At 47.1% G+C, this 140,543-nt stretch overlaps 10 protein-coding genes, 1 non-coding gene and 1 pseudogene across 22 annotated transcripts; 3 read left to right on the top strand and 9 right to left on the bottom strand.

The window, feature by feature from the left end:
- Positions 1–32,580: 32,580 nt before the first annotated feature.
- Positions 32,581–36,451, top strand: LOC136474431 (uncharacterized). Of its 6 annotated transcripts, XM_066472012.1 has the most exons (14): positions 32,583–32,835; positions 33,287–33,339; positions 33,555–33,830; positions 33,932–34,006; positions 34,099–34,157; positions 34,239–34,261; positions 34,337–34,374; positions 34,521–34,617; positions 34,711–34,777; positions 34,936–35,034; positions 35,170–35,259; positions 35,457–35,611; positions 35,751–35,852; positions 36,024–36,451. In XM_066472012.1, the coding sequence occupies exons 3-14, from the start codon at positions 33,572–33,574 to the stop codon at positions 36,154–36,156; spliced, it is 1,197 nt and encodes a 398-aa protein (XP_066328109.1). In that variant the 5' UTR covers positions 32,583–32,835; positions 33,287–33,339; positions 33,555–33,571; the 3' UTR covers positions 36,157–36,451. The 6 variants fall into 6 exon arrangements, 5 of the variants coding, with proteins under 5 accessions (XP_066328109.1, XP_066328108.1, XP_066328106.1 ...); XM_066472011.1 differs by lacking the exon at positions 34,239–34,261 and having other exon boundaries at positions 34,314–34,374; XM_066472009.1 differs by having other exon boundaries at positions 32,585–32,835; positions 33,238–33,339; positions 34,239–34,374.
- Positions 36,452–37,004: 553 nt separating this feature from the next.
- Positions 37,005–82,410, bottom strand: LOC136474430 (alcohol dehydrogenase-like 6; annotated as a pseudogene).
- A 2,725-nt stretch (positions 82,411–85,135) lies between these two features.
- On the bottom strand, positions 85,136–90,064 carry LOC136474429 (uncharacterized). Its single transcript, XM_066472006.1, has 10 exons — positions 89,631–90,064; positions 88,614–88,851; positions 88,370–88,456; positions 88,128–88,297; positions 87,626–87,768; positions 87,362–87,539; positions 86,660–87,257; positions 86,314–86,426; positions 85,991–86,234; positions 85,136–85,661 (listed from the first exon to the last, which is right to left on the bottom strand). Exons 1-10 carry the CDS (start codon positions 89,828–89,830, stop codon positions 85,434–85,436), a joined length of 2,199 nt encoding a protein of 732 aa, XP_066328103.1. The 5' UTR covers positions 89,831–90,064; the 3' UTR covers positions 85,136–85,433.
- Positions 90,065–90,796: 732 nt separating this feature from the next.
- LOC136474427 (uncharacterized) lies at positions 90,797–95,637 on the top strand. Of its 4 annotated transcripts, none has more exons than XM_066472002.1 (6): positions 90,797–90,983; positions 93,661–94,345; positions 94,416–94,547; positions 94,859–94,962; positions 95,036–95,098; positions 95,216–95,637. In XM_066472002.1, the coding sequence occupies exons 2-6, from the start codon at positions 93,679–93,681 to the stop codon at positions 95,552–95,554; spliced, it is 1,305 nt and encodes a 434-aa protein (XP_066328099.1). In that variant the 5' UTR covers positions 90,797–90,983; positions 93,661–93,678; the 3' UTR covers positions 95,555–95,637. The 4 variants fall into 4 exon arrangements, with proteins under 4 accessions (XP_066328099.1, XP_066328100.1, XP_066328101.1 ...); XM_066472003.1 differs by having other exon boundaries at positions 90,800–90,983; positions 93,678–94,345; positions 94,443–94,547; XM_066472004.1 differs by having other exon boundaries at positions 90,800–90,983; positions 93,678–94,345; positions 95,253–95,637.
- A 979-nt stretch (positions 95,638–96,616) lies between these two features.
- On the top strand, positions 96,617–99,172 carry LOC136474426 (uncharacterized). 2 transcript variants are annotated; one of them, XM_066472000.1, is made up of 6 exons: positions 96,617–96,905; positions 96,996–97,066; positions 98,019–98,067; positions 98,158–98,265; positions 98,467–98,545; positions 98,673–99,172. In XM_066472000.1, the coding sequence occupies exons 1-6, from the start codon at positions 96,857–96,859 to the stop codon at positions 98,962–98,964; spliced, it is 648 nt and encodes a 215-aa protein (XP_066328097.1). In that variant the 5' UTR covers positions 96,617–96,856; the 3' UTR covers positions 98,965–99,172. The 2 variants fall into 2 exon arrangements, with proteins under 2 accessions (XP_066328097.1, XP_066328098.1); XM_066472001.1 differs by having other exon boundaries at positions 97,982–98,067.
- A 1,946-nt stretch (positions 99,173–101,118) lies between these two features.
- On the bottom strand, positions 101,119–102,677 carry LOC136474425 (uncharacterized). 3 transcript variants are annotated; one of them, XR_010762925.1, is made up of 3 exons: positions 102,508–102,677; positions 102,229–102,369; positions 101,119–101,910 (listed from the first exon to the last, which is right to left on the bottom strand). XR_010762925.1 is itself a non-coding variant. In XM_066471999.1 (2 exons), exons 1-2 carry the CDS (start codon positions 102,387–102,389, stop codon positions 101,437–101,439), a joined length of 630 nt encoding a protein of 209 aa, XP_066328096.1. In that variant the 5' UTR covers positions 102,390–102,489; the 3' UTR covers positions 101,119–101,436. The 3 variants fall into 3 exon arrangements, 1 of the variants encoding a protein (XP_066328096.1); XR_010762924.1 differs by having other exon boundaries at positions 101,119–101,905; XM_066471999.1 differs by lacking the exon at positions 102,508–102,677 and having other exon boundaries at positions 101,119–101,905; positions 102,229–102,489.
- Positions 102,678–103,538: 861 nt separating this feature from the next.
- On the bottom strand, positions 103,539–103,612 carry TRNAT-AGU (transfer RNA threonine (anticodon AGU)). The gene has a single exon. It is a non-coding gene; the product is annotated as a tRNA-Thr (tRNA).
- A 622-nt stretch (positions 103,613–104,234) lies between these two features.
- On the bottom strand, positions 104,235–106,747 carry LOC136474424 (uncharacterized protein At1g65710-like). Its single transcript, XM_066471998.1, has 2 exons — positions 105,403–106,747; positions 104,235–105,315 (listed from the first exon to the last, which is right to left on the bottom strand). The coding sequence occupies exons 1-2, from the start codon at positions 106,375–106,377 to the stop codon at positions 104,404–104,406; spliced, it is 1,887 nt and encodes a 628-aa protein (XP_066328095.1). The 5' UTR covers positions 106,378–106,747; the 3' UTR covers positions 104,235–104,403.
- A 2,331-nt stretch (positions 106,748–109,078) lies between these two features.
- Positions 109,079–112,765, bottom strand: LOC136474423 (uncharacterized). Its single transcript, XM_066471997.1, has 4 exons — positions 112,050–112,765; positions 111,358–111,613; positions 110,516–110,693; positions 109,079–109,550 (listed from the first exon to the last, which is right to left on the bottom strand). The coding sequence occupies exons 1-4, from the start codon at positions 112,324–112,326 to the stop codon at positions 109,152–109,154; spliced, it is 1,110 nt and encodes a 369-aa protein (XP_066328094.1). The 5' UTR covers positions 112,327–112,765; the 3' UTR covers positions 109,079–109,151.
- A 1,890-nt stretch (positions 112,766–114,655) lies between these two features.
- LOC136474422 (ferredoxin-thioredoxin reductase, variable chain) lies at positions 114,656–115,522 on the bottom strand. The gene has a single exon (XM_066471996.1). It carries the CDS (start codon positions 115,392–115,394, stop codon positions 114,927–114,929), a length of 468 nt encoding a protein of 155 aa, XP_066328093.1. The 5' UTR covers positions 115,395–115,522; the 3' UTR covers positions 114,656–114,926.
- A 2,255-nt stretch (positions 115,523–117,777) lies between these two features.
- On the bottom strand, positions 117,778–121,697 carry LOC136477830 (vacuolar-sorting protein BRO1-like). The gene is made up of 2 exons (XM_066476090.1): positions 120,937–121,697; positions 117,778–118,595 (listed from the first exon to the last, which is right to left on the bottom strand). The coding sequence occupies exons 1-2, from the start codon at positions 121,537–121,539 to the stop codon at positions 118,152–118,154; spliced, it is 1,047 nt and encodes a 348-aa protein (XP_066332187.1). The 5' UTR covers positions 121,540–121,697; the 3' UTR covers positions 117,778–118,151.
- A 389-nt stretch (positions 121,698–122,086) lies between these two features.
- LOC136477829 (ethylene-responsive transcription factor ERF054-like) lies at positions 122,087–124,402 on the bottom strand. Its single transcript, XM_066476089.1, has one exon. It carries the CDS (start codon positions 124,114–124,116, stop codon positions 122,698–122,700), a length of 1,419 nt encoding a protein of 472 aa, XP_066332186.1. The 5' UTR covers positions 124,117–124,402; the 3' UTR covers positions 122,087–122,697.
- Positions 124,403–140,543: the final 16,141 nt, after the last annotated feature.

Genomic DNA, 140,543 nt, shown 5'->3' with positions numbered 1-140,543 from the left:
GCGAGGGCGTCGCGCGGCGAGGTGGTTCCGGCGGTCAACGTCGAGGCGGCTTCGTTTGGTCCAGGGGCTTCGGCTCGCCGTCGGTGGCGTGGATCAGGCGGGGCGCCGGAGCTGGCGGCGCGCGGGCGGGGCGCGTGTGCGGGGCGTTCTTGGGCTGGAATAGGGTGTTGGGCTGGAGTTGGAAGCAAATTTGGGTCCCTATTTTTTACAGGCCAGCATGCAAATGAAAAAAATAGAGGCCCAATTTGCATGCTGGGCTGGAGTTGCTCTTAGGCGTTTGGATGGACTGAGTATTGGCGTGGTTCGAGCCCCAAACCACGCGTGCCGTGGAATGAAGCCCACGTCGGGGGCGAGATCCCCGCCCAACCCAATATTGCATTTGGCTGGCCGAGCGTTGCCGTGGATCGCGGACCGATACACGTCGACACATGGGGGCCAGGAAAATCCCCACCCGACTCTTGGAACGTTGCACGCTCGCGACTCGTCACCTCGCCACAGTATTGTTTTGTCGCGTGACGAGACTTAAATTTTAAAAAATAGAAAATCCTTCAATACGATGTCGGATGAAGATAATTTTTATATGTAAATTGTAGACCTCGATGAGATCTACAACTTTATAGTTTTAATTTTTTTTATTTGAGGACAGTAAGATGCTCGAAAAAGTAATATAAAATTTCAGCAACATAATAATCGCCTACTAGCGCTTGCCGCATTAGAGCACTAATATATTATTTGTATTGAGTTAAATGAAAATACTTTTTATACCAAAGTTATAGCTCTCAAAGAGATCTACAACTTTGTAGTTTTGAGTTTTTTCATTTGAGGACGTTAAGATGCTCAAAAAAATAATATAAAATTTCGGCGCCTCCCGAAAATAGAAAACCTCTTTTGAAACCAGCCGATGACCAAATTTGTCCGGTTTTGATAGTTGGAGGGTGTTTCTTAACCGGTTTCGTAGTTGAAGGTTGAAAATCGAACTTCGGCGCGAGTTGAGGGTTGAAAAGTGTACTTTACCCTTAGAAAAAGGGGGAATGCTCGGCCCAATCCCTGTATGTGACATGGAAAAAAAATCGGCCTGTTTATGTTCCAGCCGGCCCAGCAAATGTAACATGCAATGTAACACCTTCTCTATTGTCTTAAAAAACAATTGGACTAGCATCGTTTTTACTTTGTTTTTGTTTGTATAGAATTTTGTAAATCCCCACAGAAAGAAATGACCTCCTTGCAAGACATACAATTGTGTATTGTCTGTCATGAACAATCAAAATGTGGTCACATATAATTGGGTACACATGGCAGTGCTACAAACTACTCTTTGCCACAATGGTACCATAGCTACGCAATAAGTTATGCAAAAGAAGTACTATAGCTCCTTAATGGCAACAAGTTATTAAAAGCAAGTGAATTGCACTGCAATGTCAATCCTAAAGAGTGATACAACTCAGTTGGGATCCTGGTGGTCTGTATGTGTTGCATAAATTGGCTGCCTGCAACAAGAAGCATAGTCTCATTTTTTGGCTTCGGTTATTTTCGTGGCCTTCCGATCATGGTATTTGGTCTGTTGTTACTATTGTGAACTTGGACAATGTATATGTCGAGATACTCAATGCTGTTACCCAGCAGCTAAATTGATTGTGCCAACAGCAACATGGGAAATCCTAAGCATTACGATGACCAATTCATCAAAAATACGTGGGATTCTACTGAAGATGATCAACATGTTTCTTGCACATGTTTATCATTCACTAGAGTCCTACAACTATTTATAAGAACGGTTACCGGATCAATTTCTCTACCGGGCACGGGTGATAAAATTGAGAGGTATAAGTATTCAGAATATGTTGCTCTATGCTTTGGCATGTGGACTGCAGCAAGGTGTTATTATAGAATAACACTTGAGTTCGAAGCCAAGCAGCAAAGGGGTGGTCATTTATGTGGCTATGCGATACTAATACAAGCTGGACTACAATCTACAAGAACATAAGAACTCCTTGCCATGCAGCGTGCGGACCACGCCAAAGGTCCATCAACGCCATGTTTGTGGGGACACAAGGCCTACGAAAGGCTCTTTGAAGCTAAGCTGACTACGTCCAACATCGAAGCACCGGGTGTGCTCTTCGCGGATGGCGGTAAAGGCTTGTGCAAGTAGCAGCGGAGACGCAAGGCCACCTCTTAGGTTGCATCGCTGCGTTTGTGTCGGTTGTTTCCATTTGTGTAATATCGAAACTTGAGTTCGCTTGCCAGGATGGTCTAGCCATGGCTGTTTTAGGTCGATCTCTCCTAGGGCGCTCAACAGAAGCACGTCATTTGTATGTTTAAACTCTTCTACCTTAATTACAAGGATACACAAATCTTTTACGAATTCAAGGAAAAAGAACATTTGAAGATCCCTGTAGCAGCTTGAGGGCAAGCTACATTTTAAAATTGGGGACTGTCATGGATTAGGCTGTGAGGCTGTCAATCCGCCAAGTGGACCGGAACTATCTAGCTAATCCTCTTGAGCGCTCCTAATTACTCTTTACAAGCCTTGGATGAGACCAACGCGATTACGTTTTCACCAAGAAGAGAACCCACGACGACGTAGGGGGAGCACCCATAACTAACGCCTCAAGAAGGAACATGGCTTCCGAAGATGTCACCATCATCCAACCGTCGTATGGACAGACTATGACTTTCGCCTAATGCACCCCCTAAAGTTGACGAAGCGTGTTCCATACCACACCGTCTCCAAACATCATGAACCAATGCACCGCCGTTGCAGTACACCAATGATCGCAGCCCTTGTCTTCGAAGCGTCTCCCGTACTACATTGTCCCTAAACACTAGGACCAACAAAGCCACTACGCCACCATCGCAGTATTCTAGCCCGTGTCGTGACACTAAGCCACTACGCCACCAATGCCTGCACCATGAATGCCCGGAGCCTGAGCCCCAACCGCGCCCCCATCGCAGCATCTAGCACACACGCCACAACATATAGCCTCTCCAAAGTTCCCAAGTCAATGAAGCATGTTTCATACCATGCATCATAGCTGTTGCTGGCCATGTCGTGAAGCCACCAGGTCTAGCTGAGGGCAGATACATAATTATTAGGCCACTAGGCAATCCCATGTCACCTCTCGTCAATCTGGTTATTAAACCCCACCAAACCACATCCAATTAGGGAGGACGATTCTTGCAAAGAAAAAAAATAGAGCGGACGTATAAAATATAGACGAGCTTAGTATCATTAAACTAAAAATATTCTAAAAGTTAAAGATAGTGAAAATTTTAATAAAAATGCTGTTGTCACTTTGTCAGGGCGTTCGATCCTCCGAAGGTCACGACACAAGCCCAATGGTCCAACATTCGTATCCTGAAAGTGTAATCAAGCTCTAATTATGGGTTTTGGTGATAATGATCACGCAATTAGAGAACTAATTAGATTTATCGAGATGACAAGCAAGGAATTTATACTCGAGGATGCTACACGAAACGGAGGAGCTCCCAATTATAAATATAGATGGCTTCAAACTTAAAAGAGGTTTAAGATTCTTTTATATCTTGAATTTAAGTATAGAAAAAGCCGTACTATAAAGGGGGACACAATGCTTAAGCTAATATGTGCTACCAATAGCTCAAACAACCACAAGCATCCTCAGATTCACAGCCAAGACAGTCTACACTTCACTATTACCTTTGTTGTCTTGCGGGGTGCGAGCTCCGACTCGCCCGACCCCTTGGGTGCGAGCTCTGACTCGCCTGACCCCTTAGGCGTGGGCTCCGGTTCGCCCGACCCTTTGGTCGCGGGCTCCGTCTCGCGCCGACCCCAAGGTCGCGGGCTCCAGCTCACCCGACCCTTTGGTCACGGGCCCCGTCTCGCCCGACCCCAAGGTCGCTGGCTCTGGCTCTCCCGAGCTTTTGGTCATTGCCTCGTCTCGCCCAACCTCTTGGGTGTAGTGTCCGTTGAGGGCTGAGGGTATATATACCTTTCCTTTTCTTCCCCAACGGCTATCCGTGATTTATGTGGCCGTTGGGGGCTAGGGGTATATATACCTTTATCCTTCCTTTCTAACGGTAACCAATCTGCTCTCTTATAACACCCCTGGTATTACGATCTTGTTTAGCACCGTGATTTAGGTCTAAGAAAAAATTTCAAAACGAGTTTCTCAGGTTTTTAATTTAAAACGTACTTGATGCGATAAGCGAATCCCATGTGACTTAGTTTTATGGACTCAAATAAACGCCCAAGTTAAATTACTCAGTGCGTAGATATATTTAGGAATGTCGAACGACAATTCTAGTCAAGAGATAGCGAATGGTTTGTTCTATTAGATTAAGCGGGAAAAGTAACTTTTATAAATAAAATAAAATTCATTAATAAATATATATATATATATATATATATATATATATATATATATATATATATATATATATATATATATATATATATACTCACGGGTTTATTTTGATAAGCACGAACTGACGAGAGAGAGAGCAACAACTTTGTTTGTTTTTTCTGGCGTACAACGTACTCGTTGCATAACAATTTTTCACCATCTCGTTCTCGTCGTGGCTCTGCATTTCTCGGCGTTGCAAAGCCTCCCATCCAATCGCATCTGAACTGGTCCACTGCGGTGGGCGTCTGAAATTGGAGCACGTGGTTCTGCCCCTGCCCCTGCCATGTCCTCTCTCTGCCGTGCACCACCGAGTAATCACTGCTTCCGTTGTCCCATTGAACTAATAACCTTGTCGTGCTGCCTCTGCTTGCCTGCCATGGCTTGTCTCTGCCTACCTCGGCTTTATCCATGCGCTGTCCGTGCGTTCACCATCAACGTCTTTGTCTGTCTGCCTCTGCTTGCGCTGTCGTGCCAGCACGCCATGTCTGCACCATCGTCACCGGCCATGTGCGTTCCTATGTCGGCCACTATGGCGAGGACGCTCAGTTAGGCCAGGCCAGGCCAGTGCCGTGCCACCTCTTCCGCATTCGTGGCACGTCACGACAAGGCCAAGCCGAGCCAGTCCGATTTCTCACTCCCTTCCCGGCTCGCCTCTCTCTGCTTGCCTTGTGACGTTGTCGCCATGACCGATTCTGTGGAGGAGTGCTGCAGCCGCTCCTCTTTCTCCTCCTGGCTGTCGTTCCTCTTTTCCTACAGCTGCTCCCTAGTCCTCAGTTGCGTCATCCCCTCCTGCTCGGCTGCTACCGCTCGCAGCTGCCGCTGTCCACGCCCCTTGCCTGGCATGCCACAGCCACCTCGCCCTGGAACGCCGCCGCTCTCGCTCCCTAGCTCCTACGCCACAGCTCCTGCCACCGCCCGGTTTCCTCACACGCCCGTGCGCGTGACCCCACGGTTCTACGCTGGAGCTGTGGCCCCGCTGCGCTGCCCCGCCGTTCCAGTTCCGCGTGCCGAGCCGCCTCACCAGCCACCACGCCCTCGATGCCTCTGCACGGGCAGCGCGTCTAGGCTCCGCCGCGGCTCCTCCTGTTCCCCCGCGCGCCGTCCTTCCTCCCCGTGGCGCGCGTTGTGGGCTGACGTGCCCACCCGGGTCCAGCGCCACGCCCCCGCCGTGTATAGCGCCAGAGCCGCCGATGCGCCTGGAGCGCCGCCCGCGTTGTTCGCGTCGTTCCCCCTTCGCTGTTGCGTCATCGCCGCACCACCGCGGTTCGCCTCCCATTCACCGAAGCCGCGCGTAGCTTCGCCTGCCAATCCGTTGTCGCGCCCCGCCGTCGCCCCGTGGCTGCCGCGTGCGTGCGTGGCAAGGGTGCCGTGGGCCGCCACCGGCCATGCCACCAGCGCCCGCGTACACGGCTGGGTCCGCTGCTGCCCCCACGCGCTGCCCTGTGACAACACCACCGCCGGCGAGCTGCTCCTTGGGCCAACGGATGGTCTTCCCCGTCCGTGCTCTGTTTTGATGATGAAGAAAGGGACCCCGGGGTAAGGAATGAGTAATTCTAGGGTTCTTATTGCAAATTAAGTGACCCGTATGAACCGTAGCGTACTAAATAAGGAGAAGTGCATGGTCATTTTTGCATAATTGCCTGGCCGGTTTGGGGGCAGGCCACGCGCTGAGCCGGCTTGCCGCTGACTGCGTCGCTGGGCCGCGCCTGGTCGATGGCCGCGCCGCGCTGCTGGGCCACTCGCGCTGGTTTGATGGCCCGTCTGTGGTCGCCGCACCTAGGCCGCGTGCGTCCCTGCCTGGGTCTCCGGCCGGCCTGCTCTTGCGCCGCTGGCCGCGCGCGCGCTGTGCGCCTGCGGGCCGAACCAGCTCGTCCGCCGTGGGCCTCGTTGGGCCGCGTCCACCGCTAGGCCATTTGGTGGTCGCTGGCCCCTTTTGTTTTCTAAGGCGATTACTAAAATTAGTTTCGGGAATAAATTTATAAAATCAATATAAATTTGTGTAGTTGTCCAAAAATTGTGAAACCAGCTTTGTTAAGTTCCTAAAATCATGATCTATCTATTAGGGTATTTTGTTCACATAGATTTGGTATGTTTTTAGGGTTGCTCTAATTATTTTAAAATACTTAATATTGTTAAAATGTGAACTTTAGGAATTTCTGTGATAAATTGGTAATAGTGTTGGATCTGAAATTTTTACAGTAAGCTCCTAGAAATATTAGGTACTCACTGTAATTTTTGTAGCTCCAGAATAACTAGTTGCTAAATAGATAATGATGTCATATTGCGAATAAAGATTAAATTGATGGAATAGAATAAAGAAACAACTTGGGTTTAATAACGCCTTATTCGATAACATGGATATGTAGCCTAAGTACGGTCATCGTTAGAACTAGCTCGTTAACTTGAGAGGCGTAAATCGTATTTTACAAGTCACGATTACAGTCGATTAATTACGTCTTTGCATTGCATCGCATTGCATATCATATCGGTACGATGATGGATCAACGGATCAAGTGAAGGATGAGTGGGAATCTGTAGATGGTGTGATGGTATTCTCCCTAGGAGATGATGTGATGGACTTTCTATTCAGATGATGTGAATGATCTGAAGATGCAAATACTAACTTTTGGTTATATTTTACCTAGGCAAGCCCTGGTGCATAACCCCTACTTTTCTACAGTTTAAATTATATTTGTGCATTAAGTTTTTAGGAGTTGAATGAAACCCACTTGCATATATATATATATATATATATATATATATATATATATATATATATATATATATATATATATATCTTTATCCTATGAGTCTTACTAGTATGATAGGATCGTGTAGAATGCTATGTTACAGGACTCCGGTAAAAGTCGAGTGATTACCTGTCACTCGCGAGATATAGGAAATATATTACTATATTATTATCACTTGGAATATATAAAATAGTGGAAAGAAAAAATGGTGACCGGGCAGTGATATGGTTTGGGTATTGGTGGGTGTAAGAGATTGTGTCGCCGTGGATGCGGGGCAAGGCTTGGTTACACTGCTTTCCCTGTCTATGCCAGTTAAGGACCGGTCGTTGCATAAGACATCGTGGGCAAGTCACAGATTTATTATCCCAAGCACATACTTATGTATGGGCGCTTGGAAGACTTGTTGCTCTCTTGTCGTGGATTCGGCTCTTTCCGGACCGACCGTTAGGGTGGTTTTTGGGTTAGGAGGTCCTTGCACCGCACTGAGTTCGGGACTCAGGGGCGGGGGCTTGGAGTCCTAGTTTGGACGGGGACCTGGACACCTAGGATAGGAGGGTGATGGGTTGGTCCTACTTGTGCCTAGGGTACAAGCGGGACGTGTGTTTTTGGGGTACCCAGCTGGGGGCATTGATTCGTGAATCGCCGGGCAATTCGGTACGACTTGTTTTGTGTCTAGCACCATAGTAAGAACTGAAAGATGAAAGATGGAATGGAAAAGGAAGTCTGATTGCTTACCACCTGCTTGAAAGTAGTACATGTGCTTATATAGAATGGTTAGTTAATGAACTAATACGGCTTCCTAATAAGAATTGAATATAAGGACACACGCTTAGTAATGCTTCCTGCAAATGCAATAAACCCATAAGCCAGATAGCCTTGCATATCCTTGGAGTCGTTTCTTTTCTCCTATTGGGTAAGTCTTGTTGAGTACAATTGAGTACTTAGGGTTTTATTCCCCCTGTTACAGGTGACAGGTGGATGCTAAAGCTGACCATTGTGTGTGAATTCCTCCTGGTGGGCTCAGAGAGGATTTCCTTTACACTGCGATCATAGTTTTTATTTATACCTTTTACCAAATATTTTTATAAATGAAAGTTGTATAATCTGTTGTCATAGTTTATATAACAATGCTTCATCATATCATGAACAGATATTTATTTCCGCTGTAATTCTAATCACATGTTTATATCCTGTTGTTAAATTAAATTGTTCATAACTCTGATAATATGATTACATTCCGCTGTATAACAATAACTATTATACTCTGATGTTGAATAAAAGTTATGTAAGGAATGGTTAAGAATGATGTTAGCTTTATTATCTCATTTGTGATCCTGATGGAAAAATGTGGATTTTTGGGTTCTCCTCTGGGGTGTGCCCAACGAAACCGAGTAATTTGGTGTTCTCCCTTGAGTGTTTAGTGTCTAATGGAAGACGAGCACTCCCGAGAGGCATTAGATTAGGCAGTTCTGCCACATCTCTTCTTCCTCACTTCAGCACGCTCAAAACAGAGCAGGAGCTCTCTCTCTCTAACTCCATTGTTGACCTAAAGTCCCCAAGCAAATCCATTGATTACCCCATCAATCCTTGAGGGAAAAGGGTCCACAACTTGATTAGAGAGCAACTCTATTAATTCCTAAATTCTAAAGAGCACTTGGTTCATGTTTTATCCGGCAGTTATGTTTGTTACTCTTGGAGCTTGGCTCCTAGCCGGCTAGAGCGTTGCCCAGTGAGCTTGCCAACTTGTGTGGCAGCCTCGGGAGGTTTGTAACCACCTCTTGCAGCAAGTAAAATCACCCCTCATCTCAATAGTTCACTCTCTTGACTTGAGAATGATGTAGGGTTGCAAATCCCTAAGCCTTAGTGGTATACCTCAACAACATGGACATAGGCAAGCCTTGGTGGCGAGCTGAACCACAGGGTAAATCCTTGTGTCATCTTGTGCTTGTGTTGCTTCACTTGTGTTCTTGTTGTTGTTGAGGTGATTTCTAGAGTTTGAGGTCAATTTACTTGTGTGTGGTGTTCCCACCACTTTCAACTATCAATCTGTGATCTACTACCCTATAGGAAGCTAAGAAATCTACCCGATCTAATTTTTATTGGGTAGATTTTGAACTGTGAACTAATCTCTCCTACAGGTGCGGCAGTGCCACGCTCATAGAGCGGCAGTGCCGCGGGTGAATTTGACTTCGGTTTGGGTTGAATTTTTATAGGCCTATTCACCCCCCTCTAGGCGTACCAGTGATCCTACAAGTGGTATCAGGGCGAGGTTACCTCATGTGCGCTTCACCGTGTGAGGTATGTGTAAGGGTCGAGATGGTGGACTAGAGGGGGGTGAATAGTCCTTTTTAATATTAATCGCGTCGGCTAACCGAAACAAATGCGGAATTAAGAACTATCGGTCTAGCCAAGACTACACCCCTCTATCCATATTCTCTAGCACCTTTAAAGATACTAATTAAGCAACAAAGGTGCCGGGCTAGCTAGAGGTCTCCTAACCAATTCTAGAAGCAAGGTCACACAAACCTATGCCACTAGTACTTTAAGCAATAAGGGAGCTCCTACACATGCTAGTAAGCAAAAGCACAAAGCCAACTAAGCTCACTAGCAATGCTCAATAATAAGGCAACCAATGCCAAATTAGAGAGCGCAATTACTTAGCTACACAAACTAAGCAATGTGACTAACAAGGTTACACAAACCAAATTAGCCACGCAAGGGAGCTACTTCTATGCTACACAAGCAAGAAGGTAACTAGCAAGCTACACAAGCTAACTAATTACAAAAGCAACAACACAAGTTCAATGTATATGAAAGTAATTACAAGCTTATGTAACGAGGATGCAAACCAACGGGAAGAACAAGGGTGACACAATGATTTTTCTCCCGAGGTTCACGTGTTTGCCAACACGCTAGTCCTCGTTGTGTTGACCGCTCACTTGATGGTTCGGCGGCTAATTGGCATCACCGTCCAAGCCCGCACGTCGGGCGCCGCAAGAACCTACCCCTTGAGTGAGGGTAGCTCAATGACACGGTTTACTAAAGTTGCTCTTCGCAACTCCCGCGAGGCGAGCACAAGTGCCCCCTCACAAGCACTTCTCCGGAGCGCCGCACAAGCTTCTTGCAGGCTTCCACGGAGACCACCACCAAGCCATCTAGGAGGTGGCAACCTCCAAGAGTAACAAGCACCACCAGCTTGCAACTCGATCACCTAGTGTCACTCGATGCAACCTCACGATGCAATTGCACTAGAATCACTCACTCACACAATCGAATGATCACTATCAAGTATGTGTGAGATGGAGGGCTCCTAAGAACTCTCAAGAATGGACACAAAGTCTCCCAAGGTGCTCAGCTCCAGCCATGGCCGAAGGCCACTTCTATTTATAGCCCCAAGGGCTAAACTAGCCGTTACCCCTTCACTGGGCAACTGTCGGGTCGACCGGACGCTCTGGTCATGTTGACCGGACGCTGGTCCTCAGCGTCCGGTTGCCTGATGATAGCCATGTGTCACCTGCATTCAACGGCATTCTTTCGATCTCAATGGTCATCTTCTGACCGGACGCAGCAGCTTCAACTGACCGGACGCTGGACTTCAGCGTCCGGTCGTTTACAGTAAGGTACCGACCTTGACCGGACGCGTTCGGTCGCACATGATCGGACACAGCCCAGCGTCCGGTCACACTCCAGCTCCTGCATCACCATGCGTCAGCCTGACCAGACACGCCCTACCAGTGTCCGGTCACTTCTAGTGCCAGCGTCCGATGCACTCTGTGAGACCCTATCTTTTCTGTGTAGGGCGCCGGTGGCACCGTCGGACTGTCCGCACTCTACGGGCGGACACTCCACCAATGGAGTTTCTTCACCAAGTTGATCCACATCAACTCCAACTCCATCTCCTTTGTAAATGTGCCAACACCACCAAGTGTACACCACCATGTGTATGTGTGTTAGCTTTTAACAATCATTTCCCAAAGGATGTTAGCCACTCAACTTGCCACGCCACTCGAACCTAGCGACGATGCAAAGTTAGAACACTCGAGTGGCACTAGATGACCAATATGCAAACAAGTTTGCTCCTCTTGATAGTACGGCCATCTATCCTAAACCCGGTCATCAACTTCTCTACACACCTATGACCGGTGAAATGAAATGCCCTAGGTTATACCTTTGCCTTGCGCATTCCATTCCATCTCCTCCAATGTTGATGCAACACATGCACCAACATGATCAACAATGATATGATCCACTTCATATCATCACGTGATCATATTGGTTCATCGATCTTGACATTCACTTGCTTTTCACCATTGCCTTCGTCCATCGGTGCCAAGTCTTGCTCAAGCTTCACTGCCTCATGGTCCATCACTCCAAAGCCTTTGACTTGCCCTTCATGCTTGCAACCGGTCCATCAAGCCAAGTCTTGTCTTGATCTTCTCCACCTTGATCACATGACTCAATGTCATGTCTCATATGCAATGAGCTCCTTCATCATCACATGTGTGAGCTTTGCATCATCTCCAAGCCATTTTCACCTTCATGGCATATGTTGCTCACACACATGTACCTATGGACTAATTACCTATGTATCTCACATAAACACAATTAGTCCACCTAAGTTGTCACTCAATTACCAAAACCAAACAAGGACCTTTCAATCTCCCCCTTTTTGGTAATTGATGACAACTCTACAAAGATATGGAAATTAAGCTCTTTTGGATTCATGTTGCTTGCCCAAGCAATTTTACCATGTGAAAATGATTTTGGACAAGTACCACAAACCCAAAATAGTAGTATTAGCTCCCCCTACATATGTGCTAGAGTGTTTGATTTGAAGCTCGCACATATGCATAGATTAAAAATGTGGGAGAGTAAATACTACAAAATGATGCTAAGGTGTATAGAATAAACCTTTGAAGCATGTACCAATCGAAGTTGCACCTTTAAGTTCATCCTTAGCACCATGGTTAGCTAGATATCACTTGGCAATAAAAATACTAGATACCTTGTGAGATCAACATTAAAAGCAAGGTACTAGCATTACTTGAAAAGCATACCAAGTGTCTAGCTATCATCCTATGCATGCTAGTTATCAAATCATCATTCAAGTTCTACAACTAGCATACATCACACAAGCATGCATATTGAATTTTAAAGGCTTATGTAATGCAAGCAGGCACATGAATATGCACATATCAAATGCAATCAATCAAAGTTCATGAACTTGCTCCCCCTACTTGTGTGCTTCTCTTGTCCAAGAATTTTGATCCACCTCTTTTCTCCAATGTTGCTCCCTCTTTGTCCATGTTCATGTCCAGCCTCTATTTCTATATCTCATCTCTCCCCCCATTCAATCAAGCTTTCATATCTTTGTACAATCTCTCCCCCTTTGTCATCAATTTCCATAAAGGTGTGTTTCTCATTGATGCAAGGGTATGCATTTGGGGTAGATGGTTGAGGCTTGAATCTTGCATTTTTTATGGACATCACTTGATTGTTGGAATGACACCATTTGTTAATACCACTTGTAGCTTGTACCACTTGTATCTTGTGTAGGGCTTCTTGAGATACCATACATAAGATTTTTGATCTTGTGATCAATTTGTGGGACACCTCCCCCTATGTGATAGCATGGGTCATCCATTTGATACACTTGAGCTCTTGTAGGTAAGGGATGCATTCTTTATTTGATGATCACTTAAAGTTGAGGATCACTTGTGGAACCATCGTCTTTCATGGTTGATACTATGTATAGATACCACTTGTAGGAAGTGAATACTATTTGAAAGAATCTTCTAGTATGGAACCACTTGTTTGATTTATCAATAAAGACCATTTCTTGAACATTTGCTATCTTCATGAGTACCACTTATAGGATATCACTTGTGAGTTGATCTAGACATTATTTGTAGATTCTTGATAAAATACTTGAGTCTAGATATCATTTGAAACAAACTAGATATCCATTTGCATTGTTGTCTTGTGCTTGTACTCTTATCACTATCATGAGCTTCTATGATTGACTTGAACTAAAATGATTTGCCTAAGCTTCCAAGTTCGGTTTGAACCAATGACAAGCTTCTTCACACCTCTTGCAAGGGTTATCTTGTCAATGTTGTACTTGTCACTTGTTAGCAATCCAAATTAAGTCAAGTACTTGGGTTCACTAGCTCATGAACAAATTCATGTACTAACCACTAGATCAAGTAATCATTCAAACAATAGTGGTAGGCTATGAATTTAAACATTTCATTTGTTATGCATGATCCTATGAAGCATGTACTATATGCACTAATCAGCATACTAGTAAGGGATGAAATGATCATGCACATTACAATGATACCTTTGCTATGTTGGAGTAGAGGATAGTCACATAGATTCCAATTCATTACTCCAATAGCAATGTGAAGTCCAATTATAAGCTTGGTGAAGACCAATAGATACCATGTTGAATTTCATTCTTCACCCATATGAAATGAATACCACTTATGATCAAGTGCACTTTCTTGTTGTGGTTGACTTGCTTTATCTTTTGATCTTTGCTTGCATGAGAGTATCAATTTGAGAATACCACTTGAAATATCATGATTAGCTCTCTTTTGGGTGTTGCTTGCTTTTCTTGATCAACCCTTTTGATTGCTTCAACTAAGCATCTCAAATGTTCCTCGGATCACCACTTCCATGTTAGCCTTCCAAGTACCACACTTGGTTTACCTACACATAGGCGGCAAGCCCCTACACTAGGGAGAAGTGACCTCTCTCCAAGAACCATTCTTGACACTCACTTGAAATAACTTGATTGATTGATCCAAGTGATGGACTTAACTTGATGAGTAACCTTGATTCCTTCTTTAAGTCCTTTTCTTTCTTCTTGATTTAAGTTCTTTTCTTTCTACCAAATGATTTCCAATAGTCACTAGAACTTAACCTTCAACTTCATCTTGAGTTTGATCTTGATCTTTCAATTTGAGTACCGAATATGTGCAAAGTACACTTCCACAATCAAATGGCCTTGTACTCATATCTTGTCATGCTTCTAGATCATCTCAAAACCAAACTTAGGTACCTCAAACACTTGTAAACATGTTTCCAACTTGAGGACCTTTCAATCAAAGTGACTCTTAGATCAATCCAACATTTGTCACTTTTCTGACAGATTTTGTACCCTTCAAAGAAATAAGCATATCTCCCAAAGTACAAATCCAAATACCACGAAATTTGGTGGAGGATGTGCATTACTAAGTTATCTAGCAGCTGTAAAAATTTGAGCTTCATTTGACTTCTAGATTGCTGCCATATTTCAATTCTTCCACCACTGCTACATGCTGAAAACTGCTGCACTATAGCTGACAAGATCCACTCCAAAACTGAAGCATTTCTTATCCAATTCTCATGAAAATTTTACAGCATCTTATACCATAAGTCTAGAGCATGTACACCAATTTTCATGCCAATCCAATAAGTTTTGATTTCTCAAACATGGCTAAGTTCACAGCTAGCTCAGATTTTGCAATATAGGATAGATTTCAACAATTGAGCTATACTTCATCAAATATGAATCAAACTTGATACTAACTTGTTTGAATACTTCCATAAGACATATATCCATTCAAATCACTTACTAAAAGTCATCTCATGAATTTATCCAACACAAATCAATCCAAACTTGATTACTAAGCAATTATCCATTCAAACATCTCATAGCAAGCAATATTGCATATTTATCCAATTCAATCAACTCATATGCACCCAAATGAAATGATCAACAAGAGATATACCTTGGTTAGATCATGATCATCCAACTAGCAAGCTTCAACTCAATTATTTGCAAGTCATCAAATATTCCAATAAATCACCACAACTTGAATATGACACTTGTATGTTGTAGCACTTGGACTTCATTCAATTTTCATTTAGCATTGGGTTAGATATGCACTAAGTTTCAATGCTTGATTCAACATATGATGATTAATATGAATACAATTGAATCAAGTCTCCAATGCCGATGGTACCTACAATCAATCATCCACTTTTTGATGGTACCCAAACAAGTTTGGGTCCTCTCAAGTTAGGAGCAACATACTTAGGCATAACCTTAGTATGAATAGCGGGATGTTTTGCAATTGCAACCAATGAGGTACCATTGCCATCCTTTCTAAGCACATTATTATCAACAATTGAAGTAGGCTTAGAAATATCACCTAGGGGACATGAATGTGCCATGTGTCCCCTTTCCCGGCATGAGTAGCACTTTCTCTTTGCTTGAGCCTTCTCTTCTTTGCTCATGTGGTGCTTCTCATTGCCTTGCCTCTCATGGATTGCTTGAGCCTTCTTCTCAAGCTTGGTAGGACACTTAGAGGCAAAGTGTCCCATACTTTCCACACTTGAAGCACTTGATGTGAGCATAATCTTTCTTCTCATCTTCATTCTTGCTCATCATCTTGGCATCTTGAGTTTGCATTGGATGCCTTGCCTTTCCACCCCTTCTTGTTTTCTTCTTCTTTATCATCAAATCACCACCATCTTCATGGTTGATCTTGATTTGAACTTGGGGTGTCTTCTCTTGCTCAACTTGTGGCTTTGGTTGAGGCTTCACTTGTTGCTTCACCAATTGCTTGGTTGGGCACATTGAGGTAAGATGACCCCAAGTGCGGCACTTGAAGCACTTCACATGCCTTAGCCTCTCTTCTTCTTTCTTCAACTTGAGCTTTTCTTCATTGGGGCAACCATTTGCAAGATGTCCCACTTCATGGCACTTGAAGCACATGAAATGAGAGAGCTTCTCTTGTTCTTGCTTCTTCATCTCTCTTTCATATCTTCTCTTGCCCCATCTTTTGCCCTTGATCTTGCTCTTGTTGAAGCCAATGCCACTTATGTCATTGCGGCTTTCTTGATGATTGACTTTGCTAGTCTTGAAGCCGACTCCACTCTTGTCACCAAAGTTTCTTTGAGTCTTCAACATATGCTCAAAGGTGACTTGAGAGTTGTAGCACCTCTCTAACTTGTTGCTCAATTTCTTCACTTTCATTTTGAGCTCATTGTTCTCCTTCAAAAGGTTAGTCTCACAAGACATAGAAGTAGAACAAGCATCTATTGTGAAGAGCATGGCATATCTAATAAATCATCACAAGAGGTGGATACATGCTTCTTGCCTACATCACAAGGGTTAGCAATAATTTGCAATTTATCATTTGATCCATGTGATGAGCTCTCATTATTTTTAAGTTTCTTTGTAAACACTTTAATGAGAGAAGCATGTTGTTCTAATAATTCATCATGAGATGCAAGTAGTGTCTCATGATTCAATTTAAGCTCATCAAGTGAAGATTTATAAGCATCAAGTAATTTCTTATGTTCTTCACAAGAGTTCTTTAGAAATGAGTTTTCATTTTCTAATTTCAATGTTTTAGCTTTCTCATTTTCTAAAGACATGGTCATGCTAGCAAGTCTACTAACAAGCTCATCATATGAATCAACATGATCAACCACATTATCATTTGATACCTTAGTGTCACCTTGTGACATGAGACAATGTGGTGTGGTTGGAGAGCATGTAGTAGCATCTTCATCATGGCTTGAGCATGAACCATCATCACCATCAAGTGTGCATGGGGTAGCATCATCACTTGCAACACTTGTGGCATCATCATCAACCTTGTCAAGTGAACTTGTAGTAGATCGATCATCATCATCATCACTTGACCATGAGGTGGAGCAATCTTTCCACAATCACCAAATTGTGATCATGCTCAACACACTCATGCACCTCCTTCTTGGGCTCATCCTCCTTCTTGAATTTGCCATCATCCCATGTGGAGGAATCACCGAAGGTTTCCTTGATGGACTCCCATATCTCACTGAGCGGTCCCCTTGTAGTTTACTTGCTTCATCAAATCAAAATGTAAAGCATCCAATAGAAAACAACAAGCATGTGCATTACAATTCATAGAGGACTCTTTGAGCTTTGGTTAGAGTTCTATGATCCAAGACATGGGTGAGACCACTTAGTGACAACCCACCAAAATTTAGGTCCCTTTGCACGAAAATGATCAAGCATGTGATTTTTCCAAAGTGCAAAGTTTGTGCCATAAAAAATGTGTGCCTCACAAACATCTAGCCCATTAGACGCCATCCTCTCAGGGTCGGTGAAGACCACAAATGAGAGACCAGGCTCTGATACCACTTGTAAGGGTCGAGATGGCAGACTAGAGGGGGGTGAATAGTCCTTTTTAAAATTAATCACGTCGGCTAACCGAAACAAGTGCGGAATTAAGAACTATCGGTCTAGCCAAGACTACACCCCTCTATCTATGTTCTACTAGCACCTTTCAAAGATACTAATCAAGCAACAAAGGTGCCGGGCTAGCTAGAGCTCTCCTAACCAATTCTAGAAGCAAGGTCACACAAACCTATGCCACTAGTACTTTAAGCAACAAGGGAGCTCCTACACATGCTAGTAAGCAAAAGCACAAAGCCAACTAAGCTCACTAGCAATGCTCAATAACAAGGCAACCAATGCCAAATTAGAGAGCGCAATTACTTAGCTACACAAACTAAGCAATGTGACTAACAAGGTTACACAAACCAAATTAGCCACGCAAGGGAGCTACTTCTATGCTACACAAGCAAGAAGGTAACTAGCAAGCTACACAAGCTAACTAATTACAAGAGCAACAACACAAGCTTAATGTATATGAAAGTAATTAGCAAGCTTGTGTAACGGGGATGCAAACCAACGGGAAGAACAAGGTTGACACTGATGATTTTTCTCCTGAGGTTCACGTGTTTGCCAACACGCTAGTCCCCGTTGTGTCGACCGCTCACTTGGTGGTTCGGCGGCTAATTGGCATCACCCGCCAAGCCCGCACGTCGGGCGCCGCAAGAACCTACCCCTGAAGTGAGGGTAGCTCAATGACACGCTTTACTAAAGTTGCTCTTCGCGACTCCCACGGGGCGAGCACAATGCCCCTCACAAGCACTTCTCCGGAGCGCCGCACAAGCTTCTTGCGGGCTTCCACGGAGACCACCACCAAGCCATCTAGGAGGTGGCAACCTCCAAGAGTAACAAGCACCACCGGCTTGCAACTCGATCACCTAGTGCCACTCGATGCAACCTCACGATGCAATCGCACTAGAATCGCTCACTCACACAATCGAATGATCACTATCAAGTATGTGTGAGATGGAGGGCTCCTAAGCACTCTCAAGCATGGACACAAAGTCCCCCAAGGTGCTCAGCACCAGCCATGGCCGAAGGCCACTTCTATTTATAGCCCTAAGGGCTAAACTAGCCGTTACCCCTTCACTGGGCAACTGTCGGGTCGACTGGACGCTCCGGTCGTGTTGACTGGACGCTGGTCCTCAGCGTCCGGTCGCCCGATGATAGCCATGTGTCACCTGTGTTCAACGGCATTCTTCCAATCTCAACGGTCATCTTCTGACCGGACGCAGCAGCTTCAACTGACCGGACGCTGGACTTCAGTGTCCGGTCGTTTACAGTAAGGTACCGACCTTGACCGGACGCGTCCGGTCGCACATGATCGGACGCAGCCCAGCGTCCGGTCACACTCCAGCTCCTGCATCACCATGCGTCAGCCTGACCGGACGCGCCCTGCCAGTGTCCGGTCACTTCTAGTGCCAGCGTCCGATGCACTCTGTGAGACCCTATCTTTTCTGTGTAGGGCGCCGGTGGAGTTTCTTCACCAAGTTGATCCACATCAACTCCAACTCCATCTCCTTTGTAAATGTGCCAACACCACCAAGTGTACACCACCATGTGTATGTGTGTTAGCTTTTCACAATCATTTCCCAAAGGATGTTAGCCACTCAACTTGCCACGCCACTCGATCCTAGCGACGATGCAAAGTTAGATCACTCGAGTGGCACTAGATGACCGATATGCAAACAAGTTTGCTCCTCTTGATAGTACGGCCATCTATCCTAAACCCGGTCATAAACTTCTCTACACACCTATGACCGGTGAAATGAAATGCCCTAGGTTATACCTTTGCCTTGCGCATTCCATTCCATCTCCTCCAATGTCGATGCAACACATGCACCAACATGATCAACAATGATATGATCCACTTCATATCATCACGTGATCATATTGGTTCATCGATCTTGACTTACTTGCTCTTCACCGTTGCCATCGTCCATCGGCGCCAAGTCTTGCTCAAGCTTCACCGCCACTGCGGTCCATCACTCCAAAGCCTTCGACTTGCCCTTCACGCTTGCAACCGGTCCATCAAGCCAAGTCTTGTCTTGATCTTCTCCACCTTGATCACATGACTCAATGTCATGTCTCATGTGCAATGAGCTCCTTCATCATCACATGTGTGAGCTTTGCAACATCTCCAAGCCATTTTCACCTTCATGGCATATGTTGCTCACACACATATACCTGTGGACTAATCACCTGTGTATCTCACATAAACACAATTAGTCCACCTAAGTTGTCACTCAATTACCAAAACCAAACAAGGACCTTTTGGTATGGAGCCCGAGGAAGGATCCGGTGTTGTGAAGCACATCAACATTGATCCGGAGGACGTTGGGCTGCATGACACTGACATCAGTGAGCTTAGTGCCTCTACAGCGAGCAACTCCACGCTCCCACAGCTAGAGGCAACCGATGTCGAAAAAGCTCAAAATGAAGAAGGAAGAAGAAGAATGGTAGCTAGAAAAGAGAAAAGAGAAGCAAGAGAGAAGAAGAAGAAGAAGAAGGAGCAGCAGCAGCAGTTAGAAGAGAAGAAAGCAAGAAAAGAAGAAAGAAGACTCAAGAGAGAAGCTAGAAGAAAAAGAAGAGAAGAAAGAAAGAAGAAGGAACAAGAAGCAAAAGCCTCCAAAGCATCTTCAAGTGAGCTATCTAGAAGCTCCGAAGATGGTGATGATGATAAGTCCTACCAAGTGCATATCAAGAAGGACAAAAAAGGAAAGGGCAAGAAGAATGAGGACAACAAATACAAGAAGGACAAGAAAGAGGAGAAGGCCGACCATAGAAAGAGCAAGAAGTACATGGGAGAGGCTCACATTAGGCATGAATGGGACTCAACTAAAGAAAGCTCAAGTGAAGAAGATGAGAAAGTTGCAACCATTGCTATCCATAAGCCATCTCCTTCTCCAAGACTCTTCACCAACATGTCTGATGATGACTACTACTCCCCTCACATTTGTCTTATGGCAAAGGGTGAGAAGGTAAAATCCAAATCAATGGCCAAATATCCTCCACCTTCTAGTGATATCTCTAGTAGTGATATTAGTGATAGCTCTAGTGACGATGAATCTAGTGATGAAGAAATAAACATGATAACTAAAAATTTGGATGGAAAGACCAAATTATTCATCACTAAGCTAATGGAGGATTTAGAGAGTGTCCAAGCCGAGCTAGAATCTAGAGAGGAAACTCTTATCCAATAAGAGGATCTCTACATTGCTAGCAAGAAAGCTCTTGCATTAGATAGAAGTGAGGTGGAATCCTTGCGCAAGGCCATGGCCAAAGAACAAGGGGACCATGCTATCACAAAAAAAAGAAAATATTGCTCTCAAGAAAAAGTATTGTGACTTAGACGAAAAGCACAAAGAACTTGAGCTGCAATATAACATTCTTTGGGATAGCAACTCACATCCCTCTAAGGCAAAGGATGCCTCTACTACCTCCACTAGTCAAGGTTGTGGAAAATGTTATAATATTGATTTGAATGCTTATTCCATAAACCTTGCAAACATAAAGGCAATGAGAAAAGAAATTGCTAGACTCAATGAGATCATTGGCAAGGGCTGCTTGAGTGGTAAGGCTCAAGTAAGTGACAAGAAGGCGAATGATTCAAAAGTGACTAAATTCAAGCAAGGGAGACACCCCTTAATCAAGCATGGGCTTGGGCACACTGTAGGAGCCAAGACAAATGGAAGAAAGATCATAAATGGCTATGAGTGTGTCAAGTTTGAGAGGAAGAAAAGAGTTGGTACAGATCAGCCTGCACAAACAGCGGTAGTGCCGCACCGCGGCAGTGCCACAGTGAAGGCCGACTTTGCCACTCTCCACAAAAATGGGAAGGCTACCAACTCTGCTCCTGATCAAACTAAGCCCAAGAAGAAGGTGTCTCAGCAAAAACAGGTTCAGCAGAAACCAAAGGAATTAGTGTGGGGCACTATGAACAAGTATGCCTACCAACCAAAGTTTCAACCACCTCGACAAAGCTTGACTTTGTGTTTTGTTTTAAGGAACAATAACAATGGAAAAGTGGTTGCCAAATATGTTGGAAAGGAAACCAACATATATAGGAATACTTCTATTCGGGTTCCTAAGATTCTTGTGACTAACATGTAAGGCCCCAATTCAAATTGGGGACCTAAATCAAGCAACTAAATCTGTTTTGCAGGCATACTCCTCTGGTGGATCAAGTTGGGTGCTTGATAGTGGATGTACAAATCATATGACAAGAGAAATGAGTATGTCTCATCATATTCCCCGATGATGCACTCAAATGAAAATATTGTCTTTGAAGACAACTCAAAGGGGGATGTGATTGGTCTTGGTAAAGTTGTTATAACCCTTGAGCATTCAATTATAAATGTATTACATGTTAATTCGTTGAGTTATAATTTGTTGTCTATTTCTCAATTGTGTGAGATGGGCTACAATTATCTCTTTTTGGATAAGGGTGTAGAAGTCTTTAGAAGGGAGGATTCCTCTACTGTCTTTATGGGTCAATTAAAGAACAAGCTTTACTTAGTTGATTTCAACAAAAGTAAAGCTAAGCTTGAGACTTGTTTAGTAGAAAAATCTGGCATGGGGTGGCTTTGGCATCGTGCGACTAGCCCATGTTGGGATGAGGAATTTGGCCAAACTTCAAAAGGACAAACACATCTTTGGGCTAACAAATGTTCACTTTGAGAAAGATAGGATATGTAGCGCTTGTCAAGCCGGAAAGCAAGTTGGCGTACCTCACCCACCAAAGAGCATCATGGCCACGACGCAACCATTGGAGCTCATACACATGGATCTATTTGGACCAGTCACCTACCTAAGTATCGGGGGTAACAAATATGGTCTTGTTATTGTTGGTGATTATTCATGTTTCACTTGGGTATTTTTCTTGTTTGATAAGTGTCAAGTTAGAGACAAATTGAAGACTTTTGTTAGAAGAGCTCAAAAGGAGTTCAGTCTCCCCATCAAGAAAATAAGAAGCGAGAATGGAACCAAATTCAAGAACACCCAAGTTGAGGAGTTTCTTGATGAAGAGGGCATCAAGCATGAGTTTTCAACTCTGTACACCCCTCAACAAAATGGTGTAGTAGAGAGAAAGAACTGCACACTCATTGACATGGCAAGGACAATGCTAGATGAGTACAAGACGCCAGACATCTTCTAGTGTGACACCGTCAACACCGCTTGCCATGCCATCAACCGCCTCTACCTACACAAGAAGTTGAAGAAAACTTCATATGAGCTTCTAACAGGTAATAAGCCTATGGTGTCTTACTTTAGAGTGTTTGGGTGCAAGTGTTTCATACTTAACAAGAAACCCAAAATCTCTAAGTTTGCACCTAAAGTTGATGAAGGTTTTCTTCTTGGTTATGGATCAAATGAGCATGCCTATAATGTTTTCAACAAAACCTCTAGGAGAGTTGAAATAGCGGTAGACATGACATTTGATGAATCTAATGGCTCTCAAGTGGAGCAAGTTGATTCAAGTGTTGTAGGAAAGGAGGATCCACCATGTGAAGCAATCAAACAATTGGCTATTGGTGATATAAGACCATAAGAAGATGATGTCACTAAACTAGAGGTTCCTCAAGCTACTGATGAACAAAGTTTTGCTAACATACCTGATGCTGAGGGGGAGCTGACCCCTACTGCAAATCAGTAGAGCGGCAGTGTCTCACATAAGAGCGGTAGTGCCGCACTCCCTCTGACAGCAACAACAAGTCCAACTCCGATTCAAGGACAGAACCTACAACCTATATTCGAGCAAGAAGATAATGAAAATCCAGAAGATGGACAAGAGGCCATTGATCATCCAAGGCTAAGGCAAATAATACAATGGGATCATCCCATTGACAACATCCTTGGGAGTCTTTGAAAGGGGGTAACAACTCATTCACATTTAGCAAACTTTTGTCAATATTACTCGTTTTTCTCTTTGGAGCCTCTTAAGGTAGAACAAGCACTAGGAGACCCAGATTGGGTGATGGCCATGCAAGAAGAGTTCAATAACTTTGAAAGAAACCAAGTGTGGACATTGGTAGAGAGACCCAACACCAATATCATTGGCACCAAGTGGGTCTTCCACAACAAGCAAGATGAAAATGGCGTGGTGACAAGAAACAAGGCAAGATTGGTTGCTCAAGGTTTCGCTCAAGTAGAGGGCTTGGACTTTGAGAAAACATATGCACCGGTGGCAAGACTTGAAGTAATCTGAATGCTTCTAGCCTATGCCGCTCATCACAATTTCAAGCTATATCAAATGGATGTGAAGAGTGCATTCCTCAATGGTCCCATTCAAGAACTTGTCTATGTTAAGCAACCACCGGGCTTTGAAGATCCTAAGCTCCCCAACCACGTCTACAAACTCTAAAAGGTGCTCTATGGGCTTAAGCAAGCATCAAGAGCATGGTATGAATGCCTTAAGGAAATCTTGCTTAAACAAGGCTTTGAAATAGGCAAAGCCGACCCTATCCTTTTCACTCACAAAGTTAGTAAAGATATATTTGTGTGCCAAATATATATTGATGACATAATATTTAGTAGTACTAATCATACTTTTTGTGAGGAATTTAGTAGAATCATGACAAAGAATTTTGAGATGTCCATGATGGGTGAGTTGAAGTTCTTCCTCAGTTTTCAAATCAAGCAAGTGAAGGATGGAACTTTTATTAGTCAAACGAAGTACACCCATGATATGCTCAAGAAGTTTGATATGGTGAATGTCAAGCCTATCAAAACTCCCATGCCAACCAATGGACATCTTGATCTCAACATTGAAGGGAAAGCCATGGATACCAAGGTATATCATTCCATGACCGGCTTTCTACTTTATTTGTGCGCATCTAGGCCCGATATTATGCTTAGTGTGTGCATATGTGCTAGATTTCAAGCTAACCCAAAAGTGTGTCACTTGTTGGCCGTTAAGAGAATCTTGAGATATTTAGTACACACTCCTAACCTTGGCTTGTGGTATCCTAAGGTCTCTAAGTTTGATCTACTTGGGTATTCGGATTCCGATTACGCCGATTGCAAAGTAGATCGAAAAAGCACTTCGGGGACATGTTAATTCCTTAGATGATCCCTAGTATCTTGGAGTTCTAAAAAGCAAAATTGTGTAGCCCTTTCCACCGCCGAGGCCAAGTATGTTGCAGCCGATGCATGTTGTGCTCAACTACTTTGGATGAGGCAAACCCTTCAAGATTTCGGATGTCACTTCACAAAAATCCCATTATTATGTGATAATGAGAGTGCCATTAAGCTTGCAAATAATCCCATAAGCCACTCTAGAACCAAGCACATAGACATTCATCATCATTTCTTGAGAGACCACGAAACCAAAGGAGTTATCAAAATTCGTCATGTGAGCACCGAAAAGCAACTAGCCGATATCTTCACAAAGCCCCTTGATGAGTCAAGGTTTTATGCTTTGTGTAGTGAGCTAAATATACTTGATTCTCGTAATATGATTTGAATTTTAGCATGCCTCTGTTTGATAAACTAGTATCTTGGCAAAAGAGTTGAAATTTTTCATATTGTGCATGAAAATGATTTATAAAAGGCAACTTATGTATCATGATCATGGTCTGTATTGATTATTTGTTTCTAGTCATGGTATATAGGTGATATGTGTTCATATCTTATACAGAGAGAGTCATATAGATTATAGCTAACTCCCACTATTTTGGGGAGTGCGGTAGTACCGCACCTGCCGTGCGGCAGTGCCACACTTTGAATCTCAATTGAGATTCGGCCCAAATGATTTTACCGTGGGGCCCATTTATTCTTCCTCTTATCCTTAGGTCAGCAGTAACTTCTTTCCCTCTCTCTTCCCCTCGACACCGACGCCCCACGCATCTCTCTCTCCTCTTGCGCCTATGCCATCGCCGTCGCTTGGCCGCGCGTTGCTGATCTCTGGCAGTGCCACGGTAGCTGCCAGCACTCCCTCAACATTGCTAATGGCTACTACTACCCCTGACCCGAGCAGTTTCTTCCCTCTCCTCTTCAATCCTCATTTGAGAAGATGGACCACGGAGATTATGACCGAAGGGTGAAAAGGAAGATGAATGAGCAAAGAGACAAGGATCCACCTCGCCGTGGTCGAGGGAGGTCAACAACTGTAGGCAGTAGTGCAGCTCTATGGGGACTTGCTAACAGGGGGAGGCACGAGCAATACATTGAAGATGAGGAGAGGCTGGAGATGACAAGTCATACCACTGATGTCATTCCTGACACCCCACAGCATCTCTCTGAGTTTGATGGTAGATACATGAGAGATTTTGAGGGTGAGATCATCATGAGACCTCCAGATGTCTCCTGCCAGCATGCAGTTGTCAACTATTCCAAGAGTTAGAAATTGGTGGAAGAGGCAAGGGAGATCAATCCCTATGCCATGCGCAAGGATTTGGGCATTGATTACAGATTATGGAATGAGTTTCATTCAAACTTTTATGCCACTGCCATTCTTGCATCCAAGAAAACCAAGATCATCAAGATACAGTATATTGATTGGGATAAGATGCAGGAGAAGGAGGAGCCTGAGTTTGACGATGTAATCAAAATTTGTGACAGGTTCCAGCTTTCAGACATCATGGATTTCCAATATAACTGGAATGAGGAGGTCCTTGCACAGTTTCATGCCTATGATCAGACCTCTGATGAGATTCACTGGATGACTGATGATCGGCACTACTGAGTCGACTTTGTCACTTTCAGCCAAATTCTTGACTTTGGGGAGGAGCATAGAGGTTACACTTACATTCATGATGAGCCTCGAGCTGAGATCCGTGACATCAGTTACATGTGGAGAGATAGAAGGAATGCAGATGGCAAGAGGAGTGGTCTACACAGCTTCTATTACATCCTCAACAGCCTCATCAGGAACACCATCAACCCAAAGGATGGAGCAGCCTCAGATATTAATGGCTATGTGAGAAATGTGTTGGCTAGATTTGCTCTAGGTGGGGACAGGTTCAATGTCCCTAGATTCATGTGGACTGAGTTAAGATTTGTAGTTGAGGATGGGAGAAGGGGTCTGCCCTATGCCCCTTACCTCATGTTCATGATTGAGAGGGTCACTGGATTTTATTTTTTGAAGGATGGGATGCATACCGTCTACAAAATTAAGAAGACCCAGCCAATTGTAGCTACTCAGGGAGTGGGGAGCTCTTATGCTCATGTAGATATCCCTGAGTCTTTTTGCTCTTGGTCTCGTAGAGGAGGCAAGATGAAGAAGTTTGGCAAGTTGTTGAAGGCAATCTTCGGCAAGTGCACCTATGCATCTAATAGAGCATATGAAACATAGCTTGAGCAGCATCAGCAGTGTGGACAGGACCTTCTACCACTTCCTCCTATTCCACCTCCTCCACAGTATGACCTTCTGAGTCTCTCCAACATAGATTCAGATGATGAGGATGATAAAGATGAGCAGGAGCAGCAGGGACGAGCAGTAGATTGGGATGAGACCCTGGAAGGATACCGTTAGAGACAAGAGTTGAGGCATTTCACTTGTTCCACTTGCTACACCGCCACTACTCACCTTCAGGGCCGTGCACATATTGACTCTGACGACGATGATTGTGTTGGTGGTGCCGAGACTACTGTAGGAGGTGATGATATTGATTGGATGGACATCCAGGGAGATGATGAGTAGGTGTTGATCTTTCTTCTTTTCTTCTCTTTTTGGTGCTTTATGCCAAAGGGGGAGAAAATTAGAGGGGTCAACAACTTTTCGCAGCTGCTGCGCTTTATGTCCTATTCGATGAGTGTTAGTCTTCACTAGGTGGAAAGTTTGAGAGTCGCTCAAAACTCTAAATTATGAAATAATGCTACTATTTGACTCTTTGTGTATCGGATATGGACTTGTATCGTTATGTGGATTAGAAGTCATCTTATTGTGCTAGGTTGCATATCTTTTTATCTAAACTAGCTGTGTGGAGGGGTCAACAACTAGAGGGCTCAACAACTTTTCGCAGCTGTTGCGCTTCATGTCCTATTCGATGAGTGTTAGTCTTCGCTAGGTGGAAAGTTTGAGAGTCAATCAAAACCCTAAATTGTGAAATAATGCTACTATTTGACTCTTTGTGTATCGGATATGGACATGTATCGTTATGTGGATTATAAGTCATCTTATTGTGCTAGGTTGCATATATTTTTATCTGAACTAGTTGTGTGGTGCTTGACTTTGTCTTGCTCGTACAGTCAGGTGCGGCACTGCCGCATAAACTGTCATTTGCATCATGTTTTACATACCTGACACAGTATGCAGCACCCCACAGGAGCATGGATGTAGGGGGAGCCCCATCACTTTCACTCCCCATCACTTTCACTAAAATATGAATCTTGGCTTCTTATGTCAATTTGAGAATTCAATTCTCTATTCACATACTTAGGGAGAGGCTCTACACCCATGGCTTGAAAATCTCAGTATTTATTTTATATCTTTTGTAAGCTCTAATTGGGTTGTCATCAATCACCAAAAAGGGAGAGATTGAAAGTGCAATCAAGCCCTAGTTGTGGGTTTTGGTGATAATGACCACGTAATTAGAGAACTAATGAGATTTATCGAGATGACAAGCAGAAAATTTATATTTGAGGATGCTACACGAAACGAAGGAGCTCCCAATTACAAATATAGATGGCTTCAAACTCAAAAGAGGTTTAAGATTCTTTTATATCTTGAATTTGAGTATAGAAAAAGCCATACTATAAAGGAGTACATAATGCTTAAGCTAATATGTGGTACCAAGTGCTCAAACAACCACAAGCATCCTTAGATTCACAATCAAGACAATCTACACTTCACTATTACCTTTGCTGTCTTGCGGGGTGCGAGCTCTGACTCGCCTGACCCCTTGGGTGCGAGCTCTGACTCGCCCGACCCCTCGGGCATAGGCTCCGGTTCGCCCGACCCTTTGGTCGTGGACTCCGTCTCACCCGACCCCAAGGTCACAGGCTCCGACTCGCCCGACCCTTTGGTCGCGGGCTTCGGTTCGCCCGACCCTTTGGTCACGAGCTCCATCTCACCTGATCCTTTGGTCGCGGGCTCCGGCTCACCCGAGCCTTTGGTTGTGGCCTCATCTCGCCTGACCTCTTAGGTGCAGTGTCCATTGAGGGCTAGGGGGTATATTTACATTTCCCCTTCCTTTCCAATGGTAACCAACCTGCTCTCTTCTTCCTCACTTCAGCACGCTCAAAACAGAGCATGAGCTCTCTCACTCCATTGTTGATCTAAAGCCCCCAAGCAAATACATTGATTTCCCCATCAATCCTTAAGGGAAAAGGGTCCACAACTTGATTAGAGAGCAACTCCATTGATTCCTAAATTCTAAATAGCACTTGGTTCACGTTTTAGCTGGCGGTTGTGTTTGTTACTCTTGGAGCTTGGCTCCTAGCCAGCTAGAGCGTTGCCCGGTGAGCTTGCCAACTTGTGTGGCAGCCCCAGGAGGTTTGTAACCACCTCTTTCAACAAGTAAAATCACCCATCATTTCAAGAGTTCACTCTCTTGACTTGAGAACGAGGTGGGGTTGCAAATCCCTAAGCCTTAGTGGTATACCTCAACAATGTGGACATAGACAAGCCTTGGTGGTGAGCTAAAATATGGGATAAATCCTTGTGTCATCTTCTGCTTGTGTGTGGTGTTCCCACCGCTTTCAGCTGGTTGCTTCACTTGTGTTCTTGTTGTTGTTGAGGTGATTTCTAGAGTTTGAGGCCGATCTACTTGTGTGTGGTGTTCCCACCACTTTCAGTTGTCAATCTGTGATCTACTACTCTATAGGAAGCTAAGAAATCTACCCGATCTAAGGGGGTGTTTGGTTTCTACAGGGACGTCTAAAATTCCTGTCACATCGAATGTTTGGACACATGCATGGAGTATTAAATATAGACTAATTACGAAACTAATTGCATAACTTGCGACTAATTTGCGAGATGAATCTTTTAAGCCTAATTAGTCCATGATTTGACAACGTAGTGCTATAGTAAACATGTGATAATGATAGATTAATTAGGCTTAAAAAATTCATCTTGGAAATTAGCCTCCATCTATGTAATTGGTTTTGTAATTAATCTATATTTAATGCTCCTTATTAGTATCTAAACATTCGATGTGACATGAATTTTAGGAGCGACTAAAGAACCAAACACCTCTTAAATTTCGTTGGATAGATTTTGAATTGTGAACTAATCTCTCCTGCAGGTGCGGCAGTGCCACGCTCATAGAGCGGCAGTGTCGCTGGTGAATTTGACTTTGATTTGAGTTGAATTTTTATAGGCCTATTCACCCCCTCCTCTAGGCGTACCAATGATCCTACATATCCTATCGTCGCCTCTGACCATAACTTGTTGTCTCCATCCTCTAGAAGGCTCTCCATCGCAACGCTGCAACCGTGCTCCACCACGCTGCCTCAACGTTCTCCACGATGACCTTGGGCCTACTAGCCGGCATCTCCACCACACCCGAGCGCGGCCGCCTGCCTTCCTCCATCTCAATCGCGCCTTCTGCCAATTGTGGCCTTCTCCAACGCGCGGACCGCCTTCTCCACCGGAGCTGTGACAGCTCACGCCAGATCCGCCATGCCTTCTCTACCAGAGTGGCCTTCTACATCGGACCTACCACGACCTTCTCCACTGGAGCGGCGAGCTCCGCACCACTGGCGAGCTCTACACCGGTGAACTCCACACGCTGACGAGCCTCCATTCTCCCAAGCAATAAGGAGATGTTGCGCTTAAAGCGCATGTTACAAACGTATGTTTCAAGTGTTTCAGATATTTTAGGGGTATATTGCAAGTGTTTCATATGGATGTTGTAAAAGTAGATCGGGATATTGCACATGTTGCAATGGCTATACACATATGTTGCAAGAGATTATTCAAAATGTTTCATCTGTTTCAGATATATGTTGCAAGTGTTTTATCCGGATGTTGCAAAAATAGATCTGGATGTTGCATATACATGTATTTTTCAAGCATATGTTTTGAATGTTTTAGGTGTTTCATACGTATGTTGCAAATGTTTCATGTGGATGTTACATATGTTTGTAATGGCTACACACACGTTTTCAACTTTTTCTGGTGTTTTACAACTTGCAAGTGTTTCAGACGCATGTTGTAAGTGTTTTAGCGGTTTCGGATGTATGTTACAAGTGTTTCATCTGGATGTTACAAAAGTGAATCTGGTATTGCATATGTTGCAATGGGACCCCACCTGCAGCAGCCGCCTCAGTAGCTGGGGTGTCGCCGTGGGTCACCGTGCGGGCGCCTGAGGCATGCAGACGCATCCGCGACGCGCATCCACAAGCAGGGCAGGTGACTGGGACCCACATGACGTTCCCTCATGCAGGCGAGGGCGCATGGCGGTCAGGCGAAGCAAAGCGAGTGTGATGGTAGGGCGGGAAGCAGCGTCGGGTCCATGCGGTGGGGCGCCCGAAAAAGACAGCGTGGGCTGCGCTTCTTACGGGCGCGACACTGTCCGACACTAGCGTCTAGGAACGGACGTCCGTGCACTAGCAAGTCCAAAATTATAAGGCCAATCTCAATGGGAGTTTCATAAATTTTATGGGCATTAAATACACTAACATAGCACTATATTGATAAAGAGAGATGATAAAAATTTCATGGGAGTAGAGAGAGTTTCATGAGGATGAAACCCTTCTGCGCTGTTTCTAAAATATAGGTGTGTTGAAAACTGAGCCATGAAACCCTTAATGAGACTGGCCTAATGGAACTAGGGAGAGTAAGCGATTGCCCTACCAGATAACACCAACTTGACTAGCGAGACACCGATGCAACGTGTTGGAATATAAGTGAATTACACACCTCTTCCCATCAGCTTAAGCTTTTGGGTTGAACTGGTCGGTGCATGCAACTCAATATGGTATCAAAGTCAGAGGTCTCAAGTTCGAATCCTAGTTAGCGTAATTAAATAAAATAATTGCTGCTCGCTCCTATTCCACGTCTGAGGCCTGAGGGAGACTATTGGAATATAAGTGAATTGCCTACCTCTCTCCATCAGCTTAAGCTTTTGGGTTCAATTGGTCGGTGCATGCAACTTACCTCTCTCCATCAGCTTAAGCTTTTGGGTTGAATTGGTCGGTGCATGCAACTTAATATGGTATCAGAGCTAGAGATTTCGAGATCGAACCCTGGTTAGCGTAATTAAATAAAATAATTGTTGCTCGCTCATATTTCACGTCTGAGGCCTGAGAAAGCCTCCATGTGAGAGAGAGTGTTGGAATAGAATTGAATTGCCCACCAATCCTCAGCTTATCATCAGTATGATTTCAAATTTTCATCCACGTGACGTGTAATCATATCGCCGGTGTCACTCACGTGCCGTTGAATAGGTAATGTACGTACGTGTACTTCCTTAGCGATCGTTTTCCCGACGGATGATAACTAGTGGTATTGGTACGTCCGTTACATGTCTCAATTGTTCATTAGTTTATGCAAGGCAACGTTTTCTTCACACACGTATGCATAAAACGTTGGCCTAATAAGCACATTCATGTGTTTAATTTAAGCTCGAACACCATACAACATGCATGGATCCACTTCAAATGAGTATCCACTACTCACTAGCTTCCAAAATCCTGCCCCAAAGTCAGCAGCAGCCAACACCAGCTAGTAAAGTATTTTTTTGGTTATTTCTTGCCACGCGACACAGTACACATGTCACTCTGCAAAACAAAACTAGTAGCACTAATACCAGTGGGCAGTCAAGGTGAATGCACAGAAGCAGCTTCCTCCATACCATGCCTCAACGCACTCAGGCAGATCTGATACTGAATTTTGCCGACCGTATTGATTAGCAGACTAGCAGTAGCGCCCAGTCACATGATTGATTCTGCCGTCGTGACTCGTGACTCGTGAGAGCGATGTGCTGCTGCTGCTTTCGGTTTTCTTGGACCATCCGCCCATCAAACTCCCAACGGAGTTGGGTGGCGTCGGTATCAATGCCTCTTTCTGCCGGAAGCAGCATGGCAGGCATGCTTCTTTTCTTCTTCTTTTACCCCGTTTTCGAACCAACAAGCATGAGACAGTATAATCTGTTAATTTCGCGTCTTACTATTCCAACATTGAAGACCGAAAGGTGCACGATGTATATATATATGGTGTTTGAAAAACAATTACATGTACGACTTTCGGTTATTATTAACCAGTTTTTTTTCTATATAAATATCTAGGATTCTAGTAGGGAGTATTTATTCAGTTCTAGTGTTCTACAGCGTCGTCGTGTGCCTCTGTTCGTCTTTGTCGTTCCTGGAAGTTCCATCGCGACACACGGACCTTTAAATAGACACGTCACGGCTAACAAGGCCCCACCAATCTCTCTCTCTCTCTCTCTCTCTCTCGCTCGCTCGAGACCTCCAGCCGTCCATTCCATCGGGTTCTACTTCCCCAGATCCGAATTCCCAATTTCCCACCGTCAAATTTGTTATCTGTTTTCTAGAACGGCTCATCAGCATCAAATCAGATACATACCTTGGCAAAGACGAGGTAAGCTATTAATGTAATCTTTCTCTGAAGTTTTATGTTCCTCGAGCAAGTATTCGTCGAAGCCTTCCATTGCTTCTAGATTGATTGAACTAGTAAAAGAGACGCAAACATCAGCGAGTTATGCTTACTTACCAGATGATGATGCACCATTTTTTTCTAAGTAGTACAAGCACATGCTTTTTAAATTTCATGGTAACCTCAACTTGCCAAAAACTTATTTGTTTTTCCCCACGGAGGAACTGCCAAATTGGCCTTAAATTTGGTCAAGTTGCACCCTCCTTTTGATGTTCGTTGGTCTGTCATATATAGGATAAACATTCTTTCCTTATTCCGTCCCTCCGCTCCACCATTTGATTGCATATATCATATATGACTTTAAAAAGCGCGGCAGTTGGTTTACAGAGAACGAGCACAGCTCAAGGTTTGGCTTTTGATTTTGATATTTTGCTAGTGGCTCAACAAGACCCCAAAAGTTCACCATAAAGGACAAGCACTCGGCATAAGGTAAGATTCTTTGTTTTAGCCTTTGTGTTCTTCTTTTGCAGTGACTTGCTACACCTTGGGGAAACTTCACTTCTTGGTTATGACTTGCACACTGAATTTTGTTCAAAAAAAAACTTGCACACTGAATTTGTGATTCGCTTCACGTGTTCGTTCGTTGCCATGAACTTCTTGCTAGACATCCAACTGCTGATGCTTCCAACATGGTTATCTTACAGATATATAATCTGCATCCATGGGCTGTGGAGCGTCAAAATGGAGTGATCCCGGTGTCGTACGCCAGAGAGGACTGTCGAGTGTCGGCGAGGTGGTTGTCTTCCTCCCAGGTCTCCGGGTACCAAGAACCATAGACTTGTCTCAGCAACTAGGTGATGATGACCTGAACAAGAGCACAGTGGAGAGGCTGACAGCTCTGAGGGCTAGGGTTGTGGCAATGGCGACGCAGGAATCGTCGGCGGCTCTGAAGCCAAGGCGAAGGGCTGCAGCGCGGCATGGTGAGTCGGGCCGTTGTTGCAGCATATGAATCCTGCCCTGATTGTTCATGCTGAAGGTGAATACCAGAATTCTTGCTTTGATTGTAGTATTTGATCTGCAGGAGGGTCTAGCACTGCTAATCTCCTCCAGTCTCTGGAAGAGTACTTGCCAGCTCTGCTAGGATTGGCGGAAGAAGGTGATTATAACGTACACCAAATATCCCTATCACTGTTTGTTTATGTTAAATTGCTTTCCTGATTTATCATGATTCGGGCATCAATGTTGCAGGCAGTGAGATGAGAAACAAAGTGCAGTTTGTATGGGCTAACCAAGAAGATGTGACTGAGGTTAGAATTGAGCTCCCTTCTATATGCACCTATGCAAGCTCTTCTGAATGTGTTTCAGAGTGCTGCATGACTGGACTGCAGGAGACATCCATGGCTGATCCTTGGTATGAGGTGCTGTCCGTGCTGCATTTGATGGCCATGGTGTGCTTCTTGCAGGCTAACACCCTGCTTCTTCCTAGGTCCTATGGTGATGGTCACGGACCGAGAGTGTCAGAAGGTTGGTGCAGTTCAGTATAAACATAGACCTGGTGGTCTCAGCTTAATATCTATGCTTATTTTGGATTAATAAGACTATTGTCAATCTTGATATATGTTGTGCCCTGTGACGACTGTTGACAACATAAAACACGTGGTCGGGCGCAGAGAGCAGGCAAGCCACTGTTGATCTTTTCTTGAAGGCAGCTGGGTATTTGGATTGTGCAGTTCATCATGTACTCATACATATACCACCTGAAAGAAGGTTTAATGCTTGAGGATCTAATAATGTGAATATCTGAGAGACGAAATTCGCAATACACCCACTGAATTATCCTGTTTGTTGTTTTAATTTCAGAAGAGAACTTCCAGTAGATCTAGCACAGGGAAATCTTAAAGCTCTTAGCTTGCAAGGTCTTGGTCAGGTACTGCATTATAACTCTTCTCATCTATATACTATTTATGCAGATATTCTAACATAGCTAGAATGTTTGTCCTTAATACTTTATTTCCACAAATACTTTGATTGAAAGTAAACAATCAGGGTTCAATTGGAGCCACTAATTGTCTTAATATCCTCCAGGGGGTTGATATGCAGCTTGGACTAGCAATTGAGAACCCAAAGGCAACATTAGCAGTAAAACGACGCTTAGCTTGCGAGATGATCAAATGCTGGAAACAGGTGTCAGTTCTCAGTCCTATCATCAGGCCTTAGCAATGCATAAATCTATTATTTCGTACCACAATTTCCATTTCATTGTGCATTCAACTACGAAACAATCTTGTTCACTTATATATCTGAGCTATTGTTCAACAGGTTAAGGATAGCATCCCAGAGTTTCCTTTGTCAGCTGGATGGGGGAGAAAACATGCTCTATTTGTAAAATGGAAATACGTTGAAGCGAAGGTGTGCACACAATCTTACTCTGTTTCTTTAATCATTTTCGTTTCTAAATTGCATTTGCAATCATTGGTAAGCCACTTAAATTAATTTCCTGGGCAGAGCACAGATATTTTCTCCAGTGTGTAAGTATCCTTGTCATTTTGTTTTTGTTTTTGTTTTTGTTTTTGTTTTTGTTTTTGTTTTTGTTTTCCCCTTGCCAGGCTGCAGCATACTATTTCCACGGATTGATTCTTGATGAGGGGGAGACTGAAAAATCACAAGAGACGGCCATGGCTGCTCTGCAATCATCAGAAGAGTTTATCAATGAGAGCAAAAGGGCTTCTGAGGCCTTCCACACAGCTCCACCAACATCAAGGTGATTTGGCACCTCAAAGTCTATTCATCCCCTATGTTTGACCATCTAAATTTACCTGCCTCTAAGTCTAATACTGTGCCCTCTACATCCGCCACATGTTTAACAAAGATATAAACTCGATCGTCTTTTTACTCTGCAGAAGTCCACCTGCTTTTGGAACCACCAAATATCTCTTGGACATGATACCAAAAGATGCAAAGAGCAAGTTCCAGAGCTACCAAGACCTGAACACACAAAAAGGGTAAGAATCAGAATCAAAGAAAGACGTGAAGAATGACACCATATATGCCAATTCTTCTTTTTTGTTGCAAAAATTCAGAGCATCGATAAGAATTAGATTCAAAGAAAGGGGTGAAGAAATAGCTGACACCATATATGCTAATTCTGTTTTTTTTTGGTTGCGTAAATTCAGAGCGTTGAACATAGGAGTCAGCAAGATCACTGCAACACCTCCTCCATTGCCAGATTTTCCATTTGCTCTAAACCCCGAAGATTATGAGCTTCCTCATTCGGATCCATTGCAGAAGGGAGCTAACCATGGGTAAAGTTCATTGCCAACCTCAAGCCTCTTCTGGAAACTCAAGATCAGCTGATGAAGAATAAACATTAGTAAGCGTCGCATAAGACTAATATTAAAAAAAAAGGTGATTTTGGAAAGAGGGAATGATCTTGTTACTGGTGACCAAGTAGCAAGACCCTGTTGTAACCTGAAGAGCATGTAAAGATAGAAGATCTTGCTAAAGATACCACTTTTTTTAGAAGATCTCTTAGGCTAAATTTTTGAATAACTGGTTGCACTTCTATATTGAGCACCTGATATATCCTTCATTCTGTGCTTAATCAAATAACAAGCTGGATTTCATTTGCACCTTTTGTACCCAGTGCAGAGAGCTCCCGCTCTGTGCGGGATTTGGGGAAGGGTCTCAGTAGCAAGCCTTACCCTTGCCTGTGCAATGCGAGGAGACCGCGACTCGAACCCAGGACCTTCCGGTCACAGGCGATAAAACTCTACCGCTTGCACCAGACACGCCCTTCCATTTGCACCTTCTGTAATATTTAATTTTCAGCCAAAAAAAAATGACTGGATAAAGATCCATAGCTTGTTCAGTCTGAAAATATGACAAAAACCAGTAAATTCCCTATACATGTACAAGACACAGAGACTTTAATGACAGTCACTATGGCGTCCTTCAATAATACGAAATGTGAGTGTTAAAAAAAGAATTTAATCCCTCATATCAGAGAATATTTTCACTTCAATTTTGTTATCATTCAGCCCTACACAATGTTACAGATTCAAGAATCCTTCTAATCTCAATTCATCAAATCAAGGTTAAACAGAAGAACAATATTGGCTTGATGCCTTATACATGGAACAGTAAGGCAACTCCTGAAGAAAAAGTAAGAAGATACAAACAATTCTGGACTTGGATAGCTGGATTTACAACAAGTTTACCAGGACACTTTTCATCAAAAAAAAGTTTACCAGGACACCAGAAAAGGGCAAAAAAAAAAAAAAGTTGAGCTCCGATGTGCTGATGAGTACTTGAGCGGTTGAGCCACAAAGGAGATCAAGGGGGAAAGAGCAGATATGTAACATATGGTAGAAATCATGTGCAGCTGTTTGACCCAGTTACTGTGGCATGTGAATCACACATCTCAAGCACTTGTTTTCTAGCATCAGCTCAAGCGCTTTGTTGATTTCACTGAATGGTATATCATGCGTGACTAGGCCATCAACTTGGATTTCCTGATAAGTGACAAGAATACAAGATATAATAGTCAATGTGAGTTTATGCTTTCTAAGTCATTTTTCAGCTTAAAGCATTCAACCAATATGTCAAAGAGATCAGAACGTTTCGTTTTTGTTAGTGTCATAGTAATCAGTAGTTTTCTGACATTAATTTTAGTACACAGTCACCATCCAATATGTCAACATGCATATTTAAGATCATCTTGCCTCTCCACCTCACATAACACAAAAAGGGGGAAATATATTACTATCGCTGATCTGATTTTATTTTCAAATATTTGTTTCTGCAAAAAAAATCAGAAATACCTTGTCTGCATATTTATCCACCAATGAAGGTAGATCAGATTTAGGTCTCCATCCTCCAAACAAAGATCCCTTCAGTGTTCTTCCGGATAGAAGAAATGCATAATGAGCAGACACTTCTGGCTTTGTTTTTGGTACACCAAGAGTTACAGTTACTCCCCAGCCCTAGCAAGTGGGAAAATGCAAATGAATAGAAGGGAACGGGATATGTGAAATATGTCTGTATGAAAAGGAAAGGCAAGACAAGAAATTACATCAGAACAAGATTGAAGTGCAGTGGATACTACTCCAGTATCACCCACACATTCAAAAGAGTAATCCACCCCTCCATCAGTAATCCTTTTGATTACCTGCAAGCATGAAAAAAATTCTACTTACATGCACTTAGTCCGAACGATAATGCACTGTCTTTTGTTTATTTCCCCAACTAAGTTGTCAGCTCATACTGTCGGGTATCGATATTAGGGATACCCAAAGCAAGGGAGTTAGCGCCCACGTTGACTTCCTTGGACATAGCAAGACGTATTAACATGTCTCGCCCGACCCCTTGGGTCCGGGCTCCGTCTCGTCCGACCCCAAGGACGCAGTTTTCGTCTCGCTCAACCCCGAGGCTACGGGGGTCTCGCCCAAGACCGCGGGCTCCGTCTCGTCTGACCCCAAGGACGCAGTTTCCATCTCGCCCGACCCCGAGGCCGCGGGGTCTCGCCCATGAAAGCTCTAGTTTGGTTTTGGTGACCTAATGAAACCCTAAGTGCTAACCTAGTTCATCTAAGTGATCATGAGATAGGCAGCATTATTCCAAGTGGTGAAGCAACGGTGAAGATCATAATGATGGTGATGCCATGGTGATGATCAAGTGCTTGGACTTTGAAAAGGAGAAAGAGAAAAACAAAAAGCTCAAGGCAAAGGTGAAATTGATAGGAGCTTTTCGGTTTAGTGATCGAGACACTTAGCGAGTGTGATCACATTTAGGATCGATAGCTGTACTATTAAGAGGGGTGAAACTCATATTGAAATGCGGTTATCAAAGTGCCACTAGTTGTTCTAACTCATTGCATATGCATTTAGGATCTAGTGGAGTGCTAACACTCTTGAAAACATTTGTGAAAATATGCTAACACATGTGCACAAGGTGATACACTTGGTGGTTGACACATTTGAATAAGGGCAAAGAAGATAGAGTTGAAAAGGAGTTGAATGCGCTGGTCACGGGGTGACCAGATGCGTCCGACATGCGTACCGGATGCGTCCGATACTGTCTCAGGCGGTAGTGTTCCTGACGTGACCGGACGCGTTCGATATCGATACCGGACATTCTAGCCAGGCGTGGGCAGAGTTGCCGAGGTGACCAAACTCTGTCTCAGTGAAGCGATCGGACGCTGACGAGTTACTGTTTAGCGTCAGGTCAAAGTGATATAGCCCAAAGCAGGATTGCCGAGAGCGACCGGACGCGTCCGGTCGCCTGGTGTGAACCAGCAACTCTCGGGTTTTCAGGGAATAATTGATCGGACGCTGGGAGCGTCTAGTCCGGTGTGATCGGACGCATCCGGTCGACCCAGAGCGGCTCTGGGAGCTCTCTGGACTCGACCGGACGCTGCGTCTCCTGCGTTCGGTCATTTTCTAATAGCGCGTCTGATCACGTAGTATTACTGTGCGCAGAGATAGCCGTTGGACGCGAATGGCTAAACAATTTGAAAGGGACACGTGGCGGTCAGGCTACGACCGGACGCAGCAACAGGACGCGTCCGGTCACCACACCGGGCGCGTCTGGTGCACACGACCTGCGCGTCCGGTCGTCCCGCAGTCAGCCCAATAATTAAGCCAACGGCTCTATTGTTTGGGGGTGTCAATAAATATCGTTTGGCTGGCTCAAGCTCACTCTCTGGGCCATTTGCATTAACATAGCAACCTTGTGAGCTTAGCCAAAGACCTCCCACTCATCTTCATCATTGACTCATCATCTTTGTGAGATTGGGAGAGAATCCAAGTGCATTGTTTGAGTGATTGCATCTAGAGGCACTTGGTGTTCGTGTTTTGCTGCGGGATTCGCTTGTTACTCTTAGTGGTTGCTGCCACCTAGATGGCTTGGAGTAGCAAGGATCGTCGAGTGGAGATTGGTGATTGTCTCTGGCTCTGCTCGTGGTGATTATGAGGGGTTCTTGACCTTTTTCCGGCGGAGAGCCAAAAGGTACTCTATTAAATTGATCGTGGCTTGTGTGATCCTCATCTTTTATTGGTTGTGCGGCACCCTATTGAGGGTTTGTCGTGTGATGCCAATTAGCGCATGAACCTCCAAATCAGTGAATCACCACAACGAGGACTAGCTTGCCGACAAGCAAGTGAACCCTGGTAAAAAATCATTATGTTATCATTTGATTCCGAGGTGATTGGTCTTCATTGGTATTTATTCTTGTGATTGATTAGTTCATTCCTCGACTCAGCGGTATAACCATCTTGCTCTCTCTCTTTACATTACCGCAAACTAGTTGTCAAGCTCTTTAGTGCAACTAGTCGTGAGAGCTTGTTAGTTTGGTTAGTGTGGCTCTTTAGTTAGCCTTTGAGAGCACAATAACTTAGTGTAGTGACATAGCCATTGTGTGGATAGAGACTATAGAAACTAGAATTGTGGTAGGTAGCCTGCAATTTTAGTAGGCTAGCGCAACACTTGCTTCGTCCCATAATTGTCTAACTGGTTTGCTAAGAGTTGTTGTAGAAATTTTTAATAGGCTATTCACCCCCCCCTCTATCCATTAGGACCTTTCAGCCTAAGGCCGTGGGCTCTGTCTCACCCAACCCCAAGGATGCAGTTTTTGTCTCGCCCGACCCCGAGCCGCGGGGGTTAGGCCTGAGGTCACAGGCTTCGTCTCGCCCGACCCTTGGGTGCGTGCTCTATCTCGTCCGACCCCTAAGGGTCGTGGGCTCCGTATCGCCTGACCTCGAAGGGTCACGGGCACCGTCTCGCCCGACGGGGACCCATGTCGCCACCAACCACTCTAGGTCCAGGCGTATGGGCCTAGGTCAAAACTCTGACACCAGGGAAAAAGACGGGCATGACTCGATGTAACCCGAGGCTAGGACGGGCCATACCTGAGGATTCACATCAAGAACAACATCAGATGTACCGATGCTATTCTGTCTAACCCTCGTACAAACATTGATAGGCGCATCAGTTCACCACAACATCCACCGGGACGGGATGGAACACCATGACCAGCAGATGATGCCTGCGCATGGCGCTAGTGACGGACAGGGCCATGATGTGGAGCCATCCCTGTTGACATCTATAGGATCGGTGGGACCCGCATGAAGGAGAAGAAGGACCCAGCGATCCTAGAAGCCTTCCTCTCTCTGGTTCTTCTCCATTTCCTTTGTTGTAACCCACGCTTTCCCTTGGCCTATAAAAGGGAAAGCAGGGCTCCCCATGAATGGGATCAAGCCAGATCCGCACAAAAGCACGACACGAGCAGACAACTGAGCAGCGATCGAGCTCTCAGCACCCGTTCACTCCTTTCACCAGAGACTTGGGATCCTTTCCCTATCTCGCCTGTTTGTAACCCGTACTACAAACTTTGAGTGCTAGTAACACGAGCAACAGCGACGAACTGGACGTAGGGACTTTCTGCCTGAACAAATATAAACCTCGTGTCCTCTAAGCACACCATCCGAGCCAGACATGCAAATACAAATTTACTCATCAGTGCTCTAAAAACATCAACAGTTGGCGCGCCAGGTAGGGGCTTTTTGTACGTCTCGATGTCCACATCAGGCCTCGGATGGCTAGTGATGGCTTCAGCTGGGTCCCGGGTGCACACGTGCACTTCGAAAACCTAGACTTCATCATCACGACAGAGGGAGAGTTGATGCAGGCTCTCGTCACCGTCCAACCTCTCCACTCCATCGGCCTCGATGCGATCGTTGAGGCGCTCGAGGAGCTACGGCTGCACACACCGGAGGCCCGCGCCCCCAGGAGCGACCAGCTCCTCGGCTTTGATTACGGGAGGCTAGAGCACCAGCTCGGTGCCTTCCTGGGACCTCGACTGTCCAGGGAGGACCTAGGCCGCCTCACCTTCTCCTTCACCAATGTCATAATGCAGCTGGCCAAGGAAGAGCCACTCTCCCTAGAATACCTCATCCGAAGCGCCCCGACAGCGCTCCCATCTGGTCTCCACAACGCCGCAGAGACCATTGGCCACCTTGTGGCACAACGCATGCCTCCATCCCCCGCAAATGACGAGTTCACGAGGATGACCGAATATATCATGGAATTTTTCCATGACCTCCTCGTGGGAGAATAAGGGTCGCCCTTTGACTCTAACTCCAGCAGGGGGAGCCATCACCCTTCTCGTTAATGTTTCATGGTAGGTACCCCCAAGGGATACATCAAAAACATCCATGAGGGAGAGGCTATCCCAATGAACGACCTCAACGACGAGGTCGAGGGGGATGTAGAGGCCCCACCTTGCCTGTGGGTAGAGCAGCTGAAGGCCTAGCACCAAGAGATCGAGGAAGCATGGCTCTAGCTCGAGGAGGAATGCGCGAAGCTCGAGCAAGAGATCGAGTGCCACAGAGATGGTGGGTGTGCGCGCGCCATGTCCTACGACATGGACCAAAGGATCATCAAGGATGACGAAGCCCTCCCATACTTCACCCGAGCAAGCCAGAACATCGCTGTTGTGGTGGCCTTGCTCCGGAGGCTTTTAAGACCTATGACGTATGTGGATCGTTAGGCCCATTACAAGATTCGCATGCTACTCGAGCGTGCAGCAGGACAAGAGCTCGTTGTCCCGACAATGCGAGCTTGACACCAGCCAGCATGCGCCATCAGACCGACCCGATAAGGACGTGTTGGTCCAATAGGTGCAGCTTGGCGGCAGGCCACGCACTGCGGTCTCAGTGCATGAACGTCTCGGCCTCCTCCATGACACGCGTGGCACCCTCGACGCCCATAGGCGTACCCATGGAGATGAGAGGGAGGAGGCTAGCCACGGCTACCACCCTCATCGTGGCGGATGCTACGACAGCGGCGAGGACTGAAGCCGGAGCCCCGACTTACCGGGACCTCAGGCCTTTGGCCGACACATCCTCAATACCGTCTTCCCACTGCGTTACCGACCACCGATCAATATCCTGAAATACTTTAGGAAAATGAACCCCGGACTGTGGCTCGAGGATTATCGGCTTGCTTGCCAAGCCGGTGGAGCAGATAATGACAATTTCATTATCTGCAACCTTCCATTGTTCCTAGCCGATTTGACGTGAACATGGTTAGAACATATTCCGCCCAAACGAATCCAAAGTTGGGCGGACCTAAAAGAGATCTTCGTGGGAAAGTTTCAGGGCACATACGCACGTCCTGTGAACCCATGGGATCTCAAAAATTATCGACAAAAATCTAGGGAAACTCTTCGTGGTTACATCCGGCGCTTCTCTCGGCAGTGCAACAAGCTGCCCAACGTCGCCGATGCTGATGTCATAGAAGCTTTCCTATCTGGGACCATCTATGAGTCTTTGGTTCACAAGCTGGTACGTAAGGGCCCACGAACCACCAAGGAGCTCCTCGACATCGCCACCAGCCATGCCTCGGGAGAGGAGGTGGTCGGGGCGATTTTTGACCGCCTTAAAGGCAAGGCTAAGCGGGATAAGGATGCTAGCGAAGGCACCTCCAACTGTCCCAGCAAGAAGAAGAACAAGCAGCGGCGCGAGGGCTCACTCATGGCCGCCGCCGACTATAAGGGGTGTCGGAAGCCCACCTAGGGTACCCCAGTCCACTTCGAGAAGCTGCTCGAAGGGCCATGCCCGAACCATGCCTTCCCCATCAAGCACCTATACAAGGATTGCGTCCTCATGAAGCGATTCTTGTCTGGAGGCTCCAACAAGGGGGAGCATAGGAAGGAGCCTAAGTCGACCCCAGATGACGCCGAGGGGAAGGACAGCGGCTTTCCGACACTGTATGGCTACCTCATGATCTTCTTAGGGTTGGCGGCCTATGACTCCAAGCGCCGCCAGAAGCTTGCGCGCCACGAGGTCTATACGGCCGAGTCGGCTGCGCCTACTTTCCTCCGATGGTCGGAGTCCGCCATAACCTTTGATCAGACCAACCACCCAGAAAGCATCCCATAGCTAGGAAGATATCTGCTCATGGTCAACCCAATCATCGGCACGAAGAGGCTCACCAAGGTGTTGATGGATGGAGGCAGCGGCCTCAACATCATGTACGCTGAGACGCTCGACACCATGGGCATCGACCGAGTGCGCATCCGGCTGACCGGGGTGCCTTTCCACGACATCGTGCTAGGAAAGCAGGTCATGTCACTTGGGCAGATCGATATGCCCTTCACCTTCAGAGATCCGACCAATTATAGGATAGAGACCCTTACCTTTGAGGTGGTCGGGTTCCACGGAACCTACCACGCTATTGTGGGACGTCCATGCTACACAAAGTTCATGGCCGTCCCCAACTACACCTATCTAAAGTTGAAGATGCCAGGTCCATGCGGGGTCATCATGATCGGCACCTCCTTCTAGCGCACCTACGAGTGCGAGGTCGAGTGCTACGAACACGCCATGGCAATTGTCGCCTCCAGAGAGCTTGCGGCCATCAGGGAGAAGGTCGTCGAAAAAGCACCCGACCCCAAGCGGTCGACCGAGTCTTTCGAGTCTATAGAGGGTGCCAAGGAGGTCCTCATAGACCCCAGTGGCTCCAAAGTCAAAGTGGTGCACATTAGCGCCATGCTTTCCTCCGGATAGGAAAGCGCGCTTGTCGACTTCCTCTGCACCAACAGAGACATCTTTGCGTGGAGACCCTCAGACATGCTAGGCATTCCGAGAGAAGTCATTGAGCATGCCTTGAAGATTAGGCCAGGCTCCAAGCTAGTGAAGCAGCGCCTGTGTCGCTTCGATGAGGAGAAACATAGGGCCATCAGCGAGGAGATTGCAAAGCTTTTGGCGGTCGGGTTCATCAAAGAAGTATACCACCCCAAGTAGTTAGCCAATCGCGTTCTTATACGAAAAAATGGGAAATGAAGAATGTGTGTTGACTACACGGGTCTCAACAAAGCGTGTCCAAAGGATCCGTTTCCTTTGTCATGCATAGACCAAGTAGTTGACTCGACCTTAGGGTGCAAAACCCTTTGCTTCCTTGATGCGTACTCTAGATACCATCAAATCGTGATGAAAGAGTCCGACTAGCTCACGACGTCTTTCATCACCTCGTTTGGATCATTCTGCTATGTCACAATGTCATTTGGCCTGAAGAATGTGGGAGCTACGTACCAACGCTGTATGCCCAAGTGTTTCAGGGATCTCATCGGGTGGACCGTTGAGGCCTACATGGATGACATCGTGGTCAAATCCAAACGGGCTGACTAGGTCGTAGTCGACCTAGAGCAGACCTTCGCAAAACTCCAAGCAAACAGCATTCAACTCAACCCCGAGAAGTGCGTTTTCAGAGTCCCAAGGAGTATGTTGTTAGGTTTTATTGTCTCTGAGCATGGCATCGAGGCCAACCTAGATAAGATCTCGGCCATCACAAGGATGGGCCTGATTTAGAACATAAAGGGGTACAGCTAGTTACAAGGTGCCTCGCCACGCTCAGTCGCTTTATCTCACGCCTCAGCGAACGAGGTCTCCCCCTCTATTGACTTCTGAAGAAGGTCGATCGTTTCGAATGGATGCCCGAGGCCCAGGAGGCGCTTGACAAGGTCAAGCAGCTCCTGACAAAGGCCCCGATCCTGGTCTCCTGACCGACAGGGAACCGCTTCTACTCTATATTGCGACCACCACGCAAGTGTTCAGTGATGCCCTAGTGGTAGAGCGAGAAGAAGAGGGACACGTCCTCAAAGTGCAGTGTCCCATGTACTTCATTAGCGAGGTCTTGTCTGATTCCAAGACCCGCTACCCCAAAATTCAGAAGCTCCTGTATGTCATCCTCATCGCTAAGAGGAAGTTGCGTCACTACTTCGAGTCACATCTAGTGACGGTCGTGACATCCTTCCCTCTCGACGAGGTCATCCAAAACAGGGATGCCACAGGAAGAATCACCAAGTGGACAATCGAGCTGATGGGTCAAGGCATTTCATATGCCCCCGGACGACTATCTAGTCCCAAGTGCTGGCTAATTTCATTACAGAATGAACTAAGATCCAAATGCCATCAGTAGCCATCGACCAAGAGTACTGGACGATGTACTTCGATGGATCGCTGATGAAGAAAGGCGCTGGTGTGGGGCTGGTCTTTGTTTCGCTCCTTGGGGTACACATGAGGTACATGGTTTGCATCCATTTCCCCTCCTCCAACAATGTGGCCGAATATGAGGCACTCATCAATGGCCTATGCATCGCCATCAAGTTGGGTATCCGATTGCATGACGTCCATGGTAACTCCTAGCTGGTCATCGACCAAGTCATGAAGGAATCAAGCTGCCACAATGCCAAGATGGCCGCGTATTGCCGAGAAGTCTGCCAACTGGAGGACAAGTTCGATGGTCTTGAGCTCAATCACATCTCAAGGCGTCTCAACGAGGCGGGCAATGCGCTGGCAAAAATGGCATCCGGCCGAGAGCCGATGCCGATGGGTGTCTTCGCCAGCGATTAGTACAAGCCCTTGGTCCACTACGAGGAGCCAGAACAGACCGGTGATAGGCCCCCTGCCCTAGGCTTGGGGGCTGACCAGCCATCGACTCCATCCGACCCCAAAGTCATGGAGCTTGACGAGGATCTAGTGATAAAGCCTGACCCTCTGACCAACTGGAGGACGCCTTACCTCGACTACCTCTTCCATGAGGCACTGCCGATGGACAAAATGGAGGCTCGGTGGCTCGCGCATTGCGCCAAGTCATTTATCCTTATTGAGAGCGAGTGTCGATGTTTGACCACCGATAGCCTGCCACGGGGGTACCCGGGATAGTATGTTCGGGCTTTGGTGTATGCAGAACTCAATGGTTAACGTAAGAGACAGTCGATTTATACTAGTTTGGACCCTCGATCTTTGATCGAGTAATAGCCCTACATCCAGTTGGCGTTAGCCTTTGCATCGGATTGATTGTAAAGTGTTGTGTTGTACAATTGTTCTTCTCTAACTCTAGACTCCCTGATCTAAGGAGTCCTGCCCCCCTTTATATAGTCAGGAGGCCAGAGTCCTAGTCGGTTTACAATGAGGATTCCTAGTAGGATTACTAAATAATACTACTACTAAGATTACATGGGAAGAATTCTAGTTAGACTAGATCTTCTCTCTTCCTTGCGGGGTATCCTATGGGTCCCGCATCAACAAGCCCCCGAGCACTTCATGGTTGAGCTCTGGAAGCCTCATCTTGTTTCTTCAGGTCTTATCGAGTAGGAACAAGCATCGTCCGAGTGCTTTCTTGAGTGAAACCTTGTAGCGCTTCTTGGGATCTTCAAGTGGTGAGTGCTTTTTGAAGAAAAAGTACATCCATCTGGGTGTAGCCTCCGAGCCTCTTGCTATTTGGAACAAGGAGCTGGAGCATCTTGTCTTGAAATTGCTCTGATTCTTCGTTGAAGTTTTGTCAAAAAGAACTCGGGTATGGCTTGGTCTGGGTTCTTTTTATCGTAAGGTCTTGAAGTGGTCTGTCTTGAAGAAGTATTTTGGGTGATGTGCGCTTTTTTGAAGAAAAAGTGCACTCACTGAGTGTAGCCCCCGAGCCTCTTACTATTTGGAACAAAAAGTTGGGGGGTCTTGAATCTTATGTTTTTTGGAAGCTCCTGTTTTGAAGTAGTCTTCTGAGTGATGTGCGCTTTTTTAAAGAAAAAAGTGCACTCACTGAGTGTAGCCCTCGAGCCTCTTGCTATTTGGATAAAAAAGTTGGAGGGTCTTTAATCTGAGTTGTTCAAAAGAACAGTATACTTCTCCTTTTGCAGCCCCCGAGCATATATCCGGGTTGCTTTGTTATTTTGTTTTGGGTGTTAGCTTGTTAGCTAAAAGCATCTAGGCCCCTAGTTGGGTTTCGGTGATTAATGACAATATAAGATTACTATGACTAACGTGTATTTTGCAGAGGCAATTAAGTTAGGTCATGGTAATGGAGATCGATTGGGCAATCAAGGTTGTCATGCCCCTACGATGGAAATCGTTTCGGTTTTCAAAGGATGGACGACAAGGTTAAGGATGACTCATTCTAAGTGTCGATTGGAGTTGGAGTGACACTTAGAGTAGTTTAGGACTTTGTTTTTCCTTTGGCCGTACTATTAAGGGGGGTATGGATGGGTAGCTTGACCTAGTTGAGTCTAGTGAGTTAGGTGTGGTGCACACTTGTTAAAACTAGCTCTAGGTAGCTCCTATGAATGCCTAAGATCCTTTGGAGCAAACTTCATTCACATATGATCGAGAGTTGGAAGTGAATGGAGGGTCAAATGCTGACCGGATGCTGGCCCCGGTGCGACCGGACGTTGGCCGTAGGGTCTGGTCAGTTCATTTGATCAGCTGTCTGCGTTCAGTGCGACCGGACGCTGGAGAGGTCAAGTGACCGGACACTAAAAGGCAGCGTCCGGTCAACTCCAGTAAGGTTCTAGAGAAGGAAATCTGCGACCAGACACGTCCGGTCAGTACTGACCGGACCCTAAGGGTTCAGCGTCCGGTCAAGTCCAGTAAGGTTCCAGTAAGGGTTTTACGCGATCGGACGCATTCGGTCAGTGCTGACCGGATCCTGCCAGCGTCCGGTCAACTCATTGTTACTGGTTTACGGGTTGAACTGACTGGAGCATCCGGTCAACACGACCGGAGCATCCAGTCACCCCGTAGAAGCTCATAACGGTTCGTTTTTCAGGCTGCCTTATAAATAGAAGCTCCACTCGTGTGTGGAGTTACTTTTGCTCATTCCAACAGCTGAGAAACATGTTTGTGAGTGCCAAGAAGAGCAAGGTCCTAGTGAGGTGATTGAGATTTGAGAATCCAAGAGAGTAGCCTCATTAGTGAATCAAGAGTAGCCAAGTGTGCATCCATCTTCTCATTAGGCTTCGCGTGGTCAAGTGAGAGTTTGTGCTTGTTACTCTTGGTGATCACCATCACCTAGACGGCTTGGTGGTGATTGGGAGCTTGGTGATCACCCGGCGGAGCTTGTGGGTGACCCAACTCAAGTTGTGAGCGTCTTTGGATGATTCGCCACGACGGAGTGTCGAAGAATCAACCCGTAGAGAGCACTTGATCCTTGCACGGATCAAGGGGGAGCTACACCCTTGAGCGGGTGCTCCAACGAGGACTAGTGGGGAGTGGTGACTCTCCGATACCTCGGCAAAACATCGTCGTGTTCCTCTCTCTCTTTACTTTAGGCATTTACTTTGAGTATTTACTTTGTGCAATTCAATACTTGTCTTTACTTTCATAGAATTGCCATGCTAGAGTAAGTTTGGAACATAGGTTGCATGTCCTTTGTGCGTTAGTTTGATAGAAACACTTTTCTAGGCACAAGGGGTTAATTGGGCTATCCATAGAATTTGATTATTGCAAGAAAATTTAGAATTAGCCCAATTCACCCCCCCTCTTGGGCATCTTAATCCTTTCAATTGGTATCAGAGCCTCATGCTCACGTTTTTAAGCTTAACCGCTTAGAGCAAGATGTCTCACGGGGATGGACCTCCTCCTATCTTTGAGGGAGATGACTTTCCATATTGGAAAATCTACATGAAGGCGTACTTAGAAGCTCTAGACGTTGGTATTCTTAGAGCTGCCTCACAAGGCTTCCCAAAACCTCAGGATGCTACTAACCTACAAGGCGATGAGGTTAACTATGAAAAATGGAATGCAAAGGCTCGAAACACCATCTTTAGAGGCCTTTGCAAAGATGTGTTCAATCGTGTAAGGAACCACAAAGACGCCCATGCTCTATGGTCGGACGTTTGTGCACTCCATGAGGGAACCAAGAGTGAGCGTGAGGAACGCTATCATCTTGTGATTAAAAAGCTAAATTCATTTGAAATGTTTCCCAAAGAAAGTGCTAATGAGATGTATTCTCGTTTAAATGTTCTTGTAGAGGAAGTCAATGGGCTTGGACTTACTCAAATGTCACCATCCGACATTGTGAGAAAGATCTTGAGTGTCCTCCCCATTGACAAATATGGGCACATTGTGACCGTGCTACATCAAGGTGATCTTTCCGCCGCTACACTGACACAAATCTTGGGAAAGATCAATGCTCATGAGATATACATGCACATCATGCCATAAGATGGCTCATCCTCTACAAAGAAGAGAAAGAAGGACTTAGCATTCAAAGCTAGCCAAGATAAGGGCAAAGCAAGACTTGAGTATGAGAGCTCAAGTGATGAAGATGATGAAGAAAGTCTTGCTCTCATGGTGAAGAAGACCGCCAAGATGCTAAAGAAGCTAAACAAGAGTGGCATCAAGTTTGACGGCAAGAAGAAGAAGTTCTTCACTAGCTCAAGAAGAAAGCCAATCTACGAGATGGATTGCTACAATTGTGGCGAACTTGGTCATCTAGCTCATCAATGCACAAAGCCCAAGAAAGACAAGTTCAAGAACAAGAACAAGGGCAAGAAAGATGACTCAAGCAATGAAGATGAAGATGAGAAGAAAAAGAATAAGCCATACAAGAAGAGAGATGGCAAAAAGAGGGACTTCTACAAGAAGAAGAAGGGTGGAAAGGCCTACATTGTCGGTGATTGGCTCATGGACATTGATTCATCAAGTGGATCATCCGATGATGATAGTGACAATGAGAAGGTGGCCGCCATTGCTATTGATCTTGCATCTTCACCGCCACCATCACCATCATCCTCTACACACCTATGCCTTATGGCCAAGGGTGAACGCAAGGTAACTAAGAATGATGATAGTAGTGATGATGAGCAAGCTAGTGATGATGATAGCGATAGCGATGATGATGACTCACCTACATATGATGATCTTGTCAAAATACTAAGAAAATACACTAAGATCATTAGAAAGAGTAGAGCTACAAATGAAAAGCTTGATGCTAAAAATGATTCACTTTTAGCAAAATGTGACATATTGGAAAAGGCCAATGATGAGCTTAAAGAAACTAATGATGCTATATCATCCAAACTCAAGGAGCTCAAATCTTCTAAGAAAGAGCTTAAAGATAAACATGATAAACTTGAGTGGGTGCACAATGAGCTCATCACTAGCCACAATAAGCTAGAAGATGAATACACTACTCTTAAGATCAATTATGATACTCTTGTTATTGCTCAAGAATTTTTACCAAATGAGCCACATGATGCTACTAACCATGTTGTCAAGATTGATATAGCTACTTTATGCGATGATTTAATTGATGAAAGCATTGAGCATGGATCTAGTAGCAAAGGCAAGCAAGTGGTTGAGTGAAATGACTATGATGAGTATGTCAAGCTCAAGAGTGATAATAAGAAGCTCATGAAAGATCTTGAAGAGATGAAAAGCCACAACACCATTGTGCTAGAAACTCTTGATCATGACAAAGAGTTGATCCTTGAGAATGAGAAGCTCAAAGAAGAAAACAAGAAGCTCAAGGAAGAGAAGAACAATGATGTTCTCAAGGAAGAGAACAAGAAGCTCAAGATGGAGAAAGAACATCTCAAGGTGGGATTGAGCAAGTTTGCTAGAGGCAAGCATCTCCAAAGTGAGCTACTTATGAACACCATCATGAAGATGGATAGAAGTGTCATTGGATATGTAGCAAGTGTAGAGAAGAAGGCTCAAGCTCAACAACAACAATCAAAGCCAAAGCCAAAGCCAAAGAGATGTTTTGAGTGTGGACAAGAAGGCCACTTTGCTCATGAGTGTCAAACTCCACCGCCACAACCCTTGCCCAAGCATGCTAGACCCTTTGCTTTCAATGCTCACTACATGCTTAGAAAAGATTCTAGTGGAAAGATGAAAGTCATGTTCTTAGGACCCCCCCAACAAGAGTAGACCTAAGAAGATTTGTGTGGCTAAGTCACTTGTTGAGAAGGTGAAGGGCCCTCAACAAGTTTGGATTCCTAAAGTTTGAATCTCATGTGTGTAGGTGAACTACAAGACCGGTGGAAGTCATTGGGTTATTGATAGTGGTTGCACTCAACATATGACCGGTGATCCTCGTATGTTCACCTCACTAGATGAAGAGGTAGATGGGCAAGAGAAAATAACATTTGGAGATAACTCAAAGGGCAAGGTTAAAGGATTGGGCAAAGTGGCAATATCAAATGATCATTCCATCTCAAATGTGCTATATGTTGCTTCATTAAGCTTCAACTTGCTATCCGTTGGACAATTGTGTGATCTTGGCTTCCAATACTTGTTCACCGAGAAGGAGGTTGTTGTATCCAAGGTAAATGACAATCAAGTGATATTCAATGGATTTAGATACAACAACTTATATCTAGTTGACTTTACCTTCAAAGATGCAAATTTGAAGACTTGCCTATTCACCAAAACAACACTTAGGTGGCTATGGCATAGAAGACTTGCTCATGTTGGGATGAGCTCACTCAAGAAGCTTATGAAGAATGATTTGGTGAGAGGGTTGAAGGATGTGAAGTTTGAAAAGGACAAGCATTGTAGTGCATGTCAAGCCAGCAAGCAAGTTGCAAATACTCATCCAACCAAAGCTTTCATGTCAACCACAAGAGTGCTAGAGCTCCTACACATGGATTTATTTGGACCAACAATATACAAGAGTTTGGGAGGGAATCTCTATTGTCTTGTGATTGTGGATGACTATTTAAGATATACATGGGTGTTCTTCCTTCATGACAAATCCGAAGTTGCATCTTGCTTCAAGAAGTTTGCCAAGAGAGCTCAAAATGAATTTGAAGTAAAGCTCAAGAAGATTAGAAGTGACAATGGCAAAGAATTTGACAACACAAACATTGAAACCTATTGTGATGAAGTTGGAATCAAACATGAAGTCTCCGCAACTTATACTCCTCAACAAAATGGTGTAGTTGAGAGAAAGAACCGGACTTTGATCACTCTTGCAAGGATAATGCTAGATGAGTACAACACCCCCAAAGCTCTATGGGCGGAAGCAATCAACACCGCATGCTATGCATCAAACTGCCTATTTCTTCAAAAGTTCCTTAGCAAGACACCTTATGAGTTGCTCAATGGGAAGAAGCCGGACGTCTCCTTTAGGGTGTTTGGTTGCAAATGCTACATCTACAAGAAGCGGCAACACCTAGGGAAGTTCTAAAGATGTTGTGATATTGGTTTTCTTATTGGTTACTCATCGAAGTCCAAAGCATATAGAGTATTTAATCATGCCACCGGCTTGGTTGAAGAAACATATGATGTGGAATTTGATGAATCTAACGGCTCCCAAGGAGCACAAGGAGATGAACCATTGAGGGAGGCCATGAAGAATATTCTGGTGAGAGACATCAAGCCAAAAGATGATGAAGATGATGTACAAGTCATTAACCAACCTTCTTCATCAAGTGTACCACAAGATGGTGAAAAAGATGGGAGAGTAGAAAATGAAGATACTCATATCTCCCATGAGCAAATGGTGGTACAAGCACAAGATGTTGATGCTCCACAACCTCCTTCCCAAGTGGTCAATAGAAGAAATACACCTCTCCTACAAGATCATCCACAAGATCTCATCATAGGGAGTCCATCAAAGGGAGTAATGACTCGATCTCAAAAACTTACTTCATTTATTGCTCATCACTCTTTTGTCTCTTGCTATGAGCCTACCAAGGTAGAAGAAGCTCTAAAAGATCCGGATTGGATCAATGCCATGCATGAAGAGTTGAACAACTTCACTCGCAATGAAGTTTGGACTCTTGAAGAGCGACCAAAAGGTGCAAGAGTCATTGGAACGAAGTGGGTGTTCAAGCAAGATGATCAAGGTGTTGTTGTGAGGAACAAGGCAAGACTAGTTGCAAAGGGGTTCTCTCAAGTTGAAGGTTTGGATTTTGGAGAGACCTTTGCACCGGTTGCAAGATTAGAAGCCATCCGTATCCTTCTTGCATATGCATCACATTATGAAATGAAACTATATCAAATGGATGTGAAAAGTGCATTTTTAAATGGCTTTATTAATGAACTAGTCTATGTTGATCAATCTCCCAGGTTTGAAGACCCTAGATATCCTAATCATGTTTATAGGTTGTCCAAGGCACTATATGGGCTTAAGCAAGCCCCAAGAGCTTGGTATGAGCGCCTTTGGAACTTCCTCATTGAGAAGGGCTTCACCATTGAGAAGGTCGACACCACACTATTCACCAAGAAGCTTGATGGGCATATCTTCATTTGTCAAGTATATGTTGATGATATCATCTTTGGATCATCAAATGAAGACTCATGCAAAGAATTTGGTGAATTGATGTCGAAGGAGTTTGAGATGTCCATGATTGGTGAGCTTACATTCTTTCTTGGTTTTCAAGTCAAGCAAATGAAAGAAGGCATCTTCATCTCTCAAGAGAAATACACAAAAGATCTTCTCAAGAGATTCAAGATGGATGAATGTAAGCCAATCAAGACACCAATGCCTACCAATGGACATCTCGACCTAGATGAGGGAGGTAACCCGGTTGATCAAACTCTCTACCGTTCTATGATTGGTAGCTTGTTATATTTAACCGCGTCTAGGCCCGACATCATGTTTAGTGTGTGTATGTGTGCTAGATTTCAAGCTAGTCCTAAGGAAACACATTTAATTGCCGTAAAAAGAATCCTTAGGTATCTTAAGCACACACCAAGCATTGGCCTTTGGTATCCCAAAGGAGCTATATTTGAATTAATTGGCTATTCTGATTCGGATTACGCCGGATGCAAAGTTGATAGAAAAAGCACAACCGGAGGGTGCCATTTGCTTGGTAGATCACTTGTGTCTTGGTCCTCCAAGAAACAAAATAGTGTGGCTTTGTCTACCGCCGAAGCAGAATACATTGCCGCGGGTGCTTGTTGTGCACAAATTTTATACATGAAACAAACTTTGCTAGACTATGATGTAGTTCTAGAAAAAGTACCTCTTTTATGCGACAATGAAAGTGCGGTAAAACTTGCAAATAATCTGGTTCAACACTCTCGCACCAAGCACATAGATATCCGCCATCACTTTCTAAGAGATCATGTTGCTAAAAATAATATGTCACTAGAAGGTGTACTAACCGAAGATCAATTAGCGGATATTTTCACTAAACTGCTAGATGAGGCTACATTTTGTAGATTGCGGAATGAGCTCAATGTACTTGACTTTAGCAACTTCACTAAAAATTGAGCTTGTGTTGTCCCTTGCATTCATTGTAATATACAACATGTTTAATGTTTGGCAATGCATATAGGGCTTGTCTAACATGGTTAAGATAACCACCGAAAAGCGTGTGAAGAAGCTTAACCTTGGATCAAACTTGACAAGCAACTAGATTTACTTACAAGTATTGCATATGCATGAATGTTGTTTTGTCGTTTTGTTCCATTTGCCCTCTTATTGCCTATTTTTAAAAAGAATTATAGCCTAAGGCAAAATATTTTGAAAAATATGAGGGTTTGAGAGAGGTCACTCACATCAGTCCCAATTGGTGTTTATTTGGATCTTATTCGAGTTGGGACTTGATTGGGAACAGGCAGCGCGAAGGTACTTTGAAGATCTGCTGGAAAAAGTGCATCGGACGCTGCACCAGACGCTGTTGTTCAGCGTCCGGTCAGTTCACAGGAGGTGAACTGCTGCTGAAGGAGTGACCGGACGCTGCGTTTATGCATCCGGTCAGGAAGGGATCCAGCGTCTGGTCGATTAAAGGAAGAATAGGCTGTACTGACCGGACCCTGCCTGCGTCTGGTCATGGACCACCGGATGTGTCCGGTCCTGATTCCAGAGGAATTGGACCTCTCTGGAATCGACCGGACGCTGGGTGGTAGTGTCTGGTCACTACCACCGGAGCGTCCGGTCAGTGGATCTCATGCAGCTTTAGGACTCTTTTTCGTTTCTTTTCCTATCATGTTAGGGGTCCTCATTTAACCACGGCCATCGCGTTTTTTAGGCCTAACCCTAATCGCCATAAGCCGCCACCTCTGGCTCTCCCACGCCCAAGCCACCGCGCCACCGCATTCGAGCAACTTGCGCCAGCCACGCACGCCACCGCGCCTCCCCTGCCTGTGCTCGCCCCTGCCTCTCTCGCCACTGTGCCACCGCAGAAGAGCCCGCTACCGAGCCTCTCCGTGCGTCCAAGCCGCGCATGCCAGTGACCCCCTCACATGCTCACCGCGCACCCTCTGTGCCAACGCCACCATTGGCTCCCCAGGCACTGAGGGTCTCTCAAGGCCGTTGATCCAAGCCCTAACCCTTGCCTCCTCCATCGTTGGTAAGGCCCGACCTTTGATCCAAATTTGATTTGCCTGTGTGATAGATCAATTGCAATGCACTGATTTCCAATCACATTCAGGGCTTTCGATCTACCCTAGTCGGTTCCGAGGTTCCCCGCACAACGTCTTTTCTTTTCTCCAGATCGCTGATCGTCAGGTAGCTTGCCCATCGTCTCAATTTCACACCTACATTGCTTGCTTCCTAGGTCTTTTGCATCTATTAGACATATTGTATTTATTTGTATATCCATCTATTCTGTCATGCAGCGAGTTGGTGTCGTTGAGGTTCTCGTGGTAGTTGGCAGTCAACTCAGAGCCAAGCTCGCGAGTAAGGATCGAGGCCAAGCCTCAGGAGTGTCAGTTTGACAGTTGATCTTCATCAGCGATAGTTCATCCTCTTGTCAGATCAGATGGCTCACACCAAGAATGTTGGTGGTGGTCCAGGAGATGACGATCGGAGGCCCCCGCCTCGCCAGCCTACAGGATCGAAAGGCAAGGCAATGAAGCAGGTGACATCCAAGAAGCGCAAGTACTCCGATGCAGAGATAGCAAGAGTAGCAGCTATTGCAGAGGCCACAGAGCGTGCGGAGAGAGGAGGCGCTCGCAGTGGTGTTGTCATAGTAGATCCACAGCTCACACCAGCACAGAGGGCAGCAGTTGAGGAGGCTAAGCGTCATCATGGTGGTCCACCTAGGACTGTCATGATGGCAGGACGTTGACTGGCTATTGAGGAGGCTCGACCTCAGGGGGAGTCCCAGCAGGAGGCACAGTAGCAGCCCCCACCAGTAGAGCCTCACCCAGCTCAGGAGACTTAGGAGGGTTAGCAGGCCGAGGAGACCGAGCCGGCACCCCAGCTACGCTGCTTTGGTCGTACCAGTGCTACAGTTCCACCAAGGCTAGCTACACAGCGTAGGGGTTCACGCCCACCGCCTAGACCATAGGGTCCGCCTCCAGTGGTACACCTTGACTTGAGGGCTGCCACAGCCAGATAGGTTCGCCAGTTGAGATTTGTTGAGTTCGATGTGTGGTTCCCTCTGAGGAGGGATGAGAGAGCAGCTGAGGGTTTCTACACACCGCTCCAGGAGGACTTCTACAACGCATATCTAAATAGTGGGGCAGTGTTTAGATCTCAGAGAGTCTGCAGTTTAGAGTCTATTATGGCAGCAGCTAGAGAGCACATCCACCCCTACTTGTCATATTTGCCGGGACTCATAGATCTAATTGGCTAGACAGGAGTATATGTACTATCTTGGGTCCGGCAGTTTTATGCTTCACTCTACGTTGATCCGCATCACAACTTCATTCACTTTGCATTCAACGGCAGAGATTACAGGGTGATGAGTTTCAGGGCCCGGGAGATACTGAGGCTATAGGATCAGCCTATCAAGTTGCATGAGGTATGTTATGGACAGCAGGAGCCTCCTAGGCGTCCTCATGGAGGGTTGGTGCTCCCTACAGATCTGGTGCGACATTGTTTCAAGGAGCCCTTTGGTGAGGGGTCGAGCATGAACCCCAGTGACCTGACTCCTATAGCATGAGTGTTAGAGGCCATTATCTGGAGGACACTGCTTCTCAGGTTGGGATACAGGGAGGGTCTGACTCGCCTACATCTCTAGCTCCTTAATGCCCTAATGCAGCAGACCGTGTTCGACATTTGGGACCTCCTTCTATTAGAGATGGAGGATACTATTGTTGAGGGCTTCAAGGGTCACCGATAGCTTCCTTATGCACATTAGGTCACATTCTTGATGCTACAGTGTGTGCACGTCAGGACCCCTGAGTTGGTTGCAGAGTACAGGGCTACCACCACAGAGTTTCCCGCATATAACATGGCATAGAGGATCAGGCACAGCACTCCATAGGCACTAGCTCGTCCTAGTCGTCGTCTAGATATTCTAGAGTCAGCAGCTTAGCAGGATGAGATTATTAGAGGCATTGCCGCCATAGAGGAGGAGCAGCTTGAGGCACAGCAGGGGATGACCGAGTCCAGTGATAGCTCGGATGATGACTATCTGTCGATTCCTCAGATGCCTCCATGCAGACATGATGCAGAGGCTGGCAGTTCCAGCTCAGCCCCACCAGCACCATAGATGGACCCCACATTGATTGCCATTCTTGAGCGAATGCAGCAGGATCAAGCACGACAGGCACAGGAGACCGCTGCCAACTTCGCATAGTTCCAGGCTTGTCAGGATGAGTTCTAGAGGCAGCAGCAGCTTCTTCAACAGCAGCAGTAGCAGATGCATCAGCAGCGGATACTCATGCAGTAGTAGCTTATGGGCTTTATGTAGCATGTAGTGATAGCACTTGGGGCCCCACTACCACAGCCTTCGCCCCAGCTTGCTCAGCCTGCCTCCACCATGATGACTCCAGCTATACAGCCCAGCAGGCTTCAGAGTCAGGGACAGCCTCTAGCTCAGTTTGCTTCACCTACAGTTCATGTGTCCCTGTGGTTGTCCTCACCGGTGGTTGCCCCACAGTTCACTCCATATCACACGGGCTTCTCACCAGAGCAGTCACCCTCGCTTTTTGTGCTTGACACGTCAGTCTCCAAGAGTCTTGGAGCATCCTTCAGCAAGTTGACCGGCATGCCTACACCACCTCATATGCATACTGCCGGTCCTTCTACAGCAGCTCCTATCACAGTGACTACTCAGAGGCTCCCCTCGTCTGTCACCTCGTCAGATCCTACGACAGACGTTCTAGCAGCTTCACAGGTAGCACCAGCCCCAGCTCAGACCCAGACCGCTTCAGCGACACTTCCTGCTATAGAGGGTCAGTCTATTCAGAGTTCAGGGTCAGATGATGATGGTGCCTAGTTCTAGCTTGCTCCACGTACTTCAGCGCCCAACTCATCCGCTGCAGCCCCACCGACCGACCCTTAGGTTTTGGTGTTTGACACCAAAGGGGGAGAGGGTTCGAGTATGTAGACTCAGGGGGAGTGAGTTTTAGGGGGAGCTAGTTATCTAGTAGTATTAGCTTATTATATACATTTGGAGTTTTATCTGTGTGATACACTATTACTATTATGCATCGTGTGTTACTTTCATACATACTATTATATCTATGTGATAGTGCTATCTACGTGATTGTGATATATGACCTATGTGCTCGTTACTTTACATTATTCATATGTCATATCACTGGTGTTATGCTCATTTGCCTTTGCTTCCGCGTTTATACTCTGATGCAAATGAGCTTTGTTACTTGTACTCATGCTTAATTCATATCCTTTGAGTACATTGTGTTGGCTTGAGTCATATAAGCTTACTAACACTTTTGTTCTTATCGACAAAAGCTTATACGAACCAAGCCCGTCAAAAACCTCACTCTTTCACATACTCGAGGTGGTATTGTCATCAATCACCAAAAAGGGGGAGATTGAAAGCATCTAGGCCCCTAGTTGGGTTTCAGTGATTAATGACAATACAAGATTACTATGACTAACGTGTGTTTTGCAGAGGCAATTAAGTTAGGTCATGGTAATGGAGATCGATTGGGCAATCAAGGTTGTCATGCCCCTACGATGGAAATCGTTTCGGTTTTCAAAGGATGGACGACAAGGTTAAGGATACTAGTTCTAAGTGTCGATTGGAGTTGGAGTGACACTTAGAGTAGTTTAGGACTTTGTTTTTCCTTTGGCCATACTATTAAGGGGGGTATGGATGGGTAGCTTGACCTAGTTGAGTCTAGTGAGTTAGGTGTGGTGCACACTTGTTAAAACTAGCTCTAGGTAGCTCATATGAATGCCTAAGATCCTTTGGAGCAAACTTCTTTCACATATGATCGAGAGTTGGAAGTGAATGGAGGGTCAAATGCTGACCGAGCGCTGGCCCCGGTGCGACCAGACGCTGGCCACAGGGTCCGGTCAGTTCATTTGATCAGTTGTCTGCGTTCGGTGCGACCGGACGCTGGAGAGGTCAAGTGACCGGACGCTGAAAGGCAGTGTCCGGTCGACTCTAGTAAGTTTCTAGAGAAGGAAATCTATGACCGGACACGTCCGGTCAGTATTGACCGGACCCTGAGGGTTCAGCATTCGGTCGAGTCCAGTAAGGGTTTTACGCGATCGGACATATCCGGTCAGTGCTGACCAGACCCTGCCAGCGTCCGGTCAACTCATTGTTACTGGTTCACGAGTTGAACTGACCGGAGCGTCCGGTCAACACGACCGGAGCGTCCAGTCACCCCGCAGAAGCTCATAACGGTTCGTTTTTTAGGCTGCCTTATAAATATAAGCTCCACTCATGTGTGGAGTTATTTTTGCTCATTCCAATAGCTGAGAAACTTGTTTGTGAGTGCCAAGAAGAGCAAGGTCCTAGTGAGGTGATTGAGATTTGAGAATCCAAGAGAGTAGCCTCATTAGTGAATCAAGAGTAGCCAAGTGTGCATCCATCTTCTCATTAGGCTTCGTATGGTCAAGTGAGAGTTCGTGCTTGTTACTCTTGGTGATCGCCATCACCTAGATGGCTTGGTGGTGATTGGGAGCTTGGTGATCACCCGGCGGAGCTTGTGGGTGACCCAACTCAAGTTGTGAGCGGCTTTGGGTGATTTGCCGCGATGGAGTGTCGAAGAATCAACCCGTAGAGAGCACTTGATCCTTGCGCAGATCAAGGGGGAGATACACCCTTGCGTGGGTGCTCCAACGAGGACTAGTGGGGAGTGGCGACTCTCCGATACCTCAGCAAAACATCACCGCGTTCCTCTCTCTTTACTTTGGGCATTTACTTTGAGTATTTACTTTGTGCAATTCAATACTTGTCGTTACTTTCATAGAATTGCCATGCTAGAGTAAGTTTGGAACATAGGTTGCATGTCTTTTGTGCGTTAGTTTGATAGAAACACTTTTCTAGGCACAAGGGGTTAATTGGGCTATCCGTAGGATTTGATTATTGCAAGAAAATTTAGAATTAGCCCAATTCACCCCCCCTCTTGGGCATCTTGATCCTTTCATTAGCTATCCTCATCAGCGGGCTCAAGTATCTTTTCAGCTATTTTGCTTTGACCGGGATGCTCAGGCGTATTTTTAGCCATTTTGCTTTTTATTTCGGGTGTTAGCTTGTTAGCTACCCTCATCGGCGGGCTCAAGCGTCTTTTCAGCTATTTTGCTCTCGGCCGGGATGCTCAGGCGTCTTTTCAGCCATTTTGCATTTTATTTCGGGTGTTAGCTTGTTAGCTACCCTCATCGGCGAGCTCAAGCATCTTTTCAGCTATTTTGCTCTCGGCCAGGATGCTTAGGCGTCTTTTCAGCCATTTTGCATTTTATTTTGGGTGTTAGCTTGTTAGCTACCCTCATCGGCAGGCTCAAGCGTCTTTTCAGCTATTTTGCTCTTGGTCGGGATGCTCAGGCGTCTTTTCAGCCATTTTGCATTTTATTTCAGGTGTTAGCTTGTTCGCTACCCTCATCGGCGGGCTCAAGCATCTTTTTAGCTATTTTGCTCTCGGTCGGGATGCTCAGGCGTCTTTTCAGCCATTTTGCATTTAAGAAATAACTCGGAGGAAGGCATGATGAGACATATGTTTGTCGAGAAAGAATCATCTTTATTGATCATGAATATTGATATGACACAATGATACATATGTTTTTGGTGAGCGCTATCTTTGTTGATCATGAACGTTGATCTCTTTTGTCTTGTATACATATTTTCCCTTGAGTTGTTTTTATGCGTAGAATCTTCATAGCAGACTGATGTGCCATGTATTGTTGACTTCTTTTCCGTCTTCAGTTATGAGCTTGTATGTGCCTGGTCCGATGACTTTTGTGATGATAAAAGGACCTTCCCATGGACTGAGTAGTTTGTGGCGTCCGGCGGTTTTTTGTATTCTTCTTAGTACTAGGTCTCTAACTTGTAATGATCGAGATTGGGTGTTTTTTTGTAGTGGCGCCTTAGTCCTTGGAGGTATCTTGCTAATTGCAGGGTAGTGTTTACTTTGACTTCTTCTGTACTGTCGAGTTCTAATCTTCGGGTGTGTTCTACTTCTCCTTCGTCATATTGCTCTATCCTTGGTGACGTCCAGATCAAGTCTGTGGGTAGTACGGCTTCTGATCCGTATACTAGGAAGAAAGGTGAGTATCTGGTGGCTCTGCTTATTTGAGTCCGTAGCCCCCATACAACCTTGGGTAATTCTTCAATCCATTTTGATCCATAGTCTACTAGTTCTTCATACAGTCTTGGTTTCAATCTGGCTAGTATGAGTCCATTAGCCCTTTCTACCTGTCTGTTGGCTTCTAGATGTGCGACTGATGCGTAATCTATGTTGAAGCCACAATCATGTGCCCAACTTTTGAATTCTGTCGTTGTGAAGGGAGAACCCAAATCTGTGATGATTCGATTAGGCATACCGAAGCGGTGCATAATGTCTTGGTTGATCTCGACTGCTTTGGCTGTGCTGTATTTTGCGAGTGGTTTGTATTCGATCCACATGGTGAACTTGTCAATTGCTACAAAGATGTACTCGAATCCGCCCTTTGCTTTCTTGAGAGGTCCTACTTGATCCAGCCCCTAGTAGGAGAATGGCCAAGCAGGTGGTATGTGAAACGACCCCGATTTCCGCAAAGGGAAATCCACAGCGTCGAAGTGTAATAAGACCGTTGTAGATCATATTACCCAAATTCCAGTCGAATATCACATCCATACAACGATAATATCAGAGTACAAATAGTGTGGAATTACATAAATTATCACATCGCTGCATTGGCGGAAGCAAAAGTAGCATTCATTCAGAACAGCTTGAAGATAAGATCGCCAAACTCGAGCGTAGGCACGAACCCCTCAACCGTCAAACTCCTCGGAGCTATACTCCTCAGCAGAACCTATGTGCCAAAATTTATCAGTACGATTTGTACTAGCCACTCCTGCCCTATGAGCATTACTTTGTGGAAATTGGATGCATGTTGGATATAATCAAAGGAACCTATAAGGTTGGGGTTTCCTATGCATTTAGCATATCATGTATGAATAAAAGTATAGTCAAGTTTTAACACCATTCCCATACACATTCCACCCCATTCCCATTCTAGAGCCAGGTTTCGATCTAGGGATCGATATACCACCATTTCCACACCATCACCATACCATCGCTCAGTCGACATGCCAACTCCCTCTCGGCACTGTCTCAAGGCCCGTAGCCCCTGGCTACGACCGACACTCTCTCATGGGGGAGGAAGAGAAAGACTCATCTCACTATCTAGTTTAAGCAAAACCCAAGAAAGGTCCATAGCCAACAAGTCGGCACATGTATCGATCGATCAACCATACACTCTACAGAGGTTTTACATAACCACAAGATCAGCCTTCTTCGCTGACCGTCGTCAACTGGGCTGATTCTGGCCACTTGCTAGCCTAGGATAATGCCACTCTACCATTCAGCCCTGGTACACCCCAAGTCTACTCTAGGGTGGCTGAAACTGTGAGTCATGAGCCGGGTCCACAAGGTCTCCATGAAGTCTCGGAAGGGTGTGGGGGCATCCTCCACGCCCCGTACCTCCTTACATTGTCCGCTACTAACCTAGCAGTAGTGGCAATATCCTACCAAGTAGTATGGCCGTCCCGCACCATATAGGGCGAGTGGTACATAAGGCTTCCCGGTGAATCTGAGTACTAGTAAGTCCTTAGGGATGACCAAGCTAGAATGTCTTCATCAGGGTTTCCATTTACCGTGCCACCATAGCACCTCCATCCTGGGCTCCTCCCATCACAGGTTCACACCTAGGACCACCTTATATACCATTTACCCACCACAGATATCCATTCCAGGGGTGCCCAGGTAGCACCACACGGCAAGACTTGCCCCAAGGCTCGTTGTATACTCCAACTTGGTCGACACAACCCTCACCCTCCACACACCCAAGTCACACACGCAGCACTCTCCCCATAGCCCAAATAACACCAGTTTCCACCACGCATTAATATAGTATAAGCCTAGCAGAAGTATAAGCAATGAAATATAGCAGTAAGCATGTGTCTAGCCTAATAGCAGGGTATGCAGGGGTAAGGTTGCGTCAAGGTAAAGGCCATCAAGTAAGCATATACTACCATGCAAGTCCTATCTTAGTATGATTATAACTGTAAAGTAAAGCAATAGCAGTTCTATATTAGCCATGCGTAATAGGTGCTACGAGATTGGGTGGGATGTGGCACCTTCAGTGTAGTCGTCTCCGTTCTCCTCATGGTACTCACAATCCTCATCCGTCTGGTTCTCCTCCGAGTCTGCATACGTTCAAATTATAGTCACGTTAGCGACATCCATAGAATGGCACAAAGAAGCAATAAAAATTCAAAAGAGCCAAATGCACTCAAACATGGGTTCATTGCGTAAAGCTTAATTTTAGATGAATTTTCGCCCTAGTTTCGTATTTTTCTAAGGTCGTATAAATTAGTTATGAATTTCCGAAGTTTACATCATCTTTGAAATTGGAAAAAGGCTGATTTAATCCTGGGCTGACACATGTCACGCTGTGACTAGTCCATGTGGCATGCTAACATCAGCATGACGTCATCAGAGCTAAACCGCGTCTGACAGGTAGGTCCCGCATGGCGATGTCACTGACATGTGGCCCCGGTCAGCGATCACCGTTTGACCGGTCAATGGTCAATACAGGTCGGGCCTTGATTGGGCTGGTTGGGCCAGGCTTGGCCCACCACATGGCGCGCGTTGGTGCGGCCACGTTGTCATACTGGGCCACTAACGGGCCGTGATCCATGGGCACAGGTGAGGCGCGGTTCATGGTGAACCTGCCTACGTTGGTCCATAGACTGAGGGACTTGGTCCACTTACTCCTTCCTAGGGTTTGGTTCACGTGCACGACGTGGTCATGGTCGAAGCTCGGCGGAGCTACTCAGGACGTGGTCGGCGTAGTCATGGTCGGCGAGGTTGTGGTCGGCGAGGTCGTGGTCAGCGAGGGGGAAAATCCCCTGCTTCTTCCCCAGCATGCTCCCGCCAGTGGTGAAGTCATCGGCGAGCTTCTCAGGCGGTACTAGTGCGCGATTCAGGTAGGCAATAGTTTTCTCATGCCTCGGTGAGTGCAATAGTGGGGTCAAGGTGGCGGCTGGGGCTTCATAGGGTCCCGGCCATGGTGAACGGCGGCGTGGGTTCGTCGGTGTGCATGGACAGGGCTGCAGTGATAGCAAGAGCCTAGTTGGAGGAGCATGTGAGCTCCCCGGTGCTTCTATGGCCATGGTGGGCGTGTTGATGGAGCTCTTGGTGCTCCCAGTGGCTCCAGCCATGGTGGTGGGGGCAAAACAGAGGCGGTGGCATTCCGACGAGGTGCGGTGCGGCAATGCAGGGCTCCGGTGGGCTTCTTCCTCGGCTAAGATGGGCACGGTGTGTCTCTCATCATGGCAGAGCCAGTCAGGGTGTCAACATCGCCTTTACCGCAATGTAGAAGATGCAGTAGTCTCGCCATGGTTGTGCTCTCGACCATGGTGAGCGTGCTCGTGCATGTGCACTCTTGTTCCGATGTACAACGTCATGGCTAGGGTCCTCCTTTTGGCTGATGGCAGCGCGCATGACGCGTCCTGGGTCTCGGCAAACATGGCCATGGTGGTCTCCCTAGCTAACCAGTTGGGCTAGGCCGCAGCTCGAAGCAACAGGTATGGATAATGCGGTATTGCCATAAATTTTGCTAGTGTCGGGCGCCCGAGGATTGTGTGATATGATGAATCGAAGTCTGCGACTTCAAACTTGATGAACTCTGTATGGTAGTTTGAGGGAGTTCCAAAGGTAACTGATAGAGTGATTTGTCCAAGTGGCATTGCTGCCTTGCCGGGTACTATGCCATAAAAAGGTGTGCTTGTTGGTGTGATCATCCCAGCGAGTTGTAGTCCCATCATCCTTAGAGTTTCTAAAAAATGATGTTGAGTCTGGCTCCTCCGTTGATTAGTACTTTTGTAACGGACATACCGGCAATGGTTGGATCTAGAACCAGTGGGTAATGGCCTACGTTTCCTACACTGGTCCATTGGTCTTCTCTTGAAAATTGGATTGGATACTCTGACCAATTGAGATATCTTGGTGTAGCAGGTTCTGCTGCCATGATGGTTCATAACGCTAGTTTTTCTTGATGTTTGCTTCTAGAATCTAGAACCCCAGCAAAGATTACCGCCACTGTTCTCCTAGATTTTTGGAATCCCTTGTCTTCAAGGTTGTCTCCTTCTTTTTTTGGATTTCTTCTTTATTGTTTCCCTTGCTATCTTTTCTACTGTATCTTTCGTTGAAGGTGTAGCAATTTCCGATGGTACGCTTTCTGTTGGGGTGCAAGGGGCAACGTATGTTCTCAATGTCGTCATATCTTTTGGGCTTGGTAAATTTCTTTGATTTGTCAGCCATTGCTACCGTGTTGTCTGGACCATGCTTTCTCTCCTGATGTCTGTTGTTTCAAGGATTTTGCCTATCCGGGTTGTCTCTGTTGTTTCTATCCGGGAATCTTTCTCATGTCTTCTCCTCTACAGTAATCATCTTTTTCACTGTTCTTCTAAATTCTTCATTGTTTCTTAGGTTTTCTTTGCAGAAGTCTTGAAATTGCCACCTAGCCATGATTCCGTGAGAGAAGGCTTCGATCACTTCTCGTTGTGTGATGTCATGTACTTGAGCTCATAGTTCACCAAATTGTCGATAGTAATTTCTGAGACTTTCACCTCCTTTCTGCTTGAGTCCTTTTAACTCTGCGTGGGTAATTGGATGTGTAATAATTCTCGTGAAATTTTCACAGAAAGCTCTTTGCAAGTCTTCCCATTTTCTGATTGATCCTGGATTCAATTTGTCAAACCATTGAAGTGGCATGGTTTCTAGGGCCATGGGAAAGAACAAGGTTTTGATGTCATCGTCTCCTCCGGCTAATTCAATCAATTGTGAGTAAATCCGGAGCCATTGCTTTGGTTCGGTCTTGCCATCATACTTGGAGTGGTTGGACGGCTTGAACTTGTGAGGTAGTCGTATTGAAGCAAGTCTGTTTGCAAAATAGGGGAATCTATCATGCGTTCTGGCTTCCGTATATTCTGATTTTGTGCCCCCTTCTTGCCAATTGTCATCTTGGTGAGAGTAGTTCTGCGAGGCTGTCCGAGTAGGTGCTTTGCTTCTGGCCTTTCTTGGTTGCTCGACTCGGTTATTTTGACTGTGATTTCTTCGGCTCTCTCCGTTGTGACTTTCACTTGGTCCAAGTCTTTCGAAAGCGGACTTCCTTTGATTTTGATCTTCCTATTCATGAGATGTTGCTCTTCCGTCGTGTGTTTTAAGGACTATTGATCAGAGAAAATCTTAGAGCTGTTCTTGTTTTTCATTGGGATATGAGGTCGCCCTGAGTTCTTCTAGTGCTTCTCGGATCTTATCGTAGGGTGTATTTGCTGCTCGTCCTTCTTCAACCTCTCGTTCTGATTTTCTTCTATTGTACTCGGCTAGGTCTGATTCATATTTGATCCAAGTGTCCTTTCGCTACTTAGCACGGCGTTGACGTCCTTGTTTCAATTTGTTCTTTCTTTCTCTCACTTGCCTCTGACTCTCAGTCTCACCATCGTGCCCCTAGATAAATGGTGATATATTGGATTCGGATTCATCTGAAGACCTCACGTCAGGTACTTCTAGGGGGATCAATGGTGATCGAGGATGACAAATCATGAATACTTCTCTAGCGTGTAGTTGATTACCATACTGCCAGAGCTATTGATAACTTCAGTAGATGTTTCAAGGTCATAGATTGAATCTCCTTCTTGGTAGGGTAGAACTGCTGTTGTCGCATCGTCGACTAGTTGGGTGTCGTCATCCTCAGGAACGGTACCTGGCCAGTGAACGATGCAGTCTTGAGATGTTATAGTTAAAATGAGACCTTCCTGGGCTCCTTTCAGTGGCATTCTAAGCACGGGTTAGGTGGATCCTTTGTGCCATGTCTGATAAGGTGTCGCCATGTTGTGGGGTCTAAACGGAAAAGGACCTGACTTCTTTGAAGTACTCTGGGTGTACTCCAAGTAGAATTCTTGATAGGTTGACATCATGTTCTGAAGCTTTGTTAGAAAAGAACTCGGTTTTCCGAAAGAACTCGGATAAGACTTCATCTCGGAAACAGAACTTGAGTCTAAATCGGATGTGTGAAGTCACAGAATCTGAGCTGGATTGGACATTATGAGCTTCGCGAATCTTCTAGCACGCTGATCTATCGTTGTCGCTAAAATGAAAGAGTCCTGATGATGATCTGAATCTTCGAGGAGATGGCCTTGGAGTTTGCCATCATCGCCTGCCTCGCAGATCCATGAACCGAAGATGAAGATTGATCTCTTTGAGAAGATCATGTTGTTGAGGTCCATCGAGCTCTCGGATGCAAAGTCGCCGAAAGCCCATACCTAGCGCGCCAGCTGTCAATGTTTGACCACCGATAGCCTGCCACGGGGGTACCTGGGACAGTATGTTCGGGCTTCGGCGTATGCAGAACTCGATGGTTAACGCAAGAGACAGTTGATTTATACTGGTTCGGACCCTCGATCTTTGATCGAGTAATAGCCCTACATCCAGTCGGTGTTAGCCTTTGCGTTGGATTGATTGTAAAGTGTTGTGTTGTACAATTGTTCTTCTCTAACTCTAGACTCCCCGATCTAAGGAGTCCTGCCCTCCTTTATATAGTCAGGAGGCCAGAGTCCTAGTCGGTTTACAATGAGGGTTCCTAGTAGGATTACTGAATAATACTACTACTAAGATTATATGGGAAGAATTCTAGTTAGATAAGATCTTCTCTCTTCCTTGCGAGGTATCCTATGGGTCCCGCATCGACAGCGAGCTCTACAGGCGAAGCCACACTAGGATCCTACAACGTTGTATCCCCATCGAACAAGGGAAGCAGTTGCTGAGTGATTAACACAGTGGGGTCTACGGGCACCATACCATGCCTAGTACCCTGGTCGGAAATGTGTTCTAACAAGGCTTCTACTAGCCGACCACAGTAGCTGACGCTGAATAGATTATGTGCACCTATGAAGGGTGTCAATACTATGCTCGTTAGACCCACCTACCGGCCCAAGCGCTCTAGACCATCTCCATCATGTGGCCATTCGTGACCTAGGGGCTCGATCTGGTCGAACCTCTCAAGAGGGCGCCCGGGGACTATATGCACTTGTCACCGTAGACAAGTTTACAAAGTGGATAGAGGCTCGACCGATCACTGCGATCAAGTCTAAGCAAGCCATGCTGTTCTTTCTTGACGTCGTCCATCGCTTTGGAGTCCTAAACTCCATTATCACGGACAATGGCATGTAGTTCACCAGAGAGAAGTTCCTCCAATTCTGCGATGAATACCACATCTACGTCGATTGGGCCACTGTGGCGCACTCCCGCATGAATCGGCAGGTCGAGCGCATGAACGGCATGGTCCTACAAGGCCTCAAGCCTAGGATCTTCAATCGGTTGAACAAGTTTGGTGGACAATGGGCCGTGGAACTTCCTATGGTGCTCTGGAGTCTGAGGACGACCCCTAGCCAGGCCACCAACTATACGGCATTCTTCATGGTCTATAGTTCCGAGGCTATCCTCTTGTTCGACCTCAACTATGGAGCACCGAGGGTTAGGGCGTACAACGAATAGGGAGCCAAGACATCCCTCGAGGATGCCATGGACCAGCTAGATGAAGCGTGCAACGTCGCTCTCCTCCGCTCGGCCAAGTACCAGCAAGCGTTGCATCAGTACCATAGCCGTCGAGTATGGGGTCGGGTCTTCAACGTCGGGGACCTGGTGCTCCACCTCGTCCAGAGCAACAAGAACTGCCACAAGCTCTCTCTGCCATGGGAGGGACCGTACGTCATCACAGAGGTGCTCCTACTAGGCACCTACAAGCTCAAGACCATTGACAGCGAAGTCTTTGTCAACGCTTGGAACATCGAACAGCTAAGTTGCTTTTACCATTAATTCATGCACGCTTTCTCTTATCAGTTTCGGTATCAATTCCTCAATCTTTAGTGACATCCGACCCTAGCAATGGTAGGGGGTCGGGCCTCACTCAGAGGCTGATAAGAGCATATCTATTTGGTAGATATTCTCTATGTCCGATACTTTCTCACGTTAAGACCTAGAAGCAAGGGTTGCAGAAACAAACGCTGAGTAAAACTGATCGGACTGTAAGAAATCTATGCCCCAGCGGCTATGGTGTTTTTGCTCACCAGCATGATCAGAGTTTTTTCCACACCCTAAGCTTTTTAGCATTAACTACAGAAAGAGTTGGTACACATTTAAGAGTATATCCACCTGGCGAGCATTCTCTATGCCCGACCCTCTCACGTTAAGATCTAGAAGTAAGGGTTGTGGAAACGAACGTTGAGTAAAACTGGTTAGACTGCAAGAAACCTATGCCCCAATGGCTATGGTGTTTTTGCTCATCAGCGTGATCAGAGTTTGTTCACCCACACCCTGAGCTTTACAGCCTTAACAATGGAAAGGGTCAGAATGCATTAACATTTTTATACAAAAAGGGAAGGGCTAAAAATCTATTTGGCCATAACGAAATTTAAGAGCTTGTCCATTTATTACAAGTTTGCCGCCTGGCTTATCTGCCTAACTAATTTCTTGGGCAGGATGATCTCATCCTCTATCTCTATAGGTAAGTCCTATGCCAGTGGGTCACCCAAGTCGATCGGACGGCTCAGCCCACTGCCGAGAGATGGGTAAGGAGCAGTAGGATGCCCCGTGCGGGCTATGCCAACTCCGTCATGAATGACAGACCCGGATTTCACTCGGACATATCCGGTAAGAGCTCCCCAAACCCATCACTCGAGCCATCAAGGTAAGTCCTATGCCAGCGGGTCACCCAAGTCGATCGGACGGCTCGGGCTGCTGCTGATAGATGGGTCACCCTTAATTTACGCTTGTTTTCTCTTATTAGTTTCACTATCGACTCCACGATCTTTAAGTGACGCCCGATCCCAGCAATGATAAGGGGTCGGGACTCACCCAGAGGCTGGTAAGAGTATGTCTATTCGGTAGACATTTGCTATGCCTGACCCTTTATCACATTAAAAAACGTAAAGGCAAGGTTTGCAGAAATAAACACTGAGTAAAACTGGTCGGACCGCAAAAAACCTATGCCCTAGCGGCTACGGTGTTTTTGCTCACCAGCATCACCAGAGGTTTTTTGCTCACACCCCAAGCTTTAGCCTCTGCCTTCCTAGAAAGGGTTTGGAGGGGCCCACCGGTGGAATCTCCATCGAGAGGCCAATGGGTCACCCAAGTCGATCGGATGGCTCGGGCCGTTGCCTAGAGATGGGTAAGGAGCAATATAATGCCCCACGCGGGTTATGCTAACTCCATCATGAACGACGAACCCAGATTCCACTCGGACATAGCTGGTCAGAGCTCCTTGAACTTTACTAACCCCCACTTTATTTTTCTAGTACATGAGCATTCATTCACCCATTCTCAGACATCCAAGCATCGCATATGCAATTATTGCATCACGATGCTTCGTGTCGCGACACGAATCGATAGTCGTCTCATTCAACATGAACGACAACCGACCGAGGTTCGAAGGCCGGCCCATGAAGGGCTTGAGGCCGCCTCGCATTAATATGAGCGACAACCGACTAGGGTTCGAAGGCCAGCACACGAAGGGCTTGAGGCTGCCTCACATCAAACAAAGCCAGGGGAGAAAACACAGATGAGCCCTAGCGGCCTTCGCCCAACCCACTCAAAAGTGAACAAGGTCATCTTGACCTTCTCGTTCGATCCTAACCTCAAGCCATGCCCACAGAATCTCCATCGAGGAGAGGCTAGCCGACCACCTGAATCGGTCTCCGAAATAACTTAGGCATCTACCGGTAGGCAGGTTAAGGAGTAGTGGAATGCCACATGAGGGCTATGCCAACCCCATTACGAACGATGAATCCGAATTCCACTCGGACATGCCCATTAGCGAGCTCACCGAACACGACACTCGAGCCATCGAGGCAAGCGACGTTAGCTCAACCCCTCCGGTTGCGGATGCCACAGACGGGGTGACAATCACAAAGACGAGCCGACCCTCGACCGGACCCCCACTATGCGTGGGGGCTCGAGGAAAGTTAGACTCGCAAGGAGACTGAATGCGCAGTCGTAGAACGATGGCTCAGATCCTAGGGAGGGGGTATGTACGAAAACTAAGAATGACGTTTCTAATACAAGAGACGCTTTCTCCTACTAGTTTTCGCTATCGTCCACTCGATCTTTAGTGAAACCCAACCCCAGCAATGGTAAGGGGTCGGGTCTCACTCAGGGGCTGATAAGGATATATATACCCATTCTGAAACAGTCATCGTGCCCGACCCCTTTCTAACGTTAAAAACCTAGAGGCAAGGATTGCGGAAACAAACGACTGAGTAAGGCTGATCGGACTACAAGAAACCTATGCCCCAACGGCTATGACACTCTTACCAGCGTGACCAGAGTTTCTTGCCCACACCTCGAGCTCTATGGTCTTAACAACAATAAGGGTCACAATGCATTAACCATTTTTTACACATAAAAAAGAGAGAATAGACTTGTTCAACCGAAACGAAAGAATAGACTTGTTCAAACAAAACAAACGGGATGAAACTTGTCTGCTTATTACAAAAACAACCGCCCGACCTATTTAACTAACTAGCCCTTATAGAGGAGAACTATGCTCTCTATCATGTCCATCAGGTCCTGCGAAAGGGGAGCCACCGCCGTTTCCATCTCCTCCAGCTTGTGGACTTCATAACCGAGCACGTAGTCGTGGCTCATCTCCTCTAGATCGATGTTGTCCCCATAGTGAGAATGAGCAATCACGAAGGACTGATTGACCTCGGCATGAAGGGCATTCCTCTTGAGCTAGCGCACCCGAGCCGTGATCTCGACGGTGCAAGCCACGACCGAGCCGGTCTCCTCTGACTGCACCACCTCAAGGTCATCGCAAACCACCCCAAGGGCGACGCTCAGGATACCGAGCTTGTCACTCTCCACCTAAAGATTTCTCCTCACCTCGGTGAGATCAATAGCCAGCCTGGTAGATATGCTCTCGGCCTCCAGTTTTCGAGTCATCTCCCTTTCGAGCTCAGCCTAGAGGGAGCTGACCTTCTGCTACACGTCATCGTGCTCTCGGAAGGCCTAGTCACACTCTCAAAAAGCCTGGTCACGCTCCTCGTGAGCCGTGCCATGTTCCGAGTAGAGCCTCTACGCAGTTTGGATCAGCTCATCCCACTCCTTGCGTAGCCGAGTGACCATCGCGGCATCCAGGCTTGCCCTTTTCTCCAAGCCCACGAGCTTCTCGGCTCCCAACTTCAGATCTCTTTCGTTCTCAACCACGCCTAGAAGCTCAAGGATCCGCTGGCTGGTTTCGACGTCCTTCTGGAGCAACTCATCCTGCTCTTTCCTGACCCTAGTGGCTTCTTCATCATCCTTCCACGACCTCGCCGACAGGGCCTCGAACACCTTCTCAGACTCATCAGCATCCCAACGGGCATTGGCCACCCATGATCGAAGATTGGCCGCCTCCTCAGCGAGGGGAGTTAGCTCGACCACCGTCTGCTGGGCGACAACGAGCTGAGCTATCACCTCCCCATGTAGCCATGCCTCATCAATGAGGTGTCCCAGGCTTCCTTCTGTTCATGAAGGAACCAAGATTTCCCCAGGCTGCGAGCTATAAGCGACTGCAGGGAGAGATTTTTTTTAATTTTAACACTTTTTGAAAACTAATTTTAAATCTAACATTGTCGGGGGTTTTTTAAACTAACACTTTTGGCCGCGCCTATTGCCCTAGCGTGGCCAAATGCCTGTGTCGCGCAATGTATGGTGGCGCGGCAGCGGGCTGACGTGGTGACGACCGGATTCGCTGACTGCTGATGTAGCAGGGCCTGTCGTGCCACCGATCTTGGTGCGGCAGTGTCGCGCCCTGGTCACCTGGCCCTGGCCTACCCGTGCAGGGCTCGGCATGGGCGTCGCGGCTGTGTGTCGCGCGCGCACCCACATGAACCACGCTGTCGTGCCTAGTTGGCCCTGCTACCCTATCGCCCTCTGACCTCTAGGACACGCCGAATATTTCAATCCTTTCCTCGTCTCCCAAAAGTATTGATGTTGTAGCCTCCTGCTCTACCCAATCAGACATCAATCATCCATGTCCTATCACTTTTCGAATAGAAAAATGAAAAACAAGTCTAGCGTTGGATGATGGTGGAGTTGTGTAGGAGCATTGGAACGGTGGCCAGGCACGGAAGCAGAGCAATGAATGCGCACGTCATTCCAAATTTTCAGCAGATGTGATGGTTGCTTTGCAGGGGCCCCAAGCGTGCTTCTGCTCTCCAACGCCACTTCTGCTCATTTGCGCTTTACTACTCTACTACACATAAATCCTGGAGCTGTGTTGTAGAGTAGTAAATGAAATAGTGCTTCTACTCATTTCCGCTTTACCTAAATCCTGGAGCTATGTAGTAGAGTAGTAAATATAATGCCAGCAATGTTTGTATGCACTTCTGCTCATTTGCGCTGGAGTTGTGTAGTAGAGTAGTAAATGCTACTCGCTACTAGAAGTACTATTTCATTTGGAAACACGTGCAAATGGAGTACTACGTATATTGGACAACGACATACTCCTTCTAGACTAGTACTTCCAGGAACTTTCCTCATTTTGGCTTGTTTGGAACGAAGGAATCCAAAACGCAGGAATAGGAAAAAACGCAGGAATAAGGTACGATGAAAAGTGAAAAACTACGGGATTTCAAAACACAAGAACAGAAAATTTAGGCTGTTTGAAATACATGAATTTATAACATAGGAATGGTAACATATTAGGCAAATATGGGTACTAATTACTATATCTAGGGCCTGTTTAGAATAAAGGAATAAAAACATAGGAATAGGAATAAGCTCGCATTGCATCTTGTCTTGGCTAATCACTCATTCTCCAACTGTGTTAGCGGCAACGTGCCTCGGACTTCTGCGAAGTGGAGAAAACCAACGCATGGAGTGGATGTTTCCATTCCTGTGAAATTGTGAAGAGGCTACAGGGTGCTTTCCTGTGTTCCAAACAGCAATATTCGTTTCCTTTCCTTTGTTTTGGTTTCCTTCAAATTTTCTAAGGAAATCCCGTGATCCAAATAGGCCCTTCGTGTGCTAGTGGGGAAATCCCAAAGATACGTTGCGGTGGCTGTAACTTCATGGCGACTTTCTTTGCCACCAGGAGGTATATAGCCTGGCCTATAAAATGGAATGAGGGGACTACTGGAACTTCAAAAACGCACGTGAGGCAGGCACGTTAATATTTATAGAAAAAGAACATAAATATTCATGACACCAAATAAATAATAATCTAATAATACTTATTCCGTATTTGGTATCATATAAATATTGTAGTTTTTTTTATAAATTTGCTTAAACTTGAAATTGTTTGACTTAGGACAAATATAAAACACCACTGATTTTGGGGTGGAGGGAGAGTAAGTATCTGCTCCTTGCCAGAAATATAATGGATCCGAGTTTATTCTAGGTTAAACTATAGTCTTATTTTAACTAAGTTTAAAGAAAAAAAATTACACATCAAAGTTTATAATTCATATCTTTAATGAGGTATTTGTTAATGCTTTTCTAATGGAGTAGAAAAAGCATTAATCGTTTTGCTATTACATGTACTGTTGGCCCCTCCAACCTATAAGCTGCGACATGTGCCTCTGTGCCTTGTTTACTTGTTATAAGTTACCGTGGTTTAGCAATTCCCATACTATTTAATGCTCACAATGGTTGGGATCAGGATTCAGTGACTTTGCTTCATAAAGTCACGGTGTAACTTTCCTTCAATCTCCCACCTGCATTAAGATCCAACGTCGTCCAAGCTGGCAGCTAATCAGTTCAGACAACTCAGCTGGTTCGATAGGATTTAGGTAAAAGCTTGGGGAGCAGAAGCACTATTTTATTTACTACTCTACAACATAGCTCTAGGATTTATGTGTAGTAGAGTAGTAAAGCGCAAATGAGCAAAAGTGGCGTTGGGGAGCAGAAGCACGCTTGGGGCCCCTGCAAAGCAACCATCACATCTGCTGAAAATTTGGAATGATGTGCGCATTCATTGCTCTGCTTCCGTGCCTGGCCACCGCTCCAGCGCTCCTACACAGCTCCACCATCATCCAACGCTAGACTTGTTTTCATTTTTCTATTCGAAAAGTGATAGGACATGGATGATTGATGTCTAATTGGGTAGAGTAGGAGGCTACAACGTCAATACTTTTGGGAGACGAGGAAAGGATTGAAACATTCGGCGTGTCCCAGAGGTCAGACGGCGATAGGGTAGCAGGGCCAACCGGGCACGACAGCATGGTTCATGCGGGTGCGCGCGCACGCGACATGCAGTCGCGGCGCCCGTGTCGAGCCCTACGCGGGCAGGCTAGGGCCAGGTGACCAGGGTGCATCGCTGCCGCACCACGGATTAGGGCGTGGCAGGCCCTACCATGTTAGTAGTCAGCGAATCCGGTCGTCGCCACATCATCCCACTGCCGCACCACCATGCATGGCGTGACACAGGCATTTGGCCGCGCCAGGGCAATAGGCGCGGCCAAAAGTGTTAGTTTTAAAAAAAACCGACAGTGTTAGATTTAAAATTAGTTTTCAAAAAGTGTTAAAATTAAAAAAAACTCTAGGGAGACGATGGTCAGGATACAAAAAGTATATAGAGTAAGAAAAAGGCAAGAAGCAGGACCAAGCAATACCCGGCCGGAGGGAACAACAACGTCACGCCATGCGCCCGCGGCGTGGTCCACGGCCTCAAGCATGGACGCGATCCCTACGTCAAGGCTCTCCTGCTCCATGTTGTCTGCAGCGGCGTCAAGGGTAAAAAGCGTCAACGTCGAATCCTATGAATCCGTCCACTAGAGCATGGGCTCCCCCCTGGGTGGACGAGCCGCTGCCCACCGACATCAGGGTTAGGGATGACTCCCCGCCGGCCCGAAACGCTGCCAACCCCTTCCGCCATGATGTCCCCACCTGGATGCCCCCTCCGACGATGGAAGGCGTCAGCGGTGTAGACGCGAACCTCTCTCCTAGCACCACGACTCCTGGAGAAACCTCGGCCGCATCCCCCTCCGTCCGACCCATGCCAGGCGTCGTCGCTTGGGCCACCGATGGCACGGGTCGCACTGGTGCCTTAGGCGACGCAACGGTTGCGCCCGGCTGTGACCCATCTTTGATGGCCTCCGCCACCTCCACCTGCGTTGGTGGGGTCACGACCGGCTACGTCGCGCCCGCTACGGTCGGCGCCACGAGCGCGGTCGGCAGCCTCGTCCGCCCCGCTGTCGGCAGCGGTACCAACGCCGTCACTGGCTGCTCTGTGACCTCTGAACGCCCGTGTCCACCTATCCCGCCGAGGGCACAGGCGCCACCATGGGCGGCGCGTGACCGGCCAGCGACGTGGTCACACTAGCGCCGCTCCTGCCCGAAACGGGCGTGACACCAGCCGACGATCGCCGCCCCGATTAGAGGGCGATGCTCTTCTTCGGCGCCAGCGCTAAAGGATTCCGCCGCCTACCGACGCTGCAAGGGACAAAAAATATAAGTCACGATGAAATCCAACTAAAACAAAAAAAACAAAGGAATTGATAACTCACCTCAACGCCGTCGGGCGGTAGATGCATTTGGGGGACAAACCCCCTGACCCTTGCTCCGGCACGTTGGAATGAGGCCATTTTGAGCCCGCCCCCTGCTCTTGGGCAGAGGGGCTCTCCCCTGGTAGCTCCTGGGGCACATTGGCAGAATGGCCTGCTTCCCTTGGCTCTTGGGGCACAACGGCGGAGTCGCACGCCTCCGCTGGCACCTCGGGCGTGACGGCAGAGCCGCCCACCTCTGTTGACTCCTGGGGTAGGCCGACGGTACGTCCTTCCTCCATTGGTTCCTAGGGGGCATCGTCGGAATGGCCCGCCTCCGCTGGCTCCCTAAACATACCCTCCCCTCCATGGAATGGGAAGGGTCCCGACGCCTGCAAGGACGAATTGGTGCCTGTCAGCGCATCCTCATTCTCTAGGTTGTCCCACTCGATATCGGCGGCTATCGTTTCTTCTTCCTCCATCACCTTGTCGTCATCACCATCGTCATCATCATCGTTGCCAGTGTCCTCCCCTCATTCCCGCACCCGCAGCTTCCACTGCTTCTTCCTCTTTTTGTCCTCCTTCGCCTTCCTCAGCTACTTGCCCTTGGTGTGATTCGTTGCCCTCACGGCCGAATCCCTCGGTAGCGGTGCTGGGTGATCCGTGAGGATGAGGTCCCTCGGCTTATCCTGCCCCTCTCAAAGTTAGTCTCATGGAGTTAGGAAATCAATTGAAGAGAAGGCAAGAGAAAGGGAAACTTACGAAGACAACGTGGCCTAGCTCCGGCCGCATTGGAGGATGCATCGACACCAGGTAGACAAAGTCAAGGGCGGCACCCGTGTCGTCCAGCGAAGGCTCCATCGCCTACTTGATGTGTTGTGCGATCTCGGAGTTGGGTAGTGCTCCTTCGACGAGCGTCGTTCCGCCGAACGACGCCTCAGGCACCATCGCGTATAGCGGGAGCGCGCGCGTCATCAACGGTGCCTCCCTCCTCACGTGGTAAGCCCCGATGACGCCCGACCCTTTCAGGTCGTTCTTCTTTAGGATGTGGATGGCGGCAATGTGGTCTCGGATCTTCTTCTTGTCCTTCTCCGGGATGCCCCACTTCTTCCACTGCTCTGGAGCCTCTTTGATCAGGCGCTCGGTGAACTTCAGCAGAGGGGCGGCAGCATCATTCATGAGGTAAAACCACTACGAGTGCCACCCCTTGTTAGGCGTCGAGAGCCACATGGACGAGTACTCATCGACCCGATGTTTCCAAAGTTGGATGCCGGCGCACCCCATCGGCATGTGCAGCTCCTGCCTACCGCCCTTCTCCCTCTTCTTCTAGAGGTTGACGGCGAAGAAATACCTCCACAAGTCAAAGTGGAGGCTGATCCCCAGGAATCCTTCACACAGCGTGATGAACGCCGCCATATGCTGGATCCTGTTGGGATTGAGATGCTGCAGCTCAATCTTCTGGAAGTGCAGCAGCCCCCGGAGGAATTTGTGGGTGGGGGTCGCAAGCTCACGCTCGTGGAAGTGGACGAACGACACCACATAGCCGTCGGGCAGCGACGGTGAATCCTTGTTGCCAGGCAGCAACCACTCCTCGGCCGAGGACCGCGCGCGGAGAAGACCGTGATGGACGAGGCCCTCTATGCGCTAGAAGGTGATGTCAGAATGGCACCACAGATCCATTGGAGCTAGGGGCGGATGGATGCGAGCTCAATGGCGGTGGAGATGTGGAGGCAGGAAACCTAAACATTGGCGGCGGCGGCGTGGCTGTGGAGGTAAGGATGTAGGCGTGCATATGAAACACGGAGGGCTAACCCTTTGGTTTTATAGGGGTGATGGGTGCGAGGAAACCAACCGCCCACCTAGATCTCCGCGCCTGCCATGACCTATCACCACGTCTCGTCGCGGGGAGTGTGCACGCAACCTATGACCGTCCCCTCAAAAAACATGCCGGACGTTTCGCCTCCCCGAACGGGCCACGACCTGTCACAGGTAAGAGGGATATGGAGCTAAAAACGCTCCTAAGACCCGTTTAGGCTTAGGAGTTCAAAGGTTGGCCCACCGACGGGTTCGACAATCGCTCCAGGCACCTTTAGCGTGAGGGGTGGAAAGGGATGGGCCCGCTAGCGACCAGTACCCGAGAGCAAGAGTGCCGCGGGCATCCCGGCCCATGTTCGAGTCTCGGCCGGATACGATCCATGATTTTTCCTCGAAGAAAGGTAGAGAGCCCTCGGGATGGGTCAAACGGACCCGAGAACTATATGGATTGGCCGCTAAGAATTTAGAGTCGGTCACCAGCTGAACCAAGCTGGACCCCTGCGAATAGGATGTCGGGGACCCACTTGGACTAGCCCATTAATAGGTCACCGAGCACCATGATTCGTCCATAGAGGAAAATCATGGCACGGCTCAGCCCCTCCATTTTTATCGGAAAAACGCTTGAGGGAAGATGATCACAAAGACGAGCCGACCGATCGGACCCCTGCTACGGGCGGGGGTTCGAGGAAAGTTGGACTCACAAGGAGACCGAACACGCCGTCGTAGAACAATAGACCCCCGTAGGGGTCAGAATCAGGAAAGACCTTTTTCTGACCCACCAAATCTCACGGCTATACCCCCAAGGGGTCCGATCACGACGAAAGGAATCGCCGTCCTACCGGGACACACTGCGGGCTATAAAAAGAAGGTCAAGGCCCTCAGAGTCCTCCCATCCGGAAAAGCCTCCAAAATACTCCTCTGAAGGCTCGGGGGCTACTGTCGGGTATCGATATTAGGGATACTCAAAGAAAGGGAGTTAGCGCCCACGCTGACTTCCTTAGACAAAGCAAGACGTATTAACATGTCTCGCCCGACCCCTTGGGTCCGGGCTCCGTCTCGCCCGACCCTAAGGACACAGTTTCCGTCTCGCCCGACCCCTTGGGTCCGGGGGTCTCGCCCAACGCCGCGGGCTCCATCTCGCCCGACTCCGAGGCCGCAGGCTCCGTCTCGCCCGACCCCAAGGACGTAGTTTCCATCTCGCCCGACCCCAACGCAGTGGGGGTCTCGCCTGACCGCGAGGCCGTGGGCTCCGTCTCATCCGACCCTAAGGACACAGTTTTCGTCTCGCCCGACCCCGAGGCCGCGGGGGTCTCACCCAAGGCCACGGGCTCTGTCTCGCCCGACCCCGAGGTCACGGGCTCCATCTTGCCCGACCCTTGGGTGCGTGCTCCATCTCGTCCGACCCCCAAGGGTCGTGGGCTCTGTCTCGCCCAATAGGGACCCATATCGCCGCCAACCACTCTAGGTCCAAGCGTATGGGACTAGGTCAAAACTCTGATACCAGGGAAAAGACGGGCATGACTCGATGTAACCTAAGGCCATGACGGACCATACCTGAAGATTTACATCAAGAACAGCGTCGGGCGTACCGGTGCTGTTCTGCCTAACCCTCGTACGAACGCTGATAGACGCGTCAGTTCACCACGACATCCACCGGGACGATGGAATGCCATGAACAGCAGATGACGTCTGCGCATGGCGCCAGTGACAGACAGGGCCGCGACGGGACCCGCATGAAGGAGAAGAAGGACCCAACGATCCTGGAAGCCTTTCTCTCTCTGGTTCTTCTCCTTTTCCTCTGCTGTAACCCGCGCTTTCCCTTGGCCTATAAAAGGGAAAGTAGGGCGCCCCATGAAGGGGATCGAGCCAGATCCGCACAAGAGCACGACACGAGCGCATGGCTGAGCAGCGATCAAGCTCTCAGCACTCGTTCACTCCTTTCACCAAAGACTTGGGATCATTTCCCTCTCTCGCCTGTTTGTAACCCCTACTACAAACTTTCAGTGCTGGTAACACGAGCAGCAGTGACGAACTGGACGTAGGGACTTTTCGTCTAAACCAGTATAAACCCCGTGTCCTCTAAGCACACCATCCAAGCCAGATGCGCAAATACAAATTTACTCGTTGGTGGTCCGAAAACACCAACACATACATAGTGTGATTATAATTCAACGGTTTATTAGTTTAGCAGTCAAGCAGAATTGCATGATACCAAACGAGAGTGATGAGCAGGTGACCAATTATGTGCTGTAAAATACCTGTTGAACAGGTTCACTCAATTCATCTGGGTTAATAAAATCCGTTACACCAAATGATTTCCCTGTACCAGGAACAAAATAATTAACACGAAAGGGATCATAGCAGATTGTACAACTTGACAGTGTAGCAGGTAGCATGCCCTTTTCTTGCTTCTCAGAATTAGTATCAACTCCTATAATCTTTGACGCCCCCGAAGCTTAGCACCTTGAGCGACCTAACTCAGCAGACATAAGGTCTCGTAACTACAGTTCTTGCAGTGACAAGAACAACACGGCCTTTGAGTCGCAAATAAGTTGAGATAGGCTAGAGAAACCCAGCAGAAGCAATCTAAGGTTCAGACACGTGAATAGTTGTTTTCTAAACACGTCTATCTAAAGCTAAGTCTTTAGGTATATTCCATCATTTCAAGTCTTGATGTGTAATAATTAACTTATAATGGAACCTTATGTAGATACTCACAGAAAGTCCTACGGTCCCAAGACCAAATATAGCTACACTCGAGCCCTTTGATACATTAGCTACGTTTCAGACTGCACCGAGTCCTAAAGATGGAACCATGAACAAAGAGGGATGATCAGATACCATAAAAATGCACAACCATGCAAGGTAACTAAGGCACTGGTTCCTACACACAGACAAGCTGACACAGCTACTCTCAGATATCTGAAGCTCTGAACCTCAGGATTTACCTGCAGACACACCGCAGCTCAGCAGGCACACCCTGTCCATTGGCACGGTCAGGCCAACCTTCACCGCACATCCGGAATGGACAACCTTCACTGTACAGTAATGGTACGCAGGTTTCCCCTTGACAGAGAAGCGGGTCTTGTAATGGTACGCAGGACACCCTTCCTCTCCAAACCAAGCTTCTGGCACATGTTGCTCTTCCCCGAGACGCAATGCTTGCAGCTCTTGCATTCCCCAATGAAGACAGTGAGAACGTGGTCTCCGACTTGACGTTGCCGAGTTCAAGAATTTGCTAAGGACACCATGTCGCTTGTTGATGAAGCCAGACGTTGCCGAGTTCAAGAATTTGCTAAGGACACCATGTCGCGTCTCATAGATTTAGAGAACTAAATAATATTGAAATTATTTACACGCTTGTGACACGCACTTTGAATAGATAATGGACATGAATTTAGTTTAATATAATAGTCATTTTGTGCATTTTCATTGGTCAAACAGGTTCAAAATATGTGGATTGAGCCATGTTTGTCTGACATATTTGATTGCTTCATTTAGTTTGTAATATCGGAGACTTCTTGCCGATATAAAACATTATTTTAGCCGTATCATGGAAAGGTCTATATAGTATAGTTTGTGAGCCTATAATGTCGTGCTCTTAGTGACTGTTAATATTTTTTTGAAAGAACAACAGCAGGGGAAGCCCCCACTGTTAGTAATTTATTAAACCAAAAAGAACCAACTGTACAAAAGAGACAGAACAAAAAACAGCAGCAAAAGAAGGAGACAGGTAGCCTGAGGCAGGTTGGACCAAACTGTGTACACAAATCTATCCAAGAAAGGAAGGGAGAGCGCTTGTTTTCAGAGATCCTGTGAGCTTGTAGGCGAGCTTCATCAATGAAACCTGTTTTCCAAGCAAGGAAGGATGGTTGGCCTCTACTAAAAATGAAGTTGTTTCTTTGCTTCCAAATTTGCCAAGCACTGATGATAAATACTTCCATGAAAAAAGGGTTTGAGAACCCCTCTTTCGCATGCAACAGCATATGGAAGAAATCCATCACAAGGTTCCACTGAACACCAAGGTGCTGCCAACAAGCCTGACTAAAAGGGCATGTGAAGAAGAGATGGAGAGCTGTTTCTTCGACATTGTGATTGCACAAGGCACAATTATAGTTGTTTCCTTCAAGCTTGTGCTTCTTCCTCTTGAGAATATTTCTGGTATTGAGTCTGTCCATCAGCAACAACCAGGTGAACACCCTAAGCTTGTTGCAACATTTGGACTGCCAAATCCATAGGAATGGAGCAGGAGGGGACACATGCTTGTATGGGAAATTGTAAAACTTAGAAGAAGAGTATGAGCTATTTCCCCACATGTAATGCCAAGAGTCCTTTGAATCTTCCTGTACTTGAATGTTTTGTATGAGTTCCTGGAGCCCTAAGTATTCCTGATAAGCTTGTTCAGATAGAGGTAGGTGGAATTGAGAATCCAGCGTGTTACTTGTGTTACTTGTAAGAAATTTTGCAACTGAGATTTTTTTGTTTTTTGCATATGAATATAATCTGGGAAATTTATCCTGGAGCAAGTTGTTGTTCCAGACATCAGACCAAAAAAGAACAGTGGAGCCATTTCCAACTGTACATCTTGAAATACCTCTAAATAAGTCACAAAGCTTCAGTATGTCTCTCCACCAAAAGGAGCCTTTATCAGTTGAAGCATGTGGTATTTGCCCATTTGAGTAGTAAGAGCTCCAAACAAGTTTAACCCAAGGAACATCTCTCTGATTATAGAATTTATCAAGATGTTTGAGAAGCAGGGCTGAGTTTTGACTTTTAAGGTTGATAATCCCAAGACCTCCTTTCTTCTTTGGCTTACAACACTTTTTCCATGCTACTAAAGGTTTCATTTTAGCATTAGTGTCAGAACCTCTCCACAAGCAGTGCCTTCTTGCCCTATCGATGTATTCCAAGACTGCAGCTGGAACTTGTAGTGAGCACATAGCATACATGGGGAGGGATGACAGTACAGAGTTTACTAATTGAAGCCTCCCTGCATGTGTAAGAAAATTAGATGTGGCTGTGAGCCTTCTTTCTGTTCTATTCATGAGTGGTGCATAGTGCTCAACTCTTGGCTTTGTGGTACCCATTGGCAGCCCCAAATAGGTAAAAGGAAGGGACTGAATTTTACAGCCAAAAACACCTGCAAGCATTTGGGCCTTTTCATTCGTCATGTTTAGGGGGACAAGGCAGGACTTTCCATAATTGACTCTTAGCCCGGTGGACTGGGAGAAAGACTCAAGTAACCCTTTCAAAGTGAATAGTTCTCTCTGTGAAGCCTTCATGATCAAAATTGTATCATCTGCATACTGGATTATTGGGTAGTCAGCTCCCTCATGAGAAGGTATGGGCAGTTCAAACAAACCTTGATTATGTGCTTTATTAACTACACATTGCAGTGGGTCGGCAGCCATGACAAAAAGCAGTGGAGAAAGAGGGTCTCCTTGCCTTACTCCACGCTTGCACTGGAATTGTTTGCCAGGTACCCCATTAAGGAGAATAGAAGAGGAACCTGAGTTTCACAAACTTCGCTTTTTGCTTTTTGGATTAAATGTCATTTTAATGTTTTACAGTATTGTTATCTTATCGTGCGATCCCAGTGTTTTTAGTACAAAAGTTTAGTTGTCCCGTAGCAACGCACAACACTACCTATTATACTATAAAAAGGAAAATGCTGCATCGTTTTTCCATAAACTTGCCCAGACTTGGTTTAACTTAGAACAAAACCAAAACACCTCAAATTTTGGAACTTACGTTTTGAAAATAAAGTGCTGAATTGGACAATACGACACACTTTCAGCTGCTTCTCCAGAGTGATATGGGGATGCATCAATTCTGCTAGAGCAAATAACTTCAGAGAATCCATATGAAACCACCTTTACATTCCAAGTATTAGTTCAAACATCTGATAAATTCTTCTAGAGCACATCAGAGCTCTAGAAACTTCGAAGAAATGTATTGCAAGAAAAATGAATAATTCTTTTGCAGTCATCATTATACACTGGTTACCAGGGCTAGTTTTCTCAGTGGAACTCGGTAGCATTTTGATTACTACAAGCAGAGTCAAGGTTAAAATCTATACACGTTAGCTGATCAGGTTCAAACCGGGGAATGGTGAAATCTGTGGGTTATTTTTTTCTCTTCGAGAGCCCAAAGCCCATGGTCATCTCTTTTTCTTGCTTTCTTTAGGTCTGATCATCTGCACAGGTGCAGCTGGAATGCGTGCCCACCACTCTCTAATTCGCCTGCGGAATTTTTCAGTGTTCTGTTTCCTTAGGGGCATCTCCCTTGTGTACATCTCTAGGAATAACATCTGTAGCAGATGCCTGGAAGGTACGAAGACAAGAAATGCAGCTGCGACAACAAGTACAGCTGCAGCAACTTCAGTGGCCTGCATAAGCAGAAAATGGTATTAGCATTTGCCAAACTGGAAATCACTTGTACAGCTCAAGTCTACCCTGCTTTATAATTCTGCCCAATAAATGATACGTAATGTTGCAAAGGCGTAAATACATGTTGGGGTACAGAATCAGAACCAAGATCTGAGAACTTCTAAAGAAACATTCATCACCATGCCTTAGCTTGTAAAGTAAAATTTCAATTAGGAATATCAAAAGATTTTTTATAGATATTAGCCTGTGCCTCAATGGACTAACAGCCTGGTTATTATCAAGATATTGAAAGCCAGAGATGTCAAACAGCAAAGATCAAAAGAGAAACCTTAGGAACACAGGCAAACAAGACAGATCTGAACTTCAGAAGAGTAATATTTGCAGCTTGTAGAAAATCTTCTAACTTGGATATAGCCTCTTGCAATGTCAAAATCTGCTCAACAGCATTTTTACTTGGAGGAGGTTTCACTTCAAGCACTTCCAACAATTTTCCGTCTCCAATATACTTGTGCCAAAGCATGATAATAGCAAAAGTTAAGATAACAAAGGGCATGATGTAACTGACGAGACCCCTGTGAAACAAAAAAGGGGAAAGCTGAATTAATGTGTATAAGCATACTTGATAAGATCTGACAACAACAATGAAATCACCTTTGAATAACATACAACATGAAAGCTAAGAATAGAAGTGATTTCAAAGGATCTTCCCATTGGCTGAGAGAGTAAACAATCTTGCCTACTTGAACGAAAGGGAAGAGTAACTCCTGCAATATATAAGGCAATCCATCAGAATGCAAATCACCTTGCTACTGAAGTATCATTTGAGAAATAGGCTTGGGTAATATGAAAAGCCAAGGAACTCTAAAGAACTAATATGAAGCATGATTGCGTAAAAGTATTGCCTGCATCCAAATCAAAATGTTTTATAATTGAATCCATGGCAACAAAGAAGCTTACTTCCCATTACATGTGCCAGAAAAGGAAGATATAAACAAACCTGCATGAGGGCAAGATTTGCATCAACGCCTTCCACCTTTACTTGATCGACTGTAGCACGTGCTGACTCTATTCTCTCAGAGTAACAAATTGACTCTTCCAGGGCAGCCTCCAGAGATTTTGTTACACCAAAGCAAACAGCACAAAAGCTCATTTCCTTTTCAGTTTCATCTTTTGTCTTCAGCAGAAGAAAACCCATTCTAGAGAGAGCATACAAAGAAAATGGTACAGAATGGTTCTCCGACATTTTATCGACTGCAGAATCAATTGCCAAATGTCTCAATGAAGAGTCCAAGAGTTGGAAATAGTTATTATACAGTGCTTCTAAGACCATGTCTCCTTTTGGAAGCTTTTCTGCTAAGCTAAAAGTAAGTGTTGTCTTAAAGTGGGAAGGAGCAATATGAAAAGCTTCTTTGACAGCAGAGTATCTCAAAATGCCCAGAATAGCTTTTGAGAGTGCTTCTGCTCTCTGAACATTTCCAAGATTGAACTTCCTAATAAATCTGTTCACCTGCAATACTTCACGGGTGATTGCTAACCAATAGTCTCTTCGTGAAGGACCTCCTAATTCAGGGAAATCGAAATAAATTGGTTCTGTCCTGTAAAATAAGGTGATGTTAGTTTTGAAGGCGATTCATTGAATGACAACTACAGAGTTCAAGAAAGCAGGTCTTGGAGAATGCTTCGCCCTTGCAATACTTACAAAGTGTTTGATTTGTACATCACAGCTTTATCAAAGAGGCGGACACCCAGCGGTCCAGTCAAATCATGCTTAATCACTTGATTTGAATCTGTTGATAGGTCGTACTTAACAATCTTATCACCATATCCCACTCTGATACTCTGAAAATAAAGAGCATGTGTTGTGAGGACCAATCTTCCTGCCAAAAAAAATGAACATATTAATTGTTTTCCAAAGTGAAGCATGTCTGCCAGTTGAGAACTTGTATGGAATAAAACAATTCACCTGGCCATGCAGATATTCCAACATGTTGCAGTACCGGATGAATAGGCTTGTCTCCATCGATAGCTAATATGCATTCTCCAGCATCAAGATGAAAACTTGAGGCAAGTGATGATTGCATGATACCTTTCACAGACCTCAATTCCCTGTAAATAACAATGATGATGCTCTTAGTACCTCACATTGGATCAATCATAACATCATGAACTACTAAAGATCCACAACCCCCTATTTCTCCTAATTTCTTCTACAACATAAATATCCTGAATTCTAGATCCAAATGCAACCATCAAAACCTATTCACAGCGCTGCAACAAAGAAATGTACTTCTTACACAACTTCAGTTGCAAAGGGATAACTTGGTATGTTTAGCTTACCTGGAATCATCATTTCAATAGTGAGGTTTCAATTATTTATGCACGAACACAATATATGCTTTAACAAAAGACAGGTAAGATAGATCTCGAAATTCTGGACAATTTAAGAAATTTTATGTATTCATTACCTGTCTAAACTCTTGAGATACTTGTCATAAACAAGAAAGTGCAATCGGCCTCCAGATGAACTCGTAAGTGCGTCAAACAGATTGTGGACAGTAACCAGGTCAGCTATTATTGGGCATGAAGGTGCTATTCGTGCAAAAGCACTTAACCCGACTGTCTTCTTGTCATCAACCTAAGTATGAAAACCAGTAGATTATCATGTATATTGCCACAGAATAAATATGGTTGTCAGTAGAGAACTAACTTGAACAGCCAATCTTGTGGAATTTGCATAAAAAATTGACCCCTCATCCTCATCTTCAATCTCAAGGGAATCACAGACAATAGAAGCCTGACCACCACAACAGAAAGAGAGAAAAACATAACTTAACAGTTAACACTGAAGGCTAAGGAAAATGAAGACATGGTCACGACCTTTTTCCTTTCAAAGATATCCATATGATGAATAAGGTGCCAACAAAAAGAATGCAGCCTTGAAAATTTCTCACATTTTCTACTGACGCATCCTGAGCGCCTGGGGTTTCCCATGCAAGCATCATATCAAACATCAAGCGGCGAAGATTCTTATCAGCCAAATAGTCTGGACGTGTAGTAACTTCATGAAGAGCTTTGTGGCAGCAATACTCTAAAAGGTCTCTTGCATATGTATTGGCCTCCTCATTACAATTGTGTGGAAAATCAGTCTCAAAGCTTTGCTGTAAGTTCTCAATTGAAAGAGCAAGAATCCTGAAATTGATAAAGTTAGGAAACAAAGCACTTTCACTTCATAACAGATCATCTTGGCAGGAACCAAGAAAAATCACGTCAACAACAAAGCTATGGTTAAATATGAACTTGAGAGGCTATAGGATCATGAGCCGATTTTAATATGAGTGCTAACTATGGCATCCTTCTTAGCATAGAATTGGTTCATTATATTATAAAAAATGAATTCAGCTTTAGTTGATCTAATTGTGCCCACTTTATGTAGCTTGCTCCCTCCATTCACAACATTGCCCAAACTTAATGAGAAACTCCACGCTGAAATTCAGTGTGAACTCTGGCAAGTTTAAGTGTGAAGTGCACATGTCCGGCAATAGGTAATTTCAGTCCTATTGGATTTCTGAAAGGAATAATTATTGACGAGTGGAATATATGTTGTTTTCTCCATTTCTTTCACTAATTGATAGGAAGAATAAGCCTTGCCACAGGACAAATATACCAATTAAATGCTCAGGCTAGCAAAATGTTGAGATTGCGCTATCTTTTTCCCAGCAATCGCCCAATGGGGTTCTTTGTACTGTAATTCTAGACTTCTAGTACCAATCGAGTTTGGGGACGGCAGCAATCTGCTGCACTGCATTTGGGTGTAGTTCTAGTGCGATCCTCTGGAGCCGTGGTAAACACACCAATCACGATCACAAAAATCATTCATGCGTAGTCCCTGAATAATCAGTGGATAGCTCAGATTGAACTTTTATAGCCAACCCCTAGCGGAGTAGATTCGCGTCAGGCGAAGACGCTACCTTGAGCAGCGGGAGACGACGGAGTTGGCGACGGAGGAGAGCTGCGGGATGCTTCCGTCGCCGCCGCCCTCGCCGTCGATGACCGCGGTGGCAGAGGGGGAGGCAAGGAAGGCGGCGGCCGCCGCCGCCCGGCGCTGGGCGAGTCGGGCTAGGAAGGTGCAGATGGGCTTCTCCCGCACCCACGCCTCGACGATCCCCATGCCGGCCGCCCTCTTGTCTCCCCCGCTTCGGCTGCTTGAACTGGAAGCGTCGCGTTCGCGCCTTCGTTTACTCTGTCAGACTGGCAAGACGCGACTCGACTCGGGAGTTTCCGGCTCCGCCGCGCCGTAACGGCACAGTGCCCTTTGCGTGCTTGCTTCTTCGAGTAGGGTTGTTCGCCGCCCTCGAGCCTCCGAGATCTCCCACCGTCCAGTGCCTCCAGCTCTGGCCGACGAGAAATAGTGCCTAAAACCATAATTTGTATGTTCATTAATTAAGATGTCATCAAATCAAATAAATAAAAAGATGACATGACACACTACAGTTAAAGAAGTGAGAAGAGAATCGTTTTTTTAGCAAGAAACCATGTCTCCACAAGAAATAAGGACATGTTTAGTTCCATGTTCAATAAGTCTGTATCGCATCTGGCCAGCCAGAAGTTGTTGTTTGGTTGCTCTGATTTAGAGCAGAGCCATCCTCCACCTAGCCGATGTAGGGAGTGGAGGCTGGGTGGAGGATGGCCAGAGTTTGAAGAAGAAGTTGACTCGTGGAGCCCACATGTCAGCGATCGGAGGGGGAGAGAAACAGTAGGGATATGTATTTGTAGTCTATACGAGAATTCAATGGTCTTTGATCATCTACGCATGGATCCAATGTCATCAATCAAATACATACAAAATAACACGGTTCGAGTTGAATAAGAATTATAATGCTAAATTTCTAAATAGATAAATAGTAATAAGATATCTCATGAGCTCAAAAAAAAAACCTAAACAAGGAGAAGAAAAAAAGACGTGTTGGCACGTGCACGATTGGACGGCCGAAAAAAACAATGAAAGAGGAGGCGTGCTTATTAGCAACCTCTTCGTTTTGTCATAAACAATCATGAATTATTTAGTACCGGCTAGTTTAACTAATTTGATATGAGAAAAAAAAATATTATTCCAGCCGAACAGGCTGCAGATCGTTTCTTTTGGTTGAGGATCCCCCTTCCGTCCGCTGCATTCCTCGGCGCGTGTTCTGTCTCTCTCTCGCCCCCCTCTCGCTCTCCGACGACTGGTGGGCCGCCGCCGTCGCCACCGGCCCACCGTCGCCGCCCTAAGCCAGGTGCTGAGGCTTTCGTTGGTCTCTTCGCCGGCGACGAGCACCCACCAGGTACTCCCACCCCTTCTCTTCCCTTCATGCTGTGCGAAGCTGAGCACCGAAACCCTAACCTAATGCTATCTAGCTATTTGACGAGCCTCCTAACTTCGAAGCTTTTGCAAAAATTATTGGGTCCCATGTGCCCCTGTTCGTGGTGATCATTGTTAGCTGACTTCCTTATTGCGGTTGCTTCATTAATGGCTTGTTTGGATGCATAGGTATAATTGTTAGCTAGCTAATTTGTAGCCCTAACTCATCCGAACAGGGCTAATTTTTGAGCCAAGCCTCCAACTAGTTGTTAGCCAATCCCCTGGGCTAATTTTTAGTCTCAGCTAATAACTAGCCCTAGCTGATCCAAACAGGCCCTAATTGTCAAAGTTTGCCCTCAAGGATTTAAATACCACATAGAAAAATACATGTTTTGCAATGCAGATTGAGGAATTATGCATCGGTCATCATTTGTCCAAAACTCAAATAGCATGCTTAATCAATGCATTTTAACCCATTAGAAAACCTTGAATTGTTTACAAACCACCTTAAGCTTGTACATGATGCTGTAAGTTGTAACCATAGTCACAGGGAACAGAGTTGAAGCTGCATCGTTCTTGACCGTGGAATGTGGGGACATTCTCTTTTGCGCCTTGTAAAAACCTTTCGCAATTAGCTTACCACATTCCTTGACCCGGTTGACCTGGGACTGGGAACTTTGTGACTATGGTCGTGACATAATAGTGACTTTAGCAACAGAAAAAATGCAGGAACAGATATCCCAAATGACATAGATATGCGGGGAGGGAGGTCTTCATGACCAGTGCTGACAGGGTGACGTCAATTGCTAGGCTTAGAGAATTAGGGACTTGTGATTTTGTACTGATTTCTGCGCTGAAATTTCGTTTTGGGTATTTTGCAGAAACCATATAGTTGTCTGCCTGCACCTCTGCAAACTTTTTATTTAATTTGTTGGCTCTCAAAGATATAAATATCATATATCACCTTGCATAATGTTCTACAAATTATCAGTGCTAGAAACTATACACCACAAATTTGTGCTAGATCCTGACATTGCCTTAGAGTAAGTGTTTTGTTTTTCACAATTTGACACTGGTGGTGCTTAATCTCCATATTTTAAATATTAATCAACATGCTGTTTTTCCCCTTTCTTTGTTTGCTTCACCAAAGTTCTTTCCAGGTAACAAATTGTCAGCCCCCTAAACAAATCAGTTACAAACCTATCACTCTGTTAGCTCCCTATTGATTGACCAAGAAAATACAGCAGACCACGCCAATGGGAATGTGGGATGCCATATTCGATTTCCTCAAGGGCCCTTAATGGTCATTTGTGTGTTTCATTCCTTGACAGTATTATGTGTTCATGGTTTATTTCTTCCATAGGACTCAGGTTAAATGTAATGCAATTTATGTCCGTTTCATTCACTAACCTACACTTGTTCATAGCTTGTGCATGAACAGAGGGACTATAGTATGAACTTATGTTTCTTTATCTTTTCCTCCTTGGACCTAAGTGACAACTTCTAACGTTAGGCTTCCTTGAAACCATTGGTAACTACATATCACTTATTGGCAAAACTATTATGTTCTGAGCCTCTGAGGATTGGTTAAATGATTTTACTACTAAAGCCCCTGATTGGTTCCTAGGAATTAAGAATTGGAAACTAATTTCACAGTCAATTTGTTTGGGTGCCATGAAGGATAGGAATGATTCCACTTGTATACTAATCCAACATAAAGTGATTCTTCTCTTCACCCGTTAAATGTCTAGATCTGTAGTTTTCGTTTTGACTCCTTCAGCTACATGCTCCTCTCCATCTCTCCAAGGGAGAGAAGCAGTGAATCAATCTGCGAGGAAAATGATTAGAACATCTATAGATCCTTGCTGATTATTAATGTGAATCCTTCAATGGCTTCCGCCTGAACTCTCTTGCCTAGACATGCAGCCTGAGGTTAACCTCCACAAACACAAGGATCTGCTCCATGAACACAATGGCACAACTGGTGCCATGGTTGCTCCCCTGCTGGCTGCTGCTGCTACTCTCCTGCTTGTTTAGATGTTATCACTTAGGGGGAAATTTCACTTCCAAATAGCACCCTGCAAAAAAACAGAATTTAAATAGGCTGGATTCAGATTCAGTTTAGAAACAGAATTTGAAACACTTCCTAGAAATTGGTTTCAATGGTGCTGTATGATTTTTAGGCTATTTCTATTTTTTAGGGACCGTTGGGGGGGGGGGGGGGGGGGGGGGGGGTTTAAAAATTGTCATTTTCTTTGATCAGTGCCATTTCATTAAAAAAATGTTTGTTTTTTCCCCACCATTTCAACCAAAAGTCATGTAACCAAAGCTTCTCTTATTATTATTTAAGATCCTATGGTCCATTAGACATGACGTGACATCCATATATTATGCATTCGGATCCAAATTTAGTAAAATGAACGATTTCATCAACTTTCAGATTCGTGTAGTCATGTACTTTTTGTGAATACTATGTGCTACTGTTTCTCTTTGGTTCTTCCAATATAGCTTCAATTCATTTGTGCAGAACTTTTCATGTAACAATCAGTGATGCATTCTGGTCATGTTGCAGTAAAGGATGATGTTTGGTGTTAATACTGACTTATGTGCTTCAAAGTCCTAGTATATATTAAACTATTGAATTGCTGTTCAATTGATAGACACTCTCGAAGTGTAGGATGAATTCTAAGCGTAGGAGGAGTCATAGCCCAGTTGAATACAAGGAAGGTCGTGACAAAGATTATGAGACTTCTGGAAGGAAGGATAACTCAAGAGATCTAGATGACATATGTGATGCTAGAAGAGGTCATGAATCGGGTAGGCACTCTGATAAGCATTCCTATGGAACATCACGTGAATCCAAGAGGCATGATGACTATAGGAGGTGCCATGATAAGTACGGTGATGATTATGGTAGAAGCCATCCAAGAGCCTCTCGGTCAGACCGGGAATCAAGGGTTGATACTTATTATGATCGCTCAAAACATGATAGCACATCTGGTAGATCACGTGGTGACCAGCGAGATGTTGGCAGATACGGAGAAAAATCTGTCAATCGAGATCAGAGGAGTATAAATGAAGGAAAGCAGGAGTCCCCTCGTGGCTTTCAAAAGAATGATGGTGGAGAATACAATAAATATACAGATGCAAGAAAGCAAGAGTACAGAGGTTATGGAGATGATAGAGATCATCACAGGGTTGTTCGTAAGAACAAGGAAACCATCAAAGAGGACGAGGTCCTGAAGAGGAGGAATGGAAAGGAAATTGAGAAAGAAGCTTTGGTGGAAACTAGGGAGAAGAAAAGTTTATTCAGCTCTACTGGGCCAAATGTTGATAATCCAGGGGGTTAGTTGATTTTTTTATTCATGTACTCTCTTTTTCTTTTTTGTGCATACTTTTCTATATTCAGTCTCAGGCAGCGTAAAATTATGGAATTCCACAGATGCCAAACCATCCACAGCCACAAATGAAGCCTTGGATAACTCTGCAGGAACCGTAGATGGTGTGAATGCAGCTAAAGTTGCAGCTATGAAAGCTGCTGAATTCGGTACGCATTTCACTTTTTGTGTCCATTCCTGTCATATCTCCAAGGCCTATATTCTCCTTAGCTAATTTGTTTTTTTCTCTGGTGCTTGTCTTTACATTGGCGCGTTCACCTATCAGCAATGCTGCATGGTTTAAAGAAAAGGGAAATTGTATTTGATGATTTTGATGTTCTGAACATTGCCCTGAGCCACTGATAATTGATAACACAAGAAACATATGGCATCCAGTGAGATGGCCATAGTAGTAAACATATTTCCTGACAATTTGAGCTGTGGCTTGCATCATTGACCATCCCTTCGTGTTTTATGGCAGTGAATAGGAACATTGCAGCATTTGGTCCTGGAACTGGGCGCCTATCCACTGATCAGAAGAAAAAGCTTCTTTGGGGTAACAAAAAGAGTAATCCTTCGGAGGAGGTAGGTTTCAGTGAATAATATGACCTTTTTTTTCGTTTTCATTTCATTCAGTTTGTTATCCCTGATGCTACAGACAAGTAAACGTTGGGAGTTGTTTTCTGATCGGGAGCGCCAAGAGAAATTTAACAAACTCATGGTAATTCCCTCGCTTCCAAGCTCAGTTTTGAATATTTTAGTCCTTGCAAATTTATTCATATTCCATTTCAGTAAGACATATACCTCATTACTCTGCAATGCACTAACACGGTTTTAGAGTCTGAGGATGCCTTGGTGGCTATGGTATGTTGCAGGGTGTGAAGAGCAGTGCCCCAGTTCAGGAAAACATGGTGGAGAACAAGGCCGGGAGCTCGGCAGAAGCCAAGAAACTGGAGGAGCTCGATACCAACCTAGAGAAGCATTACATAGCAGGCCTCCGCAGGAGAGATGGCAGGACAGTCGGCCTTGGCCTGTAGACACACTGCTTGCAGATGCTGCGGCATTGAAAATTTCAGAGCTTGCTCTGTACAATCTACAGTATCTTGTTTTTGTTTATTCCTGCACTTATAATTTTTCCTGGCTGGTTTACGTTAACTGTGTTGCCGCGTTATCTTGAAGCTCTAGAACATCTATGTCTGATTGACACTCCTGTACTGCTTTGGCATAACCCGTCATTCTGTAGTAGTAGTTCGCAGGTTATTTTGTCTTTGCGCCGAAAGATGTTTGGTTTGAGGCTTAACTATGATTACCAAGAAAATTGGTTACGACAAACGCAACGGCAGGATCAAAATTTTGGTCATTAATGCTTCATCTACTTATTACAAAACCTATAGAATTCCTAGTTAGGTAAAAGAAAACTACTTTATCCCTGGTATTCTAATACGGACGTCGATAAAATTGTGAACCTGCAATGAAAAGTTGTGCTAGAAGACCCAAGTTAGGTAAAGTAAAAATACTAATGTGCCTTCATATGCCATGGACGTGGATAGAATATCTGTCTTGGTTTGTAATATTTTGTAGCTATGGCATGCGTTGCACTACTTCATATTTTTAGTGCACAAAAAGCTTAGGCTTTTGATGAAGAAAACAATGAGGTAAGAACTCTCATTTTAACTTTTGGGTATTCACTCTGTTTTTTTTTTACATGTCGTATTAGGTTTGTCCTAAGTTAAATATATTTATTTTAATTAAAAGGAATCTTAAATCCTGTGTTTAATGCTAGGAATAATGTCAATCCGAAGAGAAATTAAGACTACAGAAAACCGATTGTAAAGTTGCATATACGAATGAATGAGTGCCGCACACTCGCGGCTGAAGCATCAGTCCACATCAATTTGTTTGCGTAGATCCTAGTTCTATATTTATGTTTGTTATTGATATCATGTTTTATCTTGTGCTATTTGGGATGAAAATCAATCGAAAATTGCCTATGCTTTTCAATAACTGACGGATTGTACGGTTTTGAACTTTCAAGACCAGATAAACATATTCCTCCTTGATAATCGATTGGACAGGCAGATTCCTTCTTCTTCTTCTTCTTCTTTTATGTAAGGCAGATTCCTTCTTTTGTGGTTTTGCCACACTGACAATATAAATGTTACAGTAACTTACGATTGCGAGTCGAGATACACGTTGTCACATGAACCGATGGTCTTATCCGTTTTTTTTTTTCTTAATCAAAATCACATCTTGGGCTATCAATCTGGATCCAAATTGGGCCTCGACCCCAGGGCCCAGCCCTCAAGAGTCCTCCACCGCTCTTCGAGAACCATAGCAAGACCCACGCGAATTCAGATTCCGCTTCTCCAGTCCATCCTCAGACAGGTCCGAAGGCCCCCGCGCGGTTTGTCTCGAAGCTTCCGCTCGGAGCCACGAGCCGGGGTTAGGGTTTCGCGTCCTCCCGTCGTCAGCCCCAGCCATGTCCGGGCGTGAGGTCCGCGAGTACACCAATCTCAGCGACCCCAAAGGTGTGCGCCTCCTTCCGCTGATTCGTCGATTTACCCGCCCCTGTTTCTTTCTAGTTCCTGAATGGGGTGTTTGGCTCCGTGCATGTGCAGACAGGAAGTTTGGGAAAGGGAAGGACAAGATCGACGATGAGGACATCACCTTCCAGCGCATGGTTGCAAAGGTTAGACCGAATCGTCATGCAACCTCTGCTCCAGCTTACTGTTTTGTTGTACTGCTTACCTGTATGCTCGTTTTAGGTTTTTTTTTCCTGGGTTAAATGTAGGCATGTTAAGCATTAGAGTCATTTCGAAATTTTAATTAGCCGTCGAGCTACCTACTTCTGTTAAAAATGTTTGCACTGGTGTTTCTTCCTGGGGAGGGGAATATGGCAGTGGTACTCGCAACATAGTTATCCTATGCATTTAGAGGTAATTACTATTTAGTAGTGTTGTTGTCTGTTGATAACTAAGTTATGTGCAAGTCTCACAGTAAACAGTTTGGATTGTTGAATGAATCGACATGACAAGTTGGAGCTGATTCATGTATTGTTTTCCTTTTTACAAGGACCAGTGGAGAAGTTAGATAAGGCAGGGGCACGAGGACAGTAACTTCGAGTTGTTTTTACTGAGCCAAACTTTCAGAATTTTAACGAGGCTGTTAGGAACCAATTTGAATTGTGACAAAAAAAAATTGGAGCTTGCCAGTGTAGTTAGTTTGTTGACGTTATGCAGTTGAGAAAAGGCCTAGGCCTTCTTCTTTTGGATCTAAGAGACAATGTTGTCTCTCAGCGAACCATCCATGCATTTGAGCAATTTGTGATTTCTAAGCGCTTTGTAGATGTTTCTGTTTTAGACCTGCATCCTAGAAATACATTTGGGTTGGCTTTGTTGTGAAAAGATAAAGTTAAAGGTCGCCTTAGATTTAGGCTGCAGTCCAGCAGCATTCTTCAGACTAATGCTAGTTTGTTGGTAAAATAACGTTTTTCGTTTGTTTTGGTCACACGAGGATGTCTTTCTTTTTCTTGAACACTTGATTAAATGACTAAGCATTTCCAATAGGTGTTAGTGTACAATGTTCTTATAACATGCCCTGACAGGGATTTTGGCTCTCTACTCGGTGGTTGATACCAACAGATGCAAGAGGTTGCTGGTGAGAGGGGAGGCTACCTTCATGGGCGAGGAGGTATTCAAATGCTTCTTTTACAGGAAGACTCTTGTAAAGTTGTAGGTTCCTTGTTAACCTTGTTGTCTATGCTACTTTTGTGTTCTTCAGCATTGGACAGCGATGATTTGCTTTACCTGAAAGAGCAAATGGAAGCCGAGGAAGATGCCGAGCGTCTTCTTCGTCGTACTGAGAAGCGGGCATTTGCTGCTTTTAAGATATCCCTTATTAAACATAAATAATGTTGCTTTTCCTGTTATACAGTTAAGGATACAATCTGATCAATAAGGTTCAGTTAGCTTTTCTACATCAGCATGAAAATTTTCACACCCTTACAATTCAGTTTCCTTCCGTTGGAATAGTGCAATAGAAACATGTGGTCTAAGCTATCTCTTTGCTATCTTTAACTCTGACATTACAAAGCAGCAATTTTAGCTGATTCTACACCTGCTGTCCCTGTGGCTCTTCGTGTTGAACCTAAACCTAAAAGTGATATAAGGTAAGCTGCCTCCAAGACAGCCCTCTACATCCTTCAACAGTACCTTGTACCTTTTTCCTTATATATATATCCCAAAATGAGCAATACCTTTTCCTTCTTATGATCTGGGTGCTTGCGTTATGGACAGGCAACAAGATCTTTTGAAGAACATTGTTGGGATCAAACCAAAGCGACCGAAAGTTAGCAGCCCTTCACAGCCAACAGATAGCAATAAGCCTAAGCATGGGGAAGAAGATTCTATCAGCGAGTTGTCTTCATCGCAGAATCAGTCGGGACTACTTGTGGGCGAGAAGGCATCATCTCATGGGACTGTGAATCCTGACCACTCAGCACCAAGGCTTGAAAAACCAAGAGAGGAGCAACAGAACACAGCTGGAAGTTTGCTTGGTTTAGCCTATGAGAGTTCGGACGAAGAATAGTTGATCATGTGAGCCCCATGGGAACTGGACTATTTACTGTCAGATGTCTGCATTCCAAACGGCAAAATGTAGATTGTATATTAGTTTTTTTAATGTACTATTATTCGTCGTACTGAGAAGCGGGCATTTGCTGCTTTTAAGATATCCCTTATTAAACATAAATAATGTTGCTTTTCCTGTTATACAGTTAAGGATACAATCTGATCAATATGGTTCAGTTAGCTTTTCTACATCAGCATGAAAATTTTCACACCCTTACAATTCAGTTTCCTTCCGTTGGAATAGTGCAATAGAAACATGTGGTCTAAGCTATCTCTTTGCTATCTTTAACTCTGACATTACAAAGCAGCAATTTTAGCTGATTCTACACCTGCTGCCCTTGTGGCTCTTCGTGTTGAACCCATAGTTTTTAAGGCGGTAAGGCGAGGTGCGGCGCTCCACCCCCTTCCAGACGCCTAGGCGGGTTAGGCGCATGGCGAGGTGACGCCATACACAAATAACAGAAAGGAGCAGAGCACGAGTACAAGAAGCAGAGCAGAGAAAGAAGGGGGAGGAAAAGCAGAGCCGCAGTGGAAAGAGGGATGGAGGATTGGAGGAAGAACAGAGGAAGGAGAGGCCAAGAGGGGAGAGCATACCCGCAGAGTGGAGCCAGTGATGGAGGAGGCGGCGGAGAGGTCCTGGAGACGGCCGCAGATGGGGCGGGAGTCGCGGCAGGATTCACGGCCACGGATGGGGCGGGAGTCTCGGTCGTGGACGGGGCGGAAGTCGCGGACGCGGATGGGACGTGGGTCGCGGACTCAGGGTCGCAGGCGTCGCCGGCCCGCCGCTCGATTTCAGGTGAGCCGACGCGCTCTTCTCTCTCCCTCTCGCCTCCCTTTCCCTCCCTCGACTGGCGCGAGTCAGATGGATGCGTCTTTGGCGGGAGGTATGCGCGCGCTGCTCCCTCTTTCCCGCGCGCTCGCGCCTCTGTTTCCTGCGCGCACGCAACGCTCCGCTCTTTCCCCCGCGTGCGCAATCCCAGGCTTCCCGACAGCGCGCGCGGTTTTCCTCCTGCGCTCTCGCGCGCGCGGCGTCCGCCTAGAGCAAGTCGACGCCATGGCGACGACTTGGGGTGCAAAGCGACGCCATACGCAAGGATGCCGTGGCGAGCCCGACGCCATGGTTCAAAAAACGCCCGGACGACAAGGCGTCGCCTAGGCGACGGCTTAAAAACTATGGTTGAACCTAAACCTAAAAGTGATATAAGGTAAGCTGCCTCCAAGACAGCCCTCTACATCCTTCAACAGTACCTTGTACCTTTTTCCTTATATATATATCCCAAAATGAGCAATACCTTTTCCTTCTTATGATCTGGGTGCTTGCGTTATGGACAGGCAACAAGATCTTTTGAAGAACATTGTTGGGATCAAACCAAAGCGACCGAAAGTTAGCAGCCCTTCACAGCCAACAGATAGCAATAAGCCTAAGCATGGGGAAGAAGATTCTGTCAGCGAGTTGTCTTCATCGCAGAATCAGTCGGGACTACTCGTGGGCGAGAAGGGATCATCTCATGGGACTGTGAATCCTGACCACACAGCGCCAAGGCTTGAAAAACCAAGAGAGGAGCAACAGAACACAGCTGGAAGTTTGCTTGGTTTAGCCTATGAGGGTTCGGACGAAGAATAGTTGATCATGTGAGCCCCATGGGAACTGGACTATTTACTGTCAGATGTCTGCATTCCAAACGGCAAAATGTAGATTGTATATTAGTTTTTTTAATGTACTATTATTAGGTTGGGTTTTGCACCAGGATCGAATGGAAAGCTGTGTTAATGTTGCTAAGCTGCTACTCCCCTATCTGTTAAGCGTTTTTTACATTCCGTTGCCGCAGAAGGTTGACGCCAAATTTTCACTGCAATGCATCTGTGCTTTGTTTTATCAGAAAAGTTGCTCACACTTCCCATGTCACTTTTATCCGGGAAACAATCCAAAATATAAGTTAAATAGCACAACGATCTAGGGGGGTAAAGTCAGCAGCTGAGGCATAAAATTTGCGCCCAACGTTCAATGTGTGCACAACAATTGACAAACACAATAAGTTACCACCAACACTTGGATACCATGTGGGCACAACACGGGCAGTTAATACTCCTATCTAGCTTAATCAAAGCATCATAGCAGGAACTTGACCATTAGTTGTGACATAAAAAGAACTTTACAAGTTGATCCAGTATCGCAAACACTTAACAAAGGGACAAGTTATCAATTCTGTAGCCTTCTGAATGTAGTGCAGTCTTAGGAATTGATGAAGCCATGAAGACGAAGGGGGCTCCAAGCGTGTTAGGTCATGGCCAAAAACAAAGACAGATTTACATATTTTTCCAGAAGTTTCTGATGCCATAAGCAAAAGATTTCAGGCTGCCCAAAAGACCTGTGTTCGCGGACTCCTCAAGCTTTGGGTTGTCTTCTCTGCATAACACCTTACCTTCATCCTTAGGAATGCTCAGAAACTTGAACTGTTCCTTGAAGTTGAGCCACTTCAGCATCATCCTTGGGCGTGGAATGCTCAGAAACTTGTCTTTCAGCCACTCTGGGTTCATCCTTTTGCATGAGGTGAGCCACTTCAGCATCATCCTTGGGCGTGGAATGCTCAGAAACCTGTCTTTCAGCCACTCTGGCTTCCTCCTTTTGCATGAGGTGAGCCACTTCAGCATCATCCTTGGGCGTGGAATGCTCAGAAACCTGTCTTTCAGCCACTCTGGCTTCATCCTTTTGCATGAGGTGCTCAGTGACTTCAACTGTGACTTGACGTGGAGCTGTCTTAGGATTATCCAGTGGTAATTTTGCATGATTATACACCATTTCTTGAAGTACCGGACGCACTGTGTAAAAACTGCCTCCAATTTGATCACAGATATTTGTTATTATAGTAGGAAACTTGCCTTCATTTGAAGCTCTATAACTGCACTAAACAGAAACACATGATTTAACAGTCACGACAATAACTAACTAACCAGAAAAAAAAGGTTTTTATAACTCCTAGACATAATTGCCACTCTTTATCAGAATCCTACAAATCTGAATGAGTTGTGCCACATTTCCATTGTTAATTTCTAAATCTCAAATGTCAATCCTTAATGCATAACTAGCATAAGTGTCTATTACTCGGCTGGGAAAAAGCCAAACAGAAATGCTAATGAGCTGAAAGCTACACACACTTTGCTACTTATGACCCAAAAAGATAAACTCTACAACCAGAAAATCGAGTGAGAAGAAGTCACCTACTTCTCAACGAATTCCACTATCAAAGCCCTCCTCTCCTGCATTGAAATCCTCTTCCGCCCCTTGGGCGGTGGCTCCTGCGCAGGCAGCGGCGCCGCATGCGCCTTCCCCCGGGAGGTCCGGTAGCACGACCGTGTGGTGGCGCTAGAGACACCCGCGATCATTGGGAAGAGGGAACAGATCAGGCAAACAAGATCACATCACCGCCGGGGCCAAAACCCAGAGTTTGGATCGGACACGGGAGGCGCGGGCGAAATAGGCTTGATGACTAGCTTTACTCACCTTTCCTGAAGGCCGCGGAGGAGAAGAGGCGCGCGGACGCCTGCATCGCGGAGCGCAATGGCAGATCGCGGAGGGAAGGCGGGCGCCCTAGGGTTTCATGCCCTGTCTGACTGGACGAGGAGAGCAAGGTTTTAGCTTTGACTGAGAAGACGAAGAAGGGGGACGGGACGGACGGGCGGCGGCGGCTGGGCGTTGACTGCACTAAACCAAGAATAATAAGGGCTGTGCATTCCAAAAAAAAAAAGGTATGTCAGCTTCTTGACTTTTTTTTTAGAAATATGTCAGCTTCTTGACAAAAAAAAAATTATTTACATATATATGCTCGACCCGAGTTCAACCAGTCGACTTCGCCAGGGGTAGTCCTTTTCATGTGCCTTTGAATCTTTGATGAAACGCAAAAAGATTGATAGTTGTTTCCAAATTCCATCTAAAAAGATTTGTTGTCATTTATTGTTCAAAAAGAAGTTATGCCCGTCTGGATTGAAGGAGATTTTGAAAATATGATAAAAAGAATCTCATAATCCTAAGTACTCATCCAAACATGATAGATTTTAGAGCAGATTCTAAAATTTAACACATCAGAGATATTTGATTTGGAAATCCCTATGCAATCCAATACAATATTCATCCTAGAAATCACCAAAGTTGAGTTCAAGGCACATAAATCACCAAACCTCCCAAATACGATTCTATATTATAGGTATGACAAAATATATGAAAAATAAAAAAATATAAACATGATGAATTTTAGAGTAGATTCTAAAAAGCTAACACATATAAGATATATTTGATTTGAAAAATCCCTATGCAATCTAATACAAGATCCATCCTGAAAATCACCAAACCTACCAAAAACAAGAAAATTGCTAGATTTTGTTATGTGCATTGCTGGATTTTGTTATGTGTATGACAAGAAAAAATGAAATCTAAAAGAAAAAAAATAATGCTTTCGTTGAGATACAAGAAAATTGCTCTGGATTTTGTTATGTGTATGACAATAAAAAATGAAATCTGAAAAAAAATAAAAATAATGCTTTCGTTGAGATTTGAACTCAAGACCTCCCGCTTACTAAACGGGTGCTCTAACCAACTGAGCTACGAAAGCTATTGCATTTGAGTAAATCTTGTAACTTGTTTTACTAGTTAAACATGCTTTTTTTTCAACAGATGCAGAATCTGATGATCCTTATCAGGTACTCACTCGATCCCAAAAAATGCAATTCCTAAAGAGTAAACAAAATCAAGTTGGTTCAAATTCAACAAACTACCAATCTTTATGATGCAAGTAAACATCACTTCATTAATTATAAAATATATTTTTGTAGTAAATCTATTTGGAAATATTAATATTGATATTATTTTCTATAAAACTTGTCCTAAACTTCAAATTACAGGACGAATGTATTTGACTGAACATGTTGGAGTATGACTAAACCTCACCTTCCTTCTCATCACAGGAGACACAAATTATAAAACGTTATACCAATACTTGACAAAGGGCGCCTTATAGAACTCTCAATCAGGAGAAATAGCTCGAGTGACTATCGAACTGGAGAGAATTGTTGGTTTGCATTAGCATACTAACATATTGATCAGGGACTGTGCGTTCGGAAACATGATTTTTAATGCCAATACCAGGGGGGCTCTGTCTTCTCTCCCTGTTGTGTGAAGTAGCAACTGAACAGAAGAAAATGACAACCCTGTGAAGGTCTCTGATCAAACCAACATGCATGAAATGGTGCGCAAAATGTCACACCATGAATCACATCTGAAAAATGTGTGGCTACCAAAGAAACACAGACACATATGTGGAGGAGCAGCAATCCATCTTGCCACCACCACCTAGATAGATAGAACAAATACACTCAGACCATGCCTCTGCTTACAGCTACGACTCTACGAGTTCGCCGAGACGACTCTAACACCAGACCGGCCGCTCGCCACGCTGCCGCTGCCACGATGAGCGCTGCGTCCACGGTACTGGCCGTTACCATATCCAGAGCCGGCGCGCGACCGGCCACTGGGCTCGGGCTGGGACTGCCTCTGCTTGCTCTGTCGGGGCCTGTTCATCGGGCTGCAGCGGCCGCCGTGACTGCCGGACTGCTCGACAACCTCGTCGCCGATGCTCCACGTCCGGTCCGAGGACTCGACCGAGGTGGGCTCCCAGGAGGGCGTCCACGGGTGGCCGGAGACGCTGTTGCTCCCGGCTGACTCCTGAGACTCGGTTTCCGCGCGGACGTCCCGCACCGGCGGCAGGTGTTTGCGCGCGGCGGCGGCGCTCGGCTCGACGAGGTCGTCGCTGCCGGCCGGCGAGTTGACGGAGCCTTTGTCGTCGGCGGAGTGGCCAGGCTCGTATTCGTAGGTGCGGTTCTCGGACGACGAGGAGTTGAGGTCGGCCACGGCCTCGACGATGGAGCAGGCCTTGGCGACGCACGCCGGGAGCGAGAAGGACGGTGTCGCAGGCGTGGCCGCGGAGGGAGCCGCGGAGGTGGACTGCTGGTGGTAGTTGTGGATGTCCTCGAGCAGCTGGGTGGTGTACGAGCCGGGGTTTTGGTCAAAGTCGCGCGACGCCCGCCGCGATCGGCAGCCTGGCTGCGCGCCGGGCCTTTGGGTCTGGCTCTCGGCCACGATGCTCACCGTGCGCGTCGCGGCCGTCTTCGACGAGTGCGCTCTCGTCTCTGACGCCGCAACCGCAACGGCGGCGTCCTCTGCGATCTCCGGCTTGCAGCTGCTTGGCACCGCCGTCGGCTCCTTTCCACGCCCGGTAGCCTTCTTGGGCGTCGCGGCGACGGCAGTCTCAGTGGATTTCTGAAGTCACAGTAAAAGTTTGAGCGAGTGGTACGGTAGAATTGCACTAATAACTGGAGTAAAATTCAAGTTTTGTCTGATCTTTACCTTCTGCGGCCTGGCACTGTGGTTGCTGTTATTACGGAGAGAGTTCTCGTCGAGCTCGGCCATGGGGTTGCGCCTGTACGGATACTGCTCGTTCTTCCTGGACGAGCTCCGGCTCAGCACCGGCGTCGGCCCCGCCGCCGGCCCGCCTCCAGCATTCTCATTCCCCGCCGCCATCCTCGCGGGAGAGCTCGTTCTCAGCGACGCGCACCTCTTCGCCGACGCGGCCGCGGGCGACGACGCGCGTCCCTTCTCCCTCGCGGGCACGGACACCATCTTCCCGGGCTGCGGCTGCCTCGCGCGGTCTCCGCCGCCGCAGCCCGCCGTCGCCACAGAGGTCGCAGCGTCGTCCGCGCGTCGCCCGGGGGACCGGCTGGCCCTCCGGCTCCCACTCCCGGCACCGCTCCTCTCCCGGCTACCCGACCGCTTCCGCTGCGGCGAGCCCCGGTGCGGCGACGGCCTGGACACGCCCTGCCTCTCCCAGTCGCACTCCTCGTCCGCGCCACCACCGGCCCTGCAGGCTTCCTGGTCGAAGTCGTAGCTGCGCTTGGACCCCGAGCGCCTCCTACGGTGTCCGCCGCCGCCGCCTCCCGCCTCACCGGACGACGACGCCGCCCTCCCGGCCCCGGACGAGCTCCTGCTGAGCCGGCCGCACTGGATCAGGATCGCGTCCACCTCCTCCTTGGTGCAGCTGGAAGTGCGCACGGGCGCCGAGGGCACCAGCACCACCGGCAGCTGCTTCGGCTGCGCCGGCGGCTCTTGCGACCCCGACGACCGCTTCTTCTTCGGATCCTTGGCCGACGACCCTGGCCTCACGACGAACACCGCGGCCTTGTTCGCCGTCGCCGCGGCCTCCCCCGCCGCCGCCCTCTTGGGCTGCTGCTGCGGCGCCGGCTTCTTGGCCTTGTCGTCGGAGACCACCACGGCGATCTTCCCGGGCTTGGCCGGTGGCTTCTTCTTGCTTAAGCAGAGGCCCATGGTGGCTTCTGGTGGCAGGAGCTCCGGCCAGCGACTCTGCGAGCGAGCTGGAGGAGGTGGGACTGGAGTGAAGTGAGGGAGGGAAAGAGTGCGTTGGACTGTGACGTGGTGGTATTTAAGCGCGCGTGGGGAGGAGCGATTAGCGAGATAATTAATTATGTGTTAGTGTGATGACTGATGAGCAAAGGCAAAGCTGCTGGTGATGCGAGACGGGGGGCATTCAAATCCTCTCTCGCGGATGGCCTTGAGGCTCGTGCGCGCACGCACGCACGTGGGGAGCGCGGGAGCGGCGTTGGCTGGTCACGGTGCTGTGAACCGACGGGTGGGACTGGAGGGTGCCTCGGTGGATGGTCTACAAGGAATACGTCCACAGGGGTGGGGACGCTATCCGTTACAAACATCGCGGAGCCTGGGTATTGATTATTACCTCATCATCTCGTCTTCAAAAATGTTCAGGGGTTGCACCAGCATCAGAGACGCGTGTGCACTGCTACTGATGCTAGGTGATAACTTCATCTGGTACTCTGCTTTGCTAATCGTCCTCGAGACGGGTAATGCACGGGAAAGCAGCAATCGCAAGCGAGGAAGCTTTGCGAGATCGACGGAGGCCAATTCTGCAGCCCCCACGGCTGGTCAACCCTGGTTACGCGCATACCAGCAGAACAGTTTGTTTCCATGGACAGTTGAGCCGTTTCATGCGTGCTGCCTCGTGCGGGGCCCCTGCGTCAGGAATTAGGCTGGTGCAACGGCACCACGATTCAAACGCAGAGCACGTTTGGTTTTGAATCCGGGATCCGGGCAGCTCGACCTGGCGGTGGCTGGTGCAGTGCTGCGTGCGCAAGCCTCACCTAACAACGACCGTTGCCATCTCTTCCCTTCTCCGTCTCTAATACAGTAAATGCTTTTTGAACCCGAGCCGACCGTTGGAGGGGGGAGCAGAGCAGGGCGTCATCCTCGGCTTCTCGCATCGGATTCGCGCGCGCTCTCGGCTCTCCCGTCGTGTGGATTGGCAGCATCCATCCGCCTACGTTGATCCGTCCGCAAGGGACGGGGGATCGGATCGGCCTGACCTTCACGTGATCAGCACGTCGCATCAGCAAATCAGGCAGGAAGCAGGATAATACGGCGAGAGATGGGCACGGGCGCGGGACTGATTCTTCTGACGGCTCCTTAAACTCGTGTCCGCCCATCGACCAACCTTTGGCCTGCAAAACAACCGGATCCAATGCCGCTAATTCACTCCTGGGCCTGATGGCCCGGCCGGTGGCATCATATCAGCCTGTTCGGTTGGCTGGTTCATATCGTTGCTGGTTCGTGAAGAAGTACTGCTGGCTGGTTTGTGTGAGAGAAAAATACTGTTCCGGCTGAAAATTTACGATCGTTTACGACAAGCCACAGCCAAACGAACAGGCTAACCTCTACACGGGCCCGGGCGAGTGAGATGGAGAGCTGCGCGTTAACGGTCCCTGCTTTGCAGCACATGCCTGAACTCCGCGGCGCGCTGGCTGTAAAACCGCGACCTATGATGGATTTCAGCTTTCAGATACATGGATGGTCATCTTTCTGACAAGAAGTTTGCCAAATATCCAATTTGACTTCAAGTTCCTGGTGCGATATCCAAATATCGAATTTGACTTCAATTTTCCCGAAAGTTGGAGCAGCCTTGGAGGGCATGCTGCAGGAGGGCTTTGCTTCATCAAGGGTGAAACTGAAAACGCGAAGCGGAAAGGAGGCATGCTGTTTTCTTTACAGACCAACCAGGGAGGAAAAGGGCTGGCTGGCTTGTGCTTCTCATGACCCTGTGCGCACCGCACTGCTTTCGATGTCTTTCAACGTAGTGTCGGAGTTCATCGCAACCTTTTGCCACACGAATAGAGAGATTTAATTAACGCAAAAAGGAAAAGGATAACGGAGTGATTAACCAGGACGCATTGACACCACACCCAACGTCTCATGGAAATCACTAGTGCAGCCCTACCCTACGCAGCAACAAGCTTACCAGCCTATCTCAGCAGTCAGCACTACGGATCTTGAAGAATGCGTTTCTACTCTCCTCCATCGGTCCTTACACATTTCACGTATCCAGAAGTCAAATTATTTTAAGTTTGCATGAGTTTATAAAAAATAGTATCAGCATGTTTATCTCTAAACAATTCTTGAACATATATATCACTATTTAATCTAGCTAATGATACTTATTACACAACATAAATATTGATATATTTTATATGTTTAGTCACCGGCCACCCAGTATCGCCGGAGCAGCTCGCTTTAGAAGGCCACCTCAACCGTCGAGTCGTCGACAAAGGCGATGGCTAGCTCATGTGCTCACCTTGTCGACCGGCCTCGGATGGGCGACGGCCAGCGGCCATGGCGTGCGCGCGAGGAGAAGGCTGGCACGAGAAGACTGGCGTAATTATTGTTTTTCTAATCTAATGATTATAGTAGCGGGTCTTCTTTGCCTTTAGGTCGGACCTCTTTTTTTTCACGATAAAGACTTTTTGCTTAGGGTCACGATAAAGACCGGCTCTGTTGTTTGAGGCCGACCTGAACGAGATTATGATCCCTGCTTTTGCAACACTCCGGATGCGAGCAACGCCGTAGCCCGTAGGTGTAACTTCAGTAATACCCTAGCAGGCCTGCTTTGAATGCAGTAACCAACTAGCAATTACAAGAAAATGAAACACAGCTTTCACGTATATAATATAATATATTCTGACATCATACTATCAGTGAGAATGAAGCTCTGCGATGGTGTTATACTGATCTCCTATTTAGTTGCTGTTTTCACCCTGTCCAAAATACCTTCCTGAAATTGTCATCAGTATATTCAGCATTACAACCTCATCGTCCATCTCAGTCTTGGTGGCAAGGATGGTGGCGCACTTGCGCAGCAAGGACCTCAGTGAGGCACACGTCTCCGCTTCCAAGGGGGTGTGAATGGCAACACAGAGTGCAAAGAGCCACAGGCAGTTATTCCTTGATAGTGTATCCAAGCTTTGAATCATATCAATGTAGTTCCTAAGTGTCGCAGCTCTTGAAACTGCATCCATGTTGCGAATCATTGTCAGGGACGGTTCAGTCTGTGGCTCCGATCTGTTGCCAGGTTTTGTTGAGACTTTTGTCGCACTAGATGCAGATGGTTCATCAGAATTGTCAAGCTCAGAGAGCACCTGAGGAAATTAATAATCTCATATAATTAGTAGATGCTGTGAAGAAGGTAAATATGAAGAAGATGGTAGCTCAAGTCAAGCATTCAAATTGAAAAACCAGTAAGTTCAAGTCATTGCATATAAGAAGAAAGAATCTTTTTGGTGTCATACTGGATTGGGGATTTCTATAAATATGATACTATACCAGGTGACAATAATTTATTAAATGGCAGTCTCAAGAAAAAGAAAAAAAAGGCACTGCAAACCAGGGAGTACTCAAGTTCCAAGAGTAACTAGTATGGTCATACTAGTCCTTGCATCATAGAAATCCTACTGACGGTACAATTGTTGGCTTGATGACGGTACCATTTATTTACTATGCAGACCATACAGATTAAGGCCCTGTTTGTTTTAGCATGCAGATTGTGGATTGCATCTAGGAGCAAACATTCACCATTGTATCATACAAAAAGCAAGCAAACTGTAAAAACAAACATTAGAATAAAACATACTGCTAGTGTGATAAGGCATTCTATCAGTACCATAGCTGTCAGATTTTCAGGATGCACTTTTTTTAACACTTCCCTTCCTAAGAACAAAGGATACCCATTGCCCCATCATGAAAATAAAGTAATTTATGTGACAACAGAACAAACCATACAGTAATAACATACAGAATTATTCCAACATAGGTTATAGATAAGAAAAGAAGTGTTCGTTGCCAAATGAAATAACATATTGAATCATAAGACATGTTTGCAATTGCTCTAGACTTGTGCCACTAAAATTTAAGGGTCAAGTGTCCAACAAAATAGTAAAATATGTCAACAAGTTCTTTTATAAAAAAATGGTAAGCCAACAAATTAAGAAGCAATATTACAATCATTAGGGTGTTGTCTTTACGAAGGTAATTATGAGAAATAGAAAACAAAACTGAAATGTGGTTATAAATGTTTGCATCTTTTAAACTACACAAGATAGCTTACCATCCTGGTTTCCACGAACTGGGTGATAAATGTGTCCTCCCATTGTTTTGATGCACGCAAATCAGGTAAGCACTTTGGTATGTCCGGAATATCTGGCATATAAGGAGTTTGCTCATTTCTAGCTGCACTTGAATATATCTTGGCTACCTTCACTCTAGGAATTTGGTTAGCTTCCCACCTGTAAACCAATGTTTTCATGCCATACTCAAAGTAATGTTTTCGGGTAAGCCAATTGATGATCACGAGAAGTATATCTAAAAAAATAATAGAAAACTGAGGTCCCCACCTTATATATTGTTGGGTTCAGCTTTAGCTTAATAGCTTCACAAAATGAACTGCCGATATTTCTATCTGGTAGGTAGGTTTGGGAGATCCTATTTAGCAAATATAACTAGTCATGGTTTGACATCCTATTTTCTAACCATTAGTTCATTTGGTAAACTTCACCAAAACAAGCTAGTATGGAGAAATCCTAGTAATCAAATATCACTTTACTATAATTCACATTTGTTCATATGTTGAAGTCACAGTGAGTAAACCTAATTGCAAGAGATATTGATCTTACTAAGATAATGGATATTCATCTATTCAACACTGAACCATATATAATAAAAGGCCTTAATGGCCACAAAAACTAAATAATACATACTAGCAAGACTAGGGTGTTGCATCATGCAATAGAGCCTTGTAACAGTAGTAATTGTTCAGGTTAAATTAAATATCGACTAAAGAATACAATGAATCGTGCACAGATGGGCAACCCAGTAATACGAATCTTTGTTTGGCATCACAATATCATGTTCGGGTCCTATAAATCTGAGGAAACCAGAAGCAAAGAATACCTGACACGCCGAAGGTACTCAAAGCCATCAAGTGGCTCGCCAGACTCGAAATCTGGATCTCCATCCACAGCAAATGCAGGCTTCAGAATTCCCTCATAGTCATCGTCACTATCATCTTCATATTCCACATCTTCACCTTGATGAAACGGCTCTTCAACCACTCCGCATGCCCCAGCATGGTCATGAGCAGACTCAGAGTGGTGTTCGTCACAAACTGCCAGATCCCCATTTCTGTGGGCACCAATCTCTGCAGCACCTACACAGGTATCATATAACAAATGAGGACATCGCAAGAAAATTACTAGCAGCATATTTAACAAGCAAAATGATTTAATTTTGCACACAAGTTCTTAAGAGCATCTCCAAGAGTCTTTCTTAAACTCACTCTCTAAATCATCATTTGGAGACTCATTTGAATAAAAACCGCTCGCTATATTTCAGCATCCAACAAGTTTCCTATATCTTGTTCCCACTCTAGAGCCAGCCCCGCTATGCATCTTTGTCTTACAAGAAATCCGAAATACAGGATTGACAATATTTGAAAATCTAATTAAAGAATCTGTTCAAGGGTATTTTTCACCAAAATCTCTATTCCTACCAATTATCAATTAAGAGGCTCTTAGAGCAACATCAATTATCAATTAAGAGGCTCTTGGAGTTGCTCTAAGGGGCAAGGACGAGAAGAGACGTACCCAAGAACCGTGCCGCCGCCGCCTCTTCGGGCCACTTCCTCACGCCCATAGCCTTCATCCCCCTATTACCCCTCCTGCTCCTGACGTCCTCCTCGGCGGCGAGCAGCCCGTCGTACTCACCGGAGAACCCGGAGGCCGCGAGGGCAGCGCGGACGTCGGCCCACAGCCGCGCGTGAGCCTCCTTCGACGGGGCGTCCCTGAGCGCCTCGAGCTCTGCCCTCTCGTACGTCGTCCTCCTTCCTGCAGATCTACGTTGAGCTGCGGCGGAGGCTGCCATGGCGAGGGGGGAAGCTCTGGCTGGAACTGGTAGGTTCAATTGGCGGCTCCCGGCTGGGGGAAAGTGACCACGACGTGGGTTCACGGGTGAGCGGAATGCACGCCGCCCCGTGGCAGTGCCCGCTCCGTTGGCTGCGTGCCTGCGCCAACAGCCGACGCCTTGCCCTTGTTGCTCGACGCCTTGAAGCTGCTGCTCGACGACCGGCGCTCCGTGCCTCTGCGCGTGACGGCGTGCATAGGAGAACGGGAAGGTGTGATGAACCTAACCCCGCCAACGGGGAGATAGGGCTCGGATAGCCGGCGGCGGCGGCGGAGAAGCAGCGGAGAGAGAGGTACAAGAGCCGGTTATCTTACATAGTCGCCAAAAACCCTGGTAGGCTGGAAAGTGGAAACGGCCCGAGGTCCGAGTTGTACATACAAGGCTTAAAAGCCTGAGGCCCATGGCCTGTCTTCATGTTCCTTTTTTTTTAATCTCGGAAACAAATTTCCATTCAGGATATCACTACACTCAGTCTACACATACAAATAGGGATGACAACGGGCCTCAGTCTCCGATGGGGATTTCATCTACTACTAGGGCTCCCCTCGAAAAAAAAATCTACTACTAGGGCATCATCAACAATAAAATTAACTTGCTAACTCATATCGATAGATATCATTAACAATAGGGGCGGAGCCAGAAACTAGATATAGAGGGGGGCCGACATATAGTGTATAGAAACTTCTATTAATAGGGACCAATCATATATATATGTACATATTTATCATGAATTTTTTATTAACCATGCGGACATCAAATCTTTATATTAAAAATTCCGTCAATTTTATAATATACAAAATCTAAAAGTATGTGAAGGACATCAACAGCTACAAAGGGTTAATAATTAAGTCATATATGTCCTGCACTCCTGCTCCTGCCTCATGGCTTGCGCCTAGTAGTGAGCGTGTGGCACCGCGTGCTATTATGATGAGATCATGAGAACAACACCGTCGAAATGCGACTACGTACAACAGGCGAGTAGAGTGGCATTTGGCATGCCGCTTGCTGTACTACATCAAACATGGGTAGTAATCACGATTAAGACCTTGTTTGGAACGCATAACTATTCTATTTCTATGGTTTTTTTCATGTAAAATTTCTATTTTGTTCATATAAAATTCATATGTTCCAATTATACATAAGAATTGAAAATAATGTTATAGTTTGATTCTCCAACTCTTCAGGGCCATACCTAATTTTGTTCTATTCTACTTTATATGCATTGCAAATAGTCGTAGCCGAATGCTCGAAAAAACAGGCGTAGCCAAATATGTATATTGAATAATAGCTTAAGACATATTAGCACTAATTAATGAAACAAATTGCATCTGAAGTTGGGAGGGGCCACGGCCCTTGTCGACCCCTCTGTGGCTCCGCCGGTAGAGTCAACTTGCTAGCTCGTATAGATATCATCAACAATAAAGTCAACTTGCTAGCTCATATAAATTTAAAAAATAATGAAAGTAGAGTAATCTAATATGTTAGTGTGGAATAATATGCAGACGTGTATGGCAAGATCGAAATGGAAGGGTTTCTAAAACCAGCAATCCACGGAGGAAACACTTCGTGTAAAAATCAATGAAGAGGCTGTAGCGTTGTACTTGGTCTATGGCAAGATCGAACAAAATTTGGTGAGGCCATTCCAGCATTGTGCTGGTACCGTGTTTGTACACCTTGTTTTTATTTGATCCATTGTAAACAACTGCTGCTTTTCCTACTTAGAGTGTCTCCAACAATAAATCTATATAGACATCTAAATCCAAAATAAATAGCAAAAGATTTAAAATTAGCCTCCAACAAAATGCCTATACAGAAGACCTATTTTTAGTTGCCTAAGAAATATAACCTAGATATAAGCATCCTCTCTCATAAAAACATATTTACAGAAAGAATTTTTTTTTTAAATTTTATTATTAAAAAAGATATCGAATATATATTGAACCTTCCTGTAACGCTACCCGAAGAACAAACGAGTCTTACATTTTTTGCGCTGTGGTCGGAAACAGCGTTAGGAGGACGTTACGCAATCTCCGCCGCGCGCGGACGGAAAGCGCGTGAATAGTAAGCGCAACAGAGAATAGTGACGAAACAGCGGGCTGAACAGTGGTAGTGCAACGACTCAAACAGTATATGAACAGTGACCATTGTGTGACCAATAAATTGAACTGAGGGAGTATAAAATAAGCAGATTTTATAGTCAAAGGAAACAATTCGTATTTGCAATGCATTTTGTACCGATCAGACAAACGAATTCCTTGGAAGAATCTGCAAAATAACTAAGCACAGAGCATAGCCAACAAACAGCGGCAAAATTATCACTATTATAACTATCGATGATCACCAACATCCGAACAATTCCCCACAGCTGTGAAAAATAGATGCTGAACCGAACGAGGAAGAAGAGCCTGAGCAGCACAACAGGCAGCGAGTAAGCAAGCATTTGCCATGCATGCCTCACGAGCTCCTACACCGGAACAATATAGACAAGCGACCGCCGCGGCCATGATTATTCTATAAGAACGGCGCTCGCCGCTTACTCGAACGCACTCTGACGCCGTCACTCACTCCTCATCGACGAACTCGAACTCGTCCTCGCGGAGGTGGGTGAAGAACCGGACGGGCTTGGGCTGGCCCTCGACGGCGAGCTGGAACTCGACCTTGAAGGGGAGGTTGGCCGTGACGCGCTTGCCCTTCCACACGCAGACGTACTGCTTGACGACGCCCTCCATGCCCTGGATGTCCAGGTCGGGCGCCTTGAGGACGTGGTAGACGCGGAGCGGCGCCGTGACGCGCACCCGCCGGCCGATCTTGGGCGCGGCCGCGGCCTCCTCGGCCGCCACGTCGTCCGACTCCGAGGTCACCTCGCTGGTGAGCGCGACCTGGAGGAGCAGCCGCGCGCGGCGCGGGGGCGGGCCGGGGAGCCGGGGGAAGGCGGCGGACGCGGGCGACGGGGAAGGGAGGCGGCGGTGCAGGAGCACCGAGGAGGTGGAGGTGGAGGGCGGCGCCACGGACGCGGTGGCGGTCGCCATTGGGGTATGCGCGCGGCGAGTGGGCGGGCGTGTGGGTGGAGGATGGAGGGGAGTCCTGTGTTGGGTCGAACAGGTGGTGGCCGCGGGAGAGGCGAGGAAAGGATAGAGGCGCGGGGCAAACGAAAGGCGGAGGGGAGCGGACGGCCGCTGCGACTGCGAGTTGCGTATGGCTTCTACCGAGGTTGATTCCTTTGGTTTGCCTCCGACCCTCTCCGTTCGTTTGGGCCTCGGGAAATGCTGAGAATCTAGCGAGTTTGCACAGCATCTAGCATGGAAATCAACTGGATAAGGCGGGAGCGCACGCCTGGCTGTGGTTGCTCTGCTCGCCGTGCCCGGGGCGCCGGGACAGGCGAGAGAGGCGAGGACGGCGACGATTTGGCATGGGCGCGTGGCACGGCACCTCCACGGTTTGCACTTCGCCGACTCGCCACGCGGCGCCGGCTCTATTTGGCCACTTGCCGCCGGGACACTACGCGCGCACGTATCTTCAAATCGAACCATGAGCTGAGCTGTGCAAACAGAACCGTGGTATGTCAGAGCAAAAGCGACTCTTACTATCGCTTCGCACCATGGGCAATAAAGTGCTTGTTTAGTTCCCAAAAAATTTTTCAAAAAGTGTTACAGTATTCATCACATCGAATCTTGCGATATTTGCATGGAGTATTAAATATAGACGAAAAAAACTAATTGCACAGTTTGGTTGGAAATTGCGAGACGAACGTTGTGAGCTTAATTAGTCCATAATTGAACACTAATTGCCAAATAAAAACGAAAGTGCTACTATAACCAAATTCCTAAAAATCGCTAACTAAACACAGCCAAAAAAACGAAGCACAGCTCCCAAATCACTTGCACATGCAGTTGAAGCAAGAAAAGTGCATATGGAGTAGTACTTTTTAATTGTTTTATGGACCCATTAACCGATGCTTGCACTAGGAAGATCGAACCATCTGCAAAATCGATTTTCAACTGACCTGTGTCAGTCTCAGTTCGATGTTAGGGCTGGAGCTGCCTTAGGGCAACGCTCCAGGTTGGATGTTAGTTTCATAGTCCACATCAGCATTTGGTGGCCAGATCAACAACGATGGTAGCTCTGCAGGTACAAAGAAGCCTGCAGAGAATGCATTCACCATATTCGTTGGTTGGTTTTTGGGTTGGCTGATGCTGGTTTATTATGAGAAAAAAAAACATTGTTGCCTGACTAGTTTAGATCAGCTGAAACCAACCAGCGAATAGGCTGATTAGCCTTATCTGACACAAATCAGAAGCAATCGCTCCCACCCGCGTTGCACGATTGAAGCCACTAGTTGATTCTTTTGTGCAGTAAAAGTAAATGCAGCTTTTCAGAAGAGAGGACAAAGTGACAGCACTCATAAGAATGAAAAGCATTAGCCTGCGTTGAAAACTTTGGTTGCTTAAACATGTGTTGTCTAACTTTTAGCTGAGACCACTACTCGTGTTAGCCTTCATAGGGGCTGCCCTTAGTCGTTTCCATTGCGAAATACTCTCTCCATTCTAAACTATAAGATATTTTATTATTTCTAATTACATATTATTTACTATGTATCTAGACATGACTTATATCTAGCTATCTAGCGAAACCTATAAATTTAAAAAAGCCAAAACGTCTTATAACTTGAAACGGGGAGAAGGTACGGAGTTGGAAATTTGCGTGCTGGTTCATTGGCGTCTGTACATAGGGGTATTCCGGTTATGTGTGTGTATGAGTTCGTAGGAGTGAATCTACCTCCATGTATAAGTGTCTGGGTATGATTCAATTTTTTTTTGAATTTACGGTGATGTGGCATATAAATAACGAAAAGAAAGAGAGAGAGATTAATATGGATAAAACCGCACATCATTCTTTCCAACACATTTATCCTGTTATACACGTGTTATCAACAACACAGCAAAATGAAATAATGATACAAAACCTCCACGATGAATTATATTTGTGAAAGGAGAAGATACATAACACCCCTCCATGATGAACTTATGTTTGTCATTGCAGAAGATACATAACGCCGTGCAGGCGATGAATTGGCACTTTGCATCTGAATAGAGTTGTTTGGTTTGTTTCAACAACTTGCCAATACAAGTTATACACGCCACAATTTACTAGGCATGTATTTGGTTTATATCATAATTCACAACTATGGCGTGCCAAACTTTCTTAGTCATATGTTCCACATGTCATAATCATTTTGATGCCAAACTTTCTTAGCCATATGTCCCACATCTCATAGTCATTTCGATGGCAAACTTTGCAACAAGTGTGGTGCTCGATTTATTGGCTACATTTCATCTAATCTTAGTTGCAGCAAAGTTAGGCATCAACCAAACATGCCAATGACGATTACATTGCTATAACGAAACCGTAACGAGAAAAAGGCTATTTATACACAAAGAATAGAGTTCGCATAGCTCATTTTGCTTTAAACCCCAACAGGATAGGTTTGTAGGACTGATGACGACTTCAAGTTGAACACCACCAAAAATAGAAACTACCTAGCAGCAAAATTTTCCTATCCAAGGGCAGCATAACATATCACAAACGCGTCAACGCAAATATTAGTTGCATCTCCGCAAATATCATCAGCCGAATTGTGCACCTATTTAGACTCCGGCAGAACAACAAAATAAGAATGATAATGAACATTATCAACCCTACAAATTCTGCTATAGAGGGAAATCTTTACATGCAAATGCAACTATGCACGTACCATTCCATAACTTTACCATATCAAAAGCATCCATTTATGGAGATTGAGTGCTGTTTTCAGTCTTTGGATCTAAGATCTCACTCAAGGATGCAGAACGGACGAGTGAAGCTGCTGGTAGAGAGGCCAATGATTCAGCAGCCGGAATGCGAAAAAGATATACGCGATAATTCTCCTCTTTCGCTGTCTCCGTGCTCTTGTTCATATCTCGTTCTAGTCTGAAAGCATAGTCATACAGGGGTCCAGGAGCTCCTCTTGCAGTTCGCTTTGCATCCACAAGTGCCTTAATTCCGACCTGCAAACGAGATATCTCCTCACCAATTTCTGTCTTCCCATGGAGTTCAATACTGTACCTATAGCAAGCTTCTGCATTGAACAGAGCAGCCTTCAATTGGATATGGGATACCCATGATCTTTCAAAGTGGTTCTGCAGCGGAGGAGCAACTAGTGCAGCATAAGCTTCTTCATAGTACAGGGCAGCCTGCATATAGCCAGACACATAAGAGTTTAGCCTTTTCCTGAGGTGAATGGTTTTTTCACACAAGAAACGGTACAGAATTTTTAAATGCTGAGCAACGTACAAACACATCTATTTATTTTGTCGCTCTAATAAAATGATAAACAGTGTCATGCATGCTTACTAGTACCATCACAGAAGGCACAAAAAAATAGCAGTAGCACCATCAACTAGAGATTAGTTAACAATTTGGGAAACTAGGATCATCCATTTATCTACTTTTAGTTTCTATTCTCCTTTAAATTTCAATCAGAACCGTCCATATAGTTTGAGCTAACCTTTGGTCGATAAAACAAAATTGAATTACTTTAGTCTCTATAAGGTTCCTCTCCCTTTCTGAATTTCTTTCCCCTGACCAAACTAAGCCTTAAAGTTCAAGATGTTGTCTACGATGTGCATCCCATAACATAGTAATTGGAAAGAGTAATGGGCATTGTCTAAATATCTCAATCAACTTGTTAGCTTTAAGAGGAGGTATAATCCCCAAACTTCTAGAACCGATGGTTTGGATGTACACTCAAACCACCTAAGTTTGAATTCTCTTCAACTTTATCTATTCAAAATGTAATTCCTCCTTCACATGTTTCATAACCCTCAACCTGGGATTTACAAAGATTCATTTTTTTATGTTTGGTGTGTTCACCAATCCACTAAGATATCTAGTTGTACAAAATCAAAATCTGTCAAGGATAACAAGGCATCAACCTGTCACCATATGTAAACTAATGACTAAAATCTCACTTAGCTAGCCAACTTTTCCGATTCGCTTTGTTTTATTTGTTGCGGTGATTAATTAAGTAAATATGCATCCAAGCAACATAAAAATGAGCAACATCGAACTTTAGAATCAACTGCAACCAGTACTGCAGGAAGAATGACAGAATCATTTAAGTATTTAACAGATCAAATGACATTCATTTTCATTATAGAACAGTGTCATGATCCTATAGAATTATACTCCCTCCAGGCATAATGAGATGATGTTTCAAACAGTAAAAAGTACTCCCTTCAGTTTCCTAGAGGATGTCGTTTTAGACATGGCCTGAGTCAAACATTGGGAACATAAATCATAATAAGTAACTTTTAAGTGTTGAGTTTAGAAATGTAAAAACCATATGAATAGATTTGTGACATTTGTATACTTTTATAAAAGCATTTTTCAAGACAAATCTATTCATATGGGTTCGAAGCAGCCTCTCCGCATATTTTGCGGGGGGGAGGCTTGCCTCGGTTTTTCCCTTCCCCAGACCCCACTCATATGAGAGCCTCCGGCACTGGGTCTGCCCTATACAAATGTCATTTTTTAATAAATATTTTTATAAATAGAAGTCAAAGTTATGCTTTGGAGACCGTGTCATTGTCCAAAACGACTTCCTTTAGCAAACTGGAAGGAGTAGCTAACTACTCCGCCATTCCAAATTATAGTTCACTTTAGCTTTATCCTAAGTCCAATTTCTCAAACTTTGTCCTAAGTTCAAAGAAAAATATGTTAACAAACTTGGTCAAAAGTATATAATTTGGAAAGGAGGGAGTATGTATAAGTCAAATTTGCTGTCCGGAACATCATCTAATTATGACTGGATGTAGTATTGATTGATTCATCTATTTGGATATGTTACCATGATCTACTTGTAAGTGAATTTACATCTTTTTAATAGGGATTCACGATCATAGCTGGAAGTAGATCTCAGAGCTACCAGAGATGGAACTGATTCACAATGGGGACAATCTAATTTGGACAATGCAATTGACGTAAAGCTCCAAACTAATGCCAATTTCAAAAGCATCAACATTTGCGCCCTCTAATCTCTATCACCCTCCCATGGGTTCACTCAAAAGGGAACATGTGCATTTCGAATTCAGATTTCTTGACCAACCTGACAAATCTACTAGGGAGCACCGGAGCACTACCATCTTCAGTTCCTCGTTGGATCAACACGAACAAATAGGCCACTCCTACCATTTTTTCAGTGTTTGCTTTTAACATACATTTTCTCATCTTAAAATACCCAAAACAATTTTCATCAAACTTCGATAAGCGAGTAGTCATAAACTAGCGGCCCGTTCGGCTGACAGAATTTTGGCTGAAACTGGCCGGAAACACTATTCTGGCTGAATTGTGAGAGAAAAACGCTGTTCCGGCTGAAAAAAATAGCCGAACAAGCCGAATATGGGATAAGCCGAACGGAGCCTTGCAAAGAATTTGATCTCTGAAGTTGTGCAAAACGCACTGCAATTAAACCCCCAACAGAGACATAACGAGAGGAATGTATAGGAACAGGGCGTGTAGTCAGTAAAATCTCACCTGCCTAGCCACTTTGGAGCACACCGGCGGTGATTTCCCCGCGGCGAGAGCGCGCTCGAAACAGCACTCCTGCGCCTGCGCGAGCATGAGCCGCTCCAGCATCGCCGAGGCCTGAGAACTCATATCCACCGTCGTCGCCTCTTCCTCCTCCATCATCTCCCCCAACGCGCGGAACGCCCCGGCGGCGCGCTGGAACTCCCCGCACGCCGCCCTCACCCCTTCCTCCGTGGCGCGGCTCACGGCCGCCGCGATCCTCGAGGCGGCCGCGCCGACGTTGAACACGAGGGCGGCCTTCTCGAAGCGGAGGGAGGCGGCCGCGTGCTTCAGGTGGGGGCGGAAGGCGTCGTTCCAGGTGAAGGACAACGTCTCGTCGAAGGCGCAGGGGTCGTCGCGCGCGGAGAAGAGGAGCCGGTGGTAGCGGAGGAGGAGGGCGCGGCGGGAGGCGGGTGGCTGGGCCTGCGGGTTCTGGACGGCGACCGCGGCGCGGGCGTCGCGGATGTCGGAGAAGGACGCGGCGCCGAAGAAGTGGTGGTCGCGGAAGAGCTCGGCGGCGGCGGTCTTCTTCTCCGGGACGGAGAGCATCGGCGACGGCGGCCGCGACATGATTGGGCGACGCAACGAACGCGTCGGACTCGTCGAGGTGGACTTCTTCAGTTGAGATTCTCCCGTCAGTGCGTACAAACCGGGCTGAATTGAGCTTTACGACCTATATACCGGTGAAGGCCCAAATACGAGTACTGCATCTCCGGCACAATATTTGGGCTTTGTTCTTGGGCCAGAGGGAAGAAAAGTATCCGGTGTCTGGGCTCAGATTTGGGCGACATACTGAGCCTTTCTCTCTTCGTTATCTGGCTACACTACAACAAGAATCCAATGTCTAGACGATTTCCTGTTAGCAACTTTTGTAAAAACTTACAAAGTGCTCTTAGCTGCTCATGTGATTGATCAGTTAAACTTGAGGACATAGTATGCATTCGAGGATAAGAAGGAAATGTACATCACCAATTCTTAAGCAACTAGGAATCCATTCATTAAACATGAAACTGACACTAGATAAAGGTAGTTTTGCCAATGACATACGGAGTATATATATATATATATATATATATATATATATATATATATATATTCCAAATCCAAGGCACACAAACACACGCACACATTGACTCTCATATTTGTGCCATAGCACTAGTACAATGCAGTACGTGACATAAAGGCATAAACCTCAGCTAAGAGCAGAGGAGAGCATAAAACCCGTCTCCTCTCCCAAAGCCTGTAGGGATCCCTAATAAAGACAGACACTACTTCATGCCGCTATGCAACTACAAATCATGCAGCAAGGAAACATGCTAGAAATGAAATACCTAAAGATAATGTTGGAATCATGAAATCGTCATGGAAATATCAGCAAGGATGGCGGTTGAAATATAGGCCATCCTTGTCCCCAGCCTCAAAAATCCAGCCGGGATTCCTTATGGTGTTTCATCAGGAGAAAAAAGCGGTCAGAGGGAAAGGTCCAGATAAAATGGTGGTCCTTCAGATGCTCCTGCTGTGTGAAATGGCGATCGTACGGCGAGATGCCACAAGCTGACTCTTAAAATCCGCTTTTTTTCAGCTTATTTTTTCAGTCGGAACAATATTTTTCTCTCGTATCAAATCAGTATTTCGGCTTATTTTTCGGACCGAACGGGCCAAAAACCTGCGACCTATGCGCATCCCGCGTCCTGGATACTTCCTGCGCGTGAAGATCGTGTGCGATGCTCAGTCCTTCCACATGTAGGTTGGACTGCGGGGAGGAGGAGGACGAGGAGGAGGAGGAGGAGAAAGGGAGGCAGCGGAGGCCACGGCGGTGCCTACTGCCGGTGCCGCCGGGGCTGCCGGCGCGCTGGACACGTAGTCCATGCTGGTCGCCTCACTGGCGAAGCGAGACTGGAGGAAGAGGCCGTCGGCGTTGTCCATGTCGTAGTCCCACACGGAGCTGCCCGGGCCCCAGGCGCTGAACCACGCCTCGTCGGCGGGACCCCACACGCCGCCCGACGCCACCGACGGCTGAAACATGACCGCGTTGCCGTCACCGCCTTGGTGACCGGCCGACTGGAGCTGAGGATCTGGCTCGGGTTCGGAGCTCTTTCCTTGCTCTGTTTCCGGGAGCAGAGGCTTCGCTTCGCTGTTGCACGGCTGTTGTTCACCGTCATGCTGCTGAGCTTGCTTCGTGTGATTGTCGTCGGGCGTCGGCGGAGCGGACGAGGAAGAGGAGGAGCACGACGCCGCCGCGCTGGCGCTGGTGCGGCCGCTCCCGCCGACGCGGCCCTTGCCGAGGAACAGGTCGGGGAAGTTGAGCTTGGCGTTCTCGCCGCGGAGCTTGAAGGCCTCGCGGTCGTACGCCATGGCGGCGTCCTCGGCGGTGTCGAAGGTGCCGAGCCACAGGCGCCTGCGGTTCCGCGGGAGGCGGATCTCCGCCACCCACTTCCCCCAGTGGCGCTGCCGCACGCCGCGGTAGAGCTTGGTGGGCGGGCCCGGCGCGCGCAGCAGCTGCTGGTACAGCGCCGGCTGCACGGCCCCGCCGCGGAACCCGCGGGGGCTCAGGTTCAGCGCCTCGCTCCAGTAGCGTAGCAGCATTTGCTGCTGCACCTCCGGCGCCAGGAGCTGCGGCGGGAACAGAGGAGCCGCCGCCGCTGCCGCCGCCCCGAACTGTTGGTGCGGCTGCTCGCTGCTTCCGAACGAAATCATCTGCTGGTGCTGCAAAGGCTGCTGATGCTGCTGCGGCGGCAGAGGCTGCTGGAACACGCTGGGGTACTGCAGCAGCGGCAGGAGCCTCGGCGACCCAGCCGTGGACGCTGGCACCACCGCTGCCGTCGATGCCGCCGGAGCCTGATCGTACGCGAACGGAAATATGTGTCGCGTCGATGGCAGCGACGTTGCCGGCGGCGACAAGGGGCTGGAAACAGAGGACGAGTCAGGGGAAGGCGGAGCCGACGAGAGCGAGGACAGGGAGCGGTTGAGGCGGCGGTCCGGGCTGCGGATCTTCTTCAGGGGCCGGAGCAATGCGGCCGCCGGCGCGTCTTCTAAAACTGGCGCCAGCTGCCTGCCCGCGGCGGAGCCCGAGGTCACGCCCTTCCCCTTCCAGCCCCTCCCGCGGCCTCCACCGCCGCCGTCCCCGCCCCTGCCCACCGGCTCCATCCCTGCCTGCCTGCCTCCAACGCGCCGAGCTGCAATCTATGAAGCGTGTGTGTGTGGAGTGCCGTGTCCCGGCCGCCCGCTGCGAACTGCACCGACCGAGGAGCTTGAAGCCGCGCGTGGAAAGGAAAGACCAGGAGCGAGGCTTTGCCAAGGAAGCGGGCGACCGGTCGTGCGTGCGCGAGCCAATGGGGCGCGCGGCTCTGATTCGGAGGGGGCGTCCCGTGGCGAGGCTCGCGCTTTATAAAGGTCGCGTGGTCGCCAGGATCGCGCCAAAAAGGCGGGCCGATTTTTTGCTGCTCGCCGGGGCGTTCCACGGAGGAGGAGGAAGAGGAAAAGGAGGATGCCCGTTGTGTGGCGGGGACGGGGTCGGGGTCGGTGGTCGGGCCCCACGCGCATTGACCCCTTCCCGCCCGCGCGGCTCGCGCCACGCCGGACGCCGCGATCCGTGCGCGCGCGATACGCCCGCCGCACGCATCCCGAGGCGTGCGCTGGGCAAGCGCGGACGTTGCTTTTGGTTCGGCTCGCTGTAGATCGCGAGCGAGCGAGCGGCTACTCGGTTGGACTTGGACGGCACTGAATCAGTGGTCGAGAAAGAAACCCATGGAACGACCACTGTCCAATGCGCTCGTGCGTCCTGCGAAAGTCGCATGCGGTTTTGTTCTTGTTCTCGATTAGCGCGTGCGGCGTGCGGCGTGCTACGTGCTGGACTAGACTTTCGCGGACTCGCAATAATTTGACGGTGTGTCCGATTCAATCAGGTACTGGGAATATAGTACCTGTGTTTATACCAACGAGAAGGAAGCAGATGTGTAGTTCCTAAACCACATCGCGAGGGATTGTTGCATTTGTTTAATTTGGAGGGTCAGTGTCGCATGCTTTGGGTTATCTAGGAGCTGCATATGCCGAAAGGGGAGTGGATCAGCTTATCACCTGAGTTGTTTACGAAAAAGTCCTGTCTCTAATTAGAAATTCAGAAGGCCGGACTTGCTTGTAAGTTTCTCCGGGCCAATAGTTTAGGACCTTGTCCTACGTATACATTGATGAAGTACATATGGAAGCAGGAACCACACAGACGTGTAGTTTTGTGTGGTGTTGGCGTGTGCATACGTTACCTTTGTAGTGATTGAAAGAAAAAAAAAAGAGGAACGAGTGTGGCCAAATGTCTCCTTTTGTTTTGGTTTCTCTTGGAAAAACTAGCTGTGCATACATAGGTTAACTTAGTGCTGAAGGGATAACTATGAACTGCACGGATAGTTACGGTTAGATGACCATTTCTTCGTCACCTTGCAGATCGAGCCCAATATGAGGCCAAGATGAATTCCTTGAGCCGTCGAAACAACTCGCATAGAATAATTTTGTTGGACCGCTTGTGTTAGCTCCAATTAGCTTTTGCTTTGGTTCGGTTCGGAAGGATCTCTATCGCTTCCGTGAAAGTGCCTGTACTGTTGTTTATTCATTCCGCAACTTGTATAATCCTAGGCCATGTTTGTTTGAACTTATCAGCCGTACCATTTCAGCGAAATAACAGTGTTTTTCTTTTATAATAAATCAACATCAACATCAGCCGTTTTTCCAAACAGCCGAACATGGCCCTAGGTTACCTGTGCCATCCCCAGCTGGACGGCTACCTTTCCCTTGAAACATCAATTCATTTATATGCTGATATATGAATCTGAACGACGGCACTGTTAGAAATTCTCCTGCTCGTCGAAAACACAAATGGGCAGCATCATCGTGCACGCATCGTCATCGCGTACCTAGATTACTGTCGGGTTACCTAAAACGATGATCTATTTGCATCCATTTTTGTGATTTTCCGAGTGACCATGACAGGCTACATGACCTTGATAGCTACTGCTGGCTGCATTTTAGCAGGCCATATGCTGGATATGCATACGCAGCCAGGGACGCAACAACGAAAAACAAGAATCCCAGCAGATCTTCAACACCATTCAACCTTAATTACGCATGAGTACAGCGTACATTCGCGAAATCTCCATATTCCTTTTGCATCAGAAAGGACTCCAGAAAAATAATGTATCATAAACCGCACAAAAGTTAATAGTAGCAGTCCTATACGGACCAGGTATTTTCATGTGCACGCAGATCAACATTCTCCTTGGCGATTGGAGAGAAAAAAAATGTAGAGGCGCCTTCCATTGAAAAGGTGCACTGTTTTTTTGTGACCAGTATATTCCAAAATAATTAGAATTTTTCAGTTAATAAAGGACTTTTTTTAGACTCGGTTAATAAAGGACTATTTTAACAGTTAAAGAGAGCACAACAGTTGTACTGGTATACAGGTGCACCGTTAAACATGTTTCCCGAAAATGCGACACAGACAGGAGGCCGCTGCTCTTTTTGGCGCCCTAAATGCGCGCGGCACGCTTGGTGACAAATATCCCGAGGCCTCGTCTCGGAGCGACCTCACTTTCGGCACGCATGATCCGGAAACGGCACGGCGCGCCATGCATTATTTTAACCCAAAGGTCAACGACAGCAGGCCCGCCACCGCCGCCCGGCGACCACCACGTGACGATGGAGCCGCCGCCCAGCCCCACCCACCACCGCACCCTCCAAACTCATCGCGACGACGCGGACGGACGCGCGCTCGCGGCGAGGCCCGGCCCCGCGTGTCATCCGGATGGCTCTCACTCTCAGCCCGCGGGACGGCGACGGCGATGCTCGAGAGGGTGGGGCCGTGGGCTGACTTCCGCTCTCCCGCGTCGGATGTGCGTGATCGATGCGGAGAGCGGAGACTTTTCCCCGACGTCAAGCTGCTCCACGCCCACGGGCGCGCGTCGCGTGGACACGTGCACACGGCTGCACGCACCCTGTACGCGCTAATCATGTCGATCCTGCCGTGCCAATTGGCATGCAAGTGTACGTGGTTTCAAAGGCTGTCGGCCTGATAGTCCGTAAACGATCGTTGATTATTTACTGCTGTCTGGTTTGGTGTGAGAGAAAAATATTATTTCAATTTATAATCCACGATCGTATACGAGCAAACGACCAGGCTGTGTGCTGGTGTGGTGGCGGTGTCTACCGAGCACCATCCGTGAAAAAGCCATCAACTGCTAGTCCATCAAGTGCTTGATGGATCGGGAACCGCACGTAGCGCGGGCGGTAGAGGCCGGTAGCTGACTTCCTACTGACCGTGTTCGAGTCTCACTTGGCACTGGAGGTTTTCCACCGGGGTTTTTCCCCACTTTCTCGTTGACCTCAGGCACGAATAAAAAAAAAGTGCTTGATGGATCGCTAGTTCGCTATTCGGCAGCTAGCTAGTGCGCGGACTATCCGGATTCGAGAAAGTTCCATGCCGATGGCCGAAAGAGCCCCTCAAATAATCTCATCGTGAACATTCCCATTATTCCCCTGGCTATCGGCATAAAAGCCTGACGGCCCAGCGAAAGCTTCCCACGGCCCGCTTGACTGCAAGGCCTTGTCCAACAATGGTTACAATGGTGAAAGCTTCCCACGGCCCAGTATATGAACTAAGTGTTTCTCAAAAAAGAAATGAATTAAGTATACGTTTCACTTAGACCTATAATAATTCTTTCGACTGCAATGTTTATAGCAAGGAATTTAAATTTTATGGAGAAACTGCAATGTTTATTTCGAGCGCCTTTCCCTCCATCTACGACTGCCCTGTTAGCGACAATTTCTTTTCCATTCTAGATAGTTGTGTCTAGTGCATGATCCAATATGCCTCCCTCAAAAATACTTGTAAAAATGAATGAATTGTTAAATCACGGATAGCTAGCGCTAAATTTTAATAGCAACATTATCTAATAATCACACAAACAATTAAATATGCATACCATAAGTAATTAATTTCGCACTCATTAACAAAGCAACTAAAAACAAATTAGGACCTATTTGGCATTTTTTTTGCCTCCAACTCCATCTACGCCAGCATCTATCGCAGCATTGTACATAAAAGTTATTTTACCCTCTCCATGTAAAATGATGTGAAGTCTAGACAAGCCATGATTTATGGTTCTTCTGTCTTCGATTCCTCGGGTATTGTAGTGCGGAATGAGCTCCGAAAAGAGCCTAACCAAAATGGGGCCTTAGGGCCTAGGTGGAAACCACTTTTGAACTTCCAGGACTCTCCTTTTTTTTTTGCCACGTGTCCACAAGACCACAAAGTTCACTTAGGAGCGCCATGCCCCGTGGGCATCCAACATACTTGATGACTAGTGCCCTGTTCGCTTAGGCTTGTTTGGCTGATAAGCCATGGCTGAAAGTACTGTTGACTGATTTGGTGTGAGAGAAAAATATTGTTCGTTGGCTGAAAAAGTACAGCTTATAAACCAAACAAGCCAAAGCGAACATGACGTAGATCATCAGCGTACCCGCTAGCAAACATCCCAGACGTCCACAGAAGTATATACCCTTTTAGACCATGTTCGTTTTGTCTTAAAACCAAGGGCATTGAAAAGGATTGAAGGGGGTTAAATCTCCTCCCAGTTAAAATCCTCCTCAATCTCTTCAATCCCCATAGTTTGGGGATGAAACGGCCAAGGCCTTATATGGATTCACGAGCGTGCAAGATCATCAAACAACAAGCTCCACGGTTGACGGTTCGATTGCTGCTGCTGCTGCTCTCTCTCTCTCTCTACAAATACGCGCGGCAACGATACATCACCGCCGCCGCCGTGCATGTACGCATCCGAATATCCGATCCCCTACCGCTATCACTTATCACTATCACCATTCGTCCGTCCCTCTTTGGCGCCCTGCATGTGCCGTCGAACACCCGCCGGCCCCTCCAACTTGTCAACCACACGCAGCACGCACGCAACGGCATTACGGTATTTCGATCCTTTTATTAGGTGCCACAGCGTATACAGATTACAGATTCGATCCTCCACGCTTACAAGATATCGCCTCGATCGCCACTTGCATCGCAGGGCCCAGATGAAAAGATTAATGAATCCCACGTACACGTACGTGTTCAATTTGGACGGCCGAACGTATGTTACCTTCAACGGTGACATGCATGCAAGCAGGAAGCAGCAGCCGCACTGTTGTAGCGTGTGTGTTTGTATTTTCTTCTTCTTTCAGTAATATAATAGGCCAAATGTGAATAGAGGGACGGGCAACTCAAATAGGACACGAACGAACAGCCGCGCCGATCCCAAACGTACGTGAATATAAAAAGCTGACATCAATCGCCCAGAATCTCTGATGAGGATATTTGGCCTAATGGCTTGGTCCGAAACTTACGGCCTGAAGCTTCCCCTGTTCGCCTGAGCTACTTTCCAACTATAAAATATTATTTTTCTCTCACAATATTTTTACATAAGCTAAATTTCAGCGTAGGTGAACTAGGTCTTCGCCATTGGATGCGCTGTACGACGCCATGACACCGGCCACCAACCAGCTGGCTTGCGCGCACCTCTGTGTCCACGCATCGGAGGCGTCCGGCGCACCGGCAGGGCCAGATCTGGGACGTAACTAGCGCGGCATTGCGCGCGCGAGGCTTTTTGTGCCATGGCGATGCGCGCGTCTCACGGTCCCCCCGCTCCGTGCCCTTTGCTCGGTCCACCGGCGGCATGGGCTCGGGCCGGGGCCAAGCACGCAATGCCACGCCGCGGGCGCACGCACGCACGTACAGCTGCCTCGTTTCGTTCGGTCGCGTACTCGCGCGCATGCATCCCACCACCACTGGCGTCACCGTACCCCTGCGCCCTGCCCTTGCGAGCCGAACAGCTGTGCCCGTGCCGATCGCCCGATCTAGATGCACAATTATGATACGGCCGGGCCGCATGGGTTCCGGCCGGACGGCCGGCGGCGGCGCACCAGGGTCACGGGCTGCTGGACGATGGGTGGTTAATGTTTCCACGACGGCTTGCAGCAGCGACATTCGACCGGTACCGCGAGCAAAGTCAACTGTTCATAAATCACTACTGGTAGCTACCGCCGTCCGTCCGGTCATTCTTTAACGTGCCTACTCGATCGCCGATCGGCAAAGCCACTGTTTGTAAAAGGAGATGTAGATAGATATAGGGCGGCAGCGGCAGAGGAGCGGGGTCCGGAGTCCGTCCGGACCAGAGCCTAGACATAACAATGGGTGGCGCATGCATGTGACGGCCTCCTGACACCTGCAACGGAAAGATCCATCTGTCCCTCCCCTTGTCGTCCTTTTTCCCCGACGCGACGCCCCCCCGGCAGATGCATCCGATGTTTCCCACTGTTTCGCCGCGCCGTGCGTGTGCCCTTTTCCACCAGGTGCCTGCCTGATCCACCGCCTCCGCTCTTTCCTTTGGCTGCCATTTGCATGTGCCTGCCGGCTGCCGCCGCCCCAGATCTACTCGCCTCGCGCAAGCCATACCGGTATATACGCATGCATCGCGGTTAAACAAAAACAACCCGCTACCGCGGCGGCATCCATCCATGATTCCGTGCACCCAGCCGGAGATCGATGTGCGTGGTGGATCCTGCCACTATATAAAGTATATATATTCCTGCAAGTGGCGCATATGCAGAGAGAGAGAGAGAGAGAGAGAGCGCTCGTTGGCAGCCAGCAGCGTCGTGATCTCGCTTGCTGCTGGGGTCAACTGGGGCCACAGTTTTCTTACATTCGGTTATAAAATCTTGTACATATGGCTAGTTCTGGTAAGGTTTTTAGGGGAAAAGAAAAAGAAAAAGGAGTGGCGAAGGCCGGCATTGATGTAACAGTGCCTTATTTCCACCGTCACGTTCACTTGGCTTATAAGCCGTACTTTTCAGGTAACGAATAATATTTTTCTCTCACAACAAATCAGCTAACAGTACTCTCAGCCATGACTTATCAACCATGCGAACAGGGCACACGGATGGTACTGTACAGCGCCAGAGCTTGACGAGATGCAGGAGAAAAGGAAAGAGCAGATCGATTGGCGAGGGCAGCAACCAGCTCGAAGTGACACACGGTAACGTCGCAGTGGAGCCTAGCTCGTCCGGCTGAATTTTTTTCAAGATTGGAATGAGAGCGGGGTGGGGTTTTGTGTGTGGTCGGGGTCATATCCTCCCCTAGTCCCATCCCACTGCATCAAGCATCATCACCGGTAGTCATCACCTCGTTTGCAGATAACACATTCCTCTATCAGATGTTTACTTTGACGAACTAAACTCATTCCAGATGAGACGATGCACTGTGAGTTAATTTCTCAAATTTAATGATTTTGTTTCTCATACTATTACTATCTGTTGTATTAGCTTATGAAGAATGTGATGGTAATGAATCAACTACTTCAATCCTCCCGGGTCATTCTATGTACTCCCTCCGCCCAGCAAAGAATGCAATTCCAGCACAGTGTTACATTTTAGAATCTTAAGTATGACTAATTATATATTAAAAAGTATTAATATTTATGATGTCAAATAAAAATTTTATTAGATTAATTGTGAAATGTATTTTCATAATAAGTTAATTTTGAGTCATAAATGCAAATAGTATTCACTAAAAACTTGGTCAAAACGTGGACTATTTTTTCGAGCACGTAACTCGTAGTTGCATTCTTTTCTGGGTAGAGGGAGTACCAAACAAAAATGAAAGAAGATAGACTGCTTCATTCCTCAAATTAAACCAACCAAATATACAATACTAATGATCAATCCTCCCGGATCAAGGAACCAACTTTCTCCCGGTCGCGCTTTCTCCCACGTGACCAGTTATACGCCTAGGCCTAGGTCGGAGTGAAGAACAGTTTCAGAAAACAAATGCATGCGGCCTGGCGGGGAAAAAAAACGCGTTGTTCCTGCTGAGTGCACTGACCATGGACATCACACTGCAGGCCTAGGGTGTTCTTTTGTTCGCTGCGGAGCCACCTGCAGCCACACCAGCACAGAATCAGCGGGTACAGGTTTTTTTTACCCGTCACATCGTTACCGGTTGGCGGTTACCATCACCCGGTACTGATTTGTCCGGCTGATCCTGACGGCACGCGGCGGGGCGAGGAGCCGTTTCTGCACGCTGCATGTTCCACACCAAATGAGCAGCAACATGAATAGGCCTTACTAATCAGCTGAAAACAGCAAAGGCACGTACGGCTCATACGCGTGCTCCAGTCGGCCTCACTCACTCACTGTAGGTATGTAGCTCGTGATAGCTCCACCATCGTCCATTAAACAGAAGCCGTAGTACGTGCGTACGTCGGCCGATCGATCGAGCTGGAGGGGAGTAGTAGTACGTGTACGTGCCTACGTCCCCTCGGCAACAAAGCTCACATGAGACCTATTAATAGCTGAGAGCGAACGAGCGGTCGCTGATTCGCTCGATCGACGGTCGAGCCAGCAGCGGCAACCCCCGTCCCCGGCCCGATCGAGATCCCTGGGCTGGCTGGTAGATGAGTCATGCATGTTCTCTCTTTACTGGTCCACCGGCCCAATGCAAATTCTACGTGTTGTGTGCATGTGTGTGTGCCAGACCCCTATGAAATATGCAAAGCCTGGCCTCTTTCTTACTACGTGATCACTTGTTTTAAAGGACGTGGCATGTGACTCCATAGCCGGGGGACCGGCCGGGAGGTTACCCCCTGCAAGTGCGTACGAGCACCGGTACGGTGTGGCCGGTGACGCCGGGAGAAACACTCGTACAACGTACGGGGTACGGGCGGTTCAAATGCAAGCGTTTGTAGCTGCTAGCTGGCATGCTTCACTGCTTTGGAACACACTAGGTACCGAGACGAGGCGTGCACGCACGTCGCAGTGTTATGTGTAGCTTGCTAATGACCAGATCGAGCGCGCCATGGTGGTTAGAAGTTAGAACAACTCAGATCGGAGTCGGAGGTCTCACTTATCTGCGTCGTCATCGAACCATGATGGCCGTACGCCGGCCGTGGTCCTCCGCCGTGCGTGTATATATGCTTTGCATTGTTTGCAAGTTGCAACCTGCGCGCGCCGCGCCGGGTTCGCAGGCTGATGACGCTACTGCTTCAGTCCTGGAGCCCTGATGGGCAGGGGCCGGTCCATCCGACCACCGCATGCACACACACCATCTGCGGCGACCAATGTCGTGCATGCATGTGCCCTCTTGGCCACCTCCTCATAATCTGGAAAATTTGGAAACGAACAGCGTGCCCTCTCTCCTGTGTTTGTCCTCGAACTCCTGTTGATGCGCGTACATGCATATTGGCTAGTAGCTAGCACACGCCACATTTTGTGACTCCACTACGACAGACAATAATAATGCATGTATGTCGAGTGCGCACGACATGATCAAGATTTGGAGCTACTCACAGTATGGATACAATATAGATGAAAATCAGTTCTGGATATATATAGTGTCGGTGCAGAAAGTGACCAACTAGTAAATATTTGTAGTTTTGCTTTACGTTGTGATCGGAGGTGGCCTAGTACTCAATGACATAGGATTTATACTGGTTCAGGCAACGTGCCCTACGTCTAGTCGGGGTCGGTCGGCGACTTTATTCCTGAGCCCGGGTGCTCGAAGTCTGTAGTGGGGTTACAAACGAGAAGGAGAAAGAATGGGGTATACAAGAGGTTCGGAAGGCTCTGACCGGAAGGGTTGCAGTCGGAACTTGGTGGTACTGCGATTGTAAGGGGTTGGTATCGATCTAGTGAGTCTGAGCTTGAAGAAGTCGATCTCCTCTTCGGGGGAGGGAGCGCATCCCCTTTTATAGATGAAGGGGATGGCATTACAGGTGAGAGGGAGAGAGTACAGATATTTCTAAGTCTTGCTGCCTACGGTGATGAAAACTGGATAATGGTTGAAGCCCCCCAATACTGTCGATGTCGCTGTAGGATGTCGAATGTGCATGGGAGGTCGATCTATCTTCTTCAGGAAGGATGACGCCGGTACCTACAAGATACTTCTTGATGCCTAGTGGCATGTGAGGAGCCGTGCTATGTTCACCCGGTATGGCAAATCTTAGAGCCCATACCGCGATCGATGTCCAGAGACACGCGGAGGGCTTACCATATGGGAGTTTCTAGCGGCACCTACAATACTTTGTGTCAGGGTGGCTGCAGAGCACTGCTTCGTGCAGGGTATGGTCCCTGGTACAGTGGTGTTGACTTGTGAGCCATGCCTTGCCTTTCTCCGCACGCCTTCTGGTTCTTTCCGAGCGGGCGTCCCCGGTCGGATGGTCCCCAGTCGATTCTGGCGCGCCAGTCGGAGAATAATGATGACGGTGTTTTTCTATGAATCCCGGTCGGAGACACGGGGTCAGAGTCGAAGGCGGTCCTCGGGTCAGGCTTTCTGAGTGGAGGCCATGCGGAGGCAGCCAGGGCCTGACGCTAGCGCTCCGATCGGAGAGGCCGTTCGGAGCTGGCCTGAGCCTGAGCTAGTGCTCCGGTCGGAGAGATGGGCCAAAGGTGGCCTAGGCCTAAAGCGAGTGCTCCGGTCTGTTGGTTTTTAGACTTTCGGACCTGTCCGGAGGAAAGAAAGGCTGTTTTCCTGGGCCGAGCCCTGGCGTGGAAGCCGGTCCCCGAGGGACCCCGGGTTTATGAACCCGACAGGAGCCTCCGAGCCCTCGGGCGATTCGGGCAGAATCGTCCAGGGGATTTTTGTCTTGTCGGTGGGTGCGCGCGAGCGCACCTGCGGGTGTAGCCCCTGAGCCCTAGGCGGTTCGGGCCGAACCGGTTGGGGGTGTTGTCTCAGCAGGCGTGTATGCATGTTTTTTAGTTTGAGACAAAATTTTGTTTAACCATGGCGTCGTTGTGCAGCCGAGGTGTTTTTAAGCGCGGGGATTGGATGGAGACAAAACTTAATGATCCCGACGTCGGTGCGCGCCGGGGATCGAACGAGGAAGTTTTTTGTTTTTGAAACAAGCCCTGGCGTCGGTGTGCACCGTGAACGGAAATAACTTAGTTTCGGATGCAATAGAGTTCGATCTTTGGCGTCGGTGCGCGTCGTGGGATCGGGTAAGGTGGAGTCGCGAGTAGACCCAGGCGTCGGTGCTCGCTGTGGATCGAAAGAGTTAGTTTTAGTTAGTGAAGCCGTCTGAAGCCGTTACGCGAGTTAAGGAGTCGCGGTCCCAAGCCGTAGCCGGATGTCGCCTATCTCGTCGACGTTAATTAAGGAGTCGCGGACCCAAGCCGTAGCCGGATGTCGCCTATCCCGTCGACGCGAGTTAAGGAGTCACGGACCCAAGCCGTAGCCAGATGTCACCTATCCTGTCGACGTGAGTTAAGGAGTCGCTGTCCCAAGCCGTAGCCGGATGTCGCCTATCCCGTCGACGCGAATTCGGAGTTGCGGTCCCATGGCGTTTAAACCCCCGAGCCCTGTCAGGCCTTCGTGGGGGCTGTGAGTTGTTTTTGCGCTACCCCATCTGGTTCCTCACAACCGAAGCGGCTGAGTTTCGTCGCCTGTCCTGATCGCTCGGGCTCGAAGACTAGCTCGGTGAGCTCGCTAACGGGTGTGATCGAGTGGAATCCGGGTCCATCGTTCGTGACGGGGTCGGCATAGCCCTCTTGTGACATTCCACTACTCCTTTACCTGCAGCCCGATAGATGCCTAGGTCGTTCCATAGACTGACCCGGGTGGCCTGACGGCCTCCCCTTCGATGGAGATTCTGTGGGCTTGGTGAGAGGTTCAGGATCAAACGAGAAGGTTGAGATGACCCGGTTCGCCAGACCGGGCGAAGGCCGCACGGTGCTCATCTATGGTTTTCTCCCCTGGCTTTGTTCAGTTGCTCATATCGAATGAGGCAAGCCACCGCTTCGTCATGCAACACAGAGCATTCTGGTGCATTTCGCTGCATGTGCGATGCTTAGTTCCCGAGCCCCTGGGCGGTTCATGCCCTAACCGTCCGGGGGATTCAGGCGTATGGAATGAAATGCGCGTATGGATGTATGAATATTTTAAATTGAAATATAGAGGCTTTGATAGTGTTTTACCTTGAAGACTAGAGAGACGGGGTTCGTCGGGCTCCAGTCGGAAACGTCCGTCTGGGACCTGCGCTTGTCAATCATGGGTTAGCCCTCGCGTGAACAATTTTGTGTTTAATGAACATATGCTTACCTTGATGACTAGAGAGACAGGGTTCGAAGAGCTTCAGTCGGAGATGTCCGACCAGGACCCGTGCTCGTCATTCGAGACGGAGTCGGCATGGCCCGCATGGGGCGCCCCTTCGCTTCCTACCTGTATCTTAGGTGCTTATCCTAAGTGAATCGATCGACTCAGCAGGTCTGGTTGTCTCCCGGTAGAGATTTCGTGTGGTGGGGCCTGCACGACTGGAGTGATGGAGTTTGAAGAGCTCCAGTCGGAAATGTCCGACTGGTACCTACGCTTGCCAATCGTGGGTTAGCCCTTGTGTGAATTGTTTGTATTAATGAACACATGCTCACCTTGGTGTCCTGAGAGACGGGGTTCAAAGAGCTCTAGTCGGAGACGCCCGACCAGGACCTGTATCTCAGGTGTTTATCCTGAGTGAATCGATCGACTTAGGAGGTCGGTTGATCTCTCTCGGCGGAGATTTCACTGTTGGGTCTCTCTAGGTCTGGCCTGGGGAGACAGGGAGTCATCCATGTGCGGTGGCGCTTCGGTTTTTGTGCCCGACGCACGGTAGTGGTTGATCATGCGGTAGTGGTGGGCCATGGCCAGGCCACGTCCCGCCTGATCAGGAGCCGTTTCATCGTGCTGGGCATGTCCCGTCGGTCAGGGGGCGTCCCATCTGCATTAAATGGGAAAGAGAGAGAAATTCTTGCTCCACCGTTCTGCCTTCCCCGATTGGCGCGTCCTTCCCCAACCGCCGTCCCTTTTCCTTTAAGTAGGAGCAGGGAGAGGTTTTTGTTCCGTTCTTTTGCCTATTCTTCTTCTTCTTCTGTTGCCCCCCTTCTTTTCTTGCCGTGAGTGTTCCTGAGAGCCGCGGTGGTCTCTAGGAAAGAGAAGGGAGAGGGTGAGAGCAAAAGAGAAGAACTTACTGATTCTTTTTGCAATCCGGAGTGAGGATGTCGGACTAGAAGTCGTTCACCGTGAGGAAGTCGGTGCTAGAGGCCTTCGTCCAGAAAGGGTTTCTACCACCGCTGGAGGTGGTGCACTGGAGGGTCCCCGGAAAGGAGGAGTTCCTGCAACCTCGTTCCGACGAGGTGGTTTCATTCCTTACCTTCCACGAGTGAGGTTTGGGATACCCCGCGCACTGGTTCCTGCACGGGCTTCTCAATGAGTGGGGCCTGGAGCTGCAGCATCTCAATCCGATGGGGGTGCTGCACCTCGCCGGATTCATTACTGTCTGCGAGGCTTTTCTTGGGATGGAGCTGCACGCAGATTTCTTCCAGTGGCTCTTCTCCCCGAGAGCCTTGACGGCGGGGGACTTAGCTGAGATCGTGCCGGTGGGAGGATTTGCCCTGCAGAGGAAGCTGGGCGTGGGAGACTCGTATCCCGGGTACCTCTCCTGCGACTCCAATCGAGGGTGGCATGGGGAGTGGTTCTACATCAAGAATCCAGCGGCGACGCCATTCCCGGTGTTCACCGGCAGGAGGCCAGGGAAAAAAAGAAAGTTGGTCGTGGGGCTACGCCAAAAAGGAGAAGTAAAAGGTGGGAGTCATCGAGGCGGAGCTCTGGAAGCTCGTGAAGAGCGGCCTCAATGGGGTGCGGGTGTTTCACACCCTGTACCACCACCGGGTCGTGCCGTTGGCGGAGAGGGTGCGGTCGATGTGGATGTACGACGGCCTCACGGACCCAGACCGTACGTCGTCGGAGGATCTACCGGACGACAAGGTCTGGAGTCGCATTGGCCTGGTGCTGCAGCTGAGGCCCAAGGAGAGGGTTGAAGGGAGGTCCATACCTTTCAACTCTTCGATCGTGTCCCGCCTGGTTTGTTCCCTTCTCTAATCCACGCATTTTTTCTGCTTTTCCTATTTCTTGATTGGGGGTCGTATGTTCCATAGGGGCTCGGAAAGTACAAGTCCCGGCCGCACCTTCCCAAGGGACCGGAGGGCCAGGCCTAGTAAGCCGCTTAGAAGGAAGCGGCAGACGCCCGGAAGAAGAAGAGAACTAAGGAGGTTCGGCGGAAGGAAGAGAAGAAGAAGGAGGTCGCTCGGCGCATGAGGGCCGGGGAATGTAGGAGCGATGTCGAGTCGGAACTCGCGTCGGATGACCCTCCTACAGATTTGGATGACATGGTCTTCTCCGACGAGGAGGAGAGTCGGGAGGTCATTGTGACCTTGGCGGAGCGTCACGGCCCTACGGCGACGTCCGCTGGTGGTGAGCAGGAGGCCACGCGGCGTGTGGCGGTTCCTGCGTCGAGGAAGCGCGCAGCGAGTGCGGACGTCGTTGGCGAGCGAGCGGTGAAGCGGCCACAGTCACCGCGCCCCTTGACGTCGCAGCTGCAGTCGAGCAGTCCGGGCGGTCTGAGGGGCAAACTAGCGCCCGGTCGATACACGACTTGCAGTCGGAGGACGCCCTGCCCGTTGCTCCGGTCGAGGAGTCCCGAGCCGGAGGTCGCAGCGACCCATAGGCCGGGCGGAGCCGGTCGGGATGACTCTGACTCCGTTCGAAGTGAGGGGGCGCAGGTCGCAGCCTGGGAGCAGTCCTCAGCCCATAGGTCCATGGTCGTAGGAGCCTGCCTTCCACATCGTGTCGCTCGCCACCCGGTATGTTTCCTTGCTTCTTCGATTCTTGTTGGTCGAGTCTTTGTGGAGTGTGGCTTACCCGCGATTTTTGTTAGCGACCGGGGGATGCGGGGTTGAGCATCGCCCCGACCCCCATGCAGGACGTTTGGAGGCCCACACTACAGCGTGTGGCAGCAGCAAGGCCTTCCCTCTCAGGGGTGTTGCCCCCCGAGGGGGCTGCTGATAAGGCAACAGTGGCGGCGTTGGTGTTGGTGGCGATCCCGGTGCTGACGGCGGAGGTGACGCTCATGGCCCCTTCTTTGGCGGTCGCGGTGGAGGAGATGATGGAGAGCGAACTCCCTATCTGGCTAGGTGGAGGGCTGCACGACCTATCCTTGTCGTCAGAGCCGAAGGCACCGGAGGGAAGCATGGCAGGGGCGAAGCTAGGACGCCCGGTGGCGTCTCATGCAAACGTGGTGGTGGAAATCCCGTCTGACGATGAGGCGGATACCGTGGCGGAACCGGTGGTGTCGCCGCGGGAGCTGATGGTGGTCTGGTCGGAGGCTGTGCCCTCCGGCGGTTCATCGGAGGGTGACCTAGAGTGGCCCTTCCCCGAGGACCCGTCGAAGGCAAGGTTCGTCCTCCGGGATTCCCGAGAGCGCCAGCTCTAGGAAATTTTTGGTGGACAAGGGCATGCCGTGGTGTCTGAGCTCACTGAGCTATCCATGAAGCTGGAGAGCGCCCGGAAGCAGGCTCAGTTTGCCCGGTAGCTGGTTGAGGTTGACCTGCAGCTTGCCACGGAGGTGAGTTTTTGGTACTTCTCCTTGCCCTTTGAATCTTTCATCGGTTGTTTTTATAACACCTATTTTTTACAAGAGATAAGGAAGGTGTTGTCCCGCAAGTCGCACTTCCTCCGGACGGAACACGCTCGGATGCCCAAGCTAGAGCGCCGAGCGGAGTCCGCTTGCCGCGAGTCCCAAATCTAGACGGTCGTGGCACGGGCGGAGGGGCAGCGTGCGGCAGAGTGGGCGACTATTGCCAAGCAAGGGCTCGAGGCAGCGAAGGCCCGCCATGAGGAGATCGAGGCGGGGCTGCGGACGTCCCTGGCTAATACTGAGGTGGCGCTTCAAGAGGCCTTGGCAGCCCTTGAGCCGGAGCGGGCCGCCCTGGAGAGGGCATAGAAGGCCCTGGAGGCGGAGCAGAGGGCCCGGTCGGAGGCGGATTAGGAAGTGCTCGCGCTCTAGAGCCAGGTGATGGGGATGGAAGATGCGAGTACCCGGTTGCACGAGCAGGTGGCCCAACAGGCAGAGGATTTCTCCACCCCTGAAGCCTCTCGCACCAGTGCGTTCCCTTTTGTTTTCTCGTGGTGTTGATTTTTCCCTCAGCCTATTTCTGAGTTTGTTGCCCTTCCTCCAGAGCTGGGTGAAAGGGTGAAGGCACTGGAGCGAGACCTAGAGACGTCCAAGGCGAGCTTCAGCCAGAACGCCGAGGAGCTGGCCAAGTCCCGTGAAGAGCGACGCGCTCTCAAAGGGGATCTCAACCAGATTTGCAACGTTGCCCGGCTTGTCATCTCGGAAATCTTCGGGTCGGCGCCAAGTACCAGTGCGCCCACGGTCCAGCTGGTGGAGGTCCCGAACACGGTCAAGGACCTGGTCAGGAGCGGGCTATTTTATGGAGCGTCGGGGGTGCTGACCTTGGTGGTGATGTACCACCCGAACCTGGACTTCGCCACTATCTGCGGCGGGTATGCTGAAGGCCTGAGCATGGAGGACATCTAGTCAATCAGGGTGAGCCTGCTGCCGCACGCGCGGTTGGTGTCAGAGCAGGTCTGCGCTGAGTGGGTGATGGATGTTCGCCGTTAGGACATGGCCCGAAGCATGCGTGGAGAGGATGCCTCTGAGCCTGCAGATAGCATGGAGCCT

This window comes from Miscanthus floridulus, chromosome 8 (genome assembly GCF_019320115.1).
Source record: "Miscanthus floridulus cultivar M001 chromosome 8, ASM1932011v1, whole genome shotgun sequence".
Lineage (NCBI taxonomy): Eukaryota > Viridiplantae > Streptophyta > Magnoliopsida > Poales > Poaceae > Miscanthus > Miscanthus floridulus.
The sequence above is the reverse complement of the archived record's forward strand: the minus strand, read 5'-3'. Positions and strand labels throughout refer to the sequence as shown.

Bases quoted from the DNA above. Each gene is read 5' to 3' on its own strand.
- LOC136474431 (XM_066472010.1), top strand. From the start codon at position 33,572: ATGGGCTGTGGAGCGTCAAAATGGAGTGATCCCGGTGTCGTACGCCAG. The intron at 34,007-34,098 runs GTGATTATAACG...TCAATGTTGCAG, and splicing joins GCTAGGATTGGCGGAAGAAG to GCAGTGAGATGAGAAACAAA. The intron at 34,158-34,238 runs GTTAGAATTGAG...ACTGGACTGCAG, and splicing joins ACCAAGAAGATGTGACTGAG to GAGACATCCATGGCTGATCC.
- LOC136474429 (XM_066472006.1), bottom strand. From the start codon at position 89,830: ATGGGGATCGTCGAGGCGTGGGTGCGGGAGAAGCCCATCTGCACCTTC. The intron at 88,457-88,613 runs GTGAGAAATTTT...TGTGGTGGTCAG, and splicing joins AGGATGCGTCAGTAGAAAAT to GCTTCTATTGTCTGTGATTC. The intron at 87,540-87,625 runs GTGAATTGTTTT...TTTTTTTGGCAG, and splicing joins TGGAATATCTGCATGGCCAG to GAAGATTGGTCCTCACAACA.
- LOC136474427 (XM_066472002.1), top strand. From the start codon at position 93,679: ATGAATTCTAAGCGTAGGAGGAGTCATAGCCCAGTTGAATACAAGGAA. The intron at 94,346-94,415 runs GTTAGTTGATTT...ATTCAGTCTCAG, and splicing joins AAATGTTGATAATCCAGGGG to GCAGCGTAAAATTATGGAAT. The intron at 94,548-94,858 runs GTACGCATTTCA...GTTTTATGGCAG, and splicing joins TATGAAAGCTGCTGAATTCG to TGAATAGGAACATTGCAGCA.
- LOC136474426 (XM_066472000.1), top strand. From the start codon at position 96,857: ATGTCCGGGCGTGAGGTCCGCGAGTACACCAATCTCAGCGACCCCAAA. The intron at 98,266-98,466 runs TATCCCTTATTA...TCTGACATTACA, and splicing joins GGCATTTGCTGCTTTTAAGA to AAGCAGCAATTTTAGCTGAT. The intron at 98,546-98,672 runs GTAAGCTGCCTC...CGTTATGGACAG, and splicing joins AAACCTAAAAGTGATATAAG to GCAACAAGATCTTTTGAAGA.
- LOC136474425 (XM_066471999.1), bottom strand. From the start codon at position 102,389: ATGATCGCGGGTGTCTCTAGCGCCACCACACGGTCGTGCTACCGGACC. The intron at 101,906-102,228 runs GTAGGTGACTTC...TGTTTAGTGCAG, and splicing joins ATAGTGGAATTCGTTGAGAA to TTATAGAGCTTCAAATGAAG.
- LOC136474424 (XM_066471998.1), bottom strand. From the start codon at position 106,377: ATGGGCCTCTGCTTAAGCAAGAAGAAGCCACCGGCCAAGCCCGGGAAG. The intron at 105,316-105,402 runs GTAAAGATCAGA...CTGTGACTTCAG, and splicing joins ACAGTGCCAGGCCGCAGAAG to AAATCCACTGAGACTGCCGT.
- LOC136474423 (XM_066471997.1), bottom strand. From the start codon at position 112,326: ATGGCAGCCTCCGCCGCAGCTCAACGTAGATCTGCAGGAAGGAGGACG. The intron at 111,614-112,049 runs GTACGTCTCTTC...ATACCTGTGTAG, and splicing joins GGCGGCGGCACGGTTCTTGG to GTGCTGCAGAGATTGGTGCC. The intron at 109,551-110,515 runs GTAAGCTATCTT...TAATTTCCTCAG, and splicing joins AGTTCGTGGAAACCAGGATG to GTGCTCTCTGAGCTTGACAA.
- LOC136474422 (XM_066471996.1), bottom strand. From the start codon at position 115,394: ATGGCGACCGCCACCGCGTCCGTGGCGCCGCCCTCCACCTCCACCTCC.
- LOC136477830 (XM_066476090.1), bottom strand. From the start codon at position 121,539: ATGTCGCGGCCGCCGTCGCCGATGCTCTCCGTCCCGGAGAAGAAGACC. The intron at 118,596-120,936 runs GTGAGATTTTAC...GGCTATATGCAG, and splicing joins GCTCCAAAGTGGCTAGGCAG to GCTGCCCTGTACTATGAAGA.
- LOC136477829 (XM_066476089.1), bottom strand. From the start codon at position 124,116: ATGGAGCCGGTGGGCAGGGGCGGGGACGGCGGCGGTGGAGGCCGCGGG.